We start from the raw sequence: 144,179 nt of genomic DNA, 5'->3' as shown, positions 1-144,179 counted from the left end.
AACCACTTCCACTGTGTACTCTATTTCCCCTTCTGAGTGAGATTTAAGCATACTCCCTTGGGTCCTCCCTGTTACTTAGCTTCTTTGAGTCTGTGAATTGTATATTTATCCTGTACTAAATGATAAAATCTGCTTATAAATGAGTACATAGCATGTGTGTCTTTCTGGGTCTGGGTTACTTCACTCAGGATGATCTTTTCTAGTTCTATTCACTTGCCTGAAAATTTCATGATTTCTTTGTTTGTAATACTTGAGTAGTATTTCATTGTGTAAATGCACCACAGTTGTTTTATCCATTTTTCGGTTGAGAGACATCTTGGTTTTTTCCAGTTTCTGGCTATTATTAATAAACCTGCTATGAACACAGTTGAGAAAATGTCCTTGTTGTATGGTGGAGCATTTTTCAGGTATATGCCCAGAAGTGGTACAGCTGGGTCTTGAAGTACCACCATTCCCAATTTTCTTAGAAAGTGCCAGATTGATTTCCAAAGTGGTTGTATAAGTTTGCACTCCCATCAGCAATGGAAGAGGGGTCCCCTTTCTCTACATCTTTACCAGCATGTACTGTCACTTGAGATTTTAATCTTAGCCATTATGATGGGTGGAAGATGGAACCTCAGAGTTATTTTTATTTTTATTTCCCTGACAACTAAGGACTTATTGGTAAAATTGAACGTTTGAAAATTTGTTGCTAACTTTATAAACATTTTAGTTTTTCATTTTCCATGCCAGGTCTCATGTGTGTATAAAATTGTGTGGACTGTTCTAAGAGTCCATTTTATATAAACATTAACACAAATTGAATTAGAAGTAAGACTAACAATATCTAATAATCAAATGGGAAATTATTGTTATATGTAGTTTTATGTGTGTGTACATGTGTGTGTCAGAGGACAATCTCAGATTTTGTTTCCAGATGTTGCCCACCATTTAACAAAAATTGAGACAGGGTCTCTCACTGATTTGGAGTTTGTTGAGTAGGCAAAGTTTGCTGGCCTGTATGCCTCCCCAGTGCTGCGATTACAAGCACATCAATATGCCAGGATATGTTTTTAATGTGGGCTTTGTGGAACAACCTAAGATCCTCCATCTGGTTAGGCAATCACTTTACCAACTGAGTCATCTCTCCAGGCCTCAAATAGGAAAATTACAATAATACAGTGTAATAAATGTTATTTCAATATGGTCTTTCTTTAGGAAGAGTCAAAACAAATATATTCTGGCCATGACTTATGGTGGGTAACACAAACTTTATAAGAGGGAGTTTGTGCCTGTGCAGATGGAAATGCAATGAAAATAGATGCAAAAATCAGATCAGAGTCTTCACTCCCTTTCCCTTGCTGTCACGGACACTGTCATACTGCTACATGTAACCATCAATGGCCGCTATTCAATCTTCTGCCATTACTCTGACTTTTAACTGCAAAGGTAGAAACTGTGTTTCAGTACCTACAGACTATCATGCTACCTGAAGGAACCATCAGCTAAAGGCTGAGACAGATTTCCTGAGGTTGGGTTCCTGGCCCCATTGGAAAAGCAGCTCAGATCAGAGTGGCCTGGTGGCTTCTGTGATAGTAATAACATGCTTGGTATGTCATAGTGACACAATCTAGCTCCAAGGTGTTGATCTGTGAGGACACGCTGCCCTGAGGTCTTTGCTTCTGCAGGTGTGACCCTGGGGTAGGTACCAGGCAGCTCAGGATCGGCCCTCCCCCAGCAGGCCAGGCTGCATGATGGAGCACATAGCAAGCCCTTCTCCTGACCAAACCTCATCCCACGGCCTGCGCTTTACCCTTGGTTCTAAAACTAAACCATTCAGCTTTGCAGAGGTTAACACACGTTAGAGAAAAGACACTCCGAAGTTTTCTGCTTTTAATTTCTGTTTAATGACTTATTGGCCAGGGCACTATCATCTCATCCTACTAACAGCCTTTCTTGCACAATAAACTGCTGTGCTTGGAGCCCACCTCGGCCCACAAACTCTACAATTAAGTGATCGTTTGTCCTCAGCGCTTGACAGAAGCAAGAGTCTGAGGCAGGCTGGGAGGAGCTCCGATTTATTAAAGTAATAAATAACCTGGAAACCCCCTTCCCCGAGCTGCTGCCTCCCTTTCTTATTTACTTCCTTCTGCAGCCTCTGAGATGGGGATACAGGGAACTTAATTGCTTGGAAAGACAGTTGTCTAAGAACAGTGCAACACTCGTATCCCAGGAACCATATAATAAAATTGGGGGCTGCAGGGCTACAGCCTTGGAATGATCCTACTGCTGGCTGCCTGGCTCCTTGGCAAATGCTCACTCACAGTATCTCTAGAAGAATGCATGTTTCTGTGCACACACATGCACTCATAGGCCCAGAATGATCCTCTGCTCTGGGCAGAGGGAGGCTCTACAAACTATGGCTCTTGCCGGTCTTCCCCTGGGTTTGCAACCTATTTTATTTTTAATTATAAATTTAAAAATCATTCAATACATATTCTGAGATTCCTATTACCTTATAGTCAATGTTTTAAAATATTACTCCCTCAGTTATTTGCTCTTCTCTGGTTGTAGTTTTTAAATTATTATCACATTAGCTTGAATATAGTGGGAGTACAGAAGCTTGCTGTGTAGCAGAATTCTCCTCTCTAGAGTATCTTCCTATCCAAAGTATTAATTTACTCAAAGCATTAATTAAAAGTGTTCCAGAAGGTCAAAATAGATGTCATGTAACCTGTTCTAGCCTGATTTTTCTTTGTTGTCATCCACAAACTTCACAAATGTAGTTAACTAGTTGCCATTTCCCAGCCTAGAAGATAATGATCTTCCATTGGCCACCATTAGACTGTTTAGACTCTCCTTAAGCTTGTAAATTTTGCATTACATGAAATGAGCTATCTTAGAGTGAATAATTCATTAGTGTTTAGTACATTCATAATATTGTGCAGTCATTGCTCTGTCTCTTCAGAAACATTTTCATCATTGCAAAATCAAAGTCTGTACCAATTAGGCAGTTACTTCCCAGTTCTCAAATCAATACTTGGAAGCCTTTATTTCCCTGTGGATTCACCTCTTCCATGTATACCAGAGGAATGGATTCATATGCTCTGTGACAGCTTTTTATATGTGGCTTTTGGTTAGTGTTATCAAAGTCCCTCCCTGTACATTGCAGCATGTATTAGTACTTCATTTATTTCTCTAGTAAACTATATTCTATTGTATGGACACACCACTGCCCATTTAAATTCTAATTATATCAGAAGAATAGTAAAAATAAACTCATGGTATAAAAGGTCTTATAAACAAGGAATCATAGATACCATGGAAGCCAGGGTCAAAGAGACCATGGAAATGAGTATGGGGGGGTCTTAGAAGCCAGAAGTTTGGAGACCATGGGAGGGGGAAACATGGAGACCATGAGAAGCAGAAGACTAGAGATCATGGGATCCAAGATCAAGGAGACTATTGACGCCGGAGGCATGGAGACCAAAGAGGCCAGAGGCATGGATACCAAGTCAGATAAATGAAGAGCAAGTCAGAGGCACGGAGACAAAGCCAAATGACTAGAGACTATGTTACAGGCATATAAAACCAAGCCAGAAGCATGGACATAAAGAAAGCTAATGAGATATAGATTATAGGGGCAGAATATATTGAGTGTTGTATGGACACTCTACTATTCATTTAAATTCTAACATAACATTCCGACATAAGGATAGGAAAAATAAACAAGGCAGAGGCATGGAGACCATGGAATCCAGAAGCAAGAAGAACATGGCAGCCAGAGTCACAAAGACTTGGGATGCTAGAGGCAGAGAGATCATGCATGTCAGAAGCATGGAGATTTTGGAAGCTAGGATTCTAGGGACCAAGGAAGCCAGGGGAATAGAAATCACAAAAGGTGGAGACGCATGGAGACCATCAAAGTCAGAGGCATGGAGAGCCTGGGAGGTAGAGTAATAGGTATCAGGGAAACCGAGCTAAGGGAGACGATGGAGCTCAGAAGCATGAAGACCATGGAAATTTGGGACATTTCCTTAGTTATTCTCCTGTTGCTGTAAAGAGACACCATGACCAAGCCAACTCAGCATTTAAGTGGGGGCTTGATTACAGATCCATTATCATGGTGAGAAGCATACAGCCATGGCATGGGAGGAGTAGCTGAGAGCTTTCCATCCTGATCCATAGGCTCACTGCTTGATGGCTTACTCCCTCTGGTTTGCTCATCTGGCTTTCTTATACAGGTTACCTGCCTAGGGATGGTAACGCTTACTAGGCTGGGCTCTTCAACATCAGTCAGCAGTGAATGTAACGGCCCACAGATATGGCCACAGGCCAATATGATCAAGGCAATTTTTCGGTTGAGAGTCCCTCCTCCCAGACGACTCTAGGTTGTGTCCTGATGACAACTGGAACTAACTATGACACATGGGGAGCGCAGAAAGTAGCAACATTAAGAACACACTTGCTAATGCCTCACAACAAGATGGGGAAGGGTCCTAAATGATGCTGAACGTGCTGTGAGTCAAATAAGAATTGGAAGGCACCCGGAAAATATTTTGAGCTGAATGAAAATGCAAAATCAACATGTACATTTTTATGAGATTATGGCGAGCGAGGTATATAGAAATTTGTAGCACCAATCATCTATATTAGAAAACAATAAGGCTTTCAATCAAACAACCCCCCGCCCCCAGAAAAAGAAAACAACAAGGCTTCAAATTAATGCTATTAGTTTTAGTTTCAGGACCATAAATTAAAGATAATAAATATAATAAAAGATAATAAAGATAATAATATGCATAAGAGGATGGATCAGAGTATAGACCAATGAAAGCTCTAAATTATGAGATTTTTTTATTTTTTCAGGTCTTTTTATTTAATTTTAATTAGTTAATTAACTTTCTATCCTGATCGTAGCATTCCCTCCATTCTCTCCTCCTTGTCCCTCCCTTTCCTGTCCCATCCACCCTCCCTTTCTCCTCAGAAAAGGGGAGGCCTCCCACAGATATCAACGAGTTTTGGCATATCAATAGTTGCAATAAGACTAGGCATGCATCTTCTTCTGCTGAGGCCAGCCAAGGCCGGCAGTTAGGGGAACGGGATCCACAGGCAGGCAGTAGAGTCAGATACTGCCCCTGCTGCCCCCTTAGGAAACCCATATGAACACCCAGATGCACAACTGTTACGTATGTGCAAAGGGCCTTGGTCCAACAGATGCATGATCTCTAGTTGGCTGTTCAGTCTCTATGAGCGCCAATAGGCCCAGGTTAGTTGATTCTGTAGGTTTTCTTGTGGTATCCTTGACCCCTCTGACTCTTACAATTCTTACCCCAACCCACACACCTTCTGCAGGATTCCCCAGACTCCACTTAATGTTTGGCTGTGGGTTTCTGCATCAGTTTCCAACAGCTGCTGGTTGAAAGCTCTTTGATGACAGTTATGCTAGGCTCCTGTCTGCAAGTATAGGAGTATATCATTAACAGTTTCGGGGGTGGGCTTTCTCTTATGGCATTGGTTGGCCCTATCCTCAAATTTGTGTTTTGAGCAATACATATAAAATTACTACATTTTATTAGTAAACATACAAAATCTAAGAGAGAAAAAACTAAGAGAAATTCTAAGGATTTTTAGGGGGAAAAAACTGCTATCATTTTCCTAAAAGAAATGATAGCTTGATTGGTTTTAAATATTTGTATGAAGGCCAGAGAACAAAACAAAACAAAAACAAAAACAAAATCCCTAATATCTCCAGAGCAATAGAAAATAACTAGCAGAATAGGTTTTGAAAAGAACTAAGGCATCAGATGTGGGGCTAAGCGGTGGGCGCGGGGTCAGGGGTATGAAAGACGAGGTCCTCAATGCATTCTGAGGTAGATGATTGTGTTCCAGAGCTACACTGAAATGTTCACCCCTGAAAGCAGCCTGATTGGAAGGAAATACTTAGCACAATGTATTAGAAATACCCAAGCAGATCATCCAAGTTGGCGTCAATCATACACTGTGATCCATGGAACAGCAGTGACTGCACAGCCAACAAAGGACCAGACTGAGAGCTCCAAAACACAGTGCTGGTGTTTCCAAAAAAGAAATTCTGTCATGTGGATCATCCATGCCCTCCCACCAGGACCATGGGACCATGCTCAGGTGAGCTCCCAGGGACGTGTGGAGGTGGTTAAAAAAAAAAAAAAAAAGTTTGGGTTTTTGTTGATGGATTGGAAACTTCACCAAAGGGAGAGAAACTTGGCTAAGATGTCAGTGATCAATTCTCACAAGGTCTGAACACATCTAGAGGAGGAACTGACTTGATAGGCAGGTTTTCATATTTTTGCAAGAGCTACAGCAAAAGCCACAATTAACAACCAAGATTGGCTGGTCTAGTCCAGGGGAAAATATGTAGCAAAGGAGGGCAAAGCTGGGGGAAACCCCTTGGTTAAGCTACTTGCTGCACAAGCATATCACATATGCAACCTCTGCGTTTGATGGAGAAGCCCTGCTTCAACGGATGAGGTGTAAAGAACAGAACATGAATCCTGACATCCATCAGCTTGAGATTGTGGGGAATAACACACACACACACACACACACACACACACACACACACACACACACAAACTTGCACTCACACACATTTGTGTGCACTCATGCACATCCACACACTTGTGCCTACACACAGGTAAACATTTATATATATACACACATACCCACCCCCCACACACACTCACACATTTGAAAATAGGAAAAATATTTTTTTCATCTCCAAGAAATAAAACTTTCCCACTGAATCAAGAAGGGTAGGAGAAGGAGAGGGCCCAAAGAGGAAAGTAGATGCAGGAGTCAGGGGTGAAAGTCACCCCAGGCAAAGAGAAAAGCAGCAAGTCAGCACTGAGGTCAGCTCCACAGCGATCCTGGAGAACCTTTCAGTGCACTGAGACCAAAGGCATCTGAATACATGGTGGATCTCCTTTTTCCTGGATGCTGCCTCTTGTCTTTTGACTTTGAAGTATGGTCTCACTCCATCCCAAATGTCTTTGTGATATGAAACTCCAGATTCACTAGTACAAAGGGCAGAAAACCTCATTCTGTTCTTTCTAAAATGTCAGTGTTAAGTGTTAATATTATCTTCTGGGCTGACTCCAGGAAAACACCTCCCAACATTGGGTTTCTGGGCATCCTTGGGGCTTTCCTCTTTGGCCTCACTAATATAAGTTCCATTTCATTATCCGAATGTCTGATTGTTTTCTGTGCAGTATTATAAAAAATCAATTCTCTTTTGACATGTAGAATTCTAAATATTTTAAGACTAAATAGAGCATAACACACAAGGAAGACTGCATTCTCCGCTTCTGTTTTCAGTTTATGTGATGAACCATAAAGGTCTCCAGTGATTGTTTCCACAGAGAAACCGGCTCCTACCCAGAAAACAGCTTTTCCACACAGAATCTCAGGTTCTACATGGAAACCCTACATCCACACTGAAACTCAGCTGCCCAGGTACCTAGCCTGTTGAGATTCTGTAGGCAGCAGAAAGACCCATAGACATGTAAGTCAGAAGCCACTTTAGAAAAAAAGCATCTTGAAGCAGAATCTGCTTCCAAGTCCAAATACTCCTGAGGTACGAGAGAGTCATGAGGACCAAGGAAGATGTCCTGGTGGGAAATCAATTCCTAAACACGTGTGAGGAGCTGATTTTGATACCCTAGGACCCACGGAAAGAAGCTAAGCATAGAGGCTGGTGTCTGTAAGATGAACACTGCTTCTTACAAGAGGAGACAGCAGATCTCAAGGACTCTCTCACCATCTGGTCTAACCAAAACAGTGAGTTTCAGGTGCAATGAAACCCTGTCTCAAATGGAGCCTGAGCCAGCCATGTCCTGTAACCCATCATGAGTTCCAGTGGAGGGATTGGGACATTGCCCAAGCCACAAAACCCGAGACTCACAATTTGTCCTGCCTACAAGATGTGCAGGGGTAAAAGATGGAGCGGAAGCCCAGCTTGAGACCCATGCCATGAGAGAGAACCCACCCCTGACACTATGAGTGATACATACTCCTATACTTGCAGACAGGAGCCTCACATAACTATCAACAGAGACTTCACCCAGCAACTGACGGAAACTGATGCAGAGACCCATAGCCAAATACTGAGTGGAGCCTGGGGAATCGTGTGGAAGAGAGGGAGGAAGAATTGAAGCAGCTAGAGGGGTTGAGAACACCACAAGAAAACCAACAGAGTGAACTAACCTGGGCCCATAGGAGCCCACAGAGACTGAACCATCAACCATGTATGGGACAGACCTAGGCGCTCTGCACATATGTAACCGTTGGGTAGCTCGGTCATCATAAAGGAAGGACTCCTAAAGAGGGCACAGGGGCTGTCTCTGACTACACTGTCTCCCTTTGGCTCCATCTCCCTTAATGGGACTGCTTTGTCTAGCATCAACAGAAGATGCATGCCTGGTCTTACTGCAACTGATATGCCAAGGCTGGTTGATATCCATGGGAGGCCTCCCCTTTTCTGAGGAGAAGAGGAAGAGGAGTGGGTGGGGGTTGAGTGAAGGGGAGAGGGAAGGACTGGGAGAAGGGAGGGGAAACTGCGATATGGATGTAAAGTAGATGGATAATTAATGAAAAAAAAAAAGGTGAAGAGCAATAGAGAGGATACCCATCCTTGACCTCTGACCTTTACTTACACACACCACTAATACCACACACACAGACCATACATAACACACCACACATATATACCATATAGCACACACAAACACACACATACATACATACATACATACATACATACACACACTACACACAGCACATACACATAAAACATATACATACACATCACACAAATACACACCACAAATACTATATATATACAGAACACACCACAAATGCCACATACACACTACAACACACTTCCCCACACTACATCACACACACCACACACATGCACCACACATCACACACACAAACACACCATATACACCTAACTCCTAACCCATACTAACACTACACACACACAAACACACACATACTAAACCCCCACACACACTACCTATAGATAACTCTTAATCCCCCATACATACCACCAACACTACAACACACACACACACACACACACACACACACACACACACACACACACCACATTTTAGTTTACTTTAAAGTAAAGGCTGAAAAATATTTGCCAAAGACTAATATACTAAAAGAACTTAACAACAAGAAAACAGGCAACTCAACTTATAAAGTGAACAGAAGACATGTAAAGATACCCTAGGAGCCAAGAAACTGATATACAGGAGCCAATGATCAATGAACGGCTTTCAGCTGCTTACATCATATATCATTCATGAATTGACATTTAAAACACTGATGTCAGGTCTGTAGTTCCAGTTGGTCTGGAGGGTGAGATATTTGAAGCGGGCTTGGGCTACAGACTTGAGTCCAAGTTTAAGCTGCACAACTTAAGGACTCAGAGATAACAGTGAATAAAAGAGGGAGGGAGGGATGCGATGGGGATGTAGATCAGAATTTGAACACTTGCCTAGTATATATAAGGACCTAGGTTTAAGCTTTAATAGTAGAAAACCTCTTATTAATTTATCAGTAATAACAATGGATAAATGACATGTCTATGGATAGATAGATGATAGATAGATAGATAGACAGACAGACAGCACTATGTACCCATGAGGATGGCCACATTCTGCACTGGTAACACTGAGGGTTGGTGAAGATGAGTAGCAGCAAGAGATCTCATGGCTGAGGAGAATACATGGCACAAACACTTTGGAACACAGTACATTTTCTTGGCCAAAAGTTGCTTCTAGCATACGTTTATTCCTTTTTCTTTTCTTTTTTCATATTTATTATTTTTTCTTATTTGTTTATTCACTTTATACCCTGATCATAGCCTCATCCCTCCTCTCCACCCTCCTGTAATTCCTCAGAAACAGGAGCTCTAATCCTTCCCATCCACCCCAGCACATCAAGTTGCACCAGGACTGACCATGTCCTCTTCCCCTGTGGCCTGGCAAGGCCGTCCTGCCAGGGGGAAGTGATAAAAAAAAGCTCCGCAAGAAGACCAACAGAGCCAACTGACCATTGAGAACTCTTGTCTCAAAATATATGATGGCGAGCAATTGAAGAAGACCCTTGATGTTGACCTCTGTCTGGCCTCCACATACACCCAACTATAGGGACAGGCACAGATAACTTCCTCGCACACACACATAAACATAAAAAATTAAACCCTCAATCTGCCAAGGATGTACGACTTCTGAGAAAAGAATAAAATGTGTGGAATCAATTTTCTGAGCAAGGAATAGAAAGCACATTAAGAGAGCGCAGAGAAAGACCAGTGTGTGCCACTGCACTGTTTGTTCCTCGTGGAAGAAATCCGAGAGAATGCAACTCCGACTAAATATTGCTGTCTTCGGAGCTGTTGCTCTTGTTATCAAAACCTTACCCCAACAGTATAACTTTCTGATCAAATAGTATTTTCAGTGAGTGCTTAGCTTTGTTCTTTTAAAACAATATTTTGCCCAGGAGCAGCATTTCTTATTCCTATATCCTCTTTAACCATGCAAATCAAGGTCTTTTAAAGAAAGAATCCAATTTTAAGAAACCTCTGTGTTGCCTGAAAAATAAGGATTGCCTATTTAAAACAAAGAAGGCTTATCCCGGGAAGGCCACATGCTACCCTTTGATGCTGGACTAAGCTACGGCTGACAGATGTCATGTCCTAAAAGCGCCCGGTGCACACAATTGGGGCACGAGGAGGAGGCACTGTGCTTTTGGCCTGCAATACAGAATCTGGGCAGTCGGCCTAGCAGCCATGCTCCGGCCTCTGGCTTAGTATGCACTGCCATCTAGTGGAAACCTACTGTATCTGCTTCGTTTTGTCAGCTGACCACTTTTCTAACCCTCAGCAAGCTGCCTCTGCAACAGTGAGGAAGATGCTACCATTTTAGCAATGGGGTTACTAACGGTAAAGCAACACAAAGCCTCAGGTGTCTTTATTGGTCATAGCTGCACGGCAAAGACACAAGTTCATTTCCGTTCTCAGAAAAAGCAGAATTTTCGAGGCCCTGTGAACGTAGATACATTTGGCTGAAAGCTGTTGCTTCTCTCTCTGTTTAGTATTGTGGCACACAGAAACCTAGGCAGAGCATTTGAACATTTATGAAGTGACTAATGGGAGCCCAACTGCCTTTAATTGCATAAGGCCCACACAGGCCAATTAGGAGAGGAAGTAAGCTAGCAGAGTTCAGAGGCAAACTATGAGTCTCTGCAGAGACTACCATTCTCAGGGAGAAACCAGATGAAAGCAGACATGGAGGGCATGAGTGGATTCCACAGTGACCGGGGGACTGACTGGTATGTCATTTCTGTCCAGGCCCCTCTAATTGCTTTTCTGCCTCTGGGCCTCCTCTGTTTCCTCCTCTCTCATTCATATTCAAGACCATGATTAGAAGCCTTGGACAGAAATGCAAAGTGCTTCTTAAGTGTAGACAATTGAAATATGAATGTTCCTCTCGTGAGCTATTAATTATTTTATAGCCTCCCCAAGCACCCTTTGTATATCTAGCAGCCTAAATGATGGCTATAAAACAGGGATGGTATTATCCCATGGTTTCTGTCTCTGCCTCTCTGGTCCCCACTCCATCCATCTGGACCCAAATGTCCACTCTCCGGGGATTATATTTTAAGAAGAAATAGCCACAGCAGTAATGCTGCTTTTCTTTCTTTGTCAACCGAGATTAGAAAGACTCTAAGACCTTTCAGGTGGCCACGCCCACTAGCCAACCATGTGGCTGGTTATGTTAACTTGCACTTGGGCTGTAGTTTCTCATCTGTAAAACGAAGAGAAATAGCAGCAACAAGACTGAGGTGTGGACATTCAGTGAATAAAGTGCTGCCCAAGCATAGAACCTAAGATTGGATATCCAGATCCTGTGCAAAGGGCCAAGGATAGAAGTGTGTCAGTCTCAATGTTGGGGAGGCAGATAGCTAAACAGATCCTTGGGGTTCCCTAGCCTACCTGAATGAGTGAGGTCCAAAATCAGTAAGAGACTCTAAATCAAAAGGTAAGGTATAGAGCAATTGAGGAAGACCCTTGGCATTCTCTGCCCTCCAAACTAATATATAATATTCATGCACACCTATATTCACATGTGTACACACACACACACACACACACACACACACACACACACACACACAAATAGCAGCAGCAAATGAAGTCAGTGACTATGCTTCTAGCAGCAGGCAAAGCCATGGAAAACAGTCTTCTGTGGGTGATGTAGCCAGTCATGAGTTTACTGTCTGTTAGGATGCTGCCCTTTAATAATTCAGTGACATGAATCAGGGAACTGCCCAGGGTTTGTCCACAATATTCTGTGGCTTTGTTTCATGTACACCACCAACTTGAGTATGCACAACAGGTGCTTAGAGACTGCTTTTGCTACAGTGCAGACTGCTAACTTGGACCAACAAAGTAACAAAACTCAGATTTCCTGCTTGACCAGATGGGCTTGTTAACCACTCAGGGACTGTTGCCTACCTGCCCTACCCATTGCATTTGAGAATAAACACACAGATAAGCTCCTGTCCTAAACTTGTCACCTCACATTCCAGGAATGACTGCCTGACTGCCTGACAAAATAGGGTAGAAGTGATCATCTTGTAGGAAGCAAAATAATCCCCTTAACCCTCTTTTGACCAACTTGTAGAAACCGAACTGAGATCATCATCAACAGATCATCTTCTCACCAAGACTGCTTTAGGAATAGCTCTTGCTGCCCCCTTTGCAGTTCTTCCTGTCAGTAGCCTGAAGAGGGACTCTGTTCCCAATTGTTTAAATGTTCTCTCTTTGCTTCTCACCCTTACACATCTCCTTGATTGAGATATGTGATGGATGGCCGAGCCAGGCCTTTGGGGGCTGCTGGAGCCCAAGGTTTTGTTCTAAAACACCAGTTATGTAATGACAATTACTTTTAGTAGTCAGGGAATGGGAATTCTTTACATTATAAAAGCTGGCCAGTGTACTAGGAAGAGAAACGAAGGGGTCAGAGGTAGTAGGCAGTGCAGACAGTGAGGTTCAGCGTTGCTGCTATGTACCTGATTTCTTTGCAGAGGTGTCTGCCCCAGTGCAGAGGAGACCTTAGGCCACAGAAGTTCAGGGTGAGTCAGTGTGAACTAAAGTCACAGTTCATTACTATGAAAAAGATGGCATATGCTTAGACTTAAGTGCAGTCATTAAAAATAAAAAAAACCTGTGGATGATAATATCAGTTGACATGCCAATGTGGACAGGGGAAATTGCACACAGTCCCACGCCTAGATGAAGAGCAGCAGGTGGTCAATGGCTGGCTGGTGAGAAAAGGAGATTCTTCTCCATGGACAAGCTATTGAGCAGTTGTCCTATCCTAAGTGGTTAATGGACACTCAGTGATCTCAGTAGGGTGTGTTTGTGTGTGTTTTCATATATACATATGTACATACATGTTAATGAATGTGGGAGAGTGGGAGGGGTATAAGTGATAAGATTCACTTCTCATGTAATAAGTTCCCAAGAAAATTTACATTTTTCATTTTATTAATTTATTCATTTATCCACTTTACATCCCAGGCACAGCCCCTCTTTCCTCTCTCCCCAGTCCTACCCTCCCTCCCCGATCCTTCCTCCCCTATTCCTAAGAAAAAGGGAGCACCATACCACCCCAGCTCATCAAATCACATCAGGACTGAGTTCGTCTTCTTCCCCTGTGGCCTGGCAAGGCAGTCTTGTCAGGGGAAGTGATAGAAAAGCTGGCAACAGAGTTCTTGTCAGAGACAGCCCCTGCACCCCTTACTAGTGGACCCACATGAAGTCTGAGCTGCCCATCAGCTATATCTATGTAGAGGACCTAGAAGCAATCTATGCGTGGTTCTTGCTTAGTGCTTCAGACTCTACACGTCCCTCTGGGCCCTGGTTAGTTGGCTCTGTTGATCTTCTTGTGGAGCTCTTGTCAGCTCTAGGTCCTTTTATCCTTTCCCCACTTTTCCACTAGACTCCCTACGCTTCATCCAAGGGTTGCTGTGAGTCTCAGCCAAGCTGTTTTGAATAGCTGTCCCCTCTTAGGGGACAACTCTGATAGGCTCCTCTCTGCAAGCATAGCAGAGTATTCTTAATAGTGTCTGGGGTTGGCTCTCTTCCTTGGGGTGGGTCTTGGACTGGCCCAGGCTATATATTCCCTCAACTTCTGTTCTATCTTTATCCCTGCATGTCTTGTTGGCAGGATAAGTTTTGAATCAAAGGTTTTGTCAATGGGTTGGTGCTCTCCTCCCTCCACTAGGAGTCTTGTCTAGTTAGAGAGTGTCCTCTTTACTCTCCATGGCCTCTGCTACTAGGAGTCTCAGCCATAGTCCCCCTTATATCCTCTCCAAGGCCTATTCTGACTTAGGTCTCCACCTTGTCACAGAGATGCCTCACCCACAATTTCTCTTTTCTCTGCAGGCCTTCTGTCCTCTCCACACCCACCAGCTCTCCCCAGATCTGATCTCTATCCTTATTTCTCTCTGTATTCCCTCTCCTACCATGTTCCCCCTCTTCAACCACTACCTCTGTCTACTCTATTACTCCTTCTGAGTAAGATTTACGTATCCTCCCTTGGATCCTCCTTGTTACTTATATTCTTTTGAGTTTGTGTATTATAGTATGTTTATCCAGTACGGAATGGTGGAAATCTGCTTTTAAGTGAGTACATAGCATATATGTTTTTCTGGGTCTGGGTTACCTCAGTCAAGATGATCTTTTCTTGTTCCATTCATTTGCCAGATTACTATACCCAGTAAAGCTTTCAATCACCATAGAGGGAAAAAAACCAAGATATTCCATGACAAAACCAAATTTAAACAATATCTATGCACCAGCCCAGCCCTACAGAAGATAATAGAAGGAAAACTCCAACCCAATAGAGTCAATTACACCCAAGAAAACACAGGATATAGATAACTATACAAGAGGAAAACCAAAAGAAGACAAGTGCACAAAACCACTATCACCACCAACACCACAACAAAAGAAACTAACAATCATTGGTCACCAATATCTATCAACATCAATGGACTCATCTCTCCAACAAAAAGACACAAGCTAACAGAATGGTTGGGTAAACAGGATCCAACATTCTGCTGCATACAAGAAACATACCTCAGCAACAAAGACGGACATTATCTCTGAAAAAGGCTTTCCAAGCAAATGGACCCAAGAAGCAAGCAATATAACCATCCTAATAGCTAATAAAATAGACTTTCAGCCAAAGTTAATCAAAAGAGATGGAGAAGGACACTCCACTCTCATCAAAGGAAGAAATTTACATTTTAGAAGGAAATAAATAAGGCCCAGGGAAAGAACAGCAGTGCTTGCCCACAGCAAGAGTCACATGCTGGTATTTTTGGTCACTCGTTTTATGGACAAATTTAGTGGAGTGGTACGTTTTACTATTATGGCCAGTAAATGAGTCAAGGAGTTTTAGAAATGAGTTAATACTTTTCAATAAAGCTTGCCTTCTCTTCTGGTGTTTCTATGTTGTTGTCCAGCGGTGACAGATTCATGCTGTGAGTGAACAATATTGTAAGGTCAATGTAATGTCTTGGGGTAGCTCTAAGCGAGCGAGAGACTTGTATGATAGAACTTTAAGACACTGAAGAAAGAAATGGAAGGCATTAGAAAACGCAAAGATCTCCCATGCTCATGGGTTGGTCGTAAAAATGTCCTCCACCAAAAGCAACCTGAAGCTGCAATGCAATCCCCATAAAAAATTCAATTCAGCTCTATACAGAACTTGGAAGGACAATTTTCAGTTTTGTACTGGAACACACACAGAGAGAAAAACCCAGGATAGCTAAAACAATCCTAAATAATCAAAAACCTTCAGGAAGTATCATTATCCCTGACCTCACATTCTTCCACAGAGCATCCCTAATAATGACAAAAGGCACAAAACAGATACACTGATGAGTTAAATTGAACTGAGGATCCAGACAGAAGTTCACACACCTATGGACATCTGGTTCTTTTTTTTTTTTTTTTAAAGAAACCAGAAATAAATATACATTGAGGCAAAAAGACAGCACTTTCAAGAAATGGTGCAGGTGAAACTAGATGACTTCACACACAAGAATGCAAATAGATCTGTATCTATCACCATGCACAAAACTCAACTCTACATTAATCAAATTAACCTCAGCATAAGATCAGATCAGAATCTGAATCTTGTCAGAACTGGATAGAAGAGAAAGCGAGGAACAGTTTTGAATGCATTGGCACAGGAGACCACTTCCTGAGCAGAACACAGCTCAGGCACTAAGATCAACAATTAGTAAATGGGACCTCATGAAACTGAGAAAGTTCTGTAAGACAAAGAACAACAACATTCGTACAAAGCAGCAGGCTACAGAATGAAAAATTTTTATTGTTATTTTTTTTTTTTTACCAGTTACCTTGCCAATCAAGGGCTAATATCCAAAATATATAAAGAACTCAATGGAAACGAACCAGTTAAAAATGGGGCATGATCTAAACAAAGAAGCTTTTTAATAGAGATGAAATCAATCTTTCGATCTCTTGTCTGGACATTAGTTCATTATCTGTACAGTGCATACAATGGAACCTATGCATCCCATGAGAGGGCGGTTTTGTGACTTAGAAAACAAAAGCATAGCAGATGTCTTTGCTATAATGTGAGACCCTGGATCCATCCTCAGCAGGGGTGCAAACGAGAAAGGGAGCAGAGGGAAATAGAGGGGAGAGAGTACACAAGGAAGATGAGGAAGAGTAGCAGGGCTGGGGAGGAAAGGAAAGGCTAAAAAGGAGAGGGGAAGGAAGTGACGGAATATGCAGCAACACTTTGCCCAATTTGTGTTGCAAAGATTCCTAAAGAATTCTCTTCTAAATCTGCAGGGTTTGAGGTCTTCAATGGGCCATGTCAAATAGATAGGAGAGACACCGACATTTTAAGGGCTACCCTGCAACAGAGGCCAGGGTAATTTGGCGACTCTGTGGATACACAAATGGGTGTGATGAAAAGAAAAAAGGAAAAAGAAAAGAAAAAAGAAAGCCTTCATTTCACAGTTGACTACATGCCACAATAACCCTAAAGGGTCACAACCCTAAGATCAAGAGGACCCAGAACTAACAGTGAGACAAATCTCCTCAGCTTTCATTTTAGCTTAAAATACTAATTTATTTTTCAAGCAATATCTGGGACACTAAATCAACCAAGAACATTCATCTGATAAAGGATATGCAAATATCTTTATAAATATACAGTATCATCTATAATGTTGACAAGTCAGAAACTCTAAGTTCCAAATACAGGTTGCAGATACAGAAATCTCTCTCTCTCCTCTTCTCCACACACACACACACACACACACACACACACACACACACACACACACACACACACATGCACACACGCACGCACGCACTTTATTTTCTGCTCCACAGATGGTCACAAATTGCATATATTATTCAGGCTCCCAACTCCAACTTATATTCATATACAAGTCAGACTTAAATATAATAGGTAGCTCCAATGCTAAGACTTGAATTTTAAAAACTGATAGATTATCAGACTAATCTTGGAAATGAAATTAGGGCACATATCATCATTGGACATATTAAATAAAATATTTTTTAATACAATTGAAATTAAAAGCAGTTAAAGAATTCTGAGCTCACCTTGCACCAACTGTCCACGTCTACCTCATGCTACCCAGATTTTGTCAGCCATTCCTTTTGCTGCCCAGGCAAGTAATTGTGGTATGAATTTCAAAAGGCAAAGCACAGACTCATCCGGGACTATTAGAGGAAATAGTTCCACGCATTGTGATGGTTTTAAGTGAGGAGGTAAAGTCTGGAACAGTGCTTTCCAAAAACCAATTTGACCCACTACTAGCAAAGTATACTTCTTGTCTCCAACTTCAGGAAACACAAGGGGGCGGGGGCAAGGAGAAGTGGGAAGAATGTCTGTCCAGCGTGGGCGCCACATGGGGCTGGCCAAGCATGTTATCTACTTTCAATAACTTCTATCAAGCTACCTCCCATCCATAATCCCAAATACTTGCTAATTCTCATCATCTGGTCCAAGTCTCCGTACATGCCAACCATGTGTTTTTTTCTCCACCTACCTCAGGGCCCACCTTCTTTTCTCCTCCCCTCTCCTTCAGTCTCTCCTCCTTCCAAGATTCTCTCAGTCTCCCCAAGCCCTGGAACCTTAGCCACGCCCATCCCATTTGCCCTGCCCAGGTGTGATGGCCTTCTATTGGTGAAACAGGTTAGGCTCTTAGGCAAGATACAGGTGGGGCACAGAGACAGCAAGCAGTAATTAGTATCAAAATACACCAGACCAATCTCCAACAGCAGGCAAATACCAGAGCAGTCTCAGAGCCAGACTACTCAAGTCTGCAAATCTCTTTCCCTTTCTCCAGCTTTGTACCTTGCAAAGGATGTAGAGAGAAGTCAAGTGCAATGTCACTACCTTCTCCTGGACGGACTATGCAGTCCCTCTCGGCAGACATCCCAGTGGGAGGACAGCAGCTGTGACTCTAGGTAATCATGGGAGTTTCAGCTGCTGCCTACAACTGTCTTAACCAGAATGGAGTTGTGTGCTTAGCAAGTAGTGTTATTATTCAAACATGAAACACGTGCGCGACATGGATCACGTTGTCATTGATGGACGGCAGAGAAGTTAGCCAGAGGGTAAGAATAAAGGGAACAGGGGGCACAAAGGAAGTGGCCCTTTTGGTCATGCCCAAGAGTTTTGTCTGCTCAACATTGCGGCTGAGAGAACAAGGTGGCAGGCCCCAACTCACAGAGCAGAGAGCTGCAGAGCTGGAATTAAACTCTTGCCTATTCCTGCCTTCTCCCTTTTACAGCTAACAGCGAATGGAGGAGGGGCAGACTTCCAGCCGCTTGATGTATCTATGAAATATTCAGACAAACTTAAATTTAGAATTAAAGTAAACATGAAAATGGATTTCATTTTTATTCAAAAATACTTTAAAAAGGTTAGAGTGCAATCATTGCTTAAAGAAGAGATTAAATCAATTCTGTATTGACTGGAAGCTGTAATTTCTAGGATTTATGTTAATACCACTCTTACGGATATTTTAATTAGGATGTGTGCTTATCCTGTTTTTTAAGCTAAATCTAGACTTGTAAAGTTTGTTTGCTTCCTGAGGGTTATAAACTGCCCACTCACTCCAATCCTAGCTTCCTTGAGGAAATGTTTCAATCTGGAAGAGACTACTTTAGAAAAAGAACCAGAGTCATGGAGTGAGAAGGCAGGACTCCACAGGCTACTCACGGGACCAAGCCACGCTCCTTCCCACAGTCCCACTGAAATGGTGCCCGCGTGTGTGGAACTGGAAGAATGGAGAGCCGTGGCCAGCTATGGATGCTCAGGAAGCCCTCGCTAGATGTGCTAATGTAGTCTCACGTTATAACTCTTGACACTCTCACTGCTCAAAATGGCACCTTCAGCTCCTCTACGATCTAGGACTGAGTTAATAAGAAGCTTTCAAGTTTGGCTCTTCTTCAGTCAAATACACCCTTAATGACCTCTCATTTTCTAATACAGAACATTGACCTTCAGTCATTCTTGCTCTCTCCGTCTCTCTTTCCTATTGTTGATAGATTTTTCTCTCTCGGTGACTCAGACACAGGCCAGATGAAAAGCAGATAAAGGCAAGTTTATTAGGAGCTGCTCCCAGATGGTTCATCAATCCTAAAGAATGGGACTGAATAAGTCGCCTGCCTAGGCTAGGGCGGGGAAGTTTTATAGACTATGGGAGAAGGGTGGTGACGTGTCAGCCACAAGATGCATTTGTGCCCAAGTATGGTCAAGAGATGAGCACATAGGCAGGGATTCTGCGTGGCTGGCAGCATCAGAGGAGGACGTTTCGATTGCCAGAAAAGCGTTACTGGGCTCTTGGCTCCTTTCCTTTGTTATGAGGCTTCAGTGCAGGGAGGAGGGCTGACAGGGTTTGCCAGCTTGTGCAGGGGCGAGCAGGGGTTCCAGCCAAACCACACCAGAAATGCCTTTCTGGAATGAAGTGGGTACAATAGGTGTTGTCAGTTTGTCTTGAAGCAAATTGCTAGAAAGTTGTTGTACATTTTCAAGGAGTCACAGAAAATATAAAATTGTAAGAGGGTGGGTGGGTGGTCTTTGGAAAAGTGGCAGAGCAGGAGCAAATCACAGGGAGTGAAACTTGTGGAACTCAGATGACCAAAGTCCCCTTCATCTTCTTTCGGAGTCTCGGCAAAAGCCTCCATCATATTAATAGCATTTCCCACTGGGTCTTTGGTGCTGTCAAGTGCCCATCTCCCGTGGGGGTGGTTTCTGTTTTCCCAGCCCGCTTTCCCTATGTGGACGGATGTACTCTTGAATCTACTTACTTGTTCTCTTTTCGTGTATAATTTGCTAGTCTTTCTGAAGGGTTAGCATGGCCTGCAGCAGCAGCTGGTTGGGGATAGAGAGTCCAACTATGTTTCAGGTGTAGACAATGGCAGAGGTCTTCGAGAACCTTGGTTCATGTTGTGCCTGCTTTTGTGTTCCAATAACAGAAGCCGCATATGGCAGGAACACTTGTCTGCTGAGGGTGACCCATGAGCTCCACAATTAAGAAAGGAGAAGCCATGGCTGAATATGGACCATTCCTCAGCCAGCTTGAAGAAAACATTAGAGGTTTGGCAAAGGAGAAACTTATTAAGTCTTTACCCAGCTGTGGAAACTGTGCTAAAATACCAACTGCCGGGTAAGATGTTGCCACCAGTGCAGTAGTGGAATAATTCCTAATAGGCAACTGCTTTCTCATTGGATTTTAGGCCAACAGCACTGAAGGAAACCCGTGCCTTATACTGTAAAGCTGGTCAGACCACGACTGGGGAGGTCCTTGGGCCTATGCAGGAAGCTACCATTGATGTTTTGCTAAATAAACAAGCTGCCAAACTGTCCTCTAAATACTTATGATTCTACCCATAGATTAGTGGTACCCTCAGCCTCAGTTACAGAAACTTTTCTTTGCAGTAACTGGCGGCACCGAACGCAGACTCCTAATGGGTCAGGATGCTGAGAATGCGTAGCTGTCATTACTTGATCCTAACAGGGACGTTTTAATCACCCCCCCCCACACACACACACACAAGCATCAGAGTAAGACAAAAGAGAGTGCTGAAAGAAGAGCTGGAAGTCTGGGTCCCTCAAGAGACCCTCAAGGATGAAAGGGGAGCATGAGACCCCACTTCTTCCTGGGGAGCGACAGGCAGCTAATGCTTCTTTAATGAAGAGATCATATTCCTGCAGTGGAGCCACTGGGAAAACTGTCCTTGTTCAAGTAAGTACCCGCAACGCATGCTCAGGAAGCATCCTGACAGTAAGTACTGTGGGTGTAAAACCGTGGAAAAGTCTTCGGCTCTTCCTATGACTGTTAACCTTGCTCAGACTGAGGCCACAGAATGTCACTGCTTTTCATATTTCTCCTTTTGTTTGAACCTTCTAAGGAGAAAGCTGAAAATACTTACCTAGATTTATTTTTCTGCTCAGCAATATTAAGCAGCTTATTTAGATTCAAAACCTCTGCTAACTCTGGTGTTTTGATCCTTTTCCATCCATCATATTCAGACAAATGTTCCTCTCCAGCAGCCTAGCTAATTTTTCAAGCTCCTGGTGACACACAGTTGGTATCTCAACTCCTAACGAATCCTTGGCTATATTCCCTATTGTTTGCTGTTTCTGCTTTTCATATGGTCTCTGATGTCTTGGAAATTGGTGTTTCATATTTTGCTCAAAGTCAAGACAGTGACACTGTTAGTAGTAACACTTTTCTCAGTTTATGACTTGTTTTTATGGAAATTAGCCTCTTTTCCTCTGCTGGAGTATCCAACCCTTTATCTGCATACCGAGCTCAAAAGAGTTGCTGATATTTAAAAACCAACTGACTGGATATGAAAAAAATATATGCATATATATGTATAAATAAATACATAAATCCAAGTTTTCAATCATTTTCTTAGCCCAAGGCATAGCTTTTTACTGGTAGCACCTCACTACAATTTTTTTTTCAAAATATTCATCATTGCTGTTTAAAAGACAAATGATCTAAAAACAGGCCCACAACGGTCTGCTGCAGCCACCACTTCTCTCAGTTCTCTAATCCCAGTGCTCCACTGGGGCCACCACGGCTTCCTGGACGACGTCTTGGTGCCTTTGCCAACCCAGCTCTTGTGCTTCTGCTTAGTTTTCTAATACTGATTTCCCCCATGTTTAAAAGCTCCTAGTTCCTAGTTTGTTATTCAAAAGTTAGATATACTTTTTTTGTTGTTAAAATAAGAAAATTGAAATGAAGTGCTTCCAGGATGCTCATGCCCCAGTCACTTTTGAAAGCATGTTGTTGTATGCCTGCTTAGATCCTTCTCTATTGTCATGTACTGCTTTTGAGGGGAAAGTCCAGGAGGCCTCTACCCTACACAGAGAACTACAGGCAGCTGAGGAAAGCTGGGGGCAGCAGAGGTGGTTCTCCACAGGGAACAGCACAGCAATGGATGTCCAGTGTCCAATTCAGCCCCGAGAGCACACATACAAGTGACACTACATAGACTGAGCAGGTTATAGCTAGGAATATATTTGGAGACATACACACATACGTGTGCAGTGACAATTCAGGAAAAAAAGAGGCCACGAGGTTGAAGTAGAGCAGGGTGGTGATATACTGGAGGGTTTAGAGGAAAGGGAAGGGAGAAATCTCCTAGTTAAATTGTAATCTCAAAATAACAAAATTAAAATACGGATTCAGCTATCTATCACATATTGCCTATCATAGACAAGCAAGTTAAAACAACATTTTACCCAGAACACAGGTCATTGAAAACATTTTTATTAAAGGAAAAAAAATCATAAATTCTGAGCAGAAAGAAAAATGATTAAAACCTTTTAAGAAGTTACAATTTTGGCCAATGGGGTGCTAGTTGCCCATAATAGAAATTCCCTAATAAAAGAACCCCCTCACACATGCTGAATCTTTACAGTTGACCACCCCCCCCCCTCCAATTTCTGAGAACATCTCTCCGTTTTGCAGCTGATGTCATTCATTCAGGCATCACTATCTGCACTGCTGCATTGCTTCATTTCTTCATGTTTTGATTTTAACTGCCCAGGATGGAATGACATGGGCTTCCTTGTGAGTCAGTGAAAATAGCTCAGGTCACACTGAATGCCCAGGGGACTGTTAGCCAAGATCCTTTGGTTTTATTTAGAGGCCTTTGTTCCTGATCTGGCTCTAGTTTCCCTACCAAGTATAGGCAATCTTTCCGATAAAAGTGATGGAAAAACCAATTAGCTCAAGCCCAAACTGTACTTGTCTGGTGTAACTGAGGAGACTAGGAAGATCCTTTGGAACGTGTATTTAGCAAGGGTTCAAATGTCCTCTTTTCCTCTCTAAGGTGCTTATGACTTTTTAAAACTTAAAATCTCAATGGTACAGTAATAGTAAGTTCTAGATAACCCATGGAAAAGCATTATTCGCGTGATGAATTTTAGTGACAACAGTCTATTTTTTTAATATTAACCCTAAGCATTTCCAATAAAGTAGAATGTGGGAAATCTGTGTTAACTGCAGGAAAAGTACCAAAGGCAGAGAAAGGCCCCGGAGGCTGTGCTCCCCACCATGAACCCAGCATAAAGTCCATGCCTTTCCAAGGAGACATACAGACAGGAGCAATGTGCGGGGACACTTACAGCTCCTTTCCTTTGGCCACCATTGAACACTGTGTGTGTGTGTGTGTGTGTGTGTGTGTGTGTGTGTGTGTGTGTGTGTCGCACATGCGTGTGCATGTGCATGCTGCCCTTAGGTGTCTGAGCATGTGCATGTACAAAACAAGGTCATGAGAGAAGTGAACGAACATGTCATTGCTAAAATGAATTCTGTATGTGACAAGAAGCTGGATTGGCTGGGCCCATGAACACAGCTGCTACGTTATCTACGGAACGAAACTGGAGTGAAGGCCCTACTCTCATCAAACACCTGAGTGTGGTGGAGGCTGACACAGTATTTAACACGGAGAATACTTTTGATCATTTCAGGAGTTCTCATTTTTCCACATGCCCCTCACATCTTGTTTTCATTTATACATACATTCCAGAAGGGAGACTTGGCCAGCAGCTCTCTCCTCACAATGGGAGAATTTCTCTTCCACTTGATGAGGCACTGTCTCTTGTTCTTTAGCTCTCCCTCCTACACTTGCTCTACTCCTTGCATTACTGGTTGAATCACCAACACCAACTATGACTCAATAATAATCTGTTTATACAAATGATCTCTTTATTGTCATCTATCTGGTCAAAAGCTCAAGAGGTCATAGGTCCTGGTGGTGGCAGGGTCTACTATTGTTATTTTGTGAAATGGTCATGGTGTCACACTGCCTCCCAAGTACACCCAACAGTATGGGCTTTCCACCTCAGTCAGCGAGACTTTGTTACAGTCAGCACATTTGACTGGCCAAGGTGAGGAGAATAAAAGATGGTGAGTTCTTAGCCCTAAATGGAACATCTGCATCATCATCATCTCCAAAGGCTCAGGGCACATTTTAGAAATAGTGGAAATGATATAAGCGCAGATGATGAGATGAAGTGGTATCTTCCTCGCATGGCATGGCTATTGGCCGCATGAACTCACAGTAGCTGCAACTACCTGTAGAGGGCCTGCCAGTCAAAATCCAGCAAGGACTGGGGTGGAGGGCTCACAGTCTGAGAAGCTATTGGAAACTAATGGTTGTTTGGGATGGGAGAGTCATTTGCTTTTGGGTTGTGGTCACTGTAGGTTGGCCCTTCTCTACACATGCATAAGACTCAGAGGTACAAAAAAAAAAGGGACATATATATAAAATATGTATAATATATATACATACATATATATATGAATAATAACAAATGAACATTTCAATGAAATGTAAGAGGGGTTATACTCTATGGGAAATGTGCTTATGCACCTTACACAAATACTTAAGGACATTATATTACTATTGCGGTAGTAAATATCTCACAATAACAGTTTAATTATAGATTACTGTCACATTAAAGAACTATAAAAGGGAAAATTAATAGTAACTGTCACCTTGATGGAAATTCCTAAACGCAGACTAGTAATTGATTTTGCAAATTGAAAAAGCAAAATGCCTTACAGATTAATAAGTCACTTTGTTGTTTTAGCAGAATATAGCTCTAGCTCTCACAGAAAAGACCTCCCTCTGACCCCAAACCACACTTGTTAACGCACACATTTTAGGTAATAGTTCAACTACTTCTAACTATGAAATGGGAACAAACTAAGCTGCTTTTTGGACTCCAGTGCCTGCCCCAAGCCCTGAAGAAAGACCCACAAATTTCAAGCTAATCAGTATCAAGATTCTGAGCATATTTATCAAACTCTCTCACCAACAAAATACATGTGACCTTCCAGTGGCTGATTTTTCCAGTCACGCGGAATTTAAATCGTTAAAAATGACGGTTTGTAGTTTAGCCTTGAATTTGACATATGCAGGAAGGATCTTAGCACACTTCCTACTCCTTCCTCACCAAGTGTCTCCCACACGTTCACTATCAGAATCTTCTACAGAAAAATCTAGAAACATCTGACAGGCCAAGGCCAGCGTGGACCTGCTGGCCACATTACCACACCTGGCACCTTTTCTTTTACCCATGGTTCCCTGCTCAGGAAACTCAAGGCGGAAGAGATCAGCTCACTGCCACCTCTTTACTCATTTGGGGATTTCCATCGCTAGCATTTCTTCCTCTGAGTGCCTTTTTTGATCTAGTCTATACTCTAGGAAACTCTAAATCTCAAATTCTTGAGAAAGGCATAGATTGGAATTAAATTCCAGACTGTATGGAGTGCAGCAAGGCAGCTGAGCACTGGCAGATGCATGTTTCTGACTGCGGATGTAGTGCCAGCTGTTTCGAGTTCCTGCTGCTTTGATTTCCGCCCACAGTGGACTGTGCCTTGACATGGGAGGTAAATAAAGAACGCCTTTGGTCCCTTAGGCTATTATTATCATAGAAACAGAAAAGAAATGAACACAGACAGAAAGCTTAAGAGCAGCCCATGCTACCAAGGAAGTTACAGGCCAGCTCCAACTAATAGTGAGACCGTGTCTCAAAAATCTAAAAAAAAAGTAAAGGAAGTTTAGACTACTGACATTCATGATCTTAGGCAGCACATTTTCATGAGGAAATAACAAGGACGAGAACTGCATTACTAGTATGTTAAGCTTGCATTTGAAAAACTCCAAGCCTAATTTTTAAAAGGAAGTTTAAAAGGTTGTTTGGGATCTAGGAGGAAGGACAGGCACTACTAAGAATGAAGGCACAGCTCTGAAGGCAGACGGTGGTGGAAGTGGTAGGTGGTACGCCAACATCAGAGAGAAACGTGACTCACCAGGTCTGGCTTACTACACAAAACATTAGGACATGGGGAAGCAGTCTCGGTAGAGCCAGGCCTAAGCAAGGTGTATCAGTAGTGCCTACCTGCACAGAATTTCCTATTAGTGCTGTCTAGTGTATGCTTCTATCTACACAATGTGTTGAGTTTGTAAAGATCAGTAAGTGATACAATTTTATCAGATAATGAACTCGAAAATGCTCAGCAGATTACAGAGCTCAGTGTGGGACTTTGCCCACTTGTTTACATGTTTGTGGGAGGCTTGGTCTCCACCGCAGCAGCAAACATGGGGAATCCACAAACTTCTTAAAGCTGAACATGTTTTCCATGATGGCTGCCAACCCCTGAGACAGGAGTCACAGAAATAATGAAAATGTCCTACCAGCCAATATGCTAATTATAACGCTATAGAAACCTTGTTCAGAAGTGGAGTCTTCGTAACAGGGCCAGCCAGTCAGAGAAGACTGAAGGATGAGCCAACAGACAAGGGCTCAGAAGGAACCAAAGAAAGGTTAAGACGTGATCACGAAAAGTGACACTAAACTTTAGGCCTAAAGATCTTTTCCTCATCGTTTTTCTAATCTGTGTGAGTGCGATATATAAACTGTGATGATAAAGATAATCTATAGCAAAGCAGCTCAGGGACACTATCTTAGCAATCATGTAAGTAGGGGATTTCCCTGTAACTGTTTATTTGCTTTACAGCTGTGAGAAATAACAATTAATGGAAATCTCAGAGGCTGTGCAGCCATTTAACCTTTAGACATCCTGTTATTTGACATTTAATATTTATTGGGTCTTAAATATGAAATACGAATTTTTCTTACAAGCTCCCCTCACTGTAATACACAAAAGTGCAGGCACAATTGGGGGACTCTATCACTGTGGATGCTTGTTTTCTTTAAAGACTGTTCAGAAAAAGAGCAGGACAGATTGGTGGGAAATCTAGACTTGAAAGGTAAATGTTATTTTGCTTACCTCAGAAAGGATGCATTACATGCTTGAGCTATTTCAAATGTCGGTTTGCATAGAAAAATAACTTAATGGGCCAACGAGATGCTCCTTGAGCAAAAAAGGTGATTGCCACCATACCTGAGTTTGATCCCTGGAACACACATGGTGGAAAGAGAGACCTGCGTTCTACCAAGTGCTATGGCAAGCTGCCCTCCTCTCCAGATGCACACAAATACATGTCAAAACCTTGCATCATTTATTACAGAATGATCCTGTGTCTCTTGAATGTGACAGAACCTAATGTTGAGTAATACTATCTACAATCATGCCACACTTTCACCTTTCACTACATACATACAACTCAGCAGAGCTGTGAACTGCAGCTTACAGAACAAAACCTCAACAGTTGTCATTTTAAGAGAAACAACCATTTCTTGAAATGCAGCCCCCCAACTACTCTCTTGACCATGTACATCTCCATTTGTCTACAAGCAGAAGCAACTGATCTGCAACTAACTGCTCCTGTTGAGTTCTAGCACACAACTCCACCACCTCACACAGATATGCTCAGTGCTGCCTGTGGAAGCAGTAGCCAGGACATAGGGCACAGAGCACAGGGTACAGGGCACAGGGTACAGGGCACAGGGTATACAGGGCACAGGGTATACAGGGCACAGGGTACAGGGCACAGGGTACAGGACACAGGGTATACAGGGCACAGGGTATACAGGGCACAGGACACAGGGCACAGGGTACAGGGTACAAGGCACAGGGCACAGGGTATACAGGGCACAGGGTTCAGGGCACAGGGCACAGGGTACAGGGCACAGAGTACAGGGCACAGGGTACAGGGCACAGGGCACAGGGTATATAGGGCACAGGGCACAGGGCACATGGCCAGGCCTGGGCCAATGCTGTACATCACTGGGTCCTGTCTTCTCACTACTCCCTGTCCACAAAAGCTTCCTAAAAAACAATGTTTCAACTATAAAGAGACTGTAGTATAGTTTATAAAACTTAGAGAAAAAGTAAAAGCAAAATATTATATAAATTAGGCAGAAACAAATGAACAAAAATAGGGGAGGAAAGAAGAGAAAGAGGATAAAAAACTATCTTCAAAACTGAGAAATGTGCTGTCCTTATGGGAAAGGAAAACGAGGCATTTCAGACTCAGAGGTCAAAACGCTTTACTGTTTCACAATAGAACTTCCCCAGGCTTCTTAGATCATACACATAATCTTCCTCTATCTTTATACATTATAGAACAAATATATACACTGACTTTTGGCTGGCCTGGAAGTCATTATGTAGCTTGAGGATGGCTTCAAACTTGCAGCAATCTTCATACCTAGGCCTTCGGAGTTGTGGAAATCACAGAGGTGATCTGCACACACTGTTCTCTACAGTGCAGCTTTCAACGGACCCCTGGTGCCGGGATGAAGCAGCATTACCCAAGGGCACGATGCCTGGGCACGCTGTGGCTTCTGGACACCTTCTCTTCTTGGCTCTCTCTCTAACAGGGTTCGTACACAGCAGTGGCTTCTCATGTGCTTTCTTCCTGAGTCTGGCATCACCATGAGCCAACTCTACTTATTTTCTCCAGTACTGTTAAAATTGAAAACAAACAAAAAAATGATTTCATTTACTGTTCATTAGAAAAGATTAAGACAACCATCAACATAAGTGACTTCATTGCTTTGCTCAATGCCCTGCAGGAGGATCAGGACTGAACTGACCGTGTACGAGATCCCTGAAGCTTCCTGAGGAATTGGTTATGTGAGAAAATGTTTGGGGAAGGAGCTGCTGACACAAGACCAAGGTGACAAAATTATTATGAGGGAGAGAAAAAACTCTCCACCCAGCACTGGAAGGCAAAGCATTCCAAGTAACACTCTAAACAGTGTGCTCTGCTCTCAGTGCCACGGTCTGCAGATAACTGGACATGTGCCATTTCTTCCAGAATGCAAGTGCTGAATTCTGCATTGGTCTGAAAACCAAACCTAAAGCAGTTGTGAAAGAACAAAGCCAGCACACAGCTCAGTCCAGGATGGATGCGTCTAGAATGGCCCACAGCCCTCAGGCCTACAGTGCCTATGAACTGCACCACGTGGGAACTGACAGGGAGAAATCTGTCAAGAGTTCTAGTGTGCAGGCACCCGTGAATCTGCCAAGATCCCTCTGATAGAAGGTAAAGTATCAACTTGAGTAAGAATATAGTAAAATGTTTATTTTATGCTAATGAAAGAAATAATTTGCATTTTCAGGAGCAATTTTAATATTTTCATTAAAGCATCTTTCAAAGAAATGAACTCTCTAAAGGACTGTCCTTGACACAAATCACAAGGCAAGAACCAGCATAGGTTCAGTGGGTAATATCTGCAAATGTTTCAGCCCTGACACACACTGGAACTCAACTCTTAACAGGAACCCACTCACCAGCAGGAAGTGCACTCTCAGCTCGGCATAGTTGCACTGCTGGCTGGGCTCAGGGTGACACCGTGGAGAGAGACTGTCATGAAACCTACAAGGTTCTTTTTAAAAGCTTTCCCATGATAAATATTGAAAACGCTGGTAAAAGGCAAACTGTAAAGGACCCACACTGACATGCTAACAGTCTGAAGATCCTGGAAGCACTTCAGAAAGAAAATCCCCATGCATGTTTATGTATGTTTTTATATGTGTGAGAAATTTTTTGTGACAGAACAGATGGTCTCAAATGCTTTCTCAAACACTTCAAAAGTGCCTGCTTGGGGAGGGGAGGGGGCAGGCGAGAGATTAAGAATACCAAGTACGAGAGTTGCTTCCAAACATTCAGCTCCCAACAGTCCTGAAGAACTATTTTAAAAAGGGCGTGAGCAATCCCACACTTAAGATCAGGGACCATCACAGAAGAAGAAACAGAAAGGCTGTAAGAGCTGGAGGATCAGGGTGTCTGCTCTGAGACCGGGTCTCTTAGTAATGTCAGAAGTCACACCCCAGAAGTCTTACCAACCTGGCTGCCAAACATGAGCTGAACAGGATGAAACCAATGATCATGCCAACCTCGAGAGGGACGAGCCTACAAGGCCACAGAATACACCAAGAGCTACATTCAACTGAAGAATGCTGGAAACAAGAGGTGGTTCTTCCCCAAGGAAGAGCACACCAACTGCTTGTCCAGTGCCGAACAGATAGCTCTGAAAACAGACATACACTAACACTATGTGGACTTAACAGGCTCTATGTAATGATAACATATCTGTGTCTGTATGTATATAAATTGTACACCTATGCATAAAATAACAATGAAAAAAGAGGACATAAATTTTAAGGAGAACAGGGAGGGATATATGAGAACGTTTGGGAGGGAAGAAACAGAAGAGAACAATCTAATTATAATCTCAAAAATAAAATTGTTTATAGTGATACAACTCTGGGGGAAAAGGAAAAGAAAAGAAAAGAAAAGACCAGCAAGTAGAAACTGGTTTTCCTTGAGGCAGAAGAGGAGGCAGATGGGGACAGACAGATCACATGGAAGTGTTTAGAAACCTTTCTTACACAGGTAAACAGGGTATGTATGAAGGAAAAGTAATGTCCAGGGAGTTTTAGAGGCCCCAGCAGGTAGGTAGGGGACTGCCACCACAGTAATGATGCAGGTGGGGAACCACTGCGTCAGCCACGCAACAAGTGCCTGGTAGCCAAGCTTCAGGGCTGACTGCAGTCAGCAGAAAAGCTCAGGCCAGAGACACTCAGGATGAGCCTACCCAGCAGGCGAACCTAGGCTGCTCTACAATTACAGTATTTGCTTCTGCTTAACTGTTCTGGACAACCCTTCTTTTCTTTTCTTTTTTTTTTCTTTCCTTTTTTTTTTTTGGCCAGGCTGGCCTCAAACTCACAAGGATCCACCTGCCTCTGCCTCCCAACTGCTAGGATTAAAGGAGTGCACCACCATACCTTAGCCTGGACAACTCTTCTATGTATATTTTTTTTCTGGTGGCTTTTGAAAAGTTTTTTAGTATTTTCATTTAAAATTTTAATTTCTTGAGACAGGGTCTCTATGTAGTACTGGCTGTCCTCATGGCCTTAAATTCACAAAGATCTATTTGCCTCTGCCCACCAAGTGCTAGGATTAAAGGCATGCAAATTCATGCTGGTCAGTTTGCTTTTACTTTTGATCATCAGAAAATTAGGGTGAAAAAGATGAAATGATTTTTTATTTGCAAGTAAATAATAATAATAAATAACAACAATAATAATAATAGTAAATAATACCAACTCATAACAAACTCTACTCATGTTTAATAAAGTAGGGTTTGAGTACATAGCCATGGAAAAAACCTTTAGTGGCAGGTATGGACCTGGACCTCGTTAACTATTGGCCTCAATTTTACAAGTGGTGAGTGTACGCAAGACAACTACATGAGGCAATGCCGAGCGCTCACATCACTGCTGGCACCTACAGGAGCCTGATCGGTGGGTGCTGGGTCTGTTATTACTGTTTCTCAGCCATTATGATTGCTGCCTTGTCATTCCTCCTCAAATAAACTAAATGCATTAGGAGTACATGTGGGACATGGGCTGGCACATCATTGTTTGTGCCACACAATGAAGAAACCTTAGCTATTTAAACTGCTGCTTAGGGAATTACCTGGCTCTTCAGAGAATTTCTAAACTAACAAAAAAAAAGAAAAGAAAAGAAAAGAAAAAAACAAAAAGGGTCATAGTGAAGACTTCCATTGGTAATAGACTCAGTATTTTGTTTTGTTCTGGGAGAAACTGTACAGTGCTATTCTTCAGTCCTAATGGTGAAATGAGTACCACATAATGGAAACTCTCAATGACATCTACAGCATTTCTTTAGAGTTATTTTGCATCTAGAAAAGAAAGTAGGCTGATACCTTGTGTTCCCAACAGATTGGTTATTATGTACAAAGAGGTTCATTCTTTACAGCGGCAAGACAGAGGGAACCACATATAAAGAGTCTGTGCACCGGGCACCCTGAAGGATGTTAGTGTTCACTCAGAATGTGGCTAGTTCACAGCCATGGCTATATGGCTCCAGTCCTCATGGTAAGCATGACCAGTAAAGCCAGCAGAATTGGGTTTCACTGGCCAATATATACACAGGGAAACTTCAACAACACAGAGCACAAGACAGAAGTATGGCCCCTCAACTCACACAATTAAAAACAAAATACAAACACTGGAAAACTCTGCTACTTAGCACAAGAGAACCACGGGGCCTCAATGGACTAGCTTCCTCTGTTCCCATTTTACAGGTTCAGTGACGAGCAAAGTCCACTTGACATTTGTAGAAGGAAATAATAAATTTATAAAGGGGTTTTGTCGAAATTATCACTTATGACATTTAATTATGTGTTGAAAATTTAGTGTATATTTTATTTTCTACTTATTTATTCATAGTACCCAAAATGGTAGCGCACGTCTAGGTGCAAGACTTAAAGTGTTTAAAGACAAAGTAACAACAATCCTTAAACAAGGTGATTTTCTCTTCTGGATAGACATTAGCTGACCCTGGCCTTTTAAACTAATCTGGCTTCATCAGAGGAATTTGTTAAGAAAAATTGTCACCTAAAGTTCACCAAGTTCATCATCTGATAGACTCAAGCTTGGGAAATAATTAAGTATTTATATGATTATGCTGGCTAATGTTGTTAATGTTAAAACCAAACATATCAACTTCCGAGCAACTCGAACAAAACATATAGTTATTAGCAGTATCACTCTGGCTTCTTGCCTGCTGCACATGTTCTGAACATGTGCATAAACCTAACACAGAGGAGGTCATACACATACACAAATATATTTAGAATAAAGGTAAAAGAATGAATAGAAATAGACTTAAATACAGGAAAGGGTTACAAAGGCTTTTAATATTCAAGATATTATCAAACCAAGAAAACCTACACTAAAATACTCTTCAGGAAATGGCACAGTAAAGAAATAACTAAAGAAACAGAGAGGGCGTGGTGACATACTGCTTGACAGATCCACACAAAGATGCTGAACTTCAGAGTGAAGAAGAGAGATTCCCTGAATACAGAGAGTAAGGCAAGACTCAGAGAAGCAGCCTGCGTTCTCTGCCAACCATCTTCGTGATGAAGTCCATACAAGGAACACAGATCGGAGGTCATCATGCAGGGCCGCCAGGCAAGTTGCCTTATACGCCAGAGATACAGCTAACGTGACTAGTGAGCCTCGTCAGTGAGGGGTGCAGACTGCTTTCCCTGTGTTCTAACCTCCTCTCCCTACACTGCAGCGTTTACCAAAACCCACCAGTGTCTAAGTCCATGTGCCAAGACTTCTGTCCACTTAGAAGTTTCAAGGGGTTCTGTAAAACTCGACAAGAAGTCCTCCGAAGGGGTTCTGCAATGCTCCTCTACGTAGAAGTGACAGGATTTCAAGATGTTCCCTTCACCCACTGCTGAAGTGTACCTAAGACTTGATGGGAAACCAAACCCCCGAAGGATAAGGATGCCAGGCAGTGTCTCTGAGGACTCCTCAGTACCTGGCCAGGGTGGCCGGGCACACAGTCTTAGAGAACTAACTTACCTGGGCAAACTTGTGGATCTGTTCCACCACTGCCGCGAACAGTGCATGGACGCTCTCGTCGATCAGACTCTGCATGTAGTGCACAGCCTCCTCATCTGACAGGTCCAAGCGGAACTTATCCTGCACCTAGAGAGAACCAGAGACAGCACCGACCTTTTCATGAAAAGAGTCAGGAATGTTCTGAGGAGACAGACTCAAACTGACACAGACATCATTAAGACACCAGGAGTTATGCCAGGAAGGAGCTCTGAGGGCCTTGCTTCCACTCACAGATGCTGGTTCCTTTTAGAAACAGAAATGCCACTACTTTAACGCCAAGTTGCACTTTATGCCTGAGCATTCTAGCTCAAGGTGAGAGCATGTTAACACCCCCACCCCCACACACTGGGACAGTCAGGGTTCACAGGAACTACATCAATCCCTGGCAAAATAAACAGACCTAAGACGCCTTTCTGCAGACAGCAGCCCCTTGGATCTCAGCAAGGGATTATTTTAATAGGTCTGTAATGTCCAAAGACAGGATTGTGTTTTTTAGTTTACATTTAAGAGGCATCATTCATTTTCTTTTTTTTTTTTTAATTTTTTTATTAATTTATTCTTGTTACATCTCAATGGTTATCCCATCCCTTGTATCCTCCCATTCTTCCCTCCCTCCCATTTTCCCCTTACTCCCCTCCCCTATGACTGTTCCTGAGGGGGATTTCCTCCCCCTGTATATGCACATAGGGTATCAAGTCTCTTCTTGGTAACCTGCTATCCTTCCTCTGAGTGCCACAATAGCATTAAATATTAGAAAAACACATGCACCTGTTTTTCCTAAAACAAAAAAAGCCAGTGTGACTGAAAATCTATTTTAGATGAAACTCCTGCAAGTGGTACATAGTCTCTTATTTGATTCTGTGATGGCCCCATGAAGACAGCATGTCTGTCTTCGGAAACCAAGGATACAGGAAGCAGCCATAGGAACACTTAACTGGTAAAGAAGTGTGTGTTTCCAGACAGTCTTATGCCCTGCTCACAATTAGTGCACTCTACCCCTCTACTATAAATGACCCAGATATACTCCTTCAGCAAAAAATAGAAGTAGGATTTCCAAGTAGGCAAACTACTTAATTTTGTACTTCCTTTTATTTTGACAATACTGTACAGTCATCAAATTCACCTGCTTAGCTGCCCCCCACGCCTGTAAATGTCTTCATCTTCTCAGCTAGTTCCCTGACCTTGCTTCTACTCTCCTGTGTTTTCAGTTTCTTTGGTTTCTTGTACAAGCATGGGTAGGGAGCTTCTTATAGGACTTAACAGTAGAACACTAGCTGAAAAGGAGAAAGAGGAGGTAACGCAATCGACAGCCACAGCAAGCTGCAGCGTGGAGGTCAACCAGGCGCTGAACTGTGGAGGGAGATCACGTGACTTGATTCCACAGCCCTGGACAGAGAGGTGACAGAAAGATAGACACAAAACGTAGGGACGGTTTGGCACTCTGGAGGGCTTGTCTTTACTGATCTGGTTCTTAAGTTTTGGATTCCACGTTCTCCTTGAGTGTGACTTTTTTGCCCTTCATGTTTCTCTGTGGCTGGATATCTGACAACTTGGGTACTATTTCAAGAACACACAGCGAAAAAAACAATCAGAAAGCACAAGGATCAAAATAAAACTCTAGCCTAATTTATCAAAATTTGTGTACTTAATTCAAATGCCTACATTGAAGGAAAAATATATAATTGGCACAAAACGTTCTTTAACAAATATGAAACCTTTTTTAAAACGGTTTCCGCACAAACGGTCAGTTGGTGCTGCTGTGCTTGACTTGTGCTGAGCCACCTGTCATTGCCCTCTGGCTTTCAGCCTCTCCTCTGCAGTCCATGTCACTTTCATAAACTGAGACCACATGCAACTTGCTGTTATGGCTGCGTAAGTAAACACATTTAACTCAGGGGCCACACTTCCCGCTCTATCGCTTTCTTTTTGTCTTTTTCTTCCTGTCCAGTTCTTTGGATGCATTCACACGCCCAGGCACTGCTCACCTGTTTACCCTAAGTGCATGCACATGTGCAGCAGCGATGGCCCAGCAGCACCTGTACCATCTGAGTGTGCTTCCACTCACTGCTGCTGTATTCTCTGGCTTTGAGTCACATGTCTACCTCTTAACATACATATTCTGGATAGTATGGAACAGAGACTACATTCTGCTGTGTAGCTGTGAAGATCCCATCCTAGTTGGCAGGCAGTTAACCTGCCTGAGCCTACACCAAACACTAAGCACTGCTGAACACGTGGCTCAGTTTTAAGCGTATTTATTTACTTCTATTTATTCAAACTGGAAATTGCCTTGAAGCTAAAAGTCATAAACTGACATTTTTATCCACTGTGACACAGCCACTCTACTTACATTTGTTGCTGGAAACTCAGTACTGTTTATTTGTACCCTGCCTTACAAAAGGCCCTGGTAATCTTGGTCACTGTTGTGAAATAGGGTACTCTATGAGAACATGGAAAGCTATCTAAACTTTTACAGTGCTTCCCAATTTTGGGAATGCCTGAAGTGCCTGGAAATCCACTTGTGACCTTGTACCACAGTAGATCCATTTCAAACATTATATTTGTAACAAACAGACAGCAATAACATTTCCTTAGGGAGTAATTACCAGATGCTCAAATGATCTAAAAGTGTAAATGAACCAATGCTGTACAGACATTCTAGTCAACCCTGGGCCACCATACCTCACGGTGTCTCTAATGACTATAACACTGGAAAGTACTGTCCCCACACAAGTCTTAAACAGGTAAAGCACAGTTTAGCTTGTTGCCTCCATTTGTTTTTTGGTGATACACTTAGCCCTCACTTACCCTTGGCAGCCCAGTGCCTCTACCTGCCCACAATATGTACACACACTGTTCTCCAATGATGCAAATAGCAACCGTAAAACCATTCTACGCTCCCAACCTGCATCAGGCTATACAAACTTCTACCTCTGAACAATGGTATACTTTTCCCTGCTCCTGCTAACAATAAAATTTAGTCTTTTATTTACAAAGAACAATTTACTGTGAATTTAACAAAATAAAACCTATAGATTGGTGTGAAGTTTCTGCACCACACTAGAATTGTAATTTGCTATACTCAATCATACATATAGCTTTAACAATTCTAAGTTTGCAGGATATTTTTCCCAATAAAGCTCTAAAGCACATTTTCATACTAAAAAAGCACGGTGTTTTGTTTAAACTAAGTAGTTTTTGAGTGCCCAATTTTACATGAGCTATTATAACAAGATCTTTTAAAAGATAACTCCAGATCTCCCACACAGCAGCAGCTTTCAGTTAGTGAAGTGTAGACTTCCCTCTTTAGGTTTTCTTTATTCAGAAAGTTAGATTACATTGGGTGTGACTCTGGGAGATGAAGGCAGAACAGTCATGACTTAAAGGCTGGCTTCAGCTACACAGGAAGCAATCTCAAAATTAAACAAATAAACAAACAGCAGAGAGAATGCTTTTCCTAGCAACACCTTAATAATGTAGTCATGAAAATAACTACAGCAAGGAACACATTTGATTCATCCCGATGAAAGGAAAAGGCTTAACTTATCATTTTCTTGCAGGGTTCATTTATTTGTGCTATAATAGAATGCAAACCCAAAATTCCTCAGTGTAATGGAAGAGGATTTAAAAGAGTAAATTTAAAAACAGATGAAAAGTATATTCCCACCCAACATAGCTCCGGGAGAACCACCACTGGCATCTGCTTAACCAAGACATGGGCTGCTCAGAAGCAAGAGGAGCCTCCCAAACTGCACAGGAGCTAATCCAGCAGGAGCTATGGGTAATCTTACAGGGACCATGGGTAATTCAATTTTAAAGGTTACCTCAAATACAGTCAGCTATTTATAGCTTCTTATAATATATATAATTTCTTTGTTTTAAAGTTTAGTAGGAAATCAATGTCTCTATTAAATTCTCCAATAGAAAATAATACTTTAAGTTACTGGATAAACTTGGCATCAGAGTTTACAAGTTTCCTTTTAATTACTGAAATAAAGGGAACAGGGATGACAAAGCAGGGCTGTTAAGCCGTCATGTTTATATGTGGATCCATTAAACATCTTCACTTCAGTGCCTTCCCCCCAACCCTCTAAAGAGAGCTATTCATTTTAAAAAGCTAGGAAGACTTGAAACTCCTAGAAGATAAGACCATTTTCTCCAACCCACCATCCCTAGTCCCAAAGCTTAGGCCTGTTAGGGAGTGGACGGTTTGTCTTACATGATGCACACTTCCATAGTAAAAAGTCTTACTTCAGAGCTCCAGGCTTATGGAATGTCTTCTCCACATTTTCTCATGAAGAGTTTGTGTCTTTCCCAGTGGGGCCATTCTTGGCCACAGCTAAAATTACCAACATCATCACCAACTCAAGATGCTGCCCCTATTCCCTTTGTTCAGCTCTATCACCCACAGTTATCTAATAAGTTGGGACTTTTACTCACTACATCCTGTTTGTTGTCTTTCTTACTACAAGGTCGTTTTCATGACATAGGGAGATGAATTATAGTAGTCACTATCATGCAAACACCAGTCATGACCTCACAAACAAACCGGCAGCTCACAGACACTGCAGTGAACGAGAAAGCGTAAATACCATTCAGGGAAAGGAGAGTGCTGGTACAAATAGTGCAGGAGTGGCACTTTCATCAAGAAGAGCAGATCTGCAGACAACAGGGCCTTAACACAGGCCAAGCACAGACAGTGCTTACAGATATGCTTCATGGACTTTTAGTTTTTAATTTACTTACTTCGTTTTCTTTCTGTGATATTGTTTCATTATGTAATTCACATGGCACAGAACTTGCTATGTAGTCTAGGCTGGCTTAGAACTCATCACCCTCTTGCCTCTGCTTTCTAATGGGTATGTGTGTTCAGAGGCTTATTTATTTATTTAGCATACTCCCATGTCTCTCTGTGTGTGTGTGTGTGTGTGTGTGTGTGTGTGTGTGTGTGTAAAGATATGCGACTCTGGAACTTTCAGGAATCAAGTTTTGCCTTCCACCATTTAGGCTCTGGGGATCAAAGTCAGGTCAACAGGCTTGGTAGCAAGCACTCTTACCTACTCAACTTTCTTGCTAGCCCAAAAGTTTATTATCATATGATTTCAGTACTTCACACATACATTTTAATATTTATAAAGATACATATTATATTTATATAATAAAACACCAGGGATCTATTTGCACACTACTGGATAAGCTTCGGTTATAATAACAACAAATACTTAATTTTATCAAAATATATTCTTATTTATTAAACTATCTTGACAGTCTTTGTTTCAAGTAATTGGCTTGAAAGCCTTATGACAGTTTTGAGTGAGAATCTCATATAACTGAGCTTTGCTTGGCACACTGACCCCAGCTACTAGGTAGTTGTGTTTACAACTGGTGATGGCACACTAACTCTTGACCTGTAGGGACAGGAAGCTTCCCAAGACAAGCCTCAGGGTGGGAACCTTTGTGCAGAGCCCACAGGGACAAATGGTACACATACTTATCCATACATAACATGCAATGTTCACATTAAAAGAAAGGCACAGACATTTATCTGTAACATGCAGTGTTCACATAACAGAAAGCCACACACATTTATCTATAACATGTAATGTCTATATTACAGAAGGGCACACACATTTTATCTGTAACATGTAATGTCTATATTAACAGAAGGGCACACATTTATGTATAAAATGGATGTTTAGGTGACATCAGAGCTCTTGTCAGGAAGGGAAACACGGACTGTGTTATGTAGAAGAAGAAGTACAAAGTTACCTTTTTTACGGTTTTATCTGGCTCAAGAGCAATATCTGGAATGTTTGCATCAACCATCAAGGAGAACAAGTTCAAAATCAGATTTGAATACCTAAAAGAGCAAGAAAGAAAAGGAAAGCAATGAGTCAGAATTTTAGATTTCTTTGTCTTATTGAGAACACTCCCAAAGTAGTGGCAACTGTATCTTTGTGATTACTACTAAGTCAAAGGAAAAGAAGGAATGAGTAAATATGCAACTTGTCACTGTCCTTCCTGAATTGTTGTTTGGCTCCTTAGAGTGAGTGACTTGTGGGATGATATTTCCCTTTGATTAATGTTGCCGTGGTAAACAGATGACAACCTAGGTAGTCACAGGAAAAGTATATACTTGTCATCTACAAAGACAGATCTTCAATGTTACAAAACTCTAACTGAAGGAATAATATATTCGTTTTTGTTCTTTCATAAAAAATGTACTTTCTGAAGATGAGGGGAAAGTTAATTTTAAATGAAACCTCTAAAAGTTTATTGCATAATATGAAGACTACAGTTTCTCCTTGAGACAACTAGTGTATTTACTCACACTGATGTTACCTGAGACAGTCCTTCTCAGGCATCATTGAAACTATCCATCTGCAACCTCTTGTCTGCCCTCTCCTCAGGCATCCTGGCTCACAGCTCATCACCTAAGGACTTCTCCACCTCCCAGGAGTGCCACCTTGTGAACAAAAGCTTAACACAAGGCTCTTTGTGGGATAGACAAAAGTGAAAACACGTCTATCAAAAACGCTACAGTTAACATCACTCTCAGCTACAATAGACTAAATACTATAGAAGGGTCCAAGGCAGGAGCATCTGCTCTTACTATTGTTATTTAAATTAGTATTAGATTGGTATTAGCTGTTCCAACAAACAGAACAAGGCAAGAGAAATAAATACAAATAAAAAATAAAACTGCTGCTATTTGTAGATGATGTAATACTGTAATAACATGATAAGGTTAAAGGCACAGACCCTATAGATTGGCCACACCATCTTTCTTCATACTCTGGGAGGGAATGCAGGCATGTCTTGCACTAGGAAAATTCCCTTTGCACAGTTAGGTGCAAACTACTGTAAGAGCCCAGTGATCCTGTTGCTTTAGACTAACTGTCAGAGTTCTCTATGTGCTCAAGTACTCGGTTTTGTTTTTTGTTTTTTGTTTTTCCTCATAAGTCATCCAGTCTTTTTAATCAAACCATGATGAAAGAAGAATAGATTGACACTGAAGAAGAAAGGACAGAGTAAAACCATCCTAGTCTAAAGCAGAATGAGTCGTGAAGCATTGAAGGGATAAAAATGAAACCCCGGAATCATCCTGAACTAAATCATCTAAAACTGAAATGGAGAAAGTGCTAGAAAACAAAATGGCTGGAGGATCATGACTGTCCCAAAGCCAGCACAGTGAATACAAGGCTGCTCGCCACTGCCTCCAGGGAGAGAGGATGGAGTAAAACTCCCCCTGGCTAGCCTACTCTCACACTCATAAGGCCAGCTTATTAACTGGTAGGTTACAGATGTGACAATTAGGAGGAAAGCAAGATATGCTTTGATGCTGGAGTTTTTATTATACAGCAAATGTGTGTTTAAAATGTTGTCTACAGTGAGTGAATAAAATTTAAAAATGTCATTGTCTTTCTAATAAAGGCCTAACAGTAACCACCCATTTCCACAGCTGGTTCTAGCGCGCTGTGAGAATCCCAGTAGTGCCCTTACCTACGCAGGTGGAGGAAGGCTGTGTAGCACTGCTTCCGGAACTCTTGGTACTGCTCACTCTGGGTGCCGCCCATTCCTTCCACCATCTCCTTATTCAGCTTCATTGGAGGAGGAAGAGGCTTTGGATCTCGGCCCAAAATATACCCAAAATCTATGTGGAAGAGTTTGCCTGGATGTAAACAAGAAACCCAGTTATGTGTACAATTACCTTTGCAAATCCAGAAGATGCTATTGTATACATCTCTTAGAAGTGCCTTTTTGTAAAAGATTAACTCATTCATTAAGTTATTCTATATCTTCAAATAAGCCATCCAAAGCACAGTGTAGTTTAATTCTTGGAAATGAAAAAACAAGCTTAAGACCATCCCAATTAATATTAATTTAAATGTTAAAATCTAATGTCTAGAATTGCACACTCAAAAAGCAAACATCTGGAGAGCTCTGAAAAGAATCATCATCAGTCAAGTCAGAAGACAACCTCATGTATACTAAGCTTAGGTGAACTGCTCTTTCTCTCTGTAACAGACAACCACTTCTTTGATTTTAGTATTCCCAACACAAAACCCTGGCCATTATGAAATTATGACTGTAAAAATAATCCTTCAAATTTCCAGTTATGGTGTTGGCTTATTCTTTCTGCTTTCTAGCTGGAGACTGGGAATCTGATCCCTGTACTGATGGCCACCAAGAGCTGAACACAGCTCCAGTTCCTCCTAGAAAAGTCTTAGGTCATTGCAGAGCAGATACACGGGGATGGGATCCTTCCGCTGGTGGTGATTCGCCATGGAAACCGTGAAGCACCTAGTGAATGACAAGCTGCATGAGGCCAGGAGCTTTAGAGTGAATTCTGAGAGCAGAGACTTTGGACTCAGCACTGCTAACTCTCGGACCATTTTCTGGCACACAGCAAGTATCAGCCATTGAGTGAAGGAACCAACTGGCTTAACAAGCCAACTAAAACCCTCTCTAGGGCAACTGACTTATTCTGTCATGTCATGCATTATGAGCTGTTTCATGTGGAAATTTATCATCTACTTAATTTTTCCCATCAAGGGTACCAGCCTTGCCTCAGAGTACTCCATTTACTGACCGTGAGCACAAGAGATGCTGTGCAAACACATTTTCCACACTGACTACTGCTTAAGATGTTGGCCATGACTTCCTGTTCACTGCTTTTCCTGAGTACTATCACAGTCATTGTGTATAGTGTGTATATTGTGTATATCACAGTCATTGCACACTGACATGCAGTCACTGCACAGTCATATACACACTGTGTATAACACAGTCACTGCATGTCTCCCTAGGATCTTAGGGTCTTTGTCACTGTGAAGGAGGGTCATTAAAATCAGTTAACCAAATAATTAACCAAAGTACAAAAGAAACTCTTATCTGCTTGCAACCTTGCTGAACCTATTCTAGTGTCACCTACTAAATTATAATTGGCAATTATCTCAGATGTAACATCAAAAGAACACTGGAACACAGAACCCGGCACACAGTAAATGCTTGAAAGGCCAGTTGCCACTATCAATACACACACACACACACACACACACACACACACACACACACAGTAGATGGTCAAGAGAAGCTAAAAAACAAACAAATAAAACTCTTAAGGCAGGGGTGACTTAAAGTCTTAACTTGTTCTGAAAAAGAAGAAACAATTTAAAATGATAGGATTCATTTAAAATTAAGTCAAGCCATTTACCATGCAATAATTAGGTCTCTTCAGTAGCTCATAAATACTTATCGTAAATACTTCAAATAACATGTAAATATTAAAACTCTGAACTTTTCTCAAACATAAATCTTGAGGCTGGCAAGCTGATCAGCAGGTAAAGTATTTGCTGCCAGGCTGATGATCTGAGTCTGATCAGTGGGGCCCACATGGAGGAAGGGGAAAACAGACTGCAGTAATCTGCTCTCAGACCTCCACGTGCACACTCCGCCAACAAATGAATGATTTAAAAAAAATGTTAATAACAGCCACTCTAAAGATGTCTGAGCATCCAAACCTGACTGTACCTGAGACTCACAGATGACAGAAAATTGTACAATTAAATACTAGATAGAGACGCCACCTCCCTTTCTGCAACTTTTAGGTATCTTTAACAGAAGAACAAACTCAGTGATTAAATAAGTTGGACATTTTCAGGCAAAAGAGTAAGGGAAACTGTGCTTGAACAGCTCAGCCACACACATCAAGTGTGGGAAACAGACCTCAGAGTAAAGGCCATGGGCGAATACGTAACTTCTCAAGGGCACACAGGATAAATAGCTGCTATAGAGAAACAGTTACACAGAAAAGCCAACCTCTCTTTTATTGTGTCATTACCCTAAGCTTTTCTCTAAATAAAGAAGTAGTCCAATCATGTAGGAACTAGTTTGTTTTTGAAGGCTATTTCTGGTTTGGATGGTACAAGTGAAAAGACAATGAGTTACAGACTGAGACACCCAGACATCAGAGAAGGGAGCATGCATTGTTGCAAAGACAGACCACTTTGGTAACAGCGCATGAGGCTCCGCAGCCTACAGCACATTTGCTCAGCAGTTCCTACCGTGCTAAAGACCACATTTGAAAACATGTTAACTCATCTTTCTCCCCTCCTCTACTTATAATGAGGCAGTAAGAGTTCGAAATTAAGCATCATATTCTACTGTCATCACCCTGAAACCTGAGAAACTCCTGGTACCAGGAACTCTCATTGGATCTGTTTTGCTCTTAATTCCAGTTATAGCCCAGACAATGTCAAACGCTGCTGATACAGGAAACTTGCTTCTGGAGGCTGGGAAGTTATTAGGAGAAGCTGTTTGTAATTCCTTTCTTCCCTTCTTTGATCCTGTAGTAAACAGACAATAGAGACCATCTGAAATCCGTGGTGGTGCTTACTGCTTTGACATGCCTTGTGACTTCTGGGTCTGCGATTGATATCGACAGCATAGCCATTCTAAACGGCTCCAGCTAATGATACTGACAGAGTGGCTGGCTATGCAGATGTTCTTTCAGCTATGATGGGGATTACATCTCTGCAAATGCACCATGAAATGAAAATATGAAGAATAAAAAATTCATGCACTGAATCCAACCTGCAAACCCCACACTCTGGCAACCACCGAATGCTACAGAGGGCCAGCTGTTTATTCTCAGGGTCACACAGATGTCTGGCAGATGTGTCTCTTTGTTGCTACCCAGCAAATGGGGGATTCAGACAACTAAACATTCAAAATGCACTTTTATGACTGTACATCAATCACATTCAGTCAGAGACAGTTGGCACTTTGAAATCATTTGGCAGCATCAGAACAGACAGTTCATGTGGCAGCATATAGCTAAGCATTTCCACAGGGGCCAGACAGCACAAACTCACACGCAAACACTGTAAACAGCACAAGTGTTCAATAGTATATTGGACACATTAATGTCGTTAGATTAAATTTTACTAGTTTGTAAATAAATCTGTTTTTATTTTATCACTATGTAAAACTATTCACACAAGCAGTCAATACCAGGTTTGTACTGCACACTGTGGGGCCTTCATGTCCATTTGAGAGACTAACATCTCTTAGGACTGAGGAATATACTTTTAGAGGCTAGGGTTCAGCGGTCGAGTGTATGCATAGAGGGTTAAAGACAAGGTTTAAATCCAGCAGTAAAGCAAATCAAAAAGACACCTCTCTTAGATTCCTAGTTTCCCTCTAAACAGGATAAAAGGGTTTAGGACATTCCTAAAGATGCACACTTTTTAAACAATAGGACAATCAGTTTCAAAATAAGGCATCTAGTACCTGCAGTGCTCAGTGTAATAGCATGTTTCCTAACCCTTAGAATCCAAGGTCATCATAGGGCATCGTGATGAGGATGCCATAGCTTTCCCTCTAAGTGCCACCCTCTGCCTAAGTTGAGCATCCTGCTCTTATGTTTCACCTCTGCGGGTGAAGAAGTGGAAGCTGACAGTGTTAAAGATGAGACAAGCTCTCCCTAACCACCCTGCATCCCACAAGCATGGCTGTGTTCCCACTCGGGATGCAGATGACCAACCTGATGAGTCTTCCTCGGCAAACTCTATCAGTCCTGGTGTGTAATAGGAAACCTCCTTCAGTGTTCTTCATTTCAATATAAGCATTACTGGAATTCCAAGGTCAACTGTTTAATTACTGCTTGTAAATGAATGTTATACTATTATCCTTCCTGTAGGAAAACTCTAAGGGACTGAGGTTACGGCTCAGTTGCAAGGGGCATGTGGCTCTAACAATGAAAGCATGGCTAAGTTTTACAAGTTCAAAGAGCCATGCATTTTTAAAAGAGGGTATCAGTTTTAAGAAAATTAATCCTCATAAATACTAGAGGCCATTTATCTTTTTCAGAACTATACCTATTGTAAGAAAACACAAAGATTTAAAAAGTGTACCTTATATAATAAAAAATTAAGAAAATCAAGAAGGAGCCGGGCGTGGTAGTGCACCCTGTGATCCCAGCATTTGAGGAAACAGGCAGTTGGATTGCTCCAAGTTCAAGGCCAAAAAGTCCAGGATAGCCAAGGCTAAAGAGACACCCCCCCACCCCCCAAAAAAAAACCCACCCCAAAACAAAAACCAACCAACCCCAAACAAGCAAACAAAAAGAAATTCAAGAAGTGTGGTCATAAATAAATCTCACATGAGACAAGAGGAAAGGTGTGTACAAAACAAAGCAGTTACCCACTTCGTTCCTCTATTCCTACAAGATACAGTAAATGAGGTGCTGACGAAGGATTGTTGAATAACATGAACTTATTCCAAGATAAACTTATTGTAACTCTTAAATATATATTACTAAAATTAAGCATACTTACTGGCAGACAATATGAAATTCACATTCCCTCTGTCCTGCACTGCCTGCATGCCTGCTCTGCAATTCTGACCTCCTAGGATTCTGTGCACCTCACCTCTGGGGCTGCCCCTCTCCTCTACTTCATAGTTAGTGTAGCTTTTTGTATGCAACCATTCTATTTTCCTTTAATTCCTTTATTCCTTTCCTATGTGACTATATCTTTCTTGTTGCTATAATAGTAAACTTGCAAACAAAAATGGAGCCCAAAACTACACCATTGTAATGAACCTCAGGCTCAGGCCAGCTGTACTCCCACACAGATAACACACTAATACCAAAATGTCTATTAGATGGTGTCTCACCCACAGCTAAGGAAGAGCTTTTACAGTAATGGTTTTCTAACAAAGGGTAAGGATATAAATTCAAATTAGCACAGACATCCTAATTATCCGCTAATCGTCTCCCCTTCAACTTCAGATGAGCTTCTTCAGAACAGGAACAAGATAAACTAATGAAACCATGAGCAACACGGATAGCATACCTGACTCCACCACAAAGTTCCTCTGCAGAAGAAAAAGCCTTAACATGCTATTCGTTTTGAAACACCAAAGTTTACCTTATCTAATACATATAAATTATCACACCAAATCGATAATCAGATTGGGTGGTTTTTTTATAAGCCACCAGGCTCTTGTTAAAGCAGCATTTTTTAAAAAAGGAGCTGATAAAAGGAAACATTAAATATATTAGCTAATTTATCTCTGAAATTATGAGTCCAACTCACAGGTTAAGCCAAAAGTGCATTCTTATCTCAGTCAGAATGTAGCATAGCTCACCCTTGACGAAAACCCACAGTGCTGAGAGCAGCAGCACACCTGGACCATACAGCTCCCGCCAGCCTCAAACAACCCCCAGAATAGGATTCTGTCCTTACTGTGTTCAGCAAAGGAGATGCAGATGAGGTAAGCAGCCCAGAGTCATCGAACTTTTACTTTAGAGACAGATGCCTTCTCTGTTATGTAAAGTTAATTACACATAAAACTAAGGAATAATAAAAAAGATCAGGACAGAAGATGTTCTGAAAACCATCCCACGAGGTCAGTGGGGACAGTGTTAAGTGAGATTTCTGACAGAAGCCTCGAACAGGTCACTCTGAAGACCTGAGACACAGAGGCACCACTGGTTTCTCAGGAGTGGTGGGCTCTTTGAGCACCTACTAATAAGATTCCATTTAGCTAGGATTCCCTAGCATCCAGTGTTCACTTCTACAGCTTTGTTATAGTCTATATATCCTACGCAACATAAAAGTTCTTCGGTTATTTTGATTACCTGTCACAAATTTTCAGAAATAAAAAAATAACTCTTTATTAAAAGTTATAATAAAGTCAAGCCTCATTTCCTTTGAGACCTGAAGTGGTGTAATGAGCATTTCTCCATAGACTTATGCTTGAATGCTTGTCCCCAGTTAGTGCAACTGTTTGAGAAGGATCAGGAGGTGAGGTCTTGTTAGAGGAGGTGTATCCCTCTAGGTGAGCTTTTAAATTTCAAAAGCCCATGCCAGGCCCAGTTTCTCTCTGCCTGCTGTCTGTCAATCAAGATGTAATAAGCTCTTGGCTCCAGTGCCATGCCTGCCTGCCACCATACTCCCTGTCATAATGGTAATGGACTAACCCCATGAAAATATAAGCAAGACCTGAATTAGACGGTTTGTTTGATAAGAGTTGCTTTGGTCACGGTGCTTCATCACAGCCAACAGATTAGTAACTAAAGCAAGTCCTACCATGACTGATTACCCTACTAAACTATGGTTTCATCCACAGGCATCAACTCTGAATAACAAAAATCTCCCTTTAAATCTCATACCAGTTTAAGTTTGTAGCTTCCTACTCTCTCCAGAATGGCATAATTATTCAGTAACAAGTGAAACACCATTTCAATCCCTCAAAAGAAAACACCCTTATAATCGACTATGAGGCTTTCGGATAAGGGCCTTCAATTTTATGATGGATACATGGCGCCCTCTGCTGCACAACTAAGGAAACACCCAACAAGCTAAAAGTACTCAAACCAAGAAATGAAAATTTAGGGAGGAGTCTAAGTCTGTAATGGAGACTCTTGGTTTACATTTTAGCACATTACCTGTAAACATAATTTTAATTCCCACATTAAGTGAACCACCGTATTTCATAGGTGCCTACAGTCCCAGCCAGTCCTTCCCTGGTCTGTCTATATTGCCTGGGGCATCAGTGAATTAAATCTTAAGCCTCAGGCCTCTCACATCAGGGAAACAGACACGAAGCGGACCTCTACACACAGCACAAGCATCAAAAGAGAGGCTCACTCAGACCTCTACTATGCTGGCAGAGAGAACAGAAGTGGAGGGGCCCCGTGCATCAGCTGTTGAGAGATGAGACAGCAGCTATATAAGAGAAAAGTTATATGTTCTCAGCGTCTAATATAGTGCAAGATACATGTTCATGGCACAATGGACCAAAAACAAACAAGAGAAGATGATTAAAATGAGGCATTTTTAGATAAAAGAACTAAAATATACTTCCTTCAGGGAACCAACAGTCAAGATTCCTGTTGTTAGGAGACTCAGCTATGATACTATTTATAGATAACATAATTTAAAACGCCCTTGAAACACTGCCATCTGCCCCCTAAACAGAACTTAAAAAGCACTTCTTGGTATATTTTTTTTCCCCCTTAAGACAGGATCTCACTGTAGAGCAGGCTGCCCTGGAACTCACTCTGCAGTCCAGGCTGCCTTATAGCCTTCCCAGTGCTGGGAGCCAAGGGTGAGTTATCACACCCAGCTAGACATGTTTGCCTGTATTTCTTTTTAAATTAATTTATCTAATAGAGAAGAAGACTTTAGATGCTTCTGCAAGATGTAGCTGGTTAAAATAATTACTGGGCAGATGAATTTTAAAAAGAAAACAAACAAACCTGCTCTTTAGGAAAAGAATGTTTTTCATTTACATTTCATAGAAGTTTGACATCCAAAGGCAAACTTGAAGCACCCTCTGGTGGAAACTGTTGTAGGCTTAAAACTGGAAAAAATCACAATCTGATTTCTAGACCTCTGAAACCTAGGTAAAACAAAAAGCAAAGAGATCAAGCCAAACCAAACCAAACCAAACCAAAAATGAGGCAGGCGACTATCCTCTCCAAATTAACCCCTAATGTTAACACACACCGTGGAGACCACCTCTCCCAATACAGCAGCTGCATGACAACACCAAAAACTGCTATTCTGTTTTATTTCAAGTTGTATTCTCTGAGATTTCTTCTAGGAGTTTCGGGACTTTTTAAGTTATTATTTAAGGCTCTTCATATAATATTTTATTATCATGTTCTTTTCCCTCCCAGGTCCTCTTTTTCTTTAACCTTTCTATACCCTCGGTTTCCTGCTTTCCTCTCTCACCTCTGACACCCAGATTGTATCCTTTGGTCTTGTCTACTAGACTGTCTTGTCTTGACAGGAACATGACATCCCAGACAGGAATTCAATCACAAATAAACTTCACATACAATAACTCAAAACGGATATGTGAAATTCTGTTATAGTATGTGAGTTACCAGGGTTAGCATATTAATAATTGGTCAGATTACATTCAACTATTCTATTATATTCTGGCCACTATAATCGGAAGAATGCTAAAACAGAAAAATGTCTTCTTATGAGAACAGATGGGAAAAGCTAAGGAAACGTCAGTTATCAGTTCAAAGCAAGGACTACAGGAACAAGCAGAGATGTTTAACTACCTATTGCCCCAACCCTGCCTTCCTGTATGCTTAGCTAAGTGCTGCCTGCAGCTCCAGAGGCATGGTGCTAACTGACAGGCAAGGCCCCGGCGCGCAGGCCTTGCACCCTGACTGGAGATGCTTGGGTAGTCAATAAGGCATCTAACAGGTACTTTAAAAAGCAACAACAACAACAACAACAAAACCCGTGGAGTAAATAAACACCTTCAACTACCATGAAGAAGACAAAATGAAGTGGTAAGTTTAGAGCGACAGAGGACAAGACACATGTCAGACAGCTGCGGCTTTGCTAAGAACATCCTAATCCAGCTCAGACAATAACCACTGTCTGCCCTGCAAAGGTGTGAGCAAGGAAGGTGCCTTGAGGTGGCAGTGATCTCACGTGCAGACAGAAAATGAGGCGGGAGATTTTATGTTGGTGGCTTCAGTAAGGGACACTGAAAATACAGAACTGGCATGTTACTGACAGGTCCTGGAGCTGAGGAACAGACTTGCAAATGATGGTAAAGCATGAGATGAGGCCAGGAGAGATATCAGTGGCCTCTGGGCCTGGGCTGTTACCTGCTGAAGGGGGAAGGGAGGGGAGGAGCAAGGCTGCAGGAAGGTATCATGGAATACAGTAGATGGTATACGTAGCTATTACAAGGTAAAGAAACGGAATGGAGTGACATCTTGACCTGTAGGTTTAGAAAGTGTATTTAGAGGTTGGGGCCTAAGGTCAGGCAGGTGGCGTAAACTGGAATCCCAGAGAAAACTCTAAGAAGAGACAGACAAGCAAATGGGTTAATACGCAATCGAGAAAAAGGGAAAAGGGAATGATTTTTCCTTGTACACTATGGGGAAAGGAGACCGTGAGACAGCTGCTGAGGTGAGGAAGTCGACAGAACCGGGAGAAGGGACAACTAGGCTAGCGATGCTCAGTAAGGGTCTAGCTGCCTATGTGCATGTGTCCGCTTTCTACACAGCGGCTCTGCACACAGAACAGGCAGAGGGTCACTCACAGGTCCCTGCTCAAGTGCTCTTACTCAGGCTGGGCTTCTCCCTAAGTGCCCTTCCAATGCCTCATTTTAAGAGACTTTAGAGGACTCTCAAGCCACTGAGGCTCAGCTCTAACAGGCACTTCCCGTGTGGGCCCAAGGACTTCAGTTGGATCCTCTGGACCCATGGGGAAGGCAGAGAACTGGTTCCCCACAGCTATCCTCTGAAATCCATACGTACATGATGGCACATGTGCCACCACATGCACATACACATATAGAAATGAACTAAAAATTTCAAAAGCACCTATACTTTATCAATAAGTAGGTAACTTATTTTGATAATAAGCTGATTCTAGAACAAAAGACAAATCACCACATACAAAAGTCTATCTTCTAATACTACTGGTTCAGTACCTGTTTTTGTTAAGAGAAGGTTATCCAGGTGTCGGTCTCCAACGCCAAGAATGTAGGTAATCACACAGTATCCAGCTGGAAGACAACGGGGTTGGCGAAGGCACACTCAGCACAGAGCGCCCCCACTCCATTGACCGTGAGAGTAATCTGTGCTGTTGTAATTCCTACGTGGTTTTAACTGTCTCCAATTTCCCCACCGACGTAAGAAAGCTGTGGCCTCCCTGGCTCTGTCAGTTACATACTAAACACTAGAGAGATTAGTATTTGCAACAACAAATCTTGAAGAATTTTTGTCAAATTAACAGGATTTTTTTAGTAACATAAGCTAAATTAAGCTTCATGAACCTTAACTGAAATATTTATTTAGCACTTGTCACTTGAAATTGATATGCTAAAGTTGACTATCTAAGAAGCATATAAGGTAAACTGTCAATCATCCCATAAGATATAACTAGCTTATTTGCCCAAGGTTCTAGCACTAATATCATCTCTTTTTAATCCCTCCTTTTAAAATGCTTTTATAGGGGACTGGGGAGATGGCTCAGTGGTTAAGAGCACTGGCTGCTCTTCCAGAGTACCCAGATTCAATTCCCAGCACTGACATGGCAGCTCACAACTGTCTGCAACTCCAGTTCTAGGGATCCAGCACCCTCACAGAGACATACTTGCATGTAAAACACCAATGCACATAAAACTTTAAAAACACAGTATCGACAAATTCTTTTTTAAATGCCATTATAAAGTAATAACTTAAAGAAATGAAAACTAGTTCATGTGAATATGAGCGGCATGACAACTGACTCACATGACACGAGATTATAAAGAGATATAAAGCGCTGTCCTACTCCTCCCATCAGCAAGCAGCTTCAAAGGCCACGAGAACCACTCTCCACACAGAACCTGCTAGCTCTGCTGAGCATTAACAAGAACAATGCTTTCTGACTGAGGCTTTCCCATACTTTACCTAATGATAAAGATTCAAACCAGGGAAACCTGAGCAGGAATTAACAGGCTGCAAGATGGAGGAGTGGTGAGCTGAGTGGGGGAGGCCTGGACCTACGCCGACTAACTGCGTTCTTACTTTGTCACCACTGTCTTTGCAAAATACCAAGGATTTCTTTCACCACTTATCCCTTTTACTTCTTTTCTTCTTAAACATTTAGACCTTCACATGCTGTAACTATGAATCAATATAGCAGTGTTGGCATGGCCAGCTTTTCCTTACTCAAATGCATCCACAGAGAGACAAACGCCTGGACCACTTACCACAGCTCTTGACGTAAGTGTCCATGACCTCGGCACTGATGCCATTGGGTCCAGTCTCACTTGGGGCATGCTTCCTGAAAAAGTTCTGAAAAGACACGCCATGCAAGTTCCCAAACCTCGCACAGTTAAACAAGTTAGGCATTACAACATCGTGAGTAATGGCCAAGTGTCTAGTCTAAAATGGAGTCAGAAGACAGGCCGAGGCTGTGTAAACACAAAACACAGGCAATGGCAGGGTTCCATAATACATGCTGTCCAAAGAGCCTGGAGACCTGTGGGGTACTTCCTTCACCCCACTCCTCTCAGTGGGAGCCTTGCCCCGCAACATAACATAGAAATCTAACAGCACGCTGAAGTCACCGGCTTCCGGTTTCAGCTTTCTGAACCGTTATGTATGTGAGGAGGGTTCTAGAACACATGAAGGGTTCCTATACACTGATCAAAAGGCAAATGACCCAAGAGGCATGCGATTGAAGGAGCCCTCTGCAGGAGGTGCTCCTACTACCACACGCATCTTTACATGCGAAACTGTGCATTTAATCAAGAAAAGACAAAGGAGAGCTATATGATATTCCAAAAGCTAGAAATATTATCGTGATGAGGGGCCAGACCATCCTGATGCGTGCTTTTGTGTAAGCAGGAATGGATATGGAAAAGCTGAAATTACTCTGAACATAACTTTTACATTCAATTGAATCTGGAAAACACAAAACACATGAGCTGCTAAGTTATTCATAAACATCAGCTATGGATGGAATCGCCAGAGGAAATATTAGAACGCTGGCATCAAAGGCAGCGTACACAATCAACACCGTCATGAACAAGTTGACAATCTGATAGCTAAAGGAGCCACAGGCACCCAAGGCACAGTCTTGTCCATGGTGAGTCTTGGTTGCTACAGTGAAAAGACACACAATACAATCAGATGGGAAAACGATGTGGATGCTAACTCTCCCCTGAGGGGATAAAATAAGCATCATCCTCCCACAAGATTAAAAAAAAGAAGGAAGAAAGAAAAGAAAAGAGATCTGTCAATTAAAAATCTGCCATAATATAAACATAACTATACAAAGGACATTTGGGGAAAATTTTGGTGTCAATCTGTTTTAAGAACAAAAATTGGAAATAACTAAAACTGAAAGTAAAGCTGTTTGGGAAAAAGATACACTGTGTGTTATTTTATTTCACATATTTTACTTTTTATCTTTTACTTTTTTGTGTGTGGGAGAGGTTGCAAGGACAGTACAAATATGAAAGACGAGGAGAGGGGTGGGACTGGGTTGCATGATGAAATTCACAAACAAAATCAATAAAAAGTTAAAAAAGGTTTCAACTAATGGCTAAATAAATAAAAGTATTTCTGTATTTTGGAGCAAAATGCAACTATAAGCTTTAGTTTGTGTGGTGTGTGTGGGGGATGAGAGTCTGACTTTACATGTTTATGTACATTTCAGAGGCCTGAGCATCCGAATGACTAACAGCACAACTTCCACCTACAAATAATTCTCACTTCCACAGAAAACAAGGACTTGTAGCAAGAAGAATAAGGGAGCCCTTGATTTCAACAGCGTCCTTTGGCGTCAGCTGTGAGGAGTGCATAATGCCATGGTTACCTGAATGCTTCCCTCCGTGTCAAGAACTTCAGCGACAGGAACCGACTGGATGAACTGCATGAAACCTACATGGCAAGAAACATGAACCGCATTGAGTTCCACGCTGGGCACACCCACTAGAAAGGGCTGGCACACCTGAGCTGATTAGCTAGAGGAAGCCAAGGCTCTGGTAGCTGTCCCTTTCCCCTTAGAGTCACTCTTCTCTTCCCAGAGTAAGAAGGTCTGTGGCCACAGTGCTAACTTTATGCTGGCCACAGAACTACCAGGCAATTCTTTTTATTCAACTAGTTTATATATTTGCATGTTTCCCTAGGCGAATTTCTATCAGTTAGCTCAAAGAAGACAAAGTAATAGATATTTCCCAAACATAGCATCCTTCCATAACTTTAAAGCAAATAGGAATTAACAACAGTACAGATGTAAAAACCACTCTCAGAGCTGTGAAATTCTGCCCACTCACTCCACCACCTAAGAGTGAGAGAAGGGACGTGCAAACTCCTTAGTCCACAAGAGAAACGAGAAGGGAATAGTATGCAAAACAATGAGAGAAAGAAGAGGGCTGGTCAACCTGGTACAAGGGGAGCATAAAACAACAAGCACATTAAAAAAGAAATCTAAGCAAATGAGGCAGCATTTCTGGATTTACCAAACGTGATCTTGGTTTAGTGGCCCGGAAATTCTAAAAATCTGTGGAGAAGGGTATCCGTGCAGGGTACAAATACAGGAAAACCTACATTCATCCATTGCAGCAAGTATTTATTAGTTTTCTATCATGTTGTATAAACTGTGGCACACAGGTAAAAAAAAGATGCTAGCCCCCAACTACATAGCTTAAAGCTCAAGCCTGACGGGGATAAACATAAATGAGAGGGCACCATGAAGCCGAGGAGGGAGATCTAAGTTACACGGGAATCAGATGCCACCAGGCAATTGGCCATGTTCTTAAGACGCAGGGCACTAACACTGTAGGAAGCGCTGTGGGAAATAAAGGGTCAGATGCTGTTTGCAGCACTGTAAAGCCCGAGACTGAAAGAGCATTAGAGAGAGACCATAACCAAAGCCAATGAAAGTGGGAGGCAGGAAAGAGATGGCTGGATACAGCTACCGTGGCCTATCACAACTCAGCACTGTGGCCTCTTTGCCTTTGTCCCAAGAGCAAATAAAAGCTAGAAAGAAACTGATGCAGGAAAGCAAAAAGTCACAAAAAAGCACAACTGTACTTTCAGAGAGATTGTTCCATATATACATACATACGCACACACACGCACGCACACACACGCACGCACACACATATATACATCTATGCGTATGTGTGTGTGTGTGTGTGTGTGTGTGTGTGTGTGTATATGTATATTTCACAATGAGCATCAAGCAAACAGCCTCAAGTCATTAAATATCAAAAAGACCTACAGGTATGTTATGTGTAAGCACAAATGTGTGCATGCACATACATGTGTACATATGCATATACATGTATACACACTGTAAAATGCAGCAGACGATGCACTTGCTGAGAGGCTTCGGTAAGCATGTGGTTCAAAGCCTTTCTGGGCCACAGAAACTCTCATAGAGCTATGCAGGCAGCTGGGAGAAAACACTGTGAGCTACAGCCAACCAGAAGGCAGGGAGAAGTGAAAGCATCTGCCACTTTACCTCTGAGAGAAGTAAAATTAGAGATGGGCAGAGAAGTAGGGGAGGCAAGAGGTGGGAAATGGGAGAAGAGAAGGATGGAGGAAATGAAAGAGGAGGAGAGGGGCACAGACAGAACAGGGAAAGAAGAAGAAAGTGCAGGGAGGGAGAGGAGGATGGGGAGGTCAAACCCAGGGTCTTCAGGGCTCTGAAGTAGCTAATTCTTGCTCTAATGTTCCTAAGGATTTTCAGTTTAAAAAGGAAGCGTGTACTGACCGGACACTAAAGAAAGCAATCACGATGCAAACGGAACTCACCGTGTTTTGTACTCGTGGCTAACACCTTGTAAGGTGTCAATTTCAAGTCCAGATTTTCTTTCCGCAACAGCTTTCATAGAAAGAGAAAGCACATTAACTATATGTAAAGACCACCAGCAGCTGGCTCATGGACACACACTACTGCACAATCACACAGCAAAGACACAGGAGGAGATCTTATGGGTAACATACCTCTCAGTGTCAAAATGAGCTCATTTGTTTGAGTGACGAGACACATTTTCATCTATTTTGAATATGTCATACACTGTTAATAAGCATCACTATTATTCCTAATGCTTTATGCTGACTTTCTGGGGCACAAAGTGACGTAGAAGGCAGAAACAAAGACAAAAGGGAACCATGTTTCTCTAAAAGCTGGAGACTGGCATGGCATTCACCAAAGATCCAACTCATTAGACTACTAAATCTGACACCATGGGAACTTTGGGAAAACAAAATTAAAAAAAAAAAACCCATATGTGACATGTGCAATCCCACGTGCCGTATAAGTCACTCTGAAGTAATGAAAAAAGCTTGACGAAGGTCAAGTGGTGACTGCTGAGCTTTGTAGCACTGTAAGTAAATGAGACAACTGCTTCTGTGTCTGTGACCACAGACATGATAAACAGTAGTTTCTAAAATGAGGCAATGTCCCCGCCAGCACAGGCTCATGCTCACCTTGTCCATGAGGGAAATGATCTGAAGGATAAGCTGGTCTTGTCGCAAGTCGTCTCCATGCTTGAAAATAACTGGGTATTTGCCTCCGTCCTCGGTCTTAAAGAACAGCTGGGCAGGCATGAGGGCACTCTGCAAGAGAAAGACAGCCTGCGGACACGGATGGCAACTGATGAACGAAGATCTACTACATACAGAAGGACACGCGGCCACTCGGCTGCCACACGGATGCACAGGGCCTTAAGAAAGGAATTGGCTGCCAGAAAGAAATGCAGGAACTTTGAGCAAGGCAACAGCTGGGAGATTATGCGGTAGAAAGATCAGTTTTGAAATGAGACCAGAATGGACAGGAATGTGATGCTACCAGGCAGCAGCCCAGTGACCTGTGTAGATTCTTTAAGCTGCTTCCTGATCTGCAAGTCAATGTCATGCTCTACTAAAACAGAAGGAAACCTCGAGGTCCAGGCCTGACACCTCTGGTGCCCGATGTAGAGTGACTCTGGATACATGTTCCCTGTGTAGTTTTGGTGTTTGTGGCCTACTGAAACAATAAGGAATGACACTCTATAATGGGCAAGATCGAAGTCAAGAGTGCTGGTTTTCAATGGCAATGACATAACACTAACTCTGCATCTTTGAGACTCAAAACCATTTGTAACTCCAGACTGCAAATATCTGTGAACCTTATTCTGAAATAGGAACTTGCTTTCCTCCAGAATTTTCTCTTACTTAAGCAAAGCCTCTAGAGTAGGTTAGCTATATGCTTAAATCAGCGCACATCAAACCTAAAACAGGAGATTGCCTCACACACAAGGCATTCTAAGACCAGCACAGTGGAGACAAAGAGTCAGGAGACCGTGCTGAGAGGGACTCTATTTACCATGAAGAGGAAAAGATTTATAAAATGAAATTATGGAAAGATTTATAACACAACAAATAAACAAGTCCAATACAATATATGAGGTATACAATCTAAATACATGAGGAAAAGTTGAAATAATAATAAGAAAGGACAGTCAGGAGGAAGCGAACAGTAAAATGCCAGCAACCGAATAAACAGTGGACACACAGCTCTTCAGCAGCCCTTCATGAGAACCCAGCTTCTTTCGTGTATGCTTGAAAACCACTTACAAAAAATAGGGGGCACGACACCAAAACCAAAAAAACAAAACCAACAAATACAAACCACAAAAACAACAACAACGAAGGCACTTCTGAGAATCTACATACAAAGAAGCATAGCAGACTGACAACCTGAATTTCGCACCACCTTCCTTTGGGGTACCCCGTCACCAGCCCTGCTGAATATTGGCATTACTCTGTGCATACAAGACAATATGAACACATTCTACAACTGGGGAGAACATGTGTCTGGAATCCACCCAAACACTGTGGCAAACAAAAGCTACCAGCTCCTACTCTGAAGCCCCTGTTCTGCCTTAGATGGACTCTTCTACCCTGACCGAAAGAAACCCCAATGCCTTTCTAACTCATTGCTCCTGACTGGTTCTTAGAAAAACAGGACACTGGGATTTGGTTTATCCCAAATGAACACAGTTCACACACACAAGACTATTCATGTATTGTGCTTCTGTATTTCAAACCCCTAGCAGAATGTAAGCATAAAGCCATGTGTGTACTGTCCCAGTATTTTCCAACTGTAGGTTATAAACCTAGTATTTTTAAGTTGCAGATCATAAATTATTAATGAATTTCAAAATGAATTAGATAAGATGAGAGAAATATTTAAAATTTAAGAAAATCAAAAGGTTGTTGTTGTAGCTGATTGGCAGAGCACCTGCCCACCATGCTGCTTGAGACATGGTGGACCAAAACTCCAAGCCTACCTCTGGGCAACACAGTGAAATTCATATTTAAGTTAAAAAAAAAAGAAAAAGAAAAGAAAAGAAAAAGAAAGAAAGAAAGGGAAAAAAGGAAAGAAAAAAAAAAAAAAAAAACAGCATAAAAACCATCTTAAAACAACAGATGTTACCCGCTACCCATGTGGTTATGATGTGGAAGCTCTTGTGAAGCTGTGTGAGCTCAGCTGGACAGGACACTCTGACCCGCCTCCAAAAAGCTTCTATTCTGCCATATTCTCATGGTCTCTTCTACCATATTCTAGAAACTGTTCCTTACAGATGCAAAAGGATGCACCAGGGTTTATGCCTGTGTACACCTAGAACCACAGAACATTAACCATGGTGCCTTCCCCAGATCATCCTGCATGATGCCTCATTTAGGCTGATTTAGTTTCTACCCGTACAGTTGGTAGCCAGTGGAAAGAACATTTGGTACACCACTTAAGAATAAAGAGGAGTATTTCTTATATCAGTCAGGGGCAGAGTAGATGGCAGTCCTTTGCTCATCCTAGCTTGATGCATGGCTTGGTGGCCAAAGCAGTTTTATACCTAGGACTCATGATAATCAAGCCAAACCGAATCCAGGCATCGCAGCACAGGAGGAGGAAGACAGAGACCTGCGCTTTGCCATGCCACACAGAGCTCCGCCTACTACCACGCAGCAAAGCATGGGAGGAGGGAAGATGGAGACCTGTGGACCATCATGCCATCTACAGACCTGTCCTCAGGCAGATGACACAGGCTAGAAAGAGAGCTCAGTAGTTAAGAACACTTGCTGCTCTTGCAGAAGACCCACGTTCTATTCCCAGCACCCACATGGCGGTTCACAGTCCTCTGTAACTCAAGTTCTGGAGGATCCACCACTCTCTTCTGATCTAGGGCACCAGGCCCACAGGCAGGACACAAACATACATGTAGGCATTAACATTCATGTAAATAAAATAAATAAAATGTTAAAAATAACCACAATAATACCAATAATAAAACATACAGTTAAAAAAAAATCAAAACAACATCTTTTAATCTACTACTTATCTAATGAAATGAGGTTAGTCCCTGAAACATTCTCATTCTCCGAGGCAGTGATTCTGCTCTGGTTCTGAACTCAGTGAGGACCCATCACACTTACCTTGAACAGCGTGGCTGTTTCTGGTATTATTCCTCTGATTTTCACCTGTGGCTCTAAAGGCAATGGAATCAACTCCACATCTGATAAGTTCATTTTTTCATTATCTCCAAGCAATGCTTGAAGTCTCTCATTCTAGAACAAATTAGAAAGGAGTAATGAGGCGAAATGAAAGAACAGTTCATCCTAGCATGCACTAAAAGCATAAGACTGATTCTAGCACAGTATTTGCAAATCATACAAAAGAATCTGAAACCCACAGCCACAAGGGCCTGCCCTCACCCGAGAGGCAACCAAGGGCCGCACCCCGTCGCAACGCAGTGTCTGATGTCTGGTAATGGAGGTTTTTCTTAGTCTACAGTTCTTGTAGGGAGCACTGTCAGCCCATCTTACCTAATTTCCTTTGACACACACACGTACACACACATGTTGTATGTAAATGTGCATATATACATATTTTATATATTATGTGTAATTTTAGGTAAATATAAAAGAGCATGACTCCTTGAGGCTTTATTGAAGATGTTTGGTGTCCTTTGCTCCTATTGCTGGAGACATCACACACTTAGGATACACCACTCAAAGCTCTTTTCTAAGGTCTAATGTTCACGGGTCCAGGAAATAATATGCAAGCTGCCAAGGCAGGGAAGCAATCCCTCAGCACTAGCCAGCTGCGATACCTATGAACCACACTTACCAGCAAGGCAAGGCACACACAAAGGAGCAAGATGCTACGTTCACACAGCAGCAGCCACCAACAGCTGTCATCCAATGTGACTTTAAAGCAACTTCAAAGGGTGGAAGTCATGCCTGGTACTGGAAATCTACTTAATTTACTGGGGCTAGTGAGGTCATGAACCTCAGAAACAATCTGCTACTTCCACTTTGCTAGAGCAGTATTAATTCCTTACTACATTCTAAATCTTCTTCTCCTCACAGAGAAGTGTAGCCACCAGCTCCTCAACGCCATCACAGAAAACCATAACTGGACACAGAGATCAGACTGCAGGGAGCCCAGCCCCAATGGACAGATCTACACCATAGCTTCTGCATCCTTGGCTCAGTGAAAGAGGACAGAAAGGGGGCTAAAAAGACTATAGGAGCCAAAATACCAAGAGTGCTGGAACACAGTCCAGGAGTGGAGTCATGCGAGGAGAATTCTAAGTGCTGGTGAGAACACTCCAAGAAAACAAGAGTTTCGTGAGCTCAGTTTCTTCAAAACACAGTGTAGCGGGTCGGAGTGAGTGTACTTCACACTGTCCGTTGCTACTTGCTGGGCTAGCCAATCACTCCTCTATGGAGAAGCATGGTTTGCTATGTGCAGCCTGTCTTTGTGACTGTATACAGCTTGAGAGCATGAGAGCTTCGTTCAGGTGACCTTCTTAACTCATAGAGTAGAAGATGTCTCAGGCTCTGAATAAAGTTGCGTTTGCATGAGACTTTAGTCTGCGTAACTTATCAGTTCCATTCTCCCAAGTCCCACTGCCTCTATAGCAGTGACACCAGGAAGCCTGCTGTGAAAGTCTCTCCTAGAAATGGCTGTATAAATAAAAGCAAAACAATAGCAATATCAACAGATACATTAACAAGGAAGGGGCAAAGTCACAAGGTCCCAGACCTAGGCAAAGAACTACAGGCAATTTATTGACTGCTGGGAGAAAAAGAACTAGACTCTCAGGAATGATCTGCCTTAATGGTTGTCCTATGCAGAGGCATATACACACTATATACACACCACCAACAAAAACGGAATCAGTGCCAGACAGTGGAGGGGCACGCCTTTTATGCCAGCACTCAGGAGGCAGAGGCAAGCAGATATCTGTGAATTAGAGGCCAACCTGTTCTACAGCATGAGTTCTAGGGCAGCCAAGGCTACACAGAGAAACCCTGTCTCAAAAAAACCAAACCAAACCAAACGAAAAACATCCACTGGAGTCAGCAGGTTTTAGTGATATATATATGTATGTCCATATAGACATTTGTACATGTAACAAATATAATCAAAGAAAACGTGGCTATCAACTTGAGTAGGGGCTGGAAGGGACTAGCGGGAGGAAAGGGAAGGGAGAAGGAATATTATTCTATAGCAATTAAAAATATTTTTTAAGAATATGAAAACACATGAAAAGATATCTATGTATTTCACTTGAGCAGGAAACACAGAGTACATATACAAGCAATGGCCTGTTATAAATCACCTGCCTTGTAGTAGCAGCAGTGTGGCTTCAAGCAGTCCCTCCTATGAAAAGCTAGATGTCTTCAAGAGTGACAGAAAATGCATTTCTTACTGCAGCTGAGGAAGAGCTAGGAACATACATTCAAGTGGAACTTAAAGTTGAATTTCTTTGTCTAAAGGATTTTTGAAGCCACAGAGAAGTATAATTTTATTTGAAGCTTAATTCTGCATGACAAATATTAGCCAAGTATTCTATTATGTTACCCTAGTGCATCTTTAACTTAAAGAGGGAAATTTCAATCATTTGGAGGAAGCTGCTACCTACTACCCCTGACTCTCATTTTCCTTAGTTCATAGACATACTGGATAGAACACAGGTCTCAGAATCTGTCTTTTATACCCACTAAAGCTCATCTACCCAACTTCAAAACAATCCATTTTCTCTGAAACTGCCAGAATCTTACACTCTTTAAATAGGCAAAACCTGTGCTTTAAGAAGAAAAACCTGACTTCCATATCTAGAGAGATAAAGTGTTTCAATTATGACATATGTATCAGAGGAGAAAGTTCTAGAGTCAATAAGAACTAGATGGTCAAGGAATAGTATTTAAGAACTGCCAAGCAGTTCTTTCCCTTCAGTAATACTCCAAGGCCTCTGAGGTTAAAATCAGTTCGTAACAGGCACAAGTCTGATTATGTTATCTCAGTAAAGGGCACGAATAATCCTCATTCACAAGAGGAATGTGTGAACCAGTGTCTGTGTTCATGCCTTGTTGTCACTTTCCTGCATCTGCAGGTTCCACTCTCAATCTAACAGACCAACCAGAGCACTGCTGATAAGACCAAAGGTCCAAGCTTCGGACACACCCACTGCTGGGGACCAGCTAGGCACTGCTCGGCCATGGACATAGTGGCTCATGTTTTTAACCTAGCACTCCAGAGGCTAAACAGCAGCATGAATTCAAGGCCTGTCTAGGCCACACAGCAAGTAAGAAACTGTCTCTAAGGAGGAGGCAAACCATGTAAATTTGTATAATGTGACAGCCCAATGACAAAACATTCAAAAGTCAGGATTTTAGGGTGCAAAGCCACTTTCAGCCAGCAACAGAAAGCAAACCCTGTGGCTTACCTTTTTCTTGCGGTTTCCACTTTCTCTCTGTACTGCCTTCATCAGGTGGACAAGCCGGTCTACAAAGGTCTGCTGTGCCGCCAGCAAGGAGCGCATGACTCTCACTGACTTGTCACCCTGAGGGAGCAGAGGAGGGAGAATCAGCTCTGCTTTCCTGGTGTGATCTTTCCCTTTCTCCTCGAAAGCTATAAACATCAAAGCAAAGTAAGACTGAAAAAGACGGATTCTCTGATTAAGATAGATTCTCTTGATTTGGAAATAAAGAGAAACCTGCTGTCAAGGGTAAGCACAACCAACAGATTAGGGGAGAAAATTACCTGCCTCCTCAGCAATCCCTAGTCAATATATATGACCATGTGACAGAACAGGGTTTATTTACCCTATAATGCTTCTGTTTGCTAATAAAGACTCTGATTCCAATGAAGCACTATGTAGAAATCTCTTTGAGAAGAAATAATAAAAGGCAGCATACACGTGTTGAGTAAGATGTCTTAATAAACAGAAATCACCATGTAGTTATTCCCAGTTCATAAAATATTATATAATTCACTTTTTCATTTATTCTTCCCAATTATCTGGAAAGTGGAATGGAGAAAATATTCCATTTAAAACACACAAGCTTCTTAAGCTTGAGGAGCCTGTTAATGAGCCTGACACTGCTGTGAGAGCTGTACACGTTTCGTCTACAACTGGTTGTCAAGCCGTGGTTTAGCTCATTGAGAACTTGAAACAGGAAACAGCAGATACAGGAAAAAGATGCCAGGAAGCATTTCAGCAGCATAGCTGGGGAGTCCTGCCAATTGTTTTTCTTTGCCCTTGCGCCCTCTGCTGGCCTGTCCTGGACACTGCCTTAAAGAAGCAAAAGCAGTAGAAAATAGCCCTTTAAGATGTTACTGGAAGGTAAGTGAGTGGACAGCAATTGGGATGTATGTGAATAAATTATAATAAATTTTAAAAATGAAAAAAAAAAAAAAAGATGTTACCAGGGTCAGGTAAACTACAAGAGAACGAGACTTCTGAGTCTAGACAGGAAGAGAGGACAGAAAAGTAAAATGAAAGGAGCAAGAATTTAGTCATTGTTTGGTTCCCGTAAGGCCTATTTAATAAAGAGCAAACACCTGCTATAAGGGTCAGAGTAAATATAAGCCTTGTCCAGTTTCTTACGCAGTGATGCACCCCTGGGTGTCAAACAATGCAGCCTTACACACTCGAAAATGAATAACTAGATTCAGTAGTTTTGTATAAACACAATTTGGGATTTCAAATAATTTTCATGTACCACAGATATTAATCTTCTTTTTTAACTTTAAAAAATAATTTACTGCCAGGTACAGTAGCACACACCTTTAATCCCAGCACTCGGGAGGCAGATGCAGGTGGATCACTGTGAGTTCAAGGACAGCCTGGTGTACAAAGTGAGTCCAGAACAGCCAAGACTACACAGAGAATCCCTGCCTCAGGGGGAAAAAAAAAAAAAGAAAAAAACAAAATAAAACAAAAACAAAAACAAAACAACAACAAACAATTTTACTTTTATTTTATTTGTCTGAGTGTTCTGTGCACCACAGGGATGCCTGGTGCCCACAGAGGCTAGAAGAGGGTAGGGTGTCAGACCCCTGGAACTGAAGTGACAGCTGGTTGTGAGCTGCCATGTGCATGCTGGGAATTGAACCCAGGTCCTCTGGAAGAGCAGACAGTGGCCATTGATCATTGGCCATCTCCCCAGTGTCCTCTTACTTTTTCTCAGCTCATAAGATTACAGAAAAAAACAGTCAGATCCAGGCAACCCAGGTGCAGCATCTGAGTACCTTCAGCAAGGCTTGGCTGAATCTCCTCATGACGCTCAGGTACATCTCATGAGTCTTCGGGTCTCTCTGCTGAGTGTCCTGATCTTCGCACTCCACAATCACATACCTTCAAAAACACATTTAAGATGCTCATATGATGATAAGTGCAGCTCAGATTCATCTTGTAAATATTGGTATTATTTCATAAACTAGATTAACACACAAGTTAAGTGGGAGTGAGGAAACCCTTCATCTCCATCCCTTCAGAAGTTAACACTAAGCAGGAATATAAGCCACCATCAATCCCAATGATCAACAGGGCTAGCATCAACCTGTGCTAGGTGCCATAATTTCTTAGTGATGCCACAGAAATGTGTTCCACTATGTTAGGAAATACCTGGAAACACTACTGTGTTCCTGTCAATGAAGGGCGCATATCCACCAAGTAACTGCACAACAAACATATCCCTTCCCTGTCTCATATTCGCACAATAAAAGGCGTTCTTACTCTGAAAACCCCTCTAGAGCTGCCTTTTTCTCTGACATATTTTTGCAAGAGGACTAAAAGTTTAAATTGATTTTTCCTTTCAATCCAATTTCCTTATTTCTCAAAAACCCATATAAAATCTTTGTTTTAGACAGTTAGCAAACTGTTTTTCTGGATCTAAATCCCTTGAATGATTATAAACATCACACATACATAAATGAGGTGAGAGGGAACGTACAGCGTTTTGATGGAAACAGACCATAATCCATAGCAAAGGTGCAGAATGTTAAAAAGCAGAACCATATGGTACTTGATAATTCTTACAGTCTACACTGTTTAACAATGCCTAATTGTAAAGAAGCTTATAAATCACTCTGAGTGGCAGCAATAAACACAGACTTAGCTCAACTTGTTTGCTCTATCGCCCTTGGAGGGAAGGGGCAGCTGGGTAGGGCTAGTTGTAGCACTGGGGAAGCGGAGTCATGAGTGCTGGCCTGTGTGACATGAGACCTTGGCTCACAACAGTGAAAACGGGGAGATAGGATTTATTTCTCACAACGGCACTCTGGTTGATTCAGAAGATGGCAGCCAAGTTGCAATCCACATAGTCAGAGTCATTCTCCCTCCCCCACACTGCACCCCCTTGTGTGAGTACACAAGTATGCTCAGGAGCATGTGTATGCACTAGTAGACACCCACCTGTATGTATATGTGCTCGTGCCTGTGAAGGTCAGAGGTTGAGTCTGCTGTTTTTCTTAAGAGAGGATTTCTCACTGAGCCTTGAGCTCACAGCAGGCAAGCTTGCTGCTGAACTCTGCTTCTTACTTTCTTTATCCCCAAGGATGACAATTACAAGTGTCCTCCACTCACCTGCTTTTTTTTTTTTTTTTTTTTTTTTTTTTTTTTTTTTGTCAAGACAGGGTTCTTCTGTGTAGCCTTGACTGTCTTGGATTTGTTTGTATGTAGACCAAGGTGGCCTCAAATTCACAGCACTCCCCTGCCTCTGCCTCCCTGAGTCCTGGGATTAAAGGCGTGTGCTACCGCACCCGGCTCTTACCTGGTTTTGTGATACTTATGCTTGACCAGCAAATGCCCTGCTCTCTGAGCATCTCTTTGGCCTCCGCAGAATCCTTTCCATTCTGCTAAGCTTACTCAACTCTACTCCAACTCCAAGAGCCACGGGACACTCACAAATTCCTTAACTGATAACATTTGCCAAATGTCATCCTTTACACTGTTCCTAGAAGCATCTATTCAGCCATCTAAAGGACAAACTGCCAAGACTAGAGAGCTCATATGTGTCTTCTCCACTGTACCATAGCAGGCTGACTTGGGTATCACGCATTTAGGCAAAATCTCAATAATGGTAATTCTATAATATGAAAATATATATATTTCATTCCTGTGAGGTATAATTTCTGTTTTATTACATGGCCTGGTTTCTTGTTTATCCAGTGCTTTTTCAAGCACTAGAACCTTAAAAAATGATGTATTTTTAAACAAAATATATAAAACTGAACTTTTCTTTAATTACTGAATGGCCTATAAATAACCTTTGTGATTTTAGGATGAAACTTTTAACATAGTAAATAAACTGACAAAAAAATTAGTTTTTCTCAAAAGTGAATCAGGAAAGATGTATATTAATCACATGAACAAGAAGGGTGAGGCATGACACAGGCAATCAGAGAGCACATGGCCTGACTAACACCTATGCTCATCGTGTGCTCAGTGCTGGTTCACATATGCAGAGACATGCTCAGCCTGAGGCCCTCTACCTACCCTACTACTCCTCTGCTAGGTCACTCAACCCAGCCTGACACCGCCTCCACCAAATGCTTGTGATGGCACTTGTGAAGGCGCTTATGATGGCGCTTGTGGTGATGGCTCTGTACCAGCCAGTGCGCCTCCCCCAGGAATTCCACATTCGCTTCACACTGCTTCAGCTCTAAGAATATTCTTATTCCTCAATCACCTTTAAAGTTTCTTTAAAATATCCTAATTATGCCCTGCCTACAATGGCAGAAGCATCAGCACTCCCCTTTCCAACTACTGGAAACAGAACTGTGCATACCTGAGCTTGGGGCGCATTCCCACCGTCTCAGGTATGCACTCATACCACAGGCAGGTCTGTCTCCTTTGATGCCACTAAGCACCAACTTTATGATTTGGCAAATACGGCAGCATCTGCCAAAGATACCTTCCTTTCCTGTCTCTCCATCCTCCTGTCCCCCATAATCTATTCATTCACAGCTGAATCCTGTCTCATTTGGGGAAGTCTATGCCCCTTGCTTCTGGACTTCCTTTATAAGCGAGATCCTTCTGACAACTTGTACTGACTATGGTCCCTTGATTGTCATTACTCCACATTTAATTCTTAGCACCTTCCTAGGTTGTAAAGATGGAACTGCCATACCCCAAAAGCTTTCAGAAACCACTGGCATATCTGACATGATTTTATATATATATACATATCACAAACACATGGATTGACTGTTTTAAAGTAGGTTAGTGTTGTCCTCTCTCCCCTAGAGCTAAGCTATACAACAAAGCCCAATGCTCCTGAGGCCTTGGAGTTTCCAGGAAAGTGCTGCAATGAGTTGAGCCACAAGCCTAGATGTAGTACATCATTTCTCTCCAAGAGCTGTAGACTAAACGTTAATAAAGGTATGAGAGATTAGAGACGTTTTATGTAACATCCAAAGCTACCATTAGACACAGGAGACTCTTTAAATGAAATTAATTGCAATTTTCCAGGTACTGTGATGCACGCCCATAACCTCATCACTTTGGGAGGCTGAGGCATGTGCAACTTGGCATCTGGACCAGCATAGACGAGGAAACAAGATCCTGTCTCAAGAAACAACAAAACCAGCAAGTACTACATCAGATTAGACTCAAACATTAGTGCTTCATACTCCCAACATCTTGGGTGCAGACGGCAGGCGAACAGCTGAGGGTCACTTCCCCAGCAAGGGTCAGAGGGTAGCTCTGTTCTAGAGGACTGAGCCAGGACACAAACAAGATAAACTCACATTTTCTACTAAATTCAGAATGTGTGGTCACCTAAGAACTGCACATAAGACTTTCAGAAAAAGAGTGGTTTGCAAGCTCCAAAATCATCAGTGTGATTACACCAGATCTAAGCCTGGCCGCTTGAAGTCACTGGTGGTACCACCATTGTATGTTTCACTTCTTTCCTATGTACTGAAGTAGCAAACTCATTCACAAATAAGCATGAGCATGGCCACAGCATTACTCACCCCCGACTTTGTTCAGTAATCCCTACAGTGTAAACACCATGGGGACCTGACGGTATGTGCTTAACTCCATAATTAAACACCTTTCTAGTACTTCAAGTCAATGTTCTGCTGAAAATCCAATGAGTCACCTGACATACAAACGAGCTTCACCTCCATGGTTGGATGAGGACCAAAGTCTACTCATTTCACAACTCGGTGTTCAACAGAGCCCTGAATGACAGTGCTTCCTCGAACGCTGTCATCTGAAGGGAAATGTGAGAACCAATCCAGGTAGTCAGCTTAAGGTGACATCAGTAGGCTTACTCTTTCATGACAATTTCATTTTGTGATGTAACTAAGTTTCATAACTTTGAAAGGTCTTAGAAGTTAAGAGAAACAAAGTTACAGCATCATTTACTTTCATTTTCAATACACCAAAATTACTGTATAAAAAAAAACGCAATGATTTATAGATTCTGACGCCAACATTTTACAGACTAGAGCCGTAACTCCCTCCCACTGCTCATTTCAAAGGGGCCGTCTGAATGCACAGTTACTGGCCCCTCAAGAATTCACCTACAGCAGGAATCCTATTGAAATCACTGGAAAGGGGAGAAAAATGGCAAAAGAAACCCATAGAGTTCAGAAGAAACCAGCACGGTCAGTTGAACTTGAAATGTAAATTCATTTGTTAGGACAGAGGAAGCTTGTCCAGGCTCTACAGTCTCAGACTTGGTTCACATTTAGAGGAAACTTGATCACTTAAAAAAAAAAAAAAAAAAAAAACTTAGGAAAAAAAAAAACTTTAGACCCCACACTCATAAAACATCAGTGTCTACCAAAGCCAAGAATCACTATTAATAGTTTTTGTCACCAGTGAGCATTTCTAAATATATAATATGTAAAGTATAAAGTTATGCCTCTGATAATGAATAGATGGCACAATGAATCAAGAGACATGGTAGGGAAACCCACATGGAGTCTGAGTGTGCTAGGATGCTCTTAAGAGTGGAGAGCAGCTGGGGAGGCAGAGGCAGGCAGATCCCTGTGAGTTCCAGACCAGCCTGGTCTACAAAGTGAGTCCAGGACAGCCAAGGCTACACAGAGAAACCCTGTCTCAAAAAACCAAAACAAACACAAAAAAAGAGTGCTCATGTTTTATGTTCCCTGTAAATATTTTTTGTCTTTTCTTTTATAAATATTTACTTAGCTTTTCACAAGAACATGTTTTTCTGTAATAATGCAAACAGAAGCACACTAAAGAAATCAAGTAGGAATATAAAACATTCACTTAAGGTTTCTTTTAAATCAAAATAGCAATTTGGCAATATGAGAATTTGTAAGTAAACTCTTAGAAGAAAAACTGGTAATTAAAACTAACCAAAATGTTCTGTGATATATTTTCAAGGGCATCCTAACATTTAATGTGAGGAGAATATATTTTTACGACTATTACCTTCAACTGCTGAAGTAGACACAAGGAGCTACTTTGCTTTCTAGAATTTCAGCCATGGGGCAAGTGGAAAACTGACAGGTCCTCATAAAGAAAATGACTGATGTGTTAAAAATCTTTGGTATCAATTGTTCTTTGTGGTAGAGAAAACCATAAAGACTTAGGGAATACTGTGTATGCGGACCAGCACCATGTTTTTATAAGTGCTCTGGCTCTCCTCCTTTTTGAGAGGGAGCAGCACACATCATCACCTCTGGAGAAGTGAAGAATGAACTGACGCTTCACTCAAAGCACACAGCAGGTGTGTCAAACGCAGCCGAGAATAAGATGACATTGAAAAGTAAGGGACTTACAGAGTGAACAGCTATTAATTCGTGCCATTTATGTTAAGGCCATAAATTAAGATTAAAGCAGACATCATTCCTATAGTTAAAAACTCAGGTTTCCAGTAGGGCTCACCCAGCTAGCTGTGCCCTAAGATCCTCTGCAAAAACAGACAGGGCTCACCTGTCAGTCTAGAATCCCTGGGATTTCTTCCATTTATTCGGTGTTTATCAACATGGCCTCCACCACGTAGAGTCTGAGGGAGCCACACTTCACACTAACTTTGGCACAAGAAGCAGCCTCTGTGTGCCTCAGTTTTACACAGCTTTCATGTAAGCCATGATGGTTATCCTTACCTCACATACCTACACGGGGAGGAGTGAGAATGAATGGACACCGAGACTCCTGTACAAGTGGCAACCCATCTCTCCTAACCAGTGCTGACTCACTCAGCTAGAGCACCCTCCTGCCTCAGCCCTTCATCTCTGGTATGAGGGAAGGAGGCAGTTTTTAATTTTCAATTTCTATTTTGATAGGATCCTAATTATTTGGAAGATAATGTAGAACTACATTCTTGAAAAGTTATAAATTATGATCTACTACTTAAATAGAAAAAAAAAAAAAGAAATTGGGGAAGGGGGGGGTCATCACAGCTGTTTACATCTTAGGTCTCAGAAAACCAGCAGAAGACAGACTATGATGACACTGACTTCTATGAACACAACTATGATGGAAGTGGGTGGCTTAAGCACTGCACCCAGCCATCTTGTTATGGTCTTCATCTTCAATTGTTTGTTTACAGCATGAGAAAAACAGTTCAAAGGAGTGATAGACAGCAAACAAAATTATTGTCACATACCAGTATAAATAATTAGCCAGTGTTGAGTTCTTACAGGCTCTTGATATCAAGAAGGTACATAGATCTTGCTGAAAAATTAAAAGAAATACATGTCACCACCTGAGATCCCAAGCTACTCCATCAGTTCTCATCTGAAGTTATAGTACAGATTTTCATCCATCCATTTATGTCTCCCATCCATCCTACAAGCCACCCACCCCAAGTTGACTATAAACTATGACAATACATAAGGAGTCATGGAATTCCTTGTTCCCTTGACCAAGTTATTTGGTAATGGAGAAAGACAATGAGAAACAATCATGTGGTTTGAATGAATCTGAAAAGACAATGGTGAGACTTAGGCCAAGATGACGGTGTATAAAAAGGCTCTATGCTTGGCGCGCAGCTCAATTAAGATAAACCAGGTTTATGTAACAACTGTTGGCTACAATCCAGAGTGTGAACTATAGTGAAAAGCAGTGGCTGTCCATACGTAAGAAAATACTTCAACAGGCGTTTTGGACAGTTTGGTTAACATTTAGTTAGTCCGGGTGTCTGAAAAGTACAGACCTACAGTCTGTTAAGATGTTTTTACAACAGTCTAGAAAGTGAAGACAGCAAGTAAAACAAGGTAAAAAGTGTTTAGAAATCATAACTGGAAAACATGAGATATATCTTTAAATTTAAAAATTCAATTTACATGATGCTTAAAATTTTTAAACATTTTAAATAAAAACAACAACAAAATCAAGCATACTGTGGACAAAAACAAAATGAACTCACACTGCAGACCAGAGACAGAATAATAAGAATATAGGTACTCTTAAAGGCAAGTATCTCTACATTTTTCACAAATAACAACAACAATAATACCATCTAATTTAGAAGTTAAGAATACAGACCTAAGACACTGGGTAACAATGACACACCAGGGTCATTGTTCAAAGAATGTTATGTATTGTCTGGAAGAATGTAATGACTATGAAACGTGAAGATTAAGAACACAAGTCAAAATATCTAAGTTAACCAGGAAAGGAATATATAAATACAGTAGAATCTATTAACAAGGGACGAGGTAGAGGATTGGAAGACGGATGTACGCAAAGATGAACAAGGAAAAACGTGTATTTATATATAACTAAGAAAGAATAGAGAGTAGTATACAAGATGCTCTATTCAAATATAGCAATAGTCACAAAAAGCCAAACAAACCAAGCAATCAATACTAAACAAGATTGAAAATATCTAATATGTTCAAAGATAAACTTGACATACAAGGCTAAAAAAGTACAATTCACTTAACAAGGAGATTCAAAATTACTTCAAGGAAATGCTTACAGGCACACAGAAAACAAAACAAACAACAATAAAAACAAAACAAAACCCCTCATGATATCCCCATCTACAGGGAATTTTGACCCTATATAATAGATTTAATTGTCAGCTTGATATAATCATGTAGAACGAGAGTCTGAACAAAGGATCTCCTGGTCCAGGCTGTGAGCATGTCTGGAGAGGTTTATCTTGGTCATATTAATTGAGGAACTCCCACCCACCGTGGGTGGTACCATTCCCTGGGCAGGGAATGCTGAACTGAAAGGAGAAGGAGTAAGGTAAGCACAAGCATGGCTGTGTCAATTCACTGCTCTCTGCTCGTGACTACGTGCTAATGCTTCAAGCTACTGTAACCTTGCCTCCTTCACCCCTTGCAATGGTGAACTAACTGGGAATTGTGAAATCAAGCTTTTCTCCCTTAATTTGCTTTTGAAAGGATATCATATCATAGCAACAAGAAACAAAACCAGGAGACCTAGTTATTTCATAAAGCAGCAAACTCCTCAGGAAAGGCTACAAACTGTCCAAGAGTTCAGTGAGCTTGCTCTATGCCATCTGTACAGTGCTGAACCTGACACCTTCTAATCAAGATCTCAGAAAATCAGGCTTTAGCATTTAGCTGGCCATATAAACTGATGCCCAAATTTCCAAGAAAGAAACAAAGAAGTGAGAAGACAGCTCAGGGCTAGAGGAGGAGCAGAGACTGTGGGTATCACAAGCTATCATACAAACAAACAACTGACTCTTCGGAGCCTCGGTGAGTATCAGCTTGACGGTGCTGATGGCTGGTAGAATACAATTACTTTTCTGAAGCCACAAAAGAGGGAGGGTCATCACTTAAAGGGGCCCCTACCTTTCTATGATGGTTTAGATTATTGGAACTCTGTAACAGTCAGCCTAGAAAATGTTGGCCACAGGAAAAATGTCAGAAATAGATTCAAACAGTTTAACTTACAGTTGAATTCATAACCCGGTCAGGTCAGAGCATTCTCAGCATAAGCTAAGGTTACCATGCTCTCCCCTCAAGTAGTTCATCATCTTTTAAGAAAGCACATGTATGGCCTATAGGCCCTATACCAGTGACCACCTACTTCTCCCTCAGACCTCATCTTTTCCAGGTTCAGGTCCTCACCTAGGACTGGGGCCCTGGTGTTCCCCAACACACACACACACACACACACACACACACACACACACACACACACACAGAGAGAGAGAGAGAGAGAGAGAGAGAGAGAGAGAGAGAGAGAGAGAGAGACAGAGAGAGAGAGAGAGAGAGAGAGAGAGATGAACTGATGTATTTTTTCAGATAACTTTGTTTAAGAGAGCTGTTTCCCTAACATCTGCTTAACGTACAATTCTATGGTACAATTAAATACTGACCATTGCACTAACATTCATTAATGTATTATAATGAACATCCTGAGTCTCCCTAATAAAATATTTGAGCTTAGTCTATTTTCATATTATATCTAAACCCATTTATATGCCCCGAGCACCAATAAAATAAACAGCAATACCCAGCACATTACATGAGGGGAAATGTCACAGACACACACCATACTCAATTACTGAACAAAGTTACAATGATAATCAAATGAAGGTCTTAAAGACTGACACAGAATGCTCACTGACAGGGCTCCTTTCACCACAATCTTAGAAAGGTTTGTACTCACCTCGAGGTTTTCCCCATCTGAAACTTCCTTTGATTTAGATGCGGGAGGAGGTGGGGAAACCGGAGGAAGAGGGTTCGTTATAATTTGGGAGCTGAAAACGTAACAGAAGAAATAACCAAGATGTAAAATCTGTTGTAATCATTTTATCTGCAGGCAAGGAGTTGCTACTGTTATCCTCATTTTTAAGAGGAGAAAACAGAGCCACATAATCGAGTATACAACACAGTAGGTTTGCACATCTAGAAAAAGGCTGACCTGAGACTGTAACCCAGGTCCTCTGACTGGGCAGCAGGCAACAGACAGGGCTCTAGTCATTTGTGCATGTATATTCTCGAGTTCACTTGGTGAGTGTCCACACCAAAGTCAGAGTCAAAACTAGAAAAGCTAGAGTCTGTCGGGTACATGCAGTGAAGAAGGAAAGACACCAATATAAAGGGAAGAAGAGGATAACGTGAAATGAAAGAAAGTGTCGTGTGTAAAATAATCTCTGGAGAGCCATACCTATCTATTTCTGCAGAACTAATTCCAGAATTTGACAGACTTTCTGACCCTGAACCCTGACTATCCTTCTTGGTGGGTTCCAAGCCATTCTTTATGTCACTGAAGTTTTCATATTTCAGTGCCTGGACCAGCTGCAACAAGTACATCAGCAAATCCTAGAAAGAAATGAATGAAAAGAAACAGGTATTAGAAGATCAAACAGCACACAGAGTACAGACACAGTTCTTTGCAGAGCCAGGAAAGCATGTGACCCACACGTCTACCTCTTCCGTTTGCTGCCTCTGGGTTGTTATGAAGCTACTTAACTGCTGGCCGCGTCCTTGTGTCTTTATTTACACAAAGACCAGACCAACAAAGACTGCAGAAACAGTCACGATCATAAAATAAGTTAGTGGAAGACGGAGGCTGGAGAGTGCGCAGCACACAGGAAGTGGCCAGCGGATGATTTAAGGAGGTGTGTCTCAACAGCACAACAAGAAAGTGGAGAAGTAAGGAGAAGGTGGAGATGGCCCCTGTAGAACTAAGGGGTTAAAGAAGGGCCTTGTGAACAGCCGACAGTCCCCCACGTCTATGACTGCTGGAGCACAATACACTTCACAGTTTCAAAAGAATGCCTGTTTCAGGACATTTTCTGAGATAGATTTTGTTCTTCTTTCCCTTAGAAGCCAGAGTTCAGAAAACCTGGAGCTGCCGCCCTCCTCCTCCTCCTCTTCCTCCTCCCCCTCCCCATTATATAGTTCTTTGAGAATTCCATTTATGTATACTATGCATGTTCCATATCCACAGACCCCTCTCAACCTTCCAGGGTTCCACTACCACACCCCTCTAACAACCTCATGTCCGTCTTTTCAAACACACATGGGAGACACTGAGCAGATGCTAGCCTTGGAGCCTCGCTGGCTCAGTTGAGTCCCTCTGCTGCTTACTGGCTGTCAGTAGGAGCCTGGAACTGAGGCACAGCAACAAGAAGCTGCTCCTCATCTGACTGGTCTCTACTGTGAAACCTCTAACATTTGTGAGGGAGTGCTACATGCCTCTATAAATGGAGCAATGTGCTCATTTCCAGCACTATTAAGGAAACACTAAAACAATTTACTTTTTAAAAAGGAAAGGCTTTCCTAGAGATGGACAAGACTCAGCCATCAGAAGCAAAAGGACAGCTTCTCACTGACCTGCCCAGGGCAGAGGAAGCTGGAGAAGACCCTCTTTAAGTCACATGTCCCCACATGATTGGCTGGGCATTTGGTACTCTACCCTCAAACAACTCATCTTTTCATTTCTATGGAAATAAATGTACAGGAACACTAAGGAAATCACCTGCTTTCTCATTATACAGTCAAATACAAATAAAAAATTCCTCTAAGCACAGAAGACATTAGCTTTTAAGTAAAACAAAGCAAAAGCAAGGGAGGGAAAAAAAAAAATCAGATTTCTAACCAAATCGATGAAACAGAAAATTTCCAGGAGCCACGCGTATGTGTAATGATCACTGCCTTCCCAGAAACAGTTGTTCTCTGTATGCAATCAAACAACTTGTCTTCAGTGTGTCTCAAATAGCATCCTCACTCAATTCTCATGAAAAGCTTTCCCATCTGAACCATGTACCCGAAACATTTCTAAATAGAATTACAAAAGACCTAAATCATAAATGTATTAAGAGATTTACTTTATGAGTGGTAAAGCCCTAGGAAAATATATCACAATGCAGATTAACATGACGGGAACAAGAGCCAAAGAGTCTATCCTGACTTAAACTCACACACTCACAACTCAGGCATACACAAAGAGCCAACTGAACACAAGAAGAATTAAATAAAATTATCATTAAACACACATCAGATGGCAAGGCACTAACAGCATTCTCATATCAGTAAACGCAAGGCAGAGGTAGACAGTATTTGTGCTTAGCTACAATGAGAGGAGAGCAATACAGACTTGAAAACTTGACATGGCTTTTTTAGTGTCATTTTACACCTGGAAAATATGAGAGCTCAAGAAACATGTATAAGAACCAGAAAGAGAGAACAAAAATAGGCATTATACAATGACAGCTTTTAATTTTATCTAATGAATAAAAGAGATGAGTGACTACTTTGTCACCTCTTACTTTGACTCTTGTGAGGTTTCATAAGACAACAGTTATTCTAAACACCGTGGAAAGAATCAATGTCCAAAAGCTAGGTCTGCCTGTCCAACAGGGCAGTCTTAGTTACCAATGGCCAATGGCTTCATTACTCATGCCAATGTGAGGAAGTGCCCAGAATACAAAATGATGGCATGAACAGTGTGTCCACAGAAGACAATGCTACGCCTAAACGTCCATGGGAACAGGGGCTCCAAGTTCAGGACTTCACCCAAGGATTCTCTCAAATGCCTGTTCTAATTACCAGGCCATAGTTCTGGAACTCACTCTAGCAAATCATCCATCCCAAGGAAGTAGACATGGAAGTCATCTCAAAGCCAGTTGGTAAGAGAAAAGCACACCAACTGGTTATCCTATTCTTAATGGTCAGGCCTGAAAACATACGTACAAAAATATAACATTACAGAGTGTGCACACACACACACACACACACACACACACACACACACACACACACACACACGTGACAACAACTAATGAAAAATGAGGCCATGAATTTGAGAGATAACAAGGAGGTGTATATGGGAGTCAAAAGGGTATCTGTGTCTCCATAGGGGCGACTGTGATGGAGACTAGTGTTGCAAATGATGGCTGAAGACAGGTGAATTCTTTGAAAGCATTTACTGTACTATTTAGTATGTATGTACATGCTAAATACGTACATATATCAATCATAATGTTTCATTTGCCTCTTGAAACTCGTGACATTTCTAATTTAAAATGACCTTTAATATATCATTAATAATAGCTGTTCCACTGGTTCAGTACCCATTTACAACAAGGTTTCACACTGTGTTATAAGTCCAGGCATAAACTAGTAAGTCATGTTTAAGAACACATTCACTATATAACACAAGAAAAACTGCAGATGAGTCTACCTCGCTGGGAATTACTAAAGCAAAGTCCAACAACACATGTGTCAACTAGTGTTCACCCTCCTCAGCAGTGTCAGGTACACAGACATCAGCATAAAGTTTACAGTTGCTCTGAGTACCCAGAGAACTCAGCACCATCTTGGGAGTTTTGGCACTTGTGCACAACTGCCAGCAACTCATGTTCAAGGCAGAGGTTTGAAGGAGAGAGCTGGCCATGCATTTCTGCATTTCACAGGCTCACAGGCTCTGCAGGGCTACAGTTCATGTAGCCTGTGGTCTACTGAACTACTCCCCAGCTGGTACTGCTGCATTAAAGCAGCTTTCATTAGAATCCTTTTCTCTTGCCAGAGGAATACAAGCTCTGGCACCAGTGGAAAGCCCTGAGGGAGAGCCCCATCATGTAACCAAATGGAATTCAGTTTTCCTCTCACAGCAGTCCTTACAGAAATACTTTAAATACTACTGGAAACCTAACTAATATATCTGTATATATCAATGGTTCTCAAACTGTGGGTTGGGACCTCTCCCTTTCACAGGAGTCCTATCAGACATTCTGCATATCAGATATTTACATTACAATCCATAACTAGCAAAATTACAACTATGAAGTAGCAACAAAAATACTTATACACCCAGCACACAGGGAAGCAGAGGCAGGTGGATCCCTGTGAACTCAAGGCCAGCCTGGTCTACAAAGTGAGGCCAGGACAGCCAAGGCTATACAGAGAAACCCTGTCTCAAAAAACAAAATGTATGGCTGGGATCACCACAAGAAGAGGAACCATATTAAGGGCCTTGGTGTTAGGAATGCAGTGAACCACTGGTACATATGTTCTCTTAGAAACTCTTTTTGTCTCTCTTACAGCACACACATGAAGGAGTCTGCACCTAATGACTAGTCTTCAACTAGATGTGTGATGAATGTGCTTGTCAGACTGCCAAGCAGGAGTAATGAACAGTAACTACCTCATCATCGGCCTGCCGCAAGCGGGCCACAGCGTAGCGCCTCACTGTGGGGTTGGTGTAATGTGAGGAGAGCAGCTCCAAGGAGTCCTCCACATCCATTGGCTTCCACTTCCCCAGAAGCTCCAGTGCCTGTTTGGCCTCCTGGGGTAGGTCCCAATTAACACACTTCAAGAACTTTGTCAAAGCCTAGAATCGGAGAAGAGTTGACAGTTAGGAACTATATCCCACTGCCAGGTAAGGGCAGAATCTGTACAGCACACAGGTCCTGGTCCTAGAGCACAGTGGCAGACAGAAAACAACAGCAAAGCATCTTCCCTGTAACTTAATATTTGCCCATTCTGAAGTAGATGGAGGGAGGGAACTAGGTGGGAGATGGGAGGGGAGAGGGGAGCAACTGGGGTGGGAACCAGATGCAGGGAGGGGAGGAGTGGCAGAGGACTGGGAGAGAGAACAGAAATAGGTGTTGAGGTGGGTCTGGGATGGGGAGGCTCCCAGGAGTCTATGGTGATGACTCTAGCTGTGACTCCTAACAGCAGGGGGAGGATATGAACCCGAAGTTGCCACCTCCTATAGCCAGGTGGGACTGCCAGTGGAGGGAGGGAGGCACCAACCCACCTACAAAACCTTTGACTCAAAATTTGTCTTGCTTACAAGGAGTCTAGGGATAAAGATTGAGGAGAGACCGAGGAAATGGCAAACCAATGAGTGGCTCAACTTGAGACCCACCCCACTGGAGAGAGCAAACTCCTGATACCATTAATGATACTCAGCTATGCTGGCAGACAGAAGCCTAGCACAACTGTCTTCTAAGAGGCTGCATCCAGAAGCTGATGGAAACAGATGCAGAGACCCACAGCTGAATAATAGGCTGAGCTCCAGATGTTTTTGTGGAAGAGTGGGAGGAAGGATTGAGGGAACCAGAGGGGCCAAACATACCACAAGAAGACCTACAGTCAACTAACCTGGGCCCATGTAGATTTAGAGACTGAACCATCAACCAAAGAACATGCATGTGCTGGACCTAAGCCCCCTACACATATGTAGCAGATGAGCAGCTTGGTCATCATGTGGGTCCCCTACAATGGGACAGGATACTTTTATTAATGTTTAAAGCCTTATATGGGCACACACTAAGCTATAGCTCATCTAACTAGCGCATGTCTCCTTTTCATTTTCAGCTCTGCTCCAATGTACCTGAGCTCATCTTCCCTACAGTACCACATGTGTAGCCATACTTCCTGACGTGGGGTTTCCAGCTGCCAGTGAGAGCCATTCCTACAGACAAAAATCTAGACTGACACAATCTCATCCATCTCCTTTCCATAGCACTGTTCCTACCTGAATCTAAACTCCTGCTTACAATGAAAACTCATAAGCAGCCAACGAGTGCGTTCAACTGTGGTATCTCCCTCTGTGCACAGAATGCAGGCATTGTCCTTCACACTTTATTACAATAACAGCCTATGTGTTTGCTAAAATAGTCCATTACTACCCCATCTGAACTAGATGTCAACAGTCTTTGTCAAAAACACTTTCAATGTATGGAAGCAGGAACATGTTACCTTAAACGCAGCGAGGCCAAAGGCAGACAGTAAGTGAACCTAGCTAAATTCATTTCTTTTCTGGTTCAATACCAACTAAGTAGGCAACACAAAGATATTTCTGGCCTGATGTCACTGTGCCAAACATTGCCTTCTAAAAACAATAAGCACATCTTTATTAGTGTCACTGAGACAGGATCCCCTTACTACTATTTCCCAGATTGAATCAAAGAACAAGAAATTAATTACCTTAAATATATATAGATAGATATTTATTTACATGTATGCATACATTTGACTGTGAATGTGTGTGTGCATGTGACTATGTGTGCGAGAGTGCATGTGTGCTTGTGTGTATGTGTGTGTGTGTGTGTGTAGAACAGAGGACAGCATTCAGGAGTTGGTTCTCTCTTTCTACCATGTGGACCCTGGGGACTAAACTCAGGTCATCAAGCTTGGTGGCAAGCACGTGTAACCACTGAGCAATCTCAATACCTAATATTTATGATTAATTAACAATTTTTGAGAAAAGTTCATCATATTATGCTAAATTAGAAAATTGCAATACTTAAACTACAAAAATGAGTCATATCTTGTCTGATGTAAACCAAAAATGTAAGTATATTTTATAAATATAAATGGTCTTATCAAACAATGTTATTACAATGAACTTTCTGTAGCAAATAAAGTGAGGACTTCAAGATTATCATCCAACATTTTCAGACACATCATTTAGGGAAAGAAAAAAAAAGGAACAAATTTAATGAAAAGTGTAAAAAGTGTCATTTCCTAATAGCTAATTTCCATCAAATTGTTTCTAAAGTCCTTCTGAGACCACAAATGAGAAATTCTCTTGAAGCCCAAATGGCAACCAACCCCATTCCCATGTGAGAAAGAGACCAAAAAAAATGCTCCAGTGTCAGTAGGGGGTGGCGCACAGGAGCATTTAAGTTCTACAGGCATCTGCATCATCTTAACATCCACAGGCGGCTGTGTGATGAGTACTCAAGCCTCTTAAGTCCAGTTGGCATTGGCTTCTTGAACAGCCCTTACTCTACGCCAATGACCTAAGATGTCTGAGAACTAAGGCTTCAGCAGCAGCTTTGGGGACAACATGCCACATGCCCCACAATTCACATCACTCAGGCACTGCGTTTCTTTTGCTCACATCTACAAGTGACTGGATTCAGTGAAAAATGACTACTAAAATAAAACAAAGGATTTCCCTTAGGAGCCTTTCCATTTACGGACATTCTCAGTAAAGCTGTGCTATGCTTTGCTGTTGTGCAGTCTCATGTTAAATGTAATCTTGCCATGCACATTACATGACTGCAGTGACAAAGCCATGGTGTCTGTGACCACGGGACTCTTCTCTTAGCACAGCTAATTCACGCTCTACAGAATACAACAGCACAGGCCCACGGTGCTGAGAAGGAGGAACAAGCACTCAAAGCCAGAGTAACATAGACTCCTCCTCCCCTTTTCACAGATATAAGGGATCAAGTTAAGACTCATCCACAAAGGGTTCTCAAACATCAATAAATGAAACAAGAAAAGCTGACGAATTACGATGATCCCTAGTTCATTTTCACTTTTACAAGTAGAGCACGCCATGAGACTGCAACACACTGGGTCATCCTCCAGCATGTGATGAGTTTCCTGACGCTAAGCTTTCCTAATGCATCTATGGCCTCTTCTCTATCATCACTGAGTCTTTCCCTTCTCACTCACGACCATCTCAAGAAGCAGCATGTATAACTCTGGCTCTGTAATGAATCCTTATCTGTGTGACAGTGGTGTACCATGTACAAAGTGGCTTTGCTTTGCTGTGGATTTAAAGGTCCCTCGCATTTCATCAGCTCTTTAAGAATGCACGTGGTGCACATATAGTCGTGCAGGTCAAATGTTCATACATGTAAAATAAAATCAATGAATTTTTTTTGTTTTTTTTTAAGAATTAATCTTTGGCTCCTCCACCTAAGATAGAATACTTTAGGAACTGCAAGAGACAGAAAATTCATTATCACGGAATCATCCCATATTAAGTACAGGAAACCAAAGTGTCAATCCATCAAATAACTGGCCCACAGTTAAGAAGCTGCTCAGTGGTAACAGTTTAGACACAACAGGTGCATACATTAGAGGCCAGTCCTGGCAATGCATCACAGCTCTCCCTCCAGAAGCCCCAATCCTGCAGTTTCCTTACCAAATGTCCAGTGCTCAGCTCACCTACATCCTGCAAGCCTGACACTCTGCTAACTCAGTTTCTACATTTCTCCGCTACTCATGCTCTTCCTCTATCTGCGTCGTCTCCAGAACTCACCAGCTTCTCAATCAGTGTGACTGCATTCCTAATCACCCGGGAATGGAAAGGCAAAGACGGTAAGAAAGGAGTCGGGACTGACACTGCTTGTGCTATGGAACAGGTACTGTGTCACTTCACCTGTGCCGGACGCTGTCTCCATTAGAACAAGGAAAAAACAAAGTAAGCCACTTTCTTTCTTTTGTTTGTGCATGTGTGTGTGTTTCCTTTGTTATTGTTGTTGTGGTGGTGGTGGTTTTGTTTTTTTCAAGACAGAGTTTCTCTGCCTAACTTTGACTGTCCTAGACTTGCTCTATAGATCAGGCTGTCCTTGAACTCACAGAGCTCTGCCTGCCTCTGCCTCCCTGAGTGCTGGGATCACAGGCATGTACCACTGCGCCATGATTCTTTTTTTAAATTGAATCACTTCACAACCTGATCCCTGCCGCGTCCCTTCTCTCCTCCCAGCCCCACCCTCAGGCCCCTCCCCCCCATTGCCTCATCCTCTTCTCAGAGAAGGGCAGGCCCCCAATGGGTACCAACCCACCCTGGCACCTCAAGTTGCAGCAAGACTAAGTGTATCCTCTCCCACTAAAGCTTGACAAGGCAGGCCAGCTAGGGGAAATGGATCCAGAGGGCGACAATGAAGTCAGAGGCAGGGCTCTAGGTCTCACTGTTAGGGGACCCACATATTGCACATCTGCTACATATGTGCAGAGAGTCTAGGTCCAGCCCGTGTATCCTCTTTGGTTGGTGGTTCAGTCTCTGTGTGCCCCTCATGGGCCCAGGGTAGTTTTACTCTGTAGGTCTACAAATGGCAGAGGGAAAAACTGAACCCAAATCCACCTTCGAAATTCATTCAGACATTTTCTAGGGGTTGACAAGCAGGAACATTTGTCTCTATTCTGACACCTCTCACTGTTTTTAAACAGCAGTACAGAACGCACACTGCTGTGTGGCATGTTTGCTTACCGTAGCTGCATTTGTAGTGCAATTTTACTTTCCCTTGATCGTTAGTAAAAGAGACTTGATACCTTATGAGCATATACAGGGGGAGGAAATCCCCCTCAGGAACAGTCATAGGGGAGGGGAATAAGGGGAAAATGGGAGGGAGGGAAGAACGGGAGGATACAAGGGATGGGATAACCATTGAGATGTAACAAGAATAAATTAATAAAAAATTTAAAAAAAAAGAGTCTGAGGTAAATTTGATACATAAACTATTTAAGAAACTCACTTTTTCTTGATTAGTAAGATAATATCTAAATTTCCAAACAAGATCTTGTTCTTCATATGTGAGCTGCTTGGTTGGTGGATAACTCACAATAATCTAAAACAAAAGAAAAAGAACTAGATTCGCCAAGCATACACTTGATACATATTTCCATTTCATTTTTTCATTTGCTTGATATTTCTTTAACATAACTAGTACACAAGGTGGGAGAAGGCACCTAGAGCCAAATAAGGCAAAAATGAGCCAAGGCATCTATTCAAGAAACAAGTCATTAGGACATACAAGGAAGGAGGAGACAGCCATGCTCCATATGAACACATGATTTCAGAGCTTATTACATTCGACTAGATAGTAAGGAAGCCAAAGTACAATGTCCCTCATCATAACAGCAAAAGAAACAACACGAATCTTCCTTTTGTCAAATCAAACACAATTGTGAGTGCTTACATTGGAGCCTTCTTAAGGAGCACTTCAGGCCTCATTTCTAAGAACACTAAACTGTGAAAATATTTACAATTTTCAAGTTATGCCTCCACAGAGAAAGAATTACTATGAGACCTGAAATGATTTAAAGAAAAAACATTCTACAGACAACATGAAACTGTTGAAATCATGAAGTTACAAAGTTCATCTAACTTTGAAATAATGTGTAGTACTGGCTGCAAGACACGTCCACTTAGCTGTTTTTGCAGAGCCCTTAAGTTCTCTTACATTTAGCTGGTCTCGGGTGGCAGCGTTGGGTTTGAGATCGTGGTCAGAAGGTCCACTTCTTAAACTCCGAGCAAGTTTGTGGTGTTTGCTCTCCACCAAGTTCTCCTGTAAATTATTTAGATATACAGATGATGTAAACTGTACAAAGGAAAGTTTCGGTAGTCAGAAATGGCAACATCCTTTCTTAAAGCCATTTTAAGATGTCTGCTGTGTGATTCTGGTGCCACTTCAGTGCTGTGGACCCACTGCAAGACTGTGAGACTATGCACGAGTCAAGCTTCAGTAGTGGAACGCACACATACACACGTGGCACTCTGCTTCCTAGTGCTTCCACACACCCGCTATCCTGCCATCCTATCAAGTTTCATCGAGTTCACACTAGTAACTACCACACCAGCCACTCAAGACCTGTGATGTCACTGTACAAGTGAGGCAGTGAACCTGCTGCTTGAATGCACTCATCTGCTGCCGAACCATCAACCATATTATTAATGCTATCTGTGGAGCCACTGAAATTTGGGTTTTAGTTCATTAAAAACACATTGTTCGTAATTTTGTCACTGGACTAATTTTTAATTCTGAGTCCATTGTCCTTGCCCCCAACACCTCTCTGCATAAGCCTATTGTCTGGTAGACGTGGTGGCTACAACACTGTTATAATAAAGTCCATCCAGAGAAAATGTTAATCCACTGATCTTACTTAGGCCCGCTCATCTTCTATATAATGACCTTTCCATGACTGTGATGCTTAGTTTTGTCAATCTGACACAAGCGTGTGCCATCTGGAAACAGGAACCTCAGTTGAGAAAACGCTCCCATCAGACTGGCCTATAGGCAAGCCTGTGGGGCATTTTCTTAATTAACGATGGGTGTAGGAGGGAGGGCCCAGCACACTGTGTGTAGTGGGCAGGCAGTTCTGGATGGTGTAGGAAAGCAAGAGCTTTCCCTCATGGTCTATACTTCAGTTACTGCTTCTAGTCCCTGCCTTCGTTTCTTGTGATACTGGACTGTAACCTAGAAGCCAAATAAATTCTTTCTTCCTCGAGTTGCTACTGGTCCTGTGTTTCAAGCAAACTGGGATGGTGCCTGGCCATGCCAACACTTTCTCAGCAGCTCCCTTCACCAGCAATTCACAACTTAACCAAGGGGTTGCTCACTCTTGCATTAGTCAGACCTTTCTTTCAGGGTGTCAGTGCTTCCTATAAGTTGACATAGTTCCAAATAGCCAAAGTGCAGTATTACAAATGGTGTCTGCATAGTTGATATATGCATTATTATTTTAAAATACATTACATGCGTCTAAGTTGTGTTCATTCTAGAGAAGAAAGTGTTCTTAAAAGCTTTGTAAAACAGCTTACCATAGACATTTGGGGATCAGGAACTTTCACTAACTCAAAACTTGTTAAAATTGGAGATGATTCGTCACCATCCTAGAATATAGTGCAGGGATTTAAAAAAGAAGGAAAAAAAAAAACACATTTTACTCAAATGATAAGTGGACATAATATTATAGAATGCTAATAAATTTAAATTCTACTTTTAAAACATCACTGTTTCAGTTATAAATTCTTGTTTTCTTTCAATTCCATATTTATTTTCTATCTCTACCGCTAATATTTTGGAAAATAAACAGAAAAAATTTATTATAGTTATAAGGATATGAAGTCTGGAAATCTTTGGCTTCTTACTGTTTGTGGCTATAATTCTGTAATTTTAGTTTATGTCAATGGATAAGAAAACACGCTGATTCAACTTAAATCAGTCCAGGTTTCATCACCATGACTTACTCAAAGACTCAAGTGTGGGTAACAAGGTATCCCAAGGGACAACACAAGCCATCTCAAGGACAAGAACGCAGCATGAATTCTTGACACATGTTAAACATTAAAGCTGTCTTATCTTGTTGGTGTCACCAATCTTGAAGAACGAACTTTTGTTTTTAATCCAACTCAGCATAATAAATATCTCTTCCAAATTACTGCATCAGGCTAGTAATGGTCAGTATTCATTCCCTTGTGACTCTGTGCCTAGAGGTCAGTGTATTCTCAATTTTACATATACGCAACCAAGTCAGGCGGGGCTGAAGAAGCACCTCAACTCCACTTCAGTAACTGAGTCTTACAGGAAACAACGGATTCCCACAGCTGCTGTTAACAGGCTTGTTCTCGGTCACAGCACTAGAAAACGCATTTATCAGCCTGACTATGACAGGTAATCGTCACTAAAGCTATCTGTCACAGGAGACAGGTGACAAGAAAGTCTGTTTCCATTAGACTGTGAAGCTCTGGCCCAGCCATCCTTACACTAAGTGGAAATATGACAGGATGGGCAGGCAGGCATTAATTCATGAGCAAGTACTAAAGGAGTAGCCTTTCAAAAACACTGAGAATTCTTCTAATTTCTATTCTGTTATTATTCTGTTGATTGCCTAAGCTGTTTTTCAAAAAAATCCCTCACAATGTCTGAATGTTTCACCCAATCAGCAGGTTCTTCACACAAAAGCCCCATATGAGCAGCAGTGTGGCTTTAATAAATATGTATCATACAAACAAAATAATTTTAGAATATAGTGGTAAACATTTTGATCAATAACCTTTTCCCTTTGCTTGAGTCAGGTTTTACATTCACATCTTTCCTAGTCTTTCTTATATATAACAAGCTATAATATGCTAAATTATCCTAATCTTCCACCACAGTGAAAAGAAAAAAGCTATTAAGGGAAAAGTAAGAACATTAATTGGAGAAAGATCACAAAGTAATGAAGAGTTAACAATGCAAACCCAAACTGTTTCTTATTCTTTCAAGTAACCACTTTCAAAGTGTATAAGCACAAAGTAATTGTGGCAGCATCTATAACTGACACTCATGTGCAAGTGTAATTTAAAGAGCCACTTCTAATGAACAAGTGACCCAAGTATAAACTTCATTGTGTGCTACAAGTATTCATCTCTGGAGTCATGCACAAGAACTCTGTTCTCACTTAAAGTGATCTTAACACTATTTTCATAGTGATAAAAGAAAGACTATTTATAAGGTTTCAAACTATACATATAAGACAGTAAGTATACATTTATGTATATAAATACACATGTAAATATATGAGCATACATTTATCTATATAAGTATTTCTGTGACATTTAAAGGAAACTCCTTCAAAATGAATTTAAGGCAAAGGATTTAAAATAGCTACATACCGAACACTAGGCTATTTTTTTCCATGAGAAAATATGAACAATACCCAACTGTGATTCAGTCTAGTAAAAACATTGTCTCCAAATGTTGAATAAACTGTCAACGAAGCCTTTCATAAGCAGAGACACATAATTTCTTCAATGTCTTGCCAAGGAAACGTGGATTTCCTACTTTATTGTGTGAACAGATAACTGTACATGTTATTACAATAATGTCATGTGTGCCAATTTACAGAACAATTCATCAGAAAGCTTTAATCACTTGCATACTTATCTAATTTTGTAACTTGGAACTGCTTGAGCCAAATGGGCTGCAGCTATGTGTGTGCAGGATCAGCTGCTACTGAAAACTGTTGGTTGCTTTCCTGCAACCAAACACTGTGTCTCAGCGGGGAGAGCCATCATGGATGTTAGAAAGCATAGAGTTCCAAGGAAAATACCTTTTCATAGTAAACAATACCGTACTCCTTATCATCACACTTGACACAGCGAAACTCAACCATCAAGTACATGAAATTAGAGCTTCGTTTCTCACTCTAAAAAAGAAAAAATATACATACATAAATGACCACTTCCAACCTGTTTGAATAAGGGTTCCACCACAACTCAACAGTATATGAATCAACCAACCACTACTTATGAAACAACCACATGCAACAGCCCAGACAGAATCACTGTTTTACCTATAAGAAATGTACTCAGCATGCCATCTCCAAACTTGGTAAACTGTTGCTTTACTCAGCACCTTGGATTTTATGATGTTAAAACTTGAAAGTGTTTTGAGAACTATTTTATTTTAATTCAAAAATAAAGATGACAATTAATACTTGTAACAACTTCAGCAGTTTCACCTTTGAACTACGTAACTAGCCCACTTCATAGATAGTAAATTGACAGAAAAATAATCTTGTTTTTATTTTCTTAGTTTGTACTCAAAGATAAGAGGCTTGAATAAATTTTATAAGGTTCTCACAATTTCAGAATGTTCCTAAGATTACTCGTTATTAACAACTTTTATCAGGATGCCCTCCTCTGGCCTCTGCTCGCAATGCACATGCATGGTGCACAGGCATGTAAGTATACACATTCCAAGGTCACTTAAATTGTTCAGCTCCATAAACAACAGTCTACTGACTGGCGACAAGCAAACCGGAAGAGCAACACAGCAAAGGTGGGAAGTGTGCCCGGCACTGCGTCTCTACACACAAAGCACTGACCTGGGAGAAAATATACATGTTTTGAATGAACGATTTTTCCACAGAACCATTATTAAAAGTGCAAAAGCTAACTCTCCTAATGTTTGGGTTGAGAATGTATGAATAATTTAGAAAAGATCTCAATTTTACAATCAATATAAGTGTTAACCTCTACCACATTCATTTAAGACAAGAGCAATGATTCGTCTTATTCTCAATCATTTTCCTCCTGTCAGGGAAAACCCTGCTATGAACCCTTAGAGGTGTCATAAGAATTAAGTCATGTGATGTGTAGACCACAGTGGTCATTATCAGCTGTACAGAGTCTTTTCCTCTCGGAATTTGATTCATAAAAATTGTTTCCATTCTCTAGATACACATCCTTATAGCAGACGTAGGTTATTCTTTAAAAAAGGGTACAAAATACTACCAGCTTTAAGAAATATAGCTTTGTAAAGCACTCGCTGAGGTCACCTTTAATTAGATATTTACAACGGCCCAATACACAAGGTGAAGAAAAAGTAAACTGTGTGTAAGGGAGAGCTTACTGAGTGTATCACATCCAGGAGGTAGTAAGTGAGACAACTGAGCATAGGTGTGGGCTGGAGACGGAATGTGGTGGCCTTGGAGCGGAGACAGAACAATGACAGGAACTTGAACAACGTAAGTGAGAACACGTGAGGCGCTGACCCCTCACATACAATAGGCAGCCCCTGCTAATGGCTCAGGTTACAGTAGCATTTAAAAGGCCAAATTAGCTGCTCCTTAATATAAAACTCAGGGACTGAAATAAACTGACATCTGCCAGACAGCTGGGAATAAAGATTTAAAAAAAAAAAAAAAATTGTTAACCTAGTAAATCTACAGAATGTATCCTGATGTAAAAAAAGGAAACAACTCACCTCATTTATCATTTCTATCTCTCTAAATGTTAATCTGTCCAACCAATCCACTTTCACCATGTGCCCTTGCCGATGAGCCTTGGTAAGCTGCAGGAAAGAACAACACGGTTAGTCTTTGCACGGATCCAACAAGCAGGAAGATGGAGGATGGAAACTGATCACTCCACCCTGACTTGAAAATCAAGAATCTATAACACTACGAAATTCAAAGTGTTTAGGCCACAGAGGGAAAACTGCATACTGACCCATAGCATTGGTCACTGTCAACAATACATTAGAAATAAGTCTTATACTACTTAAGACAATATAATATACATTAGAAACAAGTGAGTTTTATGCTGTTTTGGGGACCTACTCTCAAAATATCTCACCAAGTATATACAAATACTTCAAATTCTAAAATGGTCCAAAACTCCAAACACTTTGGGGTTTTAAAGATCTAAGCTGACAGAGGCTGGGCCTGTGATACCCACACAGGAAGCCCTTCTACACGCCCAGTTCCACCCACACTGTTCCTGCACAGCCGTTCACATGGATGAAGCACTCCTATACATTTGAGTCTACACATCAGAACATGAGATTCCACAGGTGAAGCACTCCGACACTTCAGATTCCCACATACAAAGCACTAGTACATATCAAAACGACATACCATATCAGAACACGAAACTAGGCAAGAGACAAACCTTTTTCTAAATATGAAAATCACTTTTAAAAACACTTCTTAAAGCCAAGCCTGCAGACTTGCCAGGGTTAGTGTGTAGGAGCGGAACAAAGTCCGCCCTGAACGTTAGCTGCGTGTTCTATAGTTCTTATGTGTTGACTAGCATAAATGAAATTATGATAAGAAAGATCCTCTACGGGAAAATAAACCTTTCGCTATTCTTCCTATTTTTAATGTAACATTCTTAAAAAAAAAAATAGTTATACAAAGAAAGGCAATTCCTAAGTACCAGTAAATCACCAATCTAAGGTTTACGTATATAAACACATGCATGTGTGCCTTTACCTTAGGAAAAACGATACAGGAGCTAAAATTCCTAACGTTGCTGATGTTTGAGCACATGCTAATCTTGATCTACTTTCATAAATGACATCATACTGTTTTCTTTTTTTTCTAATTCAGAGAGAAATTGAGATAAGCTGCCAGGTCCTCAGATTAGAATTTGCTTTTTCACTGACAGTATATATTTTAAACATCAGTTTAACTTATTTATAAAAACACTTTCTCAAAAAATTCATGAAATGAAGCAAAACTGAGTATCAAACCCTTCCATTGGCACTTCGCTTAGCTCAGCAATTTCCTCCTCACTGACCAGGCCGTGGCACTATTCCCATCAAGAGTACGGTTGATTATCACCTCACTCAGAACTGAAAGCAGTAACCACCAGTATTTCTTCTCTCCCTTGACAATATCACAAATATGAGTTCCCAGTTCCAGAAATAAAAAAGTGGTAACCTTCTGTAAAATGTTCGAAGTTCAGGGGCTAGAGAGATAGCCTGGTGGTTAAGAACATTTGTAGCTATTACAGAGGACCAGGGTTCAGTTCCCAGCACCCACACAGTGACTAACATTTGTCTCTAACTCCAGTTCCAAGGGGCCCAATGTCCTCCTCTGCTGTCTGTCAGCACAGCCTACATGTGGTGGTGCATTTACATGCAAGCGAGACACTTACCCATATGTAATAAAAAAACCTTTTAAAAAGAAGTTTGCAGCCCACTGTAATGCAAAAGTATTACTTAAGAAACAATCAACTTTCTTTGCATAGCAAACAGCACCATTTTCCTCCAAGAAAACAGATACAGAAATATTAGTAACTGCCATTCCTGTGTCTAGCTGTACAACCCACAACAGCTAAGAGATGGATCCAGTGTAGATGCCCAGCAAAGATGACCTGATAAAGAAAATGTGGTATGCACATATACACACGGGAAAATTACTCAGTGTAAAGAAGGAAATCACACTGCAAGAAAACCATGCAAGTGGATGGAGATCATTATCCTATATGAAATATGACGAGATTCATATAAATACTGCATATTTTCTCATATGCTGAATCTAGATGTGAATTTGTGTGTATGTGTGCATGCATGTGTGTGTACGTGTGCACATACACATGCGTGCGTGTGTGTGTGTGTGTTTTGTGTAAAACATGAAATTAGAAAAGTAGACTGAGACTAGGAAGAGACCATAAAAAGGAGAGAGGACAAAGGGAGGATAATGGCACAGGTGTGACAGGAAAGCCAACAGGACTACCAGGGAGAAGGAAGGGGACCAGTACATCAGAGGAGAGACATCAGAGAGGGCACAGAATAAGAATGGAGTACAATGCAATGTACACAGCTCCACCTTGAAACACATGGTTTTTTATGCTAACTTACACAACTAATGAACAGAGGACACCACTGAGCACATAGTATAAGGGCTCATACACAGCAAGAAGTAGACATTTTGTCAGTGCTGGTAGAACATCTGATAGACGTGTGAGCTAGACCAAAGACCAAGCACTGGGACTTATGGGAGAGTGTCACACCACAAGCTATAGACCTGGTTCTAACACTGACAAATTCTTTTCAAACTCTGTCACATTTTGAGCCCATGTAAGAAGTAAAAAAATATTATTTTCTATTTTCCATTTGTGGCCTAATATGCAGGTAGATGAAAAACATGACAGACAGTAGGTATAGTTCCATATTGTTACCAAAGGCAAAAAGATGTGTCTTTTTGTTTCTTTCCTTTACAGAGCATATAAACTCTTACTGACTTCTCCTATTACTTTGCTCATACAAACAAACAAACAAACAAAATGTACTATAACTTCTCATACTGTCTACTGTAAAAGCCAGTTTGGAATGATAAACTGAGTCTCTCAACCATTTTCCACCTGCCAGCCTTTGTTACTCCCTCTGTTGGTAGACTTATTATTATGTCATTTCAGCTCCTCTAATTTCAGTTATTTACAAACATTAGTTCTGTGTTGATGATCCAACAGTTGGTCCCTGCAATGATTTGCTATGAGGAAAGAATTGGCAATGCAAGTTGTTTCTTGATGTGGAAACTGAAACGAGGTTTCCATCCAGATACACTGGGTGCTTCCTGCAGCAATTTGTACCAGTTGTGTTTAAGCGCTGCAAATACATGTCACTCCTCACACATGCTAGGCCTTGGTTTTTTTCTTAGCTGCACACCAAATATGACTTTCTCAATCTTTTGAACAGCCATCACAGAATCAATACTAAATCTGGTAAAGCCACCACAAAGGCCAAGTGTAAAGTACCTCTCGGACCTCAATTGTGGAAGATGTTCACTAAGTGATGGAACTCACACACTCTACAATGCTGCAATCAGAAACAGTGAGGAATGTCTGTGAGCTTCAATAGAGAAGAGTAATGATGAATTTCACATGTGAATGGAAAATCAAGCGTAATTTACATATATTACGATGACTATTCAATAGCTGCCTAGATTACATCTTGATATTTAAAGGAATTCTAGCTACTTCTCAGCTTAACTTAGTTACAGAAGTTCTGCAAAACTAAATAGTTGTCACTGAAAATGTCTTCCAGGCATTTACCCTATTTACCTATGAGTTAAAGCATGTGAAGTCAGTGGCTTACAGCACTCATGTCATTATTTCCCATGATCTGAAGAAGTGACCCTCTTGAGAGGCATGTGGCTGCATCAAAGAATGGCTTCTTTGAAGGTTGCACACCAAGGTGGGAATAGTGGGCTGGGTGGAAAACTTTTCTAAATAATTCATCCAAATTCAATATACTCCAGCGACCAAATCCCTTTCAGAACTTCAACCCATACTGGCTTTAATTTTAGGTAGGGCTCAAAGCACATGAAGTAACAATTTTTAATAATGAAAGGCTAATTAACATTCAAATGCATTAAACTTACATGACTATAATCCATGTGCACACTGAAAACAGCTCCTCGGAGCCCCTGTTACTTCATCTCCTGTTGGTGCAGATGGCAGCATATCTAAACAAGAGTGGTCCTGCAGTCTACAGCAGCTTCCCATTACCTTCAACTTCTACCAAAGCAGAGGACCAAAAATGGACTTCTTTCAACATAGGTGAGTGTAGAAAACTTGTATGTGTTACTGAGATAAACGTCCTTTTATTCTTAGTCTGAAATGTCAGTGACCTACATCTTTCCAATATAAGATAAGTACTGTCTACTTCACAATGGAAAGCCCACAACCCATCACTGTCGTTAGGTGGTCCTCTGACTCCACCATGCCTGCTGCACTTGGCGCTATAGTAGATAAACCTGCTTGCCTTCCATTCTGGTCTAAAGTGCTAATTTCTTCACCATCTTGCCAAATTCTCCATCAAAACTGTTCACATGGCCCCATAGGTAATTAAAAGCAGGCATTTGTTTTGTTTTGTTTTGCCACTTTTCTCTGATACTTAAGAAGTACATAAAACTAATTTGGTTTCCAGCAGATAGTGAAGACTTCCAATTCACAGAACCTATGTGAAGACAGCGGCCTGGCCAGGCCCTCTGCTCCTTACCATAGACAGGACCTTTTCAGCCTAATCATACCAGGTGTACTTTTTCCAATGCCTGCTATTTTACTCTCTACTCCCTTAACATAAAAGGTCACTACTTTACTCTTTCATCTCTAGTACCTTTCTTTCTTTCTTTTATTTTTTTTTCCTTTTATTTTCTTTTGCCTTTTTGTTTGATTAAGGTAGGGTTTCATCATGTAAATCTGGCTAACCTAGAACCTTTTGTATAGACCAGGCTGGCCTTGAACTCACAGATCTGTCTGCCTGCCTCTATCTCCCTAAGTGCTGCTATTAAAGTCATGCACTATCATTCCTGGCCTAACACCTTTCATAACCCGAAAGAAAACTGACATAAATAAAAACTCAAAAAAAAAAAAAAAGTATTCCTGACCTAATATATGATGTTTGTGAGGGACAGACCAGCTAGACAGACTATGACTGTCCTATAGGTTTCTATTATTTAAAAATGTATCTCTGAAATAAACAAAACAATGAGTCCTATCTGCATCAACTCTGATACACACTGAAATAACCTGTAACTAAGACATAAAACAGCCATACATAAAATAAAGTTCATCTGAACAACTAACACATGTGTCCGTCACAGTCTGACTGTGCCTAAAGATTTTTAGCAAAGTAGTTTCATCTAGATTTTCGTTTCTTCTTCATTAATGAAGTCTTGTCCACAATTCTTCAATTTTACTATTAAACATCATTCATAAATTCAGGAAGAGTAGTATTTGCCATATAAAAGTTTCACTTAGCTAAACTTTTTGGAGATTAATCTAGCTTTAAAAGCATGTGATTTTTCTATTCCTCAGGCAGAAACTATAGCTGTAAAAACAGAGAATAGATTTTTTTCAGAACATCAATCAATAATGTTTTAGGGCTCAATAGCCTACTGGCATTAACACTCTCATTCGACTCGGTGCCACTAGTTTTAAGATAAGTCTAAAGGCTTTGGCAGCAGACAACTGTGAGCAAACCAAGTGACTAATTGAAAAGATGCCACTCAGCAGAATGAGGACACAATTGACAAGGCATTCCCAAACCCTGGCTGTAACATGAAACAGGGGATATGTCATCGAATCAAAAATCTGCTTATAAAAGGTATGTTATCTAGAGCAAAAATTATTATGAGTTTCATACAATAAGATAATTTAGGTAATGTCAATGATATCATTTAACATGTCTCATAACCTTGTTATGAGAATTCCAGCAATTGCCTTAGTTACTTTTATATGCTATGCTAAAACACAATGGCCAAAGTACCTTATTCAAGAGGCATTTAGTTAGGGGCTTTACAGTTTGCCCACGACGGTGGAGCAAGGACATGGCTGTAGAAGATCTGAGAGCTTACATTTTGATCTGCAAGTAGAGGTCACAGAGAGCTAGCTGGAAACAGTGCGGGTTTTTATATCTGCAGACCTGCCCCCAGCGGCACATCTCCTCAAACAAGGCCACACCTCCTACTCCTCTCAAACAGTTCTACCACCTGAGGACTAAATATTCAAAGATATGAAAGTATGAGGAACTCTCTCACTCAAACCACAACAGCAATTAGCATAATTCCAATTTATTATTATCATAATGTGAAAAAACACCTAAGAGGATTAATGAAACAACAAAAGACTCTTAGACCCAACCCAAACGTTAGGGCCAGGAGTGCATGGTTCCCATTTGTACAGCAATAAATGTCTCTGTGAACTCTAGCCAATCATTTTCTTCCTCTCGAAGGTAAGCAAGAAAAACAAACAACAACAACAAAACCCAGAAATTGTGCTTGTTCATCAGGATTAAAGTCCATTCCCACAGTCAAAATATGTGAACAGGGGTGCTAGTGCTCCACGGGCATGAGACTGACTGACTGCCGTGTGTCCATTACTACTGTATGCAGTCAAGTATCAACTGCTTCTCTATTGGGACTAACTCCCTAAAAGCACTTTCAGTTGGTTCTTCTCTGTATCCATGCATTCCTTAAAAATGTGGTATTCTCTGTTACATACACACACTTTATTAGGTCTTCATTTGGTTAGCTTTCAAACTATCATTTTTTCCATTGTGTTGTCACTTAATGATTTAGATTATAATTGAAAAGGTTCATTGAAGGCACTCTGCATTCCATTCAGTTCTTTTATAAATTTCCTTGTTAATGATGTGAGGGATGTGTGCAGTGCCGCAGTTAACTATAGACAGCACTTAAGAACATGGGTATCCCACTGTCATCTGCAGCGCACACCCAGGCAGCATGCATCAGGATGGTTATGTTGTCTGCCCCGGTTCTGTGTATCACGTTCACCTTCTGCCCTCTGTGGTTCCTGCTGTAATAACCCTGAGATCCAGACCCCAGCCCACCATGACCAGACATAGCACTGTGACGTTTCATGGCTTCCCCCTCTTCTCTGCTTCAGTGCTCAGCTCCCCACACCCTTCGCATCTCCACTTGGACCGCAAAGCATTTTTCATCTGCTCATGACTTTCTCTTTGCCGCTCTTAATCAAACTGACAGAAAGGAAAGCACACTGTGAAGGCATCAAGCAGAGCTGCTCAAATGAGAAGGAAACAGGGGAAAAGCATGCTTCTGTACTAACCTTTCAAGTCCAAAGACACACGTTCAATATAAATCAAACACCAGAGCCCAGTGGTCACACCCAAAGCCCCAGGAGAATATGCCTGCTATCATAAAATTCTTACAGTATGGCAAGCTGAGAAAGTTGAAGGGAACAGTCGACACACTGACCCATCATTACCAAGAGGTGGGTCTAGGCTGTGAAAGTTAACAGACAGCCCTGAAGTCTGCTCTCTTATATGTTCACATGTCAGTTGAAACAGAAGTAAGCATTAGTTAAAACGTTTAGAGATGGGGGGGGAGGGGGAGGGAAGGCAATGAATAAGACATAGGGGTGGCATATTTTAATACATACATTTCCTCCTGTTCCTCATTAAAACTCTAGGAAATCCAAATTATTTATAAGAAAAAAAAAGCTAAGCTGCACACTATACAACATTATTTCCTTTTCTCATAACCATTTTTCCTCGAAGGAAAATGAGGCAGGTTTATAAAACAGTCTAAATCATTAGAGAGATTTATTCCATTAAAATTACTCTGAAAGAACTGATTTCTAAAAGTCAAACTTGAAAGCAGGCTTTCAAATGCTCGTTATTCATATTGTAGTCAGAATTTATCTTCCATAGCCAAGCAACAAATCAGAATCAAAGTATTAAATCCAGCTTGGAGTTGACACTGATTGTTTAATAATTACCCAACACCATCTTTTCACAGGCTATTTAAATGGTTGGTCTTCACTTCCCAGCCCCGTTATCCTTAGGCAGCCCAGACTAAACCTATCTTCTTCTGACTCTTAAAAATGGAATCTTTCCAGTTTTAGTATCCCACAGACTATTTATGAGATGATTCTAATAAAATGACTATTAACTGATGGAAAGCAGCCAAATCAAATGCCACTACAGATAAACTCTTATAGAGAGGGCAGACATAAAAGAAACTATAAACTGTCCTACATACCCAAGCAAACCCTGGAAACGAGCAGGTGAAATACATCTTAAGTTTTATTAATTTGGAGCAAAGATCAAGGAAGCTGAAAAAAGTGTACCAGTGAATATACTTATTAGGGACCTTGAGCACCTTCTCCACTTAAACAAACAAAGTAGAAAATAGGTATGATAATGAAAATACTAGAGACCCACATTTCCAAATCTGATGCAACTCTAGACAAAAGGCAGATAATGTGTGATTCCATGCATGTAGAAGTCTCCCCCAGATGCAAAGCGCAGGGAGGCTGGAGTGAGGAGTGACCCAGTACATGGAGCTTTTAGAGGTGAAACTAACCTAAACTCATACAATGAGGATGATTATACAGGCTCTGGAACATAACGCCTTTTGAGAGTGAAGGCACGTGAATCCTACCTCAAATGGTGACTAATGTTAAATGTAAACCAACAACTGATAGGAGTCATGACGCCAAGTACCCTAGGATCCGGTCTGCTCAGAGCGTGTCTTGTCTTAGACACCTGTGTACCTTGGCAAGACGGCTCATTTGATCTTCTGAGAGTGTGCTGCTCGTTCTGCCAGGAGTTCTTGTGGGTTCAGAGCCATCTGCCTCCACGTTAGGCCAGACCTTCAAGTCATGCATTCCTTGGCGAAACATACTATAAAGAAAAAAAAGTTCAGAGTAGAAGCAAACTGAGGCAGCTCATCACAAAGCAATGTGTGACAAGCTTACTAAGCTCTGAGACCCCCATGGTTTGTGCAACAATGAGCTAAGCTGCTAAAACCCACAAAACTCTCTTCAGGCCACTCTTTTCTCCCTTAGATAATCAGAAAATGAGAGAGGTCTATAGAAATGGTCTACGATCCAATATCTATTTCATCGTTGTTGAGGGAACTTGTTGCTAGGCAGACTTAAACAAATATGTACCTCTTTCTTATATGGCGCCAGTGGCAAACCAAGGCAAAATTCAGAGCATGAATGAGCAGTTACTTAGAGCAACTTATGTGACTCAAAGATAGCTAGGCACGGGCAAGGTTCATCCCAGATCAGATGGATCCCCACTTTAGTTAACCTGCCACAGTTGTACCTCCTGGTACAACAAGCTCACATACAGTCGGAGCAGAAATGCATATAAATGGCTGCAAGGTGCAAGAGGAACCAGCATGAATCCCTGTGAGGGTCCAGTGATTCTCCAGATACGCTCCTTTTATGAAAACTGTCAAGTCACTGAGGTCAAGGTACCACTACGAGTGTTCACTGTGTTCTGATGAAAACGGTATCTGCTGTGCTTCGACGACAGCACTTTGCAAGCACTTCAGAAGACATCCCAGAATAGCAGACACTAAATTTCTTTGCAACAGAACAATATCACATTTATAGGATGGAAATTTAAAAACAAAACAAAACAAAAAGAAACCTGTCAGTTACATCTATGAACTTGTCTGGGTTTGGGTAACAACTGTACCACCTACAGCGTATCTGACTGTGACCGGGAATAAATAACATTACTTCTTAGTATTCATCAGTTTTCTCATTAATAAAAATATTATATTAAGGGTTTGCATAAAGGTTATTACAAAAACACACGAATACAACCTCTTACTAAGTTAAATTCTTTCCTGTTTAATATCAAACAGATCTGACAACACAGTGGCAAGAGGATCACAGATTCTAGACTAACACAGGCATCTAATGAGAGCCTGTCTCAAACAAAACAAAGTGCAATACAGAACAACCTTAGAGCCGTCTTTAAGGAACTGGCTACCATAAAGTACCTAAAAGCGAGGACCCTGCCATACTCCTTCAGACACAGCACATGGAGGCCCTTCCTCCTCTCTACCTCTCTCCTCCTCAGTGACTACTTGGGCTGAATTTAACTAAAAACAAAAAGCCACATTGGGAGCCAGTCCAGTAAATGATTTAAGCAATTGGGATATGTCTGAAGAGAGTTCAGAATGGAGTGTGACAGAGCGGTACCCTAAATGCTGGTGATTGTCAAATGCTCACACCACTTTCTTTGGACTAATGGAAACTTAGGAGAAAATCACAGCTATAGGTAGTGAGGTAGACCGTGTGCAGAGCCTTGTGCCCACTTGGGAAATTAGGGCAAACAGACAAAAGAACAGCAGACCATCCTTCACCTCCATCAGAGGTTCAGTAGCAGCTACCACTGCAGCCCATGCCAGTATAGCCAGCCACTGCCAGGACTTCAGAATATCACACACACACACACACACACACACACACACACACACACACACACACACACACACACAAACACGCCTGCACATCCTCTGCCCTTTGCCTATGGCTCTATCAATTCAGGCGATGCCCAGCCTGCTCTTAAGCTACTAAGAAATCTCTGAAGCTACACGTTCAAGTTAAAGACAGTCTGCTGCTGCAAAACTACTGTCCAACCTCAGTCTCTGTATTATTCATGAAAATTGTCTAAGACATTCTCCCTAATACTGACACACATGTACAAAACAGATGCTGGCACACAGCACAGGTTGGCAGTCACTGTATTATCTTCCAGTAGTACAAGCTTTGAGGGCCACTTACACTCTAGTAAGTGCATCCCATGGTCCTTTAGGAGAAGAGGCCACCGATACTGTATTGCTAAAGAAACATCTGAGAAAATGAAGGCCCAAAGCAGTGCTTCCCAAAACCACAGGACTGTAGTGGCAGGACATGAAGAAATAGTATGAACAGATTTTTCTAAGATTTAAAACTCTTGGTTCGTGGCAAGCAAACAAACTTCACTCCTAATTATTACTACTAACTTTGCCTGTGCTTATGATTGAATTTGTTATTTCAGGCACATTTTCTACCTCCTTTAGATGGGAGGCAAAGAAAACGTGACTCAATGAGCTACACAAAGAATTACAGACGTGCTCTGCCAGGGTCTAGGCCTATGAGTCTGCCTGATCCTCCCCATCATGTGCCCTCCCATAAGCCCCAGATCTAGGCCAGGTCAATCCAGTGTCCCTGAATTTCCTAGGCATCTCTAGACTTTTGTCAGGACCCTCCTAGCATGCCCACAACCTCCAGGCTCATCCTGCATCCAGTTAAGCCCTGTCACCCAGCAGAAGCCATGGAGGAAGACTGCTTCCTGGCTTGCTCTTCCTGGCTTACTCAGTCTGTGTTCTTATACAGCTCAGGCTCACCTGCTCTGGGCTGACACTATATACAACGCACCAACACATGTATTATTTATAAATACAAGATTTATCAGGCTCATTAAATGTACTTATATATAAACACGTATAAGTACATATATGTGTGCACCTACGTGTATATGTAAACACACACGTGTACACACACACACACACACACACACACACACACGAACAAACCAAAGAACTCTACTTTTTTAAAGTAATTGCTTAACACAGCACACAAATAGACAATTTCCTTCATGTGCAAACACTTCTCACACATCACTAAGAAAAGATAAATTAGGACAAAGGCACTTTTAGCTGGGCATGGTGGTACATGCCTTTAATTCTGGAATTCAGGAGGCAGAGGTGGGCAGATCTTTGTGATTTCAAGCCCAGATTGATTTATATAGTGAGTTCTAGGGCACCCAGTGGCACAGAATCAGATCCTGTCTTAACAACATCAAAAAGGACTGTGTGAAAACTGGATTAAAAAAAGGAGAGGGGGGCAACAGATATCATTAAAGCAATTTACAGAAATAATCAAGAAACCTATTAAGACAATAATTCTCATTTGTATTTGAGTAAATTAACATGTTTAAACTTTAAAATGGACAAAAACTGAGGCATCTGGTAACAGCCAAACAGTTACAGTCAGTATATATCCCATTCTACTGAAAGGCACTACACATCTTTCAGTTTCCAGATCTGGACCCTAGGTTCTCATTGCTAATGAGTCTATTTCCCTAATACAAATGACATTAGCATTCATTTTCAGTAGAGTAATACAAGTTGTGTTTCTTTTCATTTAGCTGCTGTGGTGGCTAATTATGGCTGTCAAATATCGGTGCACGTGTGTGAGGCAGTGGTGTTAACTCAGGTGACCCACCCTAATGTGCGGCAACACTCTACAAGCTGGTGTCCCAGACCACATGAACAGAGGAAACAGGTCATGAGTTCTCATCTGCCTTTGTTGCTGATGGCAAATGTAACGGGACCAGCTGCCTCACACTCCTGCATCCATGCCTTCCCCACCCACGATGGACCATACCCTCAAACTGGTGATGGCTTATGCTGCTTTTGTCAGGAATTTGTCGTTGATTTAGCAATGAGAAAAGTAGCTAATACAGCATATCCTGGAAGAAATCCATTTCAAATATAATCTCAAAGTGTGTAAGGCCCATGTACCTAATGTGTTTTCATTGCAACAAAAACCGTATTGCATAAATAATCAAAGTTCTCTAGGAAAGAAAGCAGCCAACCCTCTGTGGACTAGTGGGCAGAAAGCTTACCCATACTTTCCAAAGAGTGACACAGTTGTTCCTCCCACGGGCACAGCTTTTCCTGGTCCATACACATCCCATATAGTCAAGGCCACTTGGGCGTTCCTGGGTAGGTCAGGGTATTTCACAGGTAGTTTTAGCCATTCATTCCAACTATGGAAACAAAATCAACAGACTAAACACATATCTTTCTTTCAAATTAACCAATAAAAGATAGCTCTGAAAGATGAGAAGATTCTGAAAATTTCAGGTTTGTATGCTAAAGAAAATAATATAGAAATCCCATCAATTTTGCTTGTTCAAATATAAAACATGAACTTTTATATCAAGACACTCAGGCTGAGCAGGGTGGCATGGGCTTATAATCCCAGGACTCAGCCCAAAGCAAACGTAGTATTATTATTTTTTGTTCAAGGCCAGCCAAGAGAGCATTGTGAGTTTGAGTTGAGCCCATGCTACACAATGATAGCGCCCAAAACACAAAGTTATGTCACTAAGATGTATGAAAATAGAATATCTGAAAAATAAAGATAAATAAACAAATTCAGAAATACATTTCAACATATTAAAACTTTTAAGCCAAACTGTCATTTTCTGTTAATAATTTTCCAGAGCACAACTTCACATCAGGAAAACAACCAATCATATAACAAATTACAAAACAATAATCATGTTATAGTTATAAAGTCAGGGATTGCTAGTGCATTCCTGAGATAAGACAGCGCCCGAATAACCCTAACCTCACAAAGCCAACGCTTACTTGCTTTTGTAACGCTTGGACATTACCAACTTGCACATCTGTTTTATCTCAGTAAGCTCTTTTTTATAAATTTTTTTTCACAATATATTTTGATCATTGCCCTTCGACTTACTTCATTGGCATGGGAGACAGTTGGCTATTAGCATCTTATGCTTCCCAAGAATGCCTGCAAATAACTTGCTAATTGGTGTTTGTTAATAATGCAGAATAATAGAGAAATAACCAGCAATTTCTCCCTCCATACTCGTCTCTGTAAATATTCTTCTGCATTTAAAATAGGCTCATTTGACAATTTCTACTCCCTTAAGCAGATGGCTTTTAAAATCTCCACAGAATCCCATGAAAAACTATGAATACCCAGAAGACACACAGAATTCTCTATTTATTCACCATTACCCTCGAAGCAGATTATCTCTAGATCAAATACATATGTATCAGTAAGAAAATAACAGAATTTTCAAAAACAATAAAAAATATTTACGGCCACGGTAAAATGTGAAACTCCATGAAAAGTAGACATGTCCACTAACTCTCATTAGAAGCAAAATATCATCAAATCTTTTTTATATAAAGTTCTTTAAAAACCAAATTGCATGTTTAAGAGAGCCATCTCTACAGATGAGTAAAGGCAACTAAGTAAATTACTGCTCACGTGGCAAAACGGACTGACAAGGAGATACTGAAGAGTGTTATCACTTGTGATGAAGAAAGCAGAGCAGTTGATTGACATGGATCAGTTAACACGAGGTAAAGGTAAAGAGAAAAAGTGGTGCCAATATCCAAATTAATCTGTGGAACTGTTCACCTCTGTCTACTCTTTAAATTCTGAGAGACAGTACCTTGATCAAGAGAACCTTCCCCTCAAATCTTTTGCTATCTAACTCCTGGCCCCAAGATCTCTTTAAATCAAAGTGCAGCCCGACCTGTTTCACACACTGGGTTTCTGCAGCTAGAGTTCTCTAGGGGGAAGGGTTCCTTCAGCTAACACATGTAAAAACCACTCTAAACACTCCAAAGCCTATGAAAGGATCAATCCAAACGCCAGTGAGGCTGTGTGCTCTCAGCATCATCTTGCTGTCTTCCTCTCTACCCAGCACTGCTAGCCCGATCCCTAATAAACCTTCTCTAGATTGCAAAACCTAAATCTGGACATTAGAAGCCATCACACACCCCACGGGACTTATTCTCTAGACCAATGGAGACACACTTTGAAATGGAAATTATCCTATTAATACTTCCCTCTCGCTCTCTTTCTTTCTTTGTCTCTGTTTCAACTGTTTTAGAGAAGGAGATAGAATCTAAATATTTCTAAAAATTTAAGGGGCAGGGGCTGAACCTCAGTGGTACAGTGCCTACCTAGCATGCACAAGGTTGTAAGTTCCATCAGGATAAAAACGAAACAAAACAAAAACCTAAAGAAAAATCCTAAGAACAGTAACAACAACAAATCTCTTCATTTGGATTATAGAAAACTAAGATCCAGACACTGCATTCTCTGTAAAGATCTGCATTAACTGTGACTAAGGTCAGAGAACAACTTTCAGGAGAGAGTTCTCTCCTTCCAAAGTAAAGAGTCCAGGGAAGAGCTCAGGTTGTCAGGCTGATGGACAGTGCCTTTGCTCACTGGGCCACAGCCTCTTCTATTATGAGATCTTAGTGTAGGACATGACAGAATAGGAGGCATTAAGACAGACTTGGGATACATTTTGGGTGAATTCCTTACTAGAACTCACACATGTCACAATCAGACATTTAGATAACAGTATGTTTTAGTACCCCAAAATATATTAGCTAAACCAAGGAAATGCAAAAATTCACATAGCAAGAGGTTCTTTTACAAAATATTTTTTTTCCAGTTTATAGACTACTTCTGGTAGGTACCTACTTATACCGGACAATAGAAGTGTTTATCCATTATTTTTACTTTGGTGAGTTAGGCAACAAATGCACCTTTCAAATAGTGATAGTAGACTTCACAAAACCTGTGAATTTTCCTCTTAATTTCAGTCTGCTTTTTTTGTTTGTTTGTTTTACAAAAGACTACTATCTTGCTAAATACCCCAAATAGTTTCTCAGTCTATTGTCTACAGTTGTCTCAAATCTTAGTGGTCAATATGTTTTGTTTCGTTGTAATTTTACAACCTTACAAACAATAGCAAAAACAATGAATGAAAGAGCTAGTAAATGAGTTGAGACAAAGTTGGTTTTCTTCTAAATTCATTTGGACAGTGTAAGGAATGGAGAATAAAACTTTTCATACCAAAACAAACAAACAAACAAAAGACAGCAGTGGCTGTCACCAAAGACACTGATATTCTGTATCTACGTGTATTTTGAGGAACACTGGCCCACTGTATTAGATGTAATGATGGTACTATGATATATTTTTGTTTTGCTTTTTAAGTCAAGAGTCTGACTGTGTAAACCATGCTGGCCTCAAATTCATGGAGATCTACCTGTCACTGCCTCCTGAATGCTGGGATTAAAGGCATCCATCACCAATGTCCGGCCATATTACATATCTATATTTTTGAATAGTTAAAAGAGCCTTGAACTCATTGGCACATGAGACAGTTTCCTGAATAGAATACCCACACTTCAGGCTCTAAGATCAACAATTAATAAATGGGACCTCATGAAATTTGAAAAGCTTCTGTAAGGCAAAAGACACTGTCCACAGAATATAAAGGCAGCCTAGAGATTGGAGAAAGATCCAAAATATATGAGGAACTCAAGAAATGAAACACCAACAAACCAAATAATCCAAATAAAAAATGGGGTACAGAGCTAAACAAAGAATTCTCAACAGAAGAATATCAAATGGCCAAGAAACACTTAAAGAAATGTTCAATGTCCTTATTCATCAGGGAAATGCAAATGACAACAACTCTGAGATTCCTTTTTACTTGCACCCATCAGAATGGCAAAGATCAAAAACTCAAGTGACAGCACATGCTGGCAAGGATGTGGAGAAAGGGCAACACTCTTCCATTGCTGGTGGGAGTGCAAACTTATTCAACCACTTTGGAAATCAATCTGGCAGTTTCTCAGAAAATTGGGTATAGCTCTACCTCAAGACCCAGCTGTAAAAGTTGCTTTTATTCTACAATCCTTCACAATTATTATCTGGAGGGCTTACTGCCTCCTTCTGCTAACCTAGGTCTAGTCCTGGAAGCTTCTAGCCTCCATACAATCTAACCTAGGCCTCGAATATTTTCAGCCTCTGAGACTTACTGCTTAATAAGCTTACCCTTTCTTGTTCTTTCTGCGCTGTGGACTGGCTGGTTCAACTCAGCTGTTCTAGCTCAAACTCTTCTTCCAGCTCACCTATAAAATATGGCTTCTCTCTTAGTCTGGAACTAACTCAGCAATCTGCTCTAATCTTCTGGCTTCTCCTCATTTTCTGGCTCATTCCATCTTCACCTGAGTTTTCTCTCTGCAACCCATCTCTCTATTACTGTTCTGGTCAAACTGCCTCCTCTCGCTGAAAAACTGCCTCTTAAGTAGCTTCTTTTTCCCTCTCCCTGTGAGAGTTGGACGTACCCTACTTTGTCATATCTTCTCTGATTCTTCACGTTTTCTGCCACGCAATTAGACATTATTTTCAAATACAGGTGCTTCTTTCTACAAACTAACTTTATCTTCATTTGGGATTAAAGGCATGTATCATCACACCTGGATCTAAGCTTTTCTTACCTGATACTTGCCCTATACCAGGCTGGCCTTGAACTCATATCTGTTTGCCTCTATTTCCTGGATTAAAGGCATGTTTGCATTTCAGCTGGATCACACAGACCTTGAAGATCTTTATATGTGATCTCTTGCCAGAACAGCCATGTTCTGAATTAACATTACTCTACAGCCAGCTTTACCACTCCTGGGCATATACCCAAGAGATGCCCCACCACAAAACAAGGATATTTACTCAGCTATGTTCATAGCAGCTCTCTATTCATAATAGGCAGAAACTGGAAACAATCCAAATGTCCCTCAACTGAAGAATGGATAAAGAAACTGGTACATTTATACAATGGAATACTACTTAGATATTAAAAAACAAGGGAATCATGAAAATTGCAGGCAAATAAATGGAAATAGAAAAGATCATTCTGAGTGAGATAACTCAGACTCAGAAAGACACGAATGGTATGTACTTATTTATAAGCACATATTAGCTATATACTACAATTCACAGACCCAAAGAAGCTAAGAAACAAGAAAGACGCCAAGGGAGGATGCTGGAATCGCACCCAGGAGGGGAAGTAGAAGCAGAAGCAGTTAAAGGAACAGGATAGGAGAGGGAACATGCAGGGACATAAGGGTGGGGATCAGATAAATGGTGTGGGAAGAAAACTAGAGGACAGAGGCTTGCAGAGCGAGCAGCAACCATGTATGGGAGCACCTCTTAGACTAGCTGGAGATCTGCAATAGGGTGGGCTCCTGGGAGGATATGAGGGTGACTCTAGCTGAAACCCTTGGTGGTGGGGGTCATGGAGACTAGAGAAGCTACCCTCTAACAAGACAGGACTCCTGATGGAGAGAGGGGAACACAAGCCACCTACAAAAGCTTCCAGCCAGAATTTACTCTGCCTTCAGGATATGCAAGGATTAAGATAGAGCAGAGATCAAGGGCATGTGCAACTGATGCCTGGCCCAACCTGAGACCTACTCCATGGGAGACAGGCAACCCCTGACACTACTGATGATGCTCTTCAGTGTTTGCAGATGGGAGCCTAGCATGGTTGTCCTCTGAGAGGCTCTGCCTAGGAACAGACTGAAACAGAAACCAAGACTCACAGGCATAAATTGGGCGGAGAATAGGAAGCCTTGTAGAAGAGAGGGGGGTAGGAGTAGGAGATAGGATGACCCAGAGGGGACAGGAGGTCCACAAGAAGACCAACAGTCCCAACTAACCTGGGCCCAGAGGAGCTTGCAGAGACTGAAGTACGAAGCAAGGACCAGGCATGGACTAGACCTAGGCCCTCTACAACATATATACCCAATGGGCAGCTTAGCCTCCATGTGGGTCCCCCAGAAAGCGGATGCGGGACTGTCTCGGACATGGTCTCAGTTGCATGCCTTTCGATCACTTTACCCTGGTGTGCTATCTTGCCAGGACACTGTGAAAGAGGAAGTACACAGTCCGGATGAGACTCGAAGAGCTAGGGAGGGTTTGCAGGGTAGGGGGATGAGGGAGTGAGGGAGTGACAGAGGGGAAGGACCAGGAGGAGAGGAGGGAAGGGGCTACAGTTGAGATGTAAAGTGAATAACTAAATAAATTTTTTTTAAATTTACTTTTTCTTTTTTATTAAATATTTTTATATATACATTTATATTATTACACATATAGACAATAAACTACCTACAGCAAGAAGAACCACAAAACAATCAGAAATTATATGTATGTTACATTCATGTTTTGGCTATTTGTATTGATAATGATGAAATATGATAGATATTGATTTACTTTCAGAATTTTAGACTCACTAAAATAGGAAAGGTGCTTTCGTCAAGGCTGCCAAATACAAATAAAAAAAATTTTTGCAGAATGAAATGTATTAGTTATGTATGTGTGCTTTTTGTAGATATACATATTTATATTTATTTTGACACCAAGAAGAAAACTAAAGACATTATACTACTGAAATAGTTGATTTGGATGTAGGTAGATGAACAAAGTCTACATTTCCTCTCTCTGAAAAGCCTCTCTCAGATTGAGTATGAAAGACCAGTATATAAACAGGGCTGTACAATCAACAGCAGTGTGACTGTGCACATGGTCATGTCTTGTCTTCCATGACACTGTGAACATATATCATTCCTTATGGGCACACACTTGGGACTGGAGAGACAACTCAGCTGTAAGAACACTTGCTGCTCTCATAGATGATCTGGGTTCAGTTCCCAGTACCCACCTAATAACTCACATGTTTATAACTCCAGTTCCAGGGAATCCAACACTCTTTTCATAGTACAAATATAATTATACTCACAAAACACTTATACACACATAAAATAAAAAACTAACCTATACCTATGTATCTCCCATCCTAATTGATTGTGGAATAAAACTGACTAAATATTAGAAATGCCCCCATAAAGTCTATCAGACAAAAAGTACCAGGACAGTAGATTAAGGATCCACAACACTATTCTCAGAATCAGAATTTCATGACATGTTATACTGACCCTACATCCCAACAATGTATTGCTAATATGTCATGCAAATCCATAAATAAACTATGAACCTAGAAGTAAGAGTTTCATTTGGAAAACAAAAATCTATAAATCTGATCTGATGTATTTTGAGGCTAACTAAAAGGCCGTCACACCTGGGCAGGGCAAATGGGATAGGCGTGGCTAAGGTTCCCGTGCTTGGGGAGACAGAGAGAATCTTGGGAAGAAGAGAGACCAGAGGAGAAGAGAGGAGAAGAAGGCCACCATGGGTTGGATGGAAGAGAAGTACATGGCCTATATGGATGGACATTTGGCCCAGATGAAGAACATTAGAAAGTATTTGGGATTACAGATGAGAGGTAGCTTGATAGAAATTATTAGAACCAGATGGTATGGGATTGAGGCAGGTATCCCATACCTGCTCCACTATGGGAAGTAGTTTAGGGGCTTACTATCTGCCCTGCCCCAGGTTAACTAAGGCTATTTAAAATATAACAAGTGTCTGTGTCTTGATTGATTGCTAGTGGGTTATACTGCCGTAATAATAATTATAGGCCTGATAATAAACATTATTAGGCCATACTGGTAATTCAATAATAACATAAATCTTACCTGAACATATGATATAAGATCTACTTCTAAAGATCCAAACAACAGATTGGCCATTTCAAACTATCTTAAGTATTTGTGTTGGAGGCCACAGAACAGTAAGAGAGAGTGTGTCCAGACATGGCTGTGTTCTGGTTCATGTTGTCAATGAGTAAAATACTTACTTTGCAAAATGCCAACATACTAAATAAGAACGTGAAGTCACTAGCACATCCAAACAACCATGTGTCCACGTGTAGCATGTGCTTTCAACAGTTTAACTAATGCTTATAGGTATATAGGTGTCACTTCTTATAACATTCGTAAGGCAATGGAAGAACAGCCTAGAATCTTTCATTTGGTAAATAAAACAACAACAACAAATAAAAAACAAAACAACTTACTTCCACCTTGTACTAAATGCCTTGTAGGATGTTCTGACTGGTAAGGCCAGAGGCTTCCCTTCAGCAAAGACTTGACAGGTCACATAGAGATCAGAGCAGGTCTCTTGGTACAGCCCAGAAAATTTTAGCATCGGATCTTCTAGGACTGCCTTGTAGCTCTTTTGTTCTCTCTTTCCTTCTAAACTTCCTCTGAAAGCACAAACACAATGTTTCAGAGGTATAGTTTTACAGAACACATGGATATATAGAAAGCTGAGAAGTTTATGCCTGTTAAAGTAACCAGAAACTAACAATACTTTCCTATTTTTAAAGGAAATGTCACTTTTATATATGGAACTCTGAGAATCTTAATGTTGCTAAGTTCACTCTGTTTATTAAAGATGTCTCCTGTGAAAGCAAATTTTACTTGACAGATGTAATTGTCATCTTGGAGGCTTACTGCCTCCGCCTGCTAACCTAGGCCTAGTCCTGGAAGCTTCTAGCCTCCATACAATCTAATCTAGGCTTAGAATTGTTTCAAGCCTCTGGGACTGACTAATGAATAAGCGCAACCTTTCTAACTCTTTCTGCACTCTGGCTGGCTGGTTCAACTTAGCTATTCTGACTCAAACTCCTCTGCAAGCTGATTGATTCAATCTTTCTTTGATTTATCTGCCTCTCAACTAGACATCACTTTCAAACATGGTTGCTTCCTTCTACAAACTAACCTTAACTACACTGTTTGGGACTAAAGATGTGTACTAAGGGCATGTCTGTATTCCAGCCAGAGGGGTTTAAAGGTGTTTCATTCCAGCCAAATCACACAGACCTAGAAGGTCTTTGTTTGTGATCCTTTGCCAAAGAGGCCATGTTGCTGGATGAACATTCCTCTACAGTGTTTTCCTAGGGATTCTTCATTTTAAACCCTGTCACCTACTCTTGATGCACGTCTTAAGATTAACTTTACTCATCTTAGCACTTGGGAGGCAGATGTAGGTGGATCTCTGAGTTTGAGTCCAGCCTAGTCTACAAAGAGAGTTTCAGGACAGCCAGGAATACACAGAGGAAACCCTGTTTCAAAAAAATAAATAAAATAATTAAATAAAAATAAATAAATAAATAAACTAATTTCAATGTATCTGCCCAGCCTTTAAGTGAGTATAGAGACCAGAAACATAAAAAAAAAAAAAAAAAATTTACCCAATATGGTAATGCAAGAAACTGTTAAGTCACACGTGCTGATGCATGCCTTTAATTCTAGCACTCAGAAGGCAGAGACTGCCAGATCTACATGGTATCTTCTAGGCCAGCCAGAGACACATAGTGAGATCCTATCAAAAAACAAAAAAGAAACACAAAACCTACGTCCTTGCTCTAAGGGAGAAAAACTTACTTTTACCAGTTATGCTTTTCCATACTATATACTCACTATACTCACACTATCCCACCATTTCATAATACAAAAAGAGGCTGTACTGGATTTGTATGGACACTATTAAGGAAGTAGGAACATTTCTTGTAAATCAATATTATATCAGCTACCATACTAGGAATATCATCTATGCTATTCTCATTTTACACACGAAGAAGCAGAAACTCAAGAGATCACACACCTTTTCAAGATGGGAACACTAACAGGTGATCCTATGAACCAGCATGAGGAGTCAAGGCCGCCTGTCTTCCCACCGTAAGAGAACCCAACTCTGTGTCTTAAGACAGATGCCTGAAATCTGTCTAAGGCTCCTAGGAGATAGGAGCAAAAGAGGGACAGAACAAACAGGCAGTTTGTTGGCTCCTGGTAGGAGTGCTAAGTCCTCGACAGCAAGAAGGCTCTCACCAGGCACAGCCCTCAAATTTGTCTCCTATACTCAAGAAATGACACAGGTCAAAGTTCTGACAATAGGGAAACTACACAACAAAACTGCACTTGCCCGGAAGGGTGGGTTTCCCTACTTACGCAAATGTTTGAAGTTTGCATCTCGGGGAAGCTGTCTTTCCCACTCCCGTTCTCATTTCACGACGTGCTCTTGCCCTTTTTTTAAAGCACGCTGCCACAAGGTTTTACTAAAAGGCTCTTTCCTCCCATCTTTTTGATCCTTCTTTAACTGACCCGGTCTCCTACTCCCTCGCCCTCAGTGCCTCTGCCTTTAAAATGTCAGGCTGTGCAAAGGTTTAGATATATACGACCCTTGTGTGTGATGAAATGGGTCTTGTGTGTGATTAAACTGCACCCACGTGCTCAGTAACCCCACCTTCACGATTTCCTATGCCCCATTCAACCCTCCATCTTTTGCTCTAAAGAGAAGATCTTCCTCTTTCTTAGGCGGGGAAACTTGTTTCCTAAGACTTGATTTCGTCCCGCGTCCGATGAGATCGCAGTACTCCCTGCAAAAGCGGTAATGCAAATTGCTCCATACCCCTCTTGGGGGCTTCTGTGCAGCTTACACCAGCGATTCCCTTCTCGGCGCAGCCCCTCTCCGCCCCTCGCCGCCCTCGCTCCCCCTTCTCTCTCACATCTTCAGCTGCACGTTGATGTCCAGGTCACAGCTGTAGATGTAGTGGAACTTCTCCGCTTCCCCCATGGCCGGCTCGGAGAGCTGAAGCCGCAGAGACTACCAGCCACCGGAAAGCCTCCGTGAAGAATCCGCCGCTGCCTCAAAACATGAAAACTTCCTGTTCCGTCCCTCAGCCGGGTAACCTACCAGTCCCAGTCCGTAACGCAATCATATGCGACGGAACCGCCCCGCGGCGGGCCGCAGTACGCATGTGCACCTGGAACCCGCCATCTTGCTTAAGGGCAAAGGAGGAGCCAGGAAGCATGACTTCTATGGTTACATTCCAGTCTTCCTGCTTTGACAAAACTTTTTTTTTTTTTTTTTGAAACCGGGAAAATTCGGCTTAAAGTTAATGTAATGGCATTCACTTAGTGAAAGCCAAATAAAGAAGAGGCACAAAACTATTGTTGCCAATTTATATATTCTAGTGTCCATTAAAATGTTTGATTATTTTTTACACATGAAAATATGTATATTCAAAAAAAAAAAAAAAAAGAAAGAAAAAAGAAAATATGTATATTCTTATTTATTTCAAAAAGAGACATGCTTTTAATTCTTTATCACCTCCCAAGAGATTTGATTACTAATTGGTTGTTTCCAGCAGACTTTTTGCTTTGTTTTGTTTTGGGTTTTGGTGGTTGTTTTTGTTTTGTTGGGGCGGTGTAGTGAGGAGAATAAAAAGGACTAGCCAAAGACTGAAAAAGATCTGGGTTTCATTTTGGCACTGCCAATATTTCTGCTCCAGTGCTTTGTATTGATATATTCTCATCCTGTACAGTTCAAGACAAAACTCTACAACTGTTGCCTAGAAAGTGCCAATAATAACAGAAACTCAAATTGTCAACCTTCTGAGTTCCTGTAATTTATTGTTGTAATATTTAACGTACTCTAACAGTTTGGTCTTTGTTTAGAATTACATTTTAAAATTATTTGAGCAGGGTGTGGCGGTGCACGCCTTTAATCCCAGCACTCGCACTCGGGAGGCAGAGGCAGGTGGATCACCGCGAGTTCAAGACCAGCCTGGATTACAAAGCAAGTCTACACAGAGAAACCCTGTCTCAAAAAAACAAAAATTAAAAACAAAAAAACAACAACAAAAAAACAAAAACAAAAAACAAACAAACAAAAAAACAAGAAACAAAACTCAAACAAACAAAAAACTGGTGTCGGGTTGGGGGTGGGAGATCCCTGAAACCAAGTATAGCTTTTTGCCATATACTTCTGTTTTCTGTCTCCTTGGAGTCTAATAACACTTCTAACGTTAACTATTTATTATTAGAATTATAGCAAAAGTCTGACTTTTCTGGGTGTTTCTCAGATTTACACATGTGTTGTTGTCAGAAAGAGTGCTGTTACAGGCACACCAAATAGAGAAAAGAAGACTACTACCAGGGAGCTGGTTTTCTCCTTTCACTTGTGCCTTCTGGGCATCACAACTCGTGCTGCTGTCAGACTTGGCACCTACTCAACCATCCTGATGGCAGAGTGTATTTATGTTTAAGTACCACGTTTCAAAACAATAACACCCAGATCATCGCAGGTTCAAGTTATTTAGAATTTTGAGTGGTCAGATGAAAAAAAAAAAAAAAACCTAAACAAAAGCAAAGAATCTTTGAGTGGAACAGGGCTATTTAGTTAGACTAGAAAGGAGGAAATGGTAAAGGCATGATATTCTTCCCAAAGTAAATTCTAAAAGATATTCTTTGATGCAGTAAAGTCCACATGTATATAAGTAATTATCACGATGGTTATCTTGTATAATTGAAGATTTAAACAAAAAGAACACATTTGTCAACATATAACTACCACCAAATAGCTATGGCTTAACAGAAAACACATTTTCAGCAATAAAATAGGAAATTTGTAAACATCAGAGCTGTGCAACAGTAAAACAAATTACTGGAAGCACTCTATTTTTTTGGTATACTTTTGGCAGAGATTATGAAGCTAGTTTTAAATCAGGTTTTTTAAACATTAGTGATTTTTTTTTTTTTTTTTTTGAGGATCAGCGTATGTGTCTGTGTGTTTGTCATGTGTGTATGCAGGTGCCTATGGAAGCCAGAAGAGGATGCTATATCCTCTGAAGATGGAGTTCCAGGATGTTGTGAGCTGCCCCCATGTGGATCTGGCAGCTGAATTTCAGGTCCTCTGGAAGAGCAACAAACCCTTTTTAACCAATGGGCTATGAAATCCTGACATGTGAAAATAATTATATCATTGGATCTAGAGCTAAAATTGCATTTGGAGTAATGCAATTTAACATATATACATATATATGAATTAAACATAAAAACTTCAAACTGGAAATTTAGTAAATTACAATTTTTTTTAACTCTATGGCTTGCAGTATGTACAGCATCCAATACTGACTGTTCTTACCGAACTGGCTCTTTGAAATTTAGCAAGTCTACACAAGACAACTTCTACTTTCTAGCCTCTTTTTACTATCTAGATTAGTAGAACGTACTGGTAGTTTAATTACCATGGTATTATTTGGCTTTAACTTGGCATGAAAGTATCTTTTTCATTCTATTTTAACTCTGTCCCTTCCTACTAGTTTACAACAATTAAAATAATAATAACAGAATTCCTCATAATCATGAACACAGCACAATACTAAATGTATTGATAAGTCAAGAAAAGCAAAGGCACTGTTAAGAGTTGTCTTAGTAATCCATGTATGCATAGCAAGAGTCCCATAAACTCAAGCTAATAGTGTGTCTTCTAGACTACGCATAAGTCAGATTGATTATTGGTGGATTTTTGACATCTAATTGGCAAGAAACTTCCATAGGGAATAAGAGCCTCAGGCATCTTCACTATGAAAAGAATGATTTTTTCCTTTCCATTCATGAATATAACACACACTAATAATTATGCAACACAATTCGTACTGAAAGCAACCACAATTGCCTGCCTGTAGACAAATAGCTTACATCTGTGAATGCTTTCTTTGTGTAATAGCCCATCCCATTGACTATGTGATCTGCCACTTAATTTTCTTTTGAAGGTGCAGTTTTTATTTTGTTTCTGTTTTCCATTTCATTTCAATTTCATGTTTAATTATTCTAATAGCAGTTTTTAATAATGGTTTAGAAATTTGTTCATTGTGATTTCTTCCTCCAATTGCTCATGACTCATAGTGATAACCAGTTTAGCTTTTTCCCATTTCTAAGATCCAATTTATTCTATCTTATAATTTAAAAAACGCAATTAGAGCTTTAAAGGCAACTATCTATTATTGGGCTTCCATCATGAACAAATTATGATACTGTAAGATTAAGAGTGCCTTGCAAATCCTTTTTCTCTAATTAAAATTTTTCTTACAAGCTTTATAATACCCTTAAGTATTTTAAAATTCAATAACCTGATAGAACATACAATGGTACTAAGAAGAGCTAAAAGTGTTACCCTAATTCAAGATGTTGACAAGTTTTCAAGTGACAATGTGGGAAAGTGTGGGCTTAATAAATATCCACCACTCATTTAGATGAAGGAGCCCCCAAGGCCGAGGGGATTACATTCAAGAATACAATTTATATTAGCTATGAAATGGAAAGGATAAAAAATGAGTTATTCTGAAAATATTGAATCATACTAAAATGCAATTTTCTTTGTGATCATTTGATATCGTAAGGAAGAAACTGCCTTCTCCAAGGCACAAGTAAGGAAAGAAAACTTGGATTTGCATAATATCCTTGTCAAGCAATTCATCTTTAAAGCAGGAATGGGGTGAGACTTATTTCCCTAGAAAATATAATCTGAAAACCTTGGTTATGGAACTGGGAAGATGGCTCACCCAGTGAAGGATTTGCCTTGCATCTTCCCATGTAAGATGAGGACTTGAGTTTGAAGCCTACAGCCTATGTACAATGTTGGACATAGTGGTGTGTTCTTGTAATTCCCATGCTGAGGAGATGGAGGCAAAAGGATTCCCGAAGCTTGCTGGGTAACCAGTCTAGACTTATTGGTGTGTGTAGTATGGTCATATGTGTCTTAAAAACTAAAATCGTGGTGTTCCTGAGGAATATGCCTAAAGTTGGTGTCTGGTCTCCAAATGCAGGCACTTTCACTTGCACACATGTATAGAGGGAGGGGAATCGAACTCTTGGTTCCTCCTTTCTCTATTATAAAGGGGTGATCTCTAGTACTCAGTAATAGGTTTTCTCCCCTGATGAAATGAGCAATTCCAGTCAGATTAAAGCATAAAAGGAGGTTTATTGGATGCATCTCTTGGGTCAGTTCACTGGTCCCAAGGAACTAGGACTGGGAAGTCACCATGGGGAGGGAAGAAAAAGAGAGAAAGATCTTCCACACACAGGGTGAGAGAAAATGCAGAGAGGGAGAGAAGAACTCAAAACATATGGATTATATAGGGAAACCCAGACACTGGACTGGAAAGTTTAGGGGAGAGAGTGGGGTATACCAGCCATGCCCTGTAATACATTTGGACTGAGGGATGCTGGGAGAACCTGGAAGTCACGTCCTCTTTGGTATGTTAAATATGCACCTCAGCCACTTGTCCCAGGTTTGAAACCCAACACTCAGACCTCAGGACATAGGACTGAAAAAGTCCTATTTCCAAGCATGGGAAAGATCTTGTTATTTTCATTTTTGTGACAAAGTTTTAATTTTTGTTGAATGCAGCTTTTACTCTACTAGACTTATTTATTGTGTGTATGTGTTCCTGGAAGATTATGATGGAGCAGATAATGTCTTAGTTCCAGCAAAGCTGTGTTTTTTCTTAATACTGTACCTCTATACATTTCTGGTATTTTTGCTAAGGCTCATGGCCTATGAGAATACAGCACACACTGTTGTGTTTAGTATTTGATAATGTTAACAGAAGACTGTCATTAGCTTAGATATTTACTTTGCTAAATTCTTTGCCAAAATTCCAGTATAATAATTACCGCCCCCCCCGCCCAAAAAACAAACCAACTTTATTGAGCCAGAGGTGGTGGTACACACTTTTAATCCCAGGACTCAGGCAGGCAGAGGCAGGTGGATCTCTGTGAGTTCGAGGCCAGCATGGTCTACAAAGTAAGTCCAGGACAGCCAAAGCTACGCAAAAAAAAAGCAAAAAAATTTCAAATAAATAAATATAAATGAATGAATGAATGAATGAATGAATGAATGAAAGGAAGTAAAAAAAACTTCATTGTAAACAGTATGATGTGTTTTACCAGGAGCAATCTCACTGAATTTGTGTTTTCTACATCTAACAATGAAAATATTTCTATGAGCTTAATTTACTTTCACTTTTTCGAGTGCATTGTGATCTCAATAATAATAATATAAGCACACATAAAATATGTAGTATATTACAAATTATATAAACATTTCTCTCTATATGTATACATATATAGAGATTATGTATATATTATAACCTTTAAAGGATGTATATATACATATATAGAAAGATTATATGTAAATATTATATCCCTTTAAAGTATGTGTATCATTATATATGTATGTATATATGAATATATATGTATTCAGGAATAAGTTTTTCTAATAGTAAGCTACACCATGAAGATCTCTGTAACTGTAGTCCATAATGTTTTCAGAATGACAGAGCTTATTTAGCACCACATTTCTAAGAACACATCCACATTACTGATGTGCTGTTGTTGTTGTTGAATTGCCTTCCCTGTGAGAACTCAGACAAGGCAAAGGCTGTATTTTAGAGTTTATTTTTTTCTCCAGCAGCATGTCTGGCTTGTGGCAGATGCCCAATAAATATCTGCTGAAATTGTTAATAGATGTCAGGTGCAATAATAAATATGCATGCTGTTCTGGAGTGGAAAATACAAACATAAATTAATTTTGGCTTCCGTCCATTTACCTAAGATGACAACACAGATATATATAGTTTCAATTGATAACTTGAGGCTTGGGACAGTTGTCTGAAGATCAAGGGGGACTATAAGAATGAGTTAATTACTGAAGACAATAAGAAAACGGGAGAGACTTTAGGAAGAGGCTAGAGCATTTAGAAGATATATGAAGGAACCTAGAAACAGAATATCCACATTGAGAAGAAGCAGAAATCGAAGGACCTGGAGGGGATAAGAATGCTGCAAGAAGACCAGCAGATTCAACTAAACTATACCCATGGGGGCTTAGAGAGATGGCAGCAACCAAAGAGCATGCATGGACTGGACCTAGGCACTCTACGCATATGTAACCAATGGGCAGTTTGATCTTCATGTGTGTCCCCCAGTGAGTTGAGCAGGTGCTGTCTAGGACATGGACTTTGTTGCTTGTTTTCAATCACTTCATTTTAACATGCCTACCTTGCCTGGCCTCAGTGGAAAAGGATGTGCTGGGGTGGGGTGGGAGGACTCCCTTTTTCTGAAGACAAGGGGAGGTGGGATAAAGGAAGAAGATGGGAGGGAGGGACCAGGAGGAGAGAATGGAGGGGGCTACAATCAGGATGTAAAGTGAATATATAAATTTAAAATAAATTTAGGGGAAAAAAAGAGAGAAGAAGCAGAAAAATGTATCCAAAGGGGAACAGAAATAAGAATCTAGAAGATGCAATGTTCTGAAGAAAAAAAAAATTAATCTTAATTTTATTCCAGGGTATTGGATTTGCCATGGGAAGGACAAACTAGGTGTGAAATGTGTCAAATACAAACTGGGTAGAAAGAATGGAATTATCTCTTAGCAAAATTTGTTAGGAGGTTTTGAAGGCACTTAAGAAATATGAGAAGGCACTTTTTAGTTTACAGATGTCTTCAAAAACCTCAAACAGTATTGAGGAAAGGGTAGAGAAAGGCAGAATCAAGAAACCGCCAAGGCAAGTCACAGCCTCCGGTCTGTATATATGGTTCTCAGTGCCTGGAGCATCTCAGAGAGGCATTGTGTGAATGAAATCTTGAAACTATATTGAAGTTGCAACTCGCTAACTCCACAATTACCAGTATAACCATGGACAACTTACTATACTTGATACAGGATTAAATTTCTGAAGCTTCAAATGACAAGAAATGAGGGATCCAAATTAGTATGCTGTAGGCAGTTTGAGCTTTGTTCATGCAAAATGAAGGCTCTTGTTCTTACAGAATAAATCCACACCTATGAGATCACGATCCTCATTTCTGTAAGACCTCACATATTTAGTGGATCACGCCTAGAGTAGAGCTTCATTTCCTTCTGAGAAAAACACTGTTGATTGCTGTTATTTGAGAATGTTACTACTGCCAATTTGTCTATGTGATTAAATGTATTTATAATTCCACAACCAAATGCAGAGTGGAAAAACATTAAGGCTGGATTGTACATTAAAAAAAAAAACTTTTTATTAATTCTTTGTGAATTTCATATCACGTACCCCAATTCCCCCACCTCCTATATTCATATCCACCCTCAGCCCTTGCAGTCTCCCCAAAAGAAAACAAAAAATAAAAATAAAGCAAACAAACAAGTGAAAAAGCATCTCTCCATGGACGTTGCAGTGTGTCACACAGAATACTCTTTATAAACAGCTTCCAAATGTTCATCGCAAGGAGCCATCAGTCTGGTTTGAGGCCTCTGGCTTCTGTTACACCATCAACAGTGGATCCTTATAGAGATAGGAAGAGAGATGTCCAAGCACCCACCTGGCCACGGGCGGCGGGGGCGGGGGGGCACCACTATGATGCGCAAATATGTGGTGGAGAGATGAAAAGAAGAAGTACATGATGGAAAGATGGGAGAAAAATCAAAGCCAGGGGGTTTGGTTCCCTATGGAGAGAAGTGAAACCAGAGACATGGTGTCAGTAGGAACAGGCTGATTTGGGAAGATACATTCTTTTTCTTTTATTTTCTTTTTTTTGTTTTTGTTTGTTTGTTTATTTGTTTTGTTTTGTTTTTTGAGACAGGGTTTCGCTGTGTAACCTTGGCTGTCCTAGACTCACTTTGTAGAGCAGGCTGACCTTGAACTCACAGAGATCCACCTGTCTTTCCTCCACCCCCACCTGTGCTGGGATTAAAGGCATGTGTCGCGACTCCTGGCTAAACTGTGGGTCTTCCATGCTCAGCTTTCAGTCAGTAAACAAATGCCCTTTTTGTGTTTCATTTGATACTTTTCATTTGCAATTTTGTACTTTGTGTTGATGTATTCAAAGTTTAATGGATTTCCTATGTGGTTCGTAAAAACTCAAAGCTGTGGTGCAATTTATGCAGATAGTTCTGAGTTGGATAAGTTTCTTTTTAGACAGTAGTTACAGCACAGATGACCATAAGTTCAATGTTAACTAAGCAATAGCATACATGAATGAAGAGGTTCTTATGCAGAAACACAGACAAGGTCCGTGTGGTGCTTTGAATAATAGCTTCCACAAGCTCATATATTTGAATGCTTGGGCATAGAGAATGGTACTGTTGGAGAAGAGTGTGGCCTTCTTTGCAGTAGGTGTGGTCTTGTTGGAGGAAGTGTGTCACCAGGTATGGGGTTGGAAGTTCCCAAAGACCATACCCAGCCCAGGGGCTTTCTCTCTCTCTGTCTGCCGCCTGAAGATGAGTGTGTAGGTCTCAGCTAGCTCTCTAGCATCATGCTTGCCTGTATGCTGCTGTGCGCCATGCCGTGATGATGAAGGACCAAGCCTCCCAAGCTGTAGGCAAGCCCCCAGTTGCCCCTAGTGACCAAGACAATAAAAATATTCATAATTTAATGACAATATTGTGACAAATGTTTCCAAAAACCATACCCCTGATTTCATGTTGCAACAACAGTTCATATTTTGCAAATTTTCTGCTCACTATGTCTTTATAGAGCTACCACAAAGAGAGATCAGACATATCACTACTGAGTAAAGATAAAGGTGTGATCTGAATATGCAAGGAAGGACATTATTCAAAACTGTCATCCACAAGCATAGTGAAAAAAAAAAAAAAGCAGTAACAATTTCAAAAGTAAGTAAAACCTGGCTATGTGTCCTGCAGGTTTCCAGGAGAATCAAAGCAGAAGGACACTTTGGCTTTGTTTTATGACAAAAGAGAGGAGAGAAACTTGCACAGCAGTACCCTGGTTTGACTCGCTGTCTCTAAGAGCATGGAAGTCTAGGTATTTTAATTCTCATTGGAATCTTTGTTCTCTAACCATGTCTCATCTCCAGCCCAGACAAGCTTTCCTTTCTTCATGGTAGGAGCTTCAACTCTCAGAAGTCTTAAAGTGACACATAATTAAAATTGAAGACTCTGGAGTGAAAATTTTTATTCTCTTTCTTTCTCTCTCTTTCATTCTAGACTTTAATCCATCTGTGCTTTCCTTGATCTAACTCATTTCCCTTCCATTTGCCTTTCTCTCCCCTACCTCCCACTTCTTTAAGGAGGAGCCTGGAATGCTGAGATAAGAAAGGATGGTCCTGCCTCGCATTGGAGTGGCTTCCCATCACTGTGCTGTTTGGCAGAATCTCTATCTCCTTCTTCAAGTTGGTACTAGCTTCTCCACTGCCACAGTGGAAACATGGCCTCAGGCCTATAGTTTCAGGGATTAGGAAAATATTTTCATTCCTTTTAAGTAAAAAAAAAAAAAAAAAAAAGTAACCATAACTGTCTTAGTTAGGGTTTCATTGCTGTGAAGAGACACTGTGGCCATGGCCACTCTTGTAAAGAGTCTCAGAGGTTTAGTCCATTATCATCATGGCAAAGACGCATGGCAGAGTGCAGGCAGACATGGTGCTGGAGATGCCAAGAATCCTGCATTTTGAATCATCACAGGCAGCAGAAGAAGACTGTGTTCCTGGATGTAGATTGAACATAGGAGACATCAAAGCCCACGCCTACAGTGACCCACTTCCTCCAAGACCACACCTCCTAGTAGTGCCACTCTGTGGGCCAAGCATTCAAAAGATGGGTCTAGAGGGGCCATTGCTATTCAAACCACCACAGTAACCAACTGGAGTGGCATTTATTTTATGCTGACTCACTCATTCTTTACACTCCTCAATGTTTTCATATAAAGGAAGTGGCTGATACGCTTCATGTCACCTAGCCATATATGGCTTTGTTTCCAATTTCTACATCTTTCAAAGCTTTGTGACCTTCATTAACATACTCAACTAAGGACAAGGAACCTGCCCTTATTCATTGACAACCCATTTTCTTTGGGACTCATTCTCTTAGGCCTCTGCTTTCTTTGTCATCTATCTGGAGTTGGCCCACCACACACACACACACACACACACACACACACACACACACACAATTAAACAATAAGAAAAGGGTCAGGGGTATGATTGGCACACAATTCTTTCTGTTTAGCCATGTCCTTGCAGGCACTGAGGAAAGATAGAATCTACAGTGAGGGGTTATTATCAGCCTGAATGAGAAGAGCTATAGCAGAAACAGTATAATCAATTGAGGCCAAAACCAAAAGAATAATTTTGGAGTTTTCTTTTTTCTTTTTTTATCTGATTTTTGAAACTATTTATTTTTTTATCTTTATTAATTTATTCAGATTATATCTCAATTGTTATCCCCTCACTTTTTAAAAAATATGTTTTATTAATTTATTCATATTACATCTCATCATTCATATCTTCCCTCTCTGTTACTCTGTAACCAGTTAGAGCTACTGACGGGGTGGAGGGAACTGGTCACTTCTCTTAGAGCCCAGGTGCTGTTCAAGAGTGCTTTCCAGGCTCAGGAAATGTGCTTCCAAAAGACAGAGAGCCCTTGTTTCCCTTACACTAGCCCTTAGTCTTGATCCCCAGTACAGGAAGAAAAACATGTCCTTGAGATTTAGCCCTGGCTTCCCAATCCACAGCCTGAGAATCTCAAACTCTTAAAGGGGCTACTGATGCCATGAACTTCAGGTGACACAGGTAGGTAGTATTCATTAGGCAGGCACAGGAGAAAGCCATCCATCAAGGTGCAAAAGTTTTTAGGTGGGCGGGGGGACAGGAAGCAATGCTGGGCCAGATGAGCTGTGTCCTAGGATTGCTCCAAGGGAAGAAAGATTGCCTAAAGTCAGAGAATGACCTTGTCCTAGTAACTTCTCTCTCTCTCTTTTCTCTCTCTCTGTCTCTCTTTCTCTGTTTCTCTCTGTGTCTGTCTCTCTGTCATTCTGTCTCTGTCTCTCTCTTACACACACACACACACACACACACACACACACACACACCCCTCTAACATCAAAGCCTGCGTACATACATTGTTTATACCAAATATGATTTGATATGCCAGTCTAATTATTTTTCATAAATTATTTTGGGGAATTTTATACATATGTACACTGTATGCTACTTACAGTATTTCTACCTCTCCTTCTTCTCCAACTCCTCCCCCTGAGACTCCTTCTTGGATTCATGACCCCTTTCTCTATAATTATTACTACAATGGTCTCTCTCTCTCTCTCTCTCTCTCTCTCTCTCTCTCTCCCACCCCCCCTCTTTTGAAGTGAAGTTTCACCTGAGAATCAGTTAAGCTTCTCAATACGGAACACTATTTCTGTGCAAATAGATTGATGGAGTGTTGGGAGAAGAGGAGCAGAAAGACAAAATGATTTGACGAAGTCACTCTGAGATTCAAATCACGTAGATGGCCCTGCTAGCCTCCTTTTGCATAAAATTTGGTATCTCAGAGATTTGTTCTGTAGGTGTGAAATCTCTACTGCTCCACAAACCTTTCTTCAAACCCGGGCTCAGTCTCTTAACCTATTGAACTTGCAAACTCAACCTTCTCATAGCTATTCTACCCTTCCCACATAGGAAGAAAGGAAATTAAAATTACTGAGGTTTGAGGTTTTTATTTTTTCACTGAATTTATTGTATTTCTTCTGAAAAAAAAAAAAAAGACTTTAAACTAGTTTTCTCTAATGGGATCCCCTGAGGGTACTTAGTTTACTATTCATTCCAGTATTTAAAAGATTAACAATTAATAAACACAGGGCTTTGTCAATTCTCACTGTCATCTACCAAGAAGACATTACTCAAAAGATAAGCAATCTGCCATCAATCACTCTTCTTTTGAGTGTCAACGTCTGCCACTATTCTTAGATATTTAGTGAATACTAGAAAGCAAACCTCATATCCTATGCTGAAGGACATGTGCTGAAAAAGCAGATGCATGTGTAACAATAGCAAATAATAAAATAAAAAAGTGCCAACAGACACAGCAGTGCGCCTTATGAATTCTAAGTGTTCCACGCAGATGCTGAATAAGTAAAGCTTATGACTTATGTATAATACTCACCTGAAATATACATTTGCTTTTCATGGGTGTAATCATCTCATCCATAGGACATGCAAATCCTTGGTTAAAAGGAAATGGGAAAGGGAGAGGTCTCTTTCTTATTGAGCTGAGATTGTTTCTGATGCTGAAAAAAGGAGAATAATAAACAGTGAGGGGGAAATCACATAAAATACTTTATTTTTTTCCTTTGTGCAAGATTTTATTAAATGTCTTCACAGAGAAACATCCATCCTCCAGATGTAGCTGCTGAGACTTTATTTTTAATTTTTCAGTTGTTTTATAGAGTATAGGTTTTCATATGGGATTTTCATATATGTTTAGTTTTTTTTATTCATTCCATCTCTCCCTGCAATACTCTTTAGACAGTAGCATTCCACACTTTTACTTTGATCTACTGTCTTCTCTAACCCCTCCTTTTAAGCCTCCTCCTGACCCCAGTCTCTTGAGACTCTTTCTTGTTTCTTGGCCTTTACCTATATTAACTCCCACATGGCCACACATATCTAACACTTAGAGCCTAAGATTTACATATGAAAAAAAAAAGATATGGAATTTATCTTTCTGAACCTGAGTTACCTCACATGTTTCCAGCTCCACAGAAGAATGCTCAAGTCATGAGTTGACTCTTCAAGCAAGGTGGAAAAGATTAATTTTTAGAAGGTGTTTGCTCCACAGTAAAATCATTTATTCAGTACAGTGAAAAGAATTTTCAGTAGTTCTGAAGTTGACTGTGAAACTGAGTATGAGATGCATTCAAAACATATTCAGATCACGTGACACACCTTCACACCAAGTGCTATCAAAGATCAGAACAGCGTGTAGCTTAATGTCACCCTCAGACATTTTCTTTCCATTTATTTATGTAGCTGTAGATTACTTTTAGCTTAAGTTATAAATAATTAAATATATTAAGATGTTTTTATTTTTTTATCACAGGGCTGTTGAGTAGGGAGCTGCCCAACAGAAATCGCAAGATGAAAACTACAGATATATAAAGAGAAGTAATTGATGTGAGAGTGCACACCTACAATCTTAGCGCCCCCGAGACCGAGGCAGGGTCATCTCTTTGAGTTTGAAGTCATCCTTGGCTACATAGTTTGTTCAAGGCCATACTGGGAGACACACTCATACTCTCTTAAATCCATTATCCTCAGGGAAAAGAGGAGAAAGGAGAATAGAGCTCTCCCTGCAATTGCCTCAGGCGGAAAAGAAAGAATGTCCCTGAATCTTCTATTTTTTCCAGAGCTCTTTGATGGCACTTGAAGTGTACCTTAGAAACTACTAATTAGAGAAACTGATTTTAATCAAATTGTTGAATAGTAAGAACACTCTAGACTAAAGTTCCTTTGCCAAGTGCTTTTATATTAGACTTCTATAGTGAAGAATAGGCAATTACAGGTGGGGGGATTTTTAAGTTGGGACTACGGGGTTTTTTGTTGTTGTTGTTGTTGTTGTTGTTGTTGTTTTGGTAAACCTTCAAAACAATATTCACATGTCAATATTGGGGAAGACAAAATGTTCATAGTCTAAAGGAATTCATGAACAACATTTTTCTATATCACATTAGCAAGATTGGCTCTTGGAGGTAAGCTTATCACAGTGTCTAGTTTTCTTAACCATCCCTCATTTCCAAAAATAAGGGACTTACAAAATCCATCGTCATTGACGAGGAAAAAAAAACCCTCTTTCCTGTTAGGAGTGGGTCTAGTGTGTAAGCTGACTCACATACACAAGTTGTCCTTTGTTAGCATGCCACCCATTAAAGGCTTCACAGTGCTGTGCAAGATGACTTTCAGAATATTCTAAGAACTATGTCCTAGTTTGGGTTTTATTGCTGCGAAGAGACACCATGACCACAGGAGCTCTTATAAAGACAAGCATTTAATTGAGGCTGGCTTACAGTTTCAGAAGTTTAGTGTCCATTATCATCACGAAAGACAGCATCACAGTGTGCAGCAGCCATGGTGATAGAGGAGTGCAGAGCTCTACATCCTGAACCACAGGCAACAAAAGGACACTGTGTCACATTGGCCAGACTTGATCTTGTAAGACCTCAAAGCCCATCTCCACAGTAACACTTCCTCCAACAAGGCCACACCTACTCCAATAAGGCCACACCTCCTAATAGTGCTACTCCCTATGGCCAAGCATTCAAGTATATGACGCTATGGGGGCCATTACTATTCAAACTACCACACACAATAACTTCTATTTACACATATAAATAAACATATGTTAATTATTTTCTTCTCATTAGTCAGTTAGAGTACTGGAATCCAACAGATGTCACAGATATGTGCAAATTAAGAATACAAATCCAAGCCAGGCGTGGTGGCGCACGCCTTTAATCCCAGCACTCGGGAGGCAGAGGCAGGCAGATCGCTGTGAGTTCGAGGCCAGCCTGGTCTACAAAGTGAGTCCAGGATGGCCAAGGCTACACAAAGAAACCCTGTCTCGAAAAAACCAAAAAAAAAAAAAAAACCAAACCAAAACAAACAAACAAACAAAAAGGAATACAAATCCTAGCATGATTTTGGGAAGTCAATTGAATTTGTACAGGAATTATTTTGCATTATAAAATGTAGTCACAAAACATTAAGATAGGTCAAAGACAACAGAAGACTAATACCGTATAATCTTGAAGAGTGTCACTAGATGAAGTATAGTTCTCTATTAAAGCACATTTCCCCCTCCCCCACTGCATTTAGAGTAAAGGTCACACTTTTCAGAGTTCTTATGCCGGCCCTGGCTCCAAATCTCTCAACCATTGTTTGCTGACTTTCATTCTTTGTGTGGCTTGATTTGTGTCTCCCCCCGCCCCCATTTTGATTTTAAAGTCTTCGCTCTCAGTTATCCCATGATGTAACCTTATTTGAACAAAAGACATTAGCAGGCTTGCATTGTTAAGAAATCACACAGAAATCCCCTATTCCAATATGATTGGTTTCCTTAGAAAAGGAGGAAATGCAGATTCCGGCAACTACAGAGAGAAATGTCATATACAAGTGATATTACATAAGGCAAGAGACACACAGGTTATAGGCAAGCCATCAGAAACCAAATAGAGTATCATAATTCCCTGAAGGAGTCAATCTTGTTGGCCTTGATCTTGAACTTTTAGGCACACTGTGAGTGGTATTTTGTGTGCCCATTTCAGATGACTATTTAATTGTCCTTCCCCAAGTCATGATTCCATCATACATCTTCTCTCTATGAGCTCAAGTTGCTTTCTGTACGCAGACCAGTTGCATTTTTCAGTCACCTAGGCAATGTCTACCTACCCTTCATAGCTATGCTCCATCCATTCCTTTCCCCATCTCATCTGCCTGGCAATACTGTAAGGATGGGCTTCTGTAGTCCATGTTTTGCTTCCTACACTTAGCATAGCTAGCTACAGATGGCTCTGGTCATTTGTTCAAGTAATGTGCTACACAACACTATAAATAGTAAGTTTTCCACCACAGAAGCATTACTACAGCGGGTCATACAGAGTTAAGATTCCACAAGTCTTTGGTCACACTGTCTTCATTAACCAATGTATAATTTCACTTTCAGCATGTTTGTATTTAAAGGCAACTTGTTTGATATATGTTTTCAATTAAGTAAGCAGAATTCTTGGCCATTAGCACTGTAATTCATTCCTGAAGGAAGGGCCTCTAACATAAATGTTTCCTAAGTAAAGCATATGTCACATATTTTATACTTATAAACACTTAATGGTACAGCACTGAAGTGTTGGACTCCAAAGCCATTTCAAAGAATGAAAACCCAACTAAAGTAGGCAATGAAAAAGCAAAGACTGAAGAAAATTTGTTTGCTTAGTATATAATATCTGAAGCAAGAGGGCAGAGACTTATCTTGTTTGACAATCTTGGTATTGTCCTAATTTGCTTTTCTGCTCTTGTGATAACCACTACCAGAAACAACATGAGGAATGAAGTGTTTATATTATCACTCAGGTTACAGACCATCACCAAGAGAAGCCTGGCAAGAACTCAAAGCACAGGCATAAGCAAAACCATGGAAGAACACTATATTGGTTTGTTTCCACAGTATAGACCAATGTATAAAGCCACGTGGTCTGGTTTTTGTTGTTGTTATTGTTGCTGCTGTTGTTTGTTTGTTTGTTTTCTTTCGTTCTTCCAGCAATACCAAGTCTCTGGGAAAAAGTTTTGTTGTGCTTTGATTTTTGTTATTGGAATGAAACTTTGACCAAAAATAACTTTGGGAGTAAAGGGCTTATTTCAGTTTACAGAATAAAACCCATTCTCAACTGAAGCCAGTGCAGAAACTGCATGGTGGAGTGCTGCTTACTGATTTACTCTCCCTCCCTCTGGCTTTCTCAACTATCATTCTCTTAAAGTTCAGGGTCACTTTTCTAGGATGGCATTGATCAGAGCTGACCTGGGATTACCTGTGGTGGTTTAAATGAGAATGTCCCCCATAGGCTCAATATTTAATAGTGTCCATTTGTTGGAACTTTTTGGGAAGGATGGGAAGGTATGAGCTTATGGGAAGAGATGTGTCATGAGGGTGAGGCTTCGAAGTTTAAAAACCCCATGCCATTTCCAACTAGTTCTCTTGTGTCTGTGGATCAGATGTAAGCTCTCAGCTACTGCGTTAGCACCATGCCTGCCTGCCTGCTGCCATGAACCTACCATGAGGGTCATAGACTGAAAATATGAAACTATAAGTCTCCATTAAACTTTTTCTTCTATAATTTGCCTTTGTCATGGTGCTTTGTCACAGCAGTAAAAAGTAACAATGGTACTACCATATTAATTAGCAAACAAGAAAATACCTACAGTCATGCCCAGAGTCCATTCTAATGGAGGCCACTCCTCAGTTGAGATTTCCTCTTTCCATGTATGTCCAGATGTCTGTGAAATTGAAAAAAACTAACTGGAATCCAGGCATGGTTGTGCACACCTATAGTTCTAGCACTCAGCAAGGTAGGGCCAGGGGGGTTTCTGTGAGTTCAAGGCCAGCCTGGTATATAAAGTGAGTCCAGGATGGCCAAGGCTACACAGAGAAACCCTGTCTCAAAAACAAAACAAAAAACTAACCAGAATGCCTATACCATAGTTCATAAATGCATCTATAGCTATTTGAAATTCATGGCTAAGAACTCTAATAGTTCGTAAATGCATCTATAGCTATTTGAAATTCATGGCTAAGAACTCTATAATCAAAATTTATAAATAAAAGAAAATTATATCTAATAATAAAATGTCATACTATAAAAAGTTTCTTTAGGATAATTTTTCTGTAATAGTAACTTTTATTTGGTGCTTACTGCTTCTATCTGCTAACATAGGCTGAGTCTTGGAACTTCTACCCTTCATGAAATCTAATTAGGCCTAGAATGTTTTCAGCCTCTGAGACTTAGTGCTGAATAAGCTCACTCTTTCTTGCTCTTTCTGAACTCTTGCTGACTGGTTCAACTCAGCTGTTCTAGCTCAAACTCTTCTCCCAATTGGCTTATTCAATTTGGCTTTCCTCTCAGCCTCTGAATTGCTCTGCTTGCCCTTATACTAATTTTAGCAATATGTACTAACCTTTTGCCTTCTTCTCATTCTCTGGCTCATTCTGTCTTCACCTTGTCTCAGTTGTTCTGTCTACAACCTCTCTCTGTAAAACTTCCTCCTCATTCTCTCATTCTCTATACTGCTCCCTTGAGTAGCTAGCCTTTCCTCTCTTTTCTTATGACTGTTGGGCATATCTTATTCTGTCAAATCTCTCTCTGATTTGTCATTTTGTCTGCTACTCACTTAGAAGTCACTTTCAAACATAGGTTCTTCCTTCTAAAAATTAACTTTACTTTCATTGTTTGGGATTAAAGGTGCATACCACCATGCCTGGATCATGGTTTTCTTTATTTTAAACTTGTTCTATACTAGGCCAGCCTTGAACTTGGAGATCTGCTTGGCTCTGTCTCCTGAGATTAAAAGTGTGTGTCACCATCACCTTTCACGTCTGTGTTCCAGCCAGATCACATAGACCTAGAGATCTTTGGATGTCACCTCTTTCCAGAGCATCCATGTTCTGAATGAAAATTCCTCTATAATTTTCTATGATAGTAGAGCTTCCATAAGATAACGTGTTGACAATCCAAAGAAATACTTGTTTTCCTGGTAGTTTAGTGGGACAATGGACTGTAGGGGATTATAATTGGACATAGACAATGGAGGAATGGTCATAAACCAAGGAAGAATTAGTAAGGCTTGAATAATGAGATTCCTTTCTGTGATCCTGTCTTCATGACAAAGATGAATCTTTCTTTTGGGCACAGAGAGGACACCTTTCAAGTGAAGACATCACGACCTGATTCCAGGGGCAATCAGAACTACTTCCAATGTTCTGTGACTTGCTTGTCTTAGAGTGATCCCTGCTACTCTAAATGTTTTCTCAATTGTCGTGTCACTGGATCATAAGGATGTATCCTAGACCCTGTTAAGGAAAACATGAATTTGAAGCTTGATGTGCTTCCATTTGTCACAAGAATTGCGTATCAGTGTGTGGGTCGTCTACTGGAGTTCTGCCATGAGAGTGGAATTCTGTGGAACTCTAACCTTGGCCATGGAGGACCTCTTGTTGCAATGGATACATTTTTAAACACTATCTCATTTTATTCTCACAATAAATCCATCATAGATAGAACACAGAGAAATAGCTAAAAGTTTGCTTAAAGGTACTCATTAGTAAGGCCTCCCCGTTTCTCTCTATATACACATACACACCAAATGTTGTATTCTTATATTTTTGGTTGTGAGCCTAGCCTTCAATGGCTGAGCCATCTCTCCAGCCCTACTCTTAATATGTATATATGGGGGGTATGCATGTGTGTATGTATGAATGGGCCAGTATACTATCTTTGCTCTTATTTGTAGTGTAACACGAAAAGTAGGTTCCTTCCTTGTTACTTCATGGTCTATTAACGTATTAGGGCAAAGCTTTTATTATCCATGTTTAATTCACACGTCCTACAGTCTAGCTGTCTCAAGTGAAGGGGAAAACCATCAGTGTTTTGCAACAGTGAAAAGGCGATTATTACATTCCTATAGTAACATTATTGGCTTCTGTCTGTGGTCCTGGATGATAACTACAGTGGGAAGACAGTGAACTTTCCCATAGGCCCTTGACCCAAGCCTGGCTTGCAGAGCTAACACTTCCGCAGTGGTGTTTACTATTTATATAGAACCATTGGAAATAATTCTTGGGGTTCAGTAGCTGCTCAGAAAGCAGCAGTGATTATGAGTTCTCTGAAATGTCTTCTACTTGGAAAGTACCTAGACTTTGGGAATTCAAAAACACCCTTAAAGGGTTCCTTATCAAGGGAAGTGGCAGTACCACATAATGTCTACCATCCCAGGACCCAAGAAGACGTACACATAGTTGCAGGACTTCAGAAAACTTCTGAACTACAACAAAAATCAACTCCGTAATAATAAAAGGAGTCAGAGAATCACCTTTGAAGATGGTGGTTTTTAACTTACGCATGTGTGTGTGTGTGTGTGTGTGTGTGTGTGTGTGTGTGTGTGTAAAGGGTGGTCCTCACTGTCTAAACTAGAGGGTGGTCATCACTAAAACTGTCTGTCCTTTATGGTCATCTCTAGAAGAACAAGGCACTATGGAGGAGAAAAGATACTCTGCAATGCCCCCTCCTTTCTATCTTACTATCCTCACTGAAACTTTTCAGAATCAGATAGGCTACTCAGTCAAGAATAACACAGGACACAGGGGAGTCTTTCCTGTCTATATTGCTTTTCTATTCTTCCTATCTCTCTCTTGTAAGTTTATTCTTGCTAAATGAGCAGCAAGAACTCCAAACTTAATGTTTCTCAGAATCAACAGTAAAGAGTTCTGTGCTGCTCATAGTGTTTGGAGTTTTCACCTCTCTGGGAATACAGGCCTTTTCACAATGCTGATGTGTGGATTTTTGGCTGTGTTAGTTCTGTGAAGTCAGTTCTGAATGTTTTCATAATATTCCCCTGGTAGTTAGAAGTGGGAAAAGATTTATTTTAAAGGGAAGAAAAATAGATCATTATTTCAGCCCCAGAGTCACAAGTTAAGAAAAGAAACTTGGAATGTGTGAATGCAATACTCCCAACTCGAACTCTAAACCACCCCAGGCTCTGCCCAGATCATTTCAATTACAGAAGAGGTCTGCTGCTACAGAGGCATATTTGTATTGTTTTCTACATGAAGGAAAGGCAATGTAATATTTTGACTATTATTCAAATATTTTTTAACTCTGGAATTTGGAAATAAAAAACTTTATGTATATTAAATCTCTTCTAATTTTCAAATCATTTAAGTGTAAAATATGTATTTCATTTCTGTGGCATTTCATGCATCACTCTTTGTCAATGCATAGTTATTATGCCTTAGAATGTAAAGTTTCACCTTTAAAAGTCATATGGGTCTAACACACAAAAGAGACTGAAAAGGTTCACTGATTTGCATGCTCACTAAGGGTGTCCTTATCAAACTGTGTTCAACAATGTTGTCCCATAGAACATTAAGGTGTGTATTTTCTCATGGCACTGAGAACCATAGTTTTCACCACCATCCTCAAACAAACCTGCATTTAGATATGCATTTTAAAGCAGTGGTTCTCAACCTTACTAATGCTGTGACCCTTTAGTATAGTTCCTTACGTTTTGGTGACCCCCAACCATAAGATTATTTCACTGTTACTTTAGAACTGTAATTTTGCTACTGTTATGAATCATAATTTAAATATCTGAAATGCAACCCCAAAGGAGTCACAACCCACAGGTTGAGAACCACTGTTTTAAAGGCACTATTACTATTTCTTTTATTTTTTATTATTTTTTATTTTTTACTATTACTATTTCATTGGAAAATACTATTTCAGTATTCACATTTCGATGGGAAAATCAGACATGCCCGACATAAAAACATTCATTCCTAAGTAGAGTAATTCGGGAGGCTCCTGAAGCAAAAGCAGTTTCTACAGAGCTATGAGACATACATGATCTAATATGTAAATATAAACTAGAAAAGTAGTGTTCTCAGTTTCTATAAATACACATATACCTACATGTTTTCAAAGTGCACTAAAAAAACCAGAATGCGAAAGCTGCTTATTTTTCTACCTTTATGAAATAGACCAGATTAGTAGTATTAATATGATTGAAATAGCTTTTTGAAAGAAAGGTTGAAGGACAATCAAGCCTAAGAAGAGAAGTGAGGAGATGGGAAAAGGACCCTAGCAAGGAGAGACATAAACACACCTCTGTTTCTCTCATTATACTTCAACAGTCGGACTCCCAGGTAAAAAGACTGAAGGTTAGGGATGCTGCGACAGGACACATTAAGCATCATTTTTCACATTGAGAACTAAGAAAAATACAATGGAAATGGGAAAACATGTAAGAACACTGACACAAATGTTATGCTGAGAAGCCCGACAAAGTCCTTAAAGCAGCTGTCATTGAGTTCTTCAGCTATGAGTTTTCTCGAAGCAAATAAAAACATAGGGAATCCCAGCAAAGAAAAAAAAAAAAAAAAAAGTAAAAGGAATGAGGTAAAATATTAGAAATAAAAATTGCGATAACAGAAATGAAATATTAATAGACAAATTCAGAGATAGAGAGGAGAATGTTGAACTTGAGGAAAAGGCAATGGAATTTGCTTTACTTGACCCAAAAGAAAAGATGCTGAAAAGATTAGAATATAAGAGATCTGAGCTAATCTTGACATCCTTAGAATTTCCAAAAGAGAAAAGAGAGAGGTATTAAAAAAAAAAAAAAAAAATAGGGACTGGCATGTCCTCAAAGTTGGCAAACGACATTAATAGTAAAGATAAAAATTTGAATTTATTCCAAATAAGTAGGTCTGAAGCATTGCCCCCTGCATGCCCGTCTCCTCTTCTGACTATACATACTAGAGATAAAATGGGAGATAGCTCCAGGTTACAGAACCAGAACCTAGGAGCACTTTTTTTTGTGTTGCCCAAAGCCCTGTTTATGAAATAGATTTTATAAACCACTATCAGTACGAGTTAGGTGACTTGACCTTTTACTGAAGGACTCAGAGAAAGAGCAGATCAGTCTTCTCCCTCAGCAGGCTAGAACCCTAACTAAACTTTCACTCTCTGCAGCAGGAAACACAAAAAGAGTGGAAATTCAGAACTTAAAGAGTGAAAGAATACATTATTTATAACTTCAGAAATCAAAATGGCAAAAATTTAAATATAAGGAAACTTTTCATTCATTACTTAGGAGGTATCAATAGCTGATTCACGAATTGTATGAAGCTGACCTGCATCTATTCCTAGTATTTCAGAAACTGCTTTCCTCTGACCATTAAAATAGTCAATTTTCACACTTCACGTGACTGTAACTGAGTGAAAGACTGGTTGAGTGCCCATTTTACTAATTCTAATGACTAACATCTCTGAGGCTCAGACAACACTGAGACCCGGGCGGGGGTGGTGTGGTGTGGTATGTGTGTGTGTGTGTGTGTGTGTAGTGAGTGGTGGTGCATTAGGCAAGCACTTATTTACCTTGACTCCTTTTGCAAAGTGTTTTTCATTCCACAGACAGATGTTTTCTTCTTCTATTTACATTACATTTCATTTTCAGCCACAGATTGATCAGTTTAAATTCTAGTGCTTAATCCCGAAGAGATAGCTCTGTCCTGTTCAGGGCCCTCCAACCCAGTTACCTGCAGTCCAGGAGGCAGAGTTGCACGGGACGCATATATCTGGAGGGAGCGCATGCTGTGAAGCACAGGTCTCCTAGAAGGTGGGTTGCCTGGCTGGCCGTCTATTAGGCTGTGTGTGTTGAAACCCCAGCCCTTGGCAAGCTGAAGCGGGAGAATCCTGGGCACAGTGACAGCCTAGGTCAAAAGGTCAGCCTTTTTAAAGTAAGCCGAAAACAGTACCAATAACAGCAACCACAACAGGAAGAAACATTGCTGTTGATTGTTGCAACTGAATTCTTTTTCCTGATTGCTTTTTGTTTTTTTTCCATGACATTTTAAAAAATTAATTTATTCTTGTTACATCGCAATGGTTATCCCATCCCTTGTATCCTCCCATTCTTCCCTCCTTCCCATTTTCCCCTTATTCCCCTCCCCTATGACTGTGACTGAGGGGGACTTCCTTCCCCTGTATATGCTCATAGGGTATCAAGTCTCTTCTTGGTAACCTGCTATCCTTCCTCTGAGTGCCACCAGGTCTCCCCCTCCAGGGGACATGGTCAAATATGAGGCACCAGAGTACGTGTGAAAGTCATACCCCACTCTCCACTCAACTGTGGACATTTATTTTTTTACAAGACACACATTCACTGACAACTACCTGCTGATCTTGTCTGTCCCTGATCCATGTTGACCTTGACCCATTGTGCTCAGTGGTGTCAGGATATTTTCATCATAGTGGTGTGTATTATTCTTTTTGCCTTTTCCTCTTCGTGTAATGCATCACATTCTAACTCATCTACAATCTATGGATAGACCACTGCTGGGAGCCTGTTGCATCTGCTAGGCAATATACCTTCTAGGGGACCTGCGCTTTACAGCGTGTTCTCCCTCCAACTCAGCCTCCTGGACTGCACTTACTGGGTTGCAGAAGCCTGAATACGGCAGAGCTATGTCTTTTGGATTAAGCACTAGAATTTAAATGGACCAATCTATGAGTGGAAGTGAAAAAAAAAACCCCATGTAAATAGAAGATGAGAAGGTTTGTCTGTGGAATGAACCACATGTCAAAAGAAAGCAAGGTAAATAAGTGCTTGCAGAACGCACCACGACTCACTTCCCCCCCAGCCCGGGTCACAGTGTGGTCTGAGCCTCAGAGATCTTGAGTCTACGGTTTTCATTTTGTTTTAAGCATCTCCCTTTGTTGCCTTGAGTTAGCTAGTATGGTTTCTGTGCTCTTCTCATTAACAAATCTTACACTATGCATCTGGCTCCAATGGCTGTGAGCTGAACCTTCGTGTCGCACGCCTAAGCCCATTCTTCTGTGCTTTAATTTATTGCTTAGTCTCTTCTTTTACTCATAAGGATGCACATTTCTCCTTTTGCTCAATTTCCATATACACACCCAGATTTTTCTCCTTTTTCTCCTCCTAAACAATAGCCATTCTTGACACTGCCCAAATGGAACTTTTCATAGAGTGCCCATCTTCTGGGTCATATTAGTCAGGGTTGACTGTCTGTATCATAGCAACACACATTAGTCATCTGAGGAATCTATTTCTTGTTTCATTGGGGGGTCATCAGGGATCCCTCTTCCATAGGATTACTCTGGCATCAATACTCAGCACCAGCGGCAATTCTGATGGCCCCAAACATGTGTTAATCTCTACTTTGCTATCTGATTACTTCTTGCCATGTAGAGGCAGAGAATATTAAAGTCCTGTTTATAACGTTTCAACATTGAGATGTTGGAAAGATAATAAAGGAAAAGAATGAATGGCAACCAGACTGGAGGTGGGGGTGGGAGTGGAGTTTGTCTCAGTGAGTTAATATTTTCTTTATTTACAAGAGGAAATAGAAGTCAAGCCCTTTTCAACACCCTCAGTTTAAAGATGGAAAGCATGACATGAACAAAAGAGTAATCCTGTTTCTCGACTTGGTGCATACAGAAGATTGTGATACAATATTTAAAATTCTATTTCCGAGAAATATTGAGAAACTAATAACATGCTCATTTATTTCCTGTATTGCTTTGACCAAGGTATGGATTCTGTTTCTGGTTCCTGGGGACCTCATATCTGTTACCATATCTCTTTGCACCCTTGTCATTCTTAGTAAAGACACATTAGAGAGATGGCATAGGTGGGAGAAGGTGTCTGGGTCACGTCAGAGGCTATGTGGGTAGTAACATATCCATATAACAAAGACTAAGTTTGGTACTCTACTCCTCTGCAACTCCTCGGGACTGAAATGATGAAAATTTATCCATTCTTCAACCCCAAGCCATTAGAAGAGGAAGAATAACTGGACTCAAGAGCCTTTCAATTCTCAGGTATGAGTGGAGTTACGGCTATACAGAGCAATGGCTTTTTATTTTCATTTTATTTCTACAAAGAAGTTGGTTTTCTCCTTTAAAGGAAACTGATATAAAATAATTTTCTCACTTGATGCATGAGGGAGGGCAAAAGAGAATGAAAACGCTCTCTTGGAACACATGCAATGTGCCAAATACGTGAAGAGATTTCACCCAAACCTAGGGCAACCTTGGACAAGAGTTAGTAGCACCAGGCATCATGTGGCTCTTCCTGCAGATGACCTAGTTCAGAAGGGAGAGGTGATTATACACACTTTGTTTTTTGTTTGTTTGTTTTTATTTTGTTCATGTTGTTTGTTTTGTGTTTTTTTTTTTTTTGTTTCTTTTGGTTTTTTTTTTTTTGTTTTTTTGTTTTTTGCTGTTGTTGTTGCCTCAAAGATCATGGAGGAGTGCATTTTGGAGGTGGTTCTAACAAGTAAGACTAGGGAAAACACAGGTAACCTTATCTACAAATAGTTTCCAGTTGTTTGTAGCACCTTGCTGTGTGAGAAAGTTCACTCCTTCCATTATAGTGACAGGGGGCTGTAACATCAGCGTATTTTGATTTACATGAAGGGTTTTTCTCAAATCAGATGAGAAAGAGAATATATTTTGTATTTAGACATAAAGCCTAGGAGGGGAATGGAAGAAAAATCAATATTTGGTAATAGAACTCTTGGGTTCATTATTAAATAAAACTGGGAGAAATGTCATAAAACTACATCACTAGATTGTAAACCTTCTGATGAAAAATGTCTAGAGCGATCAAGGCAGGCTGCAACATATCTTCCTCTGAAGTCTTCCTGAAACAACAACCTGTGTTTTTCTTAGAATTTTCCAAGAAAAGTCTACTTACCAGTCATAATGAGTATGATATTTAAGCCATACTTTATAAAACCTAAACGTGGGCACTAAATTTTTCTCCTTAAATCTTTAAATATCAGTGTGTCAGTATGAATGTCATGTCCTAACGCAGTTAATTTTGTTCCATTTAGCATATTGAGAGCAGGAGCACATAATTTGTTTGCATTTTGATCACTTGAACAAGAGCCCTGTACCCAGTAGCAGTCACTCATCTGTTTCCCTCCTTGTTACCCAAAAATCTTAAATCTACTTTTACAAATAAGTTTAATGTTCTTTCAGACAAGTGATATGGGATTGACTTAGTTCATACGGGCTGTTACCAAATAAAAGCCCTGTGCCTCATAAGCAGAGGGGTTAATTTCTCACCATTCTAGAGGCTCAGAAGTCCAAGATGAAGACCCCAACATCTGGTGCCCGGCCTTTGCTTCCTCCATCCCAAATGGCACTGCTCTGCGCTGCTCTTTACAGGGTAAAAAAGACTGAGGTCCTCAGGCCCTCCTTTTTTGAATGGCACTAATCTCATTCATGAGCATTAGCCAATCACCTGGTAGGGTCCTTACCACTTAATCCCATCACAATGGGGGTAGGATTTTAAATGATAAAATTGGGAGGTATTAGAGTTTCCAGTATGCTTTCTGTTGTGGTGATAAACAGTATGGGAAAAAAAAAAAAAGAAAGAAAGAAAGAGGAAGGGGTTGATTTGGCTTGTATGTTACAGTCTCTCACCAGGGTAGAAAACTGAAGACTAGAGTCAGGAACTGAAGCAGAGGCCAGGGACGGGCGCTGCTCCCTATGGCTTGCTAGCCTGGTTTCTTATGGCACCTGGTAGCACCAGCCAAGTGTTGGCCCTAACCACAAAGATATTGCCCCTCCCACATCAATCACTAATCAAGAACATGCTCTTACAGACTTGGTGGCAGGGCAGCTTGGTGGAGGAATTAATCATTTGTGGTTTCTTCCTCCCACGTGACTCAGGTTTCTGTGACTTGACAAAACCAACACAGGTGGGAAGGCGATTCAAATTGAGAAGGATTCTTTATGTCAGACTTCTTTCAGTAAATACAGTATTTTCATTTCTTTTAATGTTATAGTATCAGTAGTCAACTACTTTTCATGGCTAAGTGATACCTCTCCATGAATATATTACATTGATTTATTTACTCAATACTTGATATGCATTTGAGTCACCTGACCTCTGGCTACCGTAAAAAAGACTGTTGTGAACAGTGCTATACAAGACTTAATGTGCATGTGTGTTTTAAGTTCTTTGGGAAATATTCCCAGGATTGGAAATGCTGAGTGACATGGTAAATGTATACGTAACTTTTTTGGGAGCTGTGAGTCTGTTTTCCTAAATGGTTGTGCCAGTTTACATTCCACCTGATGATTACTTTTTAATTCTTGACTTGCCACAAGCTGAGAAGAAAGCCTCAGTTGAGAAACTATGTGGTTCTGCTTGGCCTGGCATGTATGCGTCGGTCGGATTGTCTTGATTGTTGACTGATATAGAAAGACCCAGACCATGGTACTATTTTATACTGAGTCTTGGACTGTGTAAGAGCAAGGAAAGCAAGCTGAGCACTAAGCAATGTATGCAAGCAAGCAAGCGGGTGAGCAAATGAGCAAGCAAGGATCTGTGTACATTTTCCCTCTGCTTTTGACTGTGGGTGTGATGTGGCTAGCTGCTGGCATTCCTACCTTGATTTCCCCTGATTGATGGTCTGTAACTTGGAATTGCAAGCTAAATAAACCTTTCCTCTCTTATGGTGCCTTTGGTTGTTGCTGGGAGAGTGCTTATCATAGCAATAGGGAGAAGACTAGAACACTTGGTCAAAGCATGTTTAACTTTTTGAGGACCACTTATTGATTTTCCAAAACAAACAAACAAACACCATCTTTAAAAAAAAAAACAAAAACGTATTACTTTGAGGCTTCAGATTGTTTCATCCATCATAAGTTTTTTTTTTGTTATAAACATATTAGTAGCTGTAACTTTAGTTTTTAATTTCCATAGAGACTAATAAAGTTCAGTGTCCTTTTTATATGTTTCTTTGTCACCTACATATGAATCATCAGGCTGTCCCATTATCAGTTGTTGAAAAGAGTATTCTTCTCAGGCTATTTTGGCTGTTTTGTTGAAAGTTAGTTAAGCATAAGTACTGCTGTTGATTTCTAGAATCCAGGGCCTCTTTCCTTGACATGCGTGACATTCTTTATGCCAATACCACATTGATATGCCATACTGTCTTGGTGCTGGGGGTGTTGTGGTATTCCTTCCTAACTTAGAGTTCATTTCTTCTTCCTGTGTTAGGGAGACTATTTGGTTCTCTTGTCCCAGAATATAAATTTGCTTAACACAGCATTGTGAAATCACAGTGTTTGAAGGGAGCTTGGTGATTAGGTGCCTCAGGCAAGTCTTTCCACAGATGGTGATTCTAAGCTCCAGAGTCTTATCGACCTCTTGTGTTTTTCGTGCTTTCCTGTCTGCATAACTGTGCATTTAAGACACCGTGCCAATCAGCAATAGGCTGGTGGATCAATGGAATCGAACTGAAGACCCAGAGATGAATCCACACACATTTGGTCACTTGATTTTTGACAAAGAAGCCAAATCAATTCAATAGAAAAATGATAGCATCTTCAACAAATGGTGCTAGTCTAACTGGATGTTTACATGTAGAAAAATGCAATTAGACTCCTATTTGTCACCATGCACAAAACTCAAGTCCAAGTGGATTAAAGACCTCAACCTAAAACCAGAGACATTAATCCAGTTAGAGGAAAAAGTGGGGAAGAGCTTGGAACACATAGGCACAGGAGACAACTTCCTGAACAGAACACGAACAGCCCAGGCCTTAACGTCAATAATTAATAAATGGGACCTCATGAGGCTGAGAAGCTTCTGTAAGACAGGTGACACTGTCAAGAGAACAAAGCAACAGCCTACAGACTGGGAAAAGATCTTCACCAACCCTTCATCTGACAAAGGTCTAATATCCAAAATATATAAAGAACTCAAGAAATTAAATGCCACCAAACCAAATAACCCAATAGAGAAATGGGGCTCAGAACTAAACAGAGAACTCTCAACAGAGGAAAACCAAATGGCTGAGAAACTCTTAAAGAAATGCTCAACCTCCTTAGTCATCAGAGAAATGCAAATCAAAACGACACTGAGATTCTATCTTACACCCATCAGAATGGCTAAGATCAATAACTCAAGTGACACCACATGCTGGCGATGATGTGGAGAGAGAGGAACACTACTTCATTGTTCATGGGAATCCAAACTAGTACAACCACTTTGGAAAGCTATCTAGTGCTTTCTCAGAAAAATGAGAATAGGGCTTCCTCAAGACCCAGTTATTCCACTCCTTGGAATATACCCAGAAGATGCTCTACCACACAACAGGGACATATGCTCAACCATGTTCATAGCTGCCTTATTCATAATAGCCAGAACATGGAAACAGCCTAAGTGTCCCTCAGTAGAAGAATGGACTAAGAAACTGTGGTACATTTACACTATGGAATATTACTCAGCTATTAAAAACAAGGAATTCCCGAAATTTGTGGACAAATAGATTGAACTAGAAATTATCATAATGAGTGAGTTCACCCAGAAGCAAAAAGAGTTAAATGGTATATACTCACTTATATCGAGACACTAGTCCAAGGGGTACATCCCCATGAAAAACTTTATCTACCAGGAAAGTGGGTCAGAGGGGAGGACATCCTATTGAGACTTTAGGTGAGAGAAGCCCGGGAGAATGAGGAAATAGAAGGATCGAGAGGGTCCTGGAAAACTACAAGAGGAACTGTGTGACAGGCAGATCTGGGCCCTGGGGGCTTCCTCAAACTATGGCACCAGCCAAGGAAAATATAGGCAGTAAACTTCGAACCCCTACCCAGACTAGCCGATGGACAGGACATTTTCCACCGTTAAGTGGAGAAGGAGATATGACTTTCACACAAACTTTGATGCCTCATATTTGACCATGTCCCTTGGATGGGGAGGCCTGGTGGCACTCAAAGGAAGGATAACAGGTCACCAAGAAGAGACTCAATACTGTATGAGCCTATACAGGGGGAGGAAGTCCCCCCAGTCACAAACATAGGGGAGGGGAGTAGGGGGGAAGCGGGAGGGAGGGAGGAATGGGAGGATACAAGGGATGGGCTAACAATTGAGATGTAATATGAATAAATTAATTAAAAAAAGAAAAGAAAAAAAAAGACACCCTGCCAGTGTGTCACTCCACCCCATTTACCTCAGCTGTGTTTGAAGATCAGTGATCAAGGACTGTGGGCCCCCTTCCTGATTCTCTTATTGAGAAAATTATCACCTCACTGTGATGCATTAGCTCATGTTTTTTTGTTTTGTTTTGTTTTCTTGGCACTGCTACAACCAAGAACTGTGCTTTCATTGCTGTTGTTTTAAGATTTACTCAAGTAGATACATACAGTTTGGATTTCTTCACTTGCGTGTTCTGTTGCAGTCCATGTGAACAGACTCCTTCATATAACTGTTCTTTAAAGAGAGATTTAAGGTTTTTCCTAGGGTAACATGTATGTGTGTTCTCATGTTGAGAGGTGACAGTTTCTGTACTGGAAACATGCATCTGGGCAGCGACTGTGGCATCCTTCTTCTTTTACTAGATATTGAAAACTGCTTATTTCACATGTCCCTTGCCTCTAACATGCTCACTGGCTTTGGTTTTTGTTGATTTCTTCATTTTTGCCATTCTGGTAGATGTGTAATGTAATCTTTTTATTCAATTTTCGTGTCCCTGATTACCAGCAAGATGACTTTTAAAACTGAACACTTGTTTTCCCTCTTGCTATCCCATGGCTAAAGTGATACATTGCTGATTACTGTACGGAATTGCTAATTCTTATTTAGCATGTGGTTAAATATGACTCTCCAAAGGACCATCCATTCCTTATGTTGCTGTTGTAGTTTCTGTTTCCCCCATCACCACTTCCACTATAGCTGCAACAAGCAGTTACTCTGTGCCTAGTATGCGTATTACTTTAATTCTTACAAGAAAATTTCAAAGACATTCACTGATTGAGCTTGGGAGGAGAGGTGTTGAGCTTTCATATTTGTTTTTAATCTTGGAGTGCATATATTATCAGGTATCTTGGGCATATTACCCATGCTCAAATATGGAATCTACCT

General features: G+C 40.9%; 1 protein-coding gene across 1 annotated transcript; it reads right to left on the bottom strand.

Annotated features, from left to right (window-relative positions):
* Positions 1–30,452: 30,452 nt before the first annotated feature.
* On the bottom strand, positions 30,453–113,065 carry Pik3c3 (phosphatidylinositol 3-kinase catalytic subunit type 3). Its single transcript, XM_051163978.1, has 25 exons — positions 112,889–113,065; positions 110,396–110,584; positions 102,476–102,619; positions 98,554–98,683; positions 89,993–90,079; positions 88,335–88,430; positions 86,062–86,133; positions 84,704–84,808; positions 83,996–84,088; positions 78,916–79,101; positions 74,932–75,086; positions 74,431–74,521; positions 71,441–71,508; positions 65,097–65,202; positions 63,289–63,405; positions 59,987–60,118; positions 56,999–57,127; positions 56,321–56,390; positions 54,375–54,439; positions 52,762–52,846; positions 51,496–51,570; positions 41,515–41,683; positions 39,781–39,871; positions 33,973–34,098; positions 30,453–30,596 (listed from the first exon to the last, which is right to left on the bottom strand). The coding sequence occupies exons 1-25, from the start codon at positions 112,954–112,956 to the stop codon at positions 30,453–30,455; spliced, it is 2,793 nt and encodes a 930-aa protein (XP_051019935.1). The 5' UTR covers positions 112,957–113,065.
* Positions 113,066–144,179: the final 31,114 nt, after the last annotated feature.

The sequence above is a fragment of the Acomys russatus genome, chromosome 20 (assembly GCF_903995435.1).
Source record: "Acomys russatus chromosome 20, mAcoRus1.1, whole genome shotgun sequence".
Classification (NCBI taxonomy): domain Eukaryota; kingdom Metazoa; phylum Chordata; class Mammalia; order Rodentia; family Muridae; genus Acomys; species Acomys russatus.
This window is presented reverse-complemented; position numbering and strand designations above follow the sequence as displayed.

Bases quoted from the DNA above. Each gene is read 5' to 3' on its own strand.
- Pik3c3 (XM_051163978.1), bottom strand. From the start codon at position 112,956: ATGGGGGAAGCGGAGAAGTTCCACTACATCTACAGCTGTGACCTGGAC. The intron at 65,203-71,440 runs GTATGTGACAAT...GTGTTTTTGAAG, and splicing joins CTGGCTAATTATTTATACTG to GTATGTGATTGTGGAGTGCG. The intron at 57,128-59,986 runs GTAAGTGTGATG...TTTCTCTTGCAG, and splicing joins AAACAGCCACGCTGTTCAAG to AGTGCCCTCATGCCTGCCCA.